The sequence below is a fragment of the Bombus terrestris genome, chromosome 17 (assembly GCF_910591885.1).
Source record: "Bombus terrestris chromosome 17, iyBomTerr1.2, whole genome shotgun sequence".
NCBI classification, from domain to species: domain Eukaryota; kingdom Metazoa; phylum Arthropoda; class Insecta; order Hymenoptera; family Apidae; genus Bombus; species Bombus terrestris.
This window is the reverse complement of record NC_063285.1, coordinates 8,222,759-8,366,937: the sequence shown is the minus strand read 5'-3', so window position 1 is coordinate 8,366,937 and position 144,179 is coordinate 8,222,759. Positions and strand designations below refer to the sequence as shown.

The following is a 144,179-nucleotide window of genomic DNA, read 5'->3' as shown; positions in this document are numbered from 1 at the left end:
TCCCTACGCGTATTAGGGCCGTGTCCTCACCCTCACCGCAGTGGTGACTGGTGTTCGTTACCTCTATTCTGATTTTCTGCAGGTATTCCCCGACTACTCCAAGTCCTGCGAGCACCTGCGTCATCCGGAAGGACAGTGAAAGCCCTCCGCGTTCTTTCCAAGCCACCCAGTTTGGCAGGATCGAACTAAGGAGCGGTGGCCACGAACCTTCGGGAGTAGGTCGATGCGCCACCGCTCCTACACCTTTCATATAGCTTCCCGCCGAACGTCACGGGTCGCGACCTCACGTGGGGGAGAGTCCCCGCTTGAGCTTAGGGTCCTCTAGCCTTCGTACACTCGTTGAAGCGCCAAGGCCTGGAGCTTCAACGGAGGAGAGACCGCCAGGACAGTCACCGACGCATATGATATCGTCCCCTAACGATATCCCCTAACGATACTGATGGCGGTCGTCCTATGAAATCTACTGAGCAAGAGTACACTGCGTGGACTTATCATCAGATAACTGTTTCGCAACTACAAACGAGGTATTTCACGATTGTGACAGAATTATTAGTGCTGCACCATGCAGCCAAGTGCTGAGTTCGATTGAAAATAACGCACGAAAGGATCTATAAAGTTAAAGATCTGCCCTGCTTGGTCGCAATTTAGTATATACAAGAACCTATTTATTAAAGCTTAAAATTAGGAATCTACCCTATTTGATTGCACAATAGCATAAACAAGATCCTGTTGGGTTTCACACTATGGAATCCTATTTAATCGTACGGGTTTACAGAAAAGTTCATATCTACTTTTCTATCCGAAATAGACAAGTATGAGAATAACAAAGTGGCGCAAGGATGAAAGTAATTTATAAATTGCACGTTGCCTTGGAAAAAAGTTCATGATTTCCTATATTCTTGGACCACGATACATACAAAGTAAAGATAAAAATAGTACAAAATGCCAATATAATCATTTAGTAACAAAAACAAAGAAAATATATAATACATTTACAAATATTGGACATATCTAATATGTATGTATATCTCTACACAAATAGACTATTCTATAAAGGGAAATCATCCAAAATGATTCAGTCAAAGACGTGTATTATATGAGTGTAGATTTCTGTCTTCGAAGAAATCCGAACTCCTCTACACCTTTTCTTTTGATTTTTGAGACCTGCGTCTTTCTTTCTTGATATCTTCTCAGCCGCGAACCTTCCTCCGATGTAACGAAATGTTATTCTTTGAATGCTCCTAGAATCATTGAAGGAATCGATTCTGCAGAAACTATGGAATTCGGAAAACGATTGTGTCATAGGCTGGCTTCATAGTGATCGTTCTGATTTTTCTTACGAATAAAGGAGTTTCCGGGGCCAGCAGGAAACCGCACCTTCACTCTCTAGGACGAAGCGTCCTCTTTTTGGAGCAAAATGTCGTGATTCATGTTCAAGGAATTTTGTAGTTGTACAATTTTTACTGGTCCAGTATATTTTTTTGTTTCTGTCTCTTGGTCCATCTTTTTGCAACTTTTTCTTTTCCGAACTTGAGCATGTATTTTGACCTTACATAAATGATTCCACCTCAAGGCATGCAATCCCTTCAACTTTACACGCAATTGATTTCTGGACATTTCGGTTCTTTTGAGATTTTATTTGACATATTTTATTCGTGCTTCCAAATTTTTATTTTCTTTCAACAGCTGAGCATGTTCATCTTGCAATTCTATTTCTCGGAAAGTCCTCCCTAGGCTTTCCACAATTTAAAAGTCGCAGCTTGTCCGTGATTCAATTGTTGGCCTTTCAATTGAATCCTCGTTGTCAGCGAATCATGATGTTACTCTTGTATAGTCTAGCATTGGTACATTAACAAATAATTCAATTTCGTCTTCTTATTTTACTCCACCGTCAACCGCTTCTTGCTACTGTTGGTAGTGATAGTAGCAGCATTGATGTCGCTCTTTTCGCTCTTGCCCTCCTTTTCTGATCAACTGTTTTTTGATAACGAGCTGTCTTTTTTGTACATCTTCCCTTTCTCTTTTACTTTGTAATAAAGATGTTGGTTGATCGGATACATTATGCTTTTTCATCTATTCGTATTTTTATATGGATTTGTTTGATGATTTCGGGTAAATAATGATCGACACGGACATCCATGCTTCTTAAAATGGCGCTGGCATAATATTTTAGGAAGTGATTACCTGTTAAAAGATTATTTCATATAAATAATAAGCGAAAGTAACATAGATAAAACGAGTATAGTACATTGATCTCAAGAGACAAGGTATCTCGTATATTAAAATTGCCTGACTGAAAGGAAACCAAATACAGATCTCATATAATACTTTATTTGGCATTTACTTCCATTTGAGATAAAAAAAATTACAATGTATTTGCATTTTAGATAAACATCGAAGATGTTTTATTCTTGTATTGTTGCCTGGTCGATATTAGGTCTCGGATCGAGTAATACTACCTGCCACTATTTCTATAGTCAGTAGTAGATGATTAATAAAGAAAAGCTATATAATTGTTTTATTGTAAATCCCAGAGTATCATCAAAATGCCAAAATGTTCCTACTGTGTATATATTTTAATTGAGGAACTGGCTAAACTTCGTCTGCAGGCACAACTCTTTCTCAACTGTTATTGCGTTTTGTGATTTTTTGACATTTTGTAATTGTACGAAAATCTGGATCCACGTGTTGCGATAACGGGGACACATAAATTATTCTATATGACGAAACTGAAGTTCTAGACGTGTCGAACATAGAAAGGAACAATGCGAGTGAAAAACAAGGAGAGACTGAGAATCAACAAACATGAACGACCTGTGATAAGCTGAGTAGTTCAATTCAAAATTTAAATTTTCTTATTCTTAATTTGTGATGAAACTTTTATCAACACGTTAATTACAGTCTTATAATTAAAATGAAACCAAACACTACATAGTTCGGAGCATATTTGCTAACACATTTTAATCGGGACAATCTCACAATATTGATCGCAAAGCGACATTCCGCTATTCTGAACACAATATGTGTATGAATAAATAATAAAATTTACCGTTTAAATGGCTATCACGTAAAAGTAAGCACAGTAGACTAAAAATACCAAACTTTAAAAACGTAACCATTGGTTTCTTATATTAGAAACATTCATATGTTGTGTCTGTTCTCTGTTCATATGAGTACTACCGGTAAATGTCAAAAGGATTAGGAAGGATGGTGGTCAGAAACGAGATTTAACCGAAAAAATACCAGCCGCGAATGTGTTAATGTAAAACATTAACAGAGACAAAACACACGTACGCACAGTACGAATACTATGTACTTACCAACTTTTCAAGTTCATTCTTTATGAAGGGCATCGTCTTCTTTCGGAAAGTGATACAGATGATATTCTCGGTGTCGACTGTTGTTACATTCGATGTAGACGTAAATATTTTCTCACCGAACCAATCTCTGCAAGTTTATCACATAAATTCCTGAAGTAAACTACACAAGAAAACGCAGGTATTCGGGAATACGATGTCGCACAAATATAGCAAGTTGGACAATGATATAGAGATACGTAGATCCATAGAAAATTAGAAAAATAACTAGAAGTTTAAAGACTGAGGGGTTTAAGTCATACATCATTTTCGGTTATCTGCGGTAGTCGACAGGCGAGTAAATCTGCGTAAAATTTGGTTTTCTCAAGATTCGTTCGTAATCCCGAGATAAGGATGGGGGTAGCACACAGTTTGGAATGTTTGCAAATTCATTGGATGAGAAAGAATTGATGGAAGAAGGAGGTGAACGCTCACGTCTATTGGTTACCTTAAAATTGTAATTGACCAATTCAATTAGCCTTCAAAACACGTAAAGTCGGAGAAAATTGCAGGTGACAATATTTTTACACAAAAAGTCGCCATTTTATATTAAATAATTTTTTTAATTCCATGTTCTTGAAATCTTAATGATTAAATGTATTTTATAGCATTGTCTGCCAGAAAACAAACGCTACCCCACCATCGTATACCATTCCCATGGTACAGAAACGCTGCTGATTGTAAGATTATAACCAATCCACTCCAATTGTCGATTCCCCCTAAATTATGTTGTCGTTTGTCTGTTGCTTTTGCTTGACAACATGCCGTGTGACCGAACACGGAGCCGTTGGAGAACCGCTTTTCTTCATCTTCGCTAGTAAACAGTTGACAGACAATTAGTAAATATGTTACAGTTGCCAGATGATGTCCTTAATCAACTTCGAAAAGGAGAATGTTATCAATTTAATATTTATTCTTTTTACATAAATCCATCGATTATTTTGCCCCGGATAATTTAATCAAATGAAATCTTTTGCGTTTTATAAAGAACTGGGGGTTGTAAAGATTTTGGTATTGTATATATATTACTGTATTCTATATATCATTCTACGACATCTGAATCTTTTACATCGAACATGGATGCATGAAACAATCAGAATGAAACTTTTTGCATTTTGTTAAGATGATTCCTCGTTGCCGTTTGAAAAAATGTTTGGCTTCTTCATGGGAATAAATACTCAATAAACGATGAATTTTTCACAAGACTTATAAAAACTAATTTTACACAGATTCAGTCTTTAGTCTACCGCAGACGACGGTTATGTAGGTTATCTCAAGCTTTTATGTCATGGATTTGCAGAAAAGGTTAGGTCAGTCGATATTGGCGCCTATACAACAATGATTCATATCATCACGACGTGCGTATTGACGGTGGACCGATCACACCTATGTTATTGGTACGGCGAAGCTGGGCATCGCGCTAGTGGCTGTACGGCCTCGATACCCAAGTCGCCCTCTCTGTGAGTCGCTCGGAGTACCTGCGGCTCACCGGTTGGGAGGAACGGTGTGCTGCCCGACGAAGAAGGGAAACAGGAGGAAGCCATCAATTCGTGACTCTGCCGCGAAGAAGAGCATAGCGGGTCCAGCGTGCACCGAAGGAGGTACCAGAGGAGCGGTAGATGACCGGGAGGAGTCCATGGATTTGGTGCAGTAAATTCATACGTCTTCTCCAGACTAATCTGGGACGGTCGAGACGAGGACGTCCTGGGAGAGCAGGAGCTCTCCCAGACTATCCGGCAGAATAGGGTCGCCTTGGCGGTGGTGGCTGAGGCGTACTGTATTCCCAACGGTCCCGACCGGGTCGGAGACCTGAATGGCTTGGTAGCTGTAACATGGACAACGGCGAAGGGTCCATCTGGCGTCCTGCTTGATCGTGGCAGTGGTTATGTCGCTGTCGAGTGGGCTGGAATGGTGTTGGTGGGCGTCTATGTTTCCCCTAACAGCGGCCTGGCTGCATTTGAGGACTTTCTAGACGGGGTTGGAGAATGCGTCAGCAGATACCTTCACCGCTAGGTGCTCGTCTTGGGGGACTTCAACGCCAACTCTTCGCAATGGGGCAACCCCAGAACGGACATACGTGGGAGGATGTTGTCAGACTGGGCCGCAGGACTAGGACTCCTACTAGCCAACAGAGATTCGGCGAGCACTTGCGTGGTTTGGAGGGGTCGTCCGTGGTTGACATCACTTAGGCTACCCTCGGCGCCTTTCTGTGAGTGTTGGATTGGAGAGTGGCCGACGGGGTCGAGAATCTTTCGGACCACCTATACATCCTCGTGGCATTGGCGCCGGTAATAGCAACTAATGCATCCGCCACGCAGGCCTGCAGTACCAGAGGAAGAGCTAAGAATTCTCGCCCATCGCCAAGGTGGCGTGTCAAGGAGAGGGACAGCGAGCTGCTCCAGGCGACAGTCATCGAGGCTACCTGGAATTGAGACGCGCGTACGACGGAGGGAAGCGTCGACGAGGAGGTGAAGACCTTCCTTCAAGACATGAGCGCGGCGTGTGATGCCTCGATGCCGCGCTCTGTACCCGGTGAAAGACACCATCAAGCCGTCCACTGGTGGACGCAAGAAATTGCGGAGCTTCGTACTCGCTGTATCCAGGCCCGCAGAATGTTCCAGAAGACGCGGTGTAGACGGATTCGCTACAATGAAGAGGAAGTCTCCCGCTGCTACGAGGCGTACAAGGAAGCGCGACACACTCTACAGCGGGAGATCAAGATCGCGAAAGCTCGATCCTGGAGGGACCTTACCGGATAGTGATGAAGACGTTGCGCCCCTGGGCCCCCACTGATCGCAAGTATAGACCTGGTCCTATGAAACCTACTGAGCAAGAGTACACTGCGTCGACTTGTCATCAGATAACTGCTTCGCAACTACAAACGAGGCATTTCACGATTGTGACAATTCGTTCATAGTCCTACTACGTCACGGACGAGATCTCCTGTGCGCATTCTATTTAAAACCAAGGTTGTAATTACAGAAAAACAGACCCATGAGACATCTCAACGACGTTGTAGTGCGAATATTGTGTCGGGGGATAACATTATTCGTAACAACCTACAAACGGTATTATGTAGAGAATAAGCTGTTCGTGTCATCGCTCGAACGGTATCGTACCACTACAGATGTCGTCTATGGTAACGAACAGAAAGGAAATTGGAGTTCTCGCACTTATGGATCTACTTGTTCCCGTACTAGTGCTGCACCATGCAGCCAAGTGTTGAATTCAATTGAAATTAACGCACGAAAGGATCTATAAAGTTAAAGATCTGCCCTGCTTGGTCGCAATTTAGTATATACAAGAACCTATTTATTAAAGCTTCAAATTAGGAATCTACCCCATTTGATTGCACAATAGCATAAACAAGAACCTGCTGAGTTTCACACTATGGAAACCTATTTAATCGTACGGGTTTACAGAAAAGTTCATATCTACCTTTCTATCCGAGATAGACTAGTATGAGAATAACAAAGTGGCGCAAGGATGAATGTAATTAATAAATTGCACGTTGCCTTGGAAAAAAATTCATGATTTCCTATATTCTTGGACCACGATACATACAAAGTAGAGATAAAAATAGTTCAAAATGTCAATATAATAATTTAGTGACAAAAACAAAGATAATAAATAATACATTTACAAATATTGGACATATCTAATATGAATGTATATCTCTATACCAATAGACCATTCTATAAAGGGAAACCATGCAAACCGTTTCAGTCAAAGCTTGTATTATATAAGTTTAGATTTTTGCCTCAGAAGAAATTCCAAGAGCACTTCGCCTTTTCTATTGACGTTTAAGTCCTGTGCCTTTTTTTTTTTTTGATGTCTTTTCGACCGCGGATCTTTCTCGGCTGTAACGAAGAGCTATTGTTTGAATGCTCCTAGAATCATTGAAGGAATCGATTCTTCAGAAATTATGGAATTCGAAAAACGATTGTTTCGTGGGCTGACTTCATAGTGATTGCTTTGCTGCAGTATATTTTTCAGTTTCTGTCTCTTAGTCCATCTTTTTGCAACTTTTTCTTTTCCGAACTTGAGCATATATTTTGACCTTGATCTTCTTATTTTATCCCTCCTTCAACCACTTTCTGCTACTATTGGTAGTGGTAGTAGCTGCATTGATGTCGTTCTTCTTGCTCTTGCCCTCCTTTTCTGATCAACTGTTTTTCGATAACGTGCTGTCTTTCTTGTACATCTTCCCTTTTCCTTTTATTTTGTAATAAAAATGTTGGTTGTTCGGATACATTATGCTTCTTCATCTCTTCATATTTTTATATGGTTTATATGATTTATATGGACATGGACATTCATGCTTCTTAAAATGGCGCTGGCATAATATTTTAAGTAGTGATTACCTGGTAAAAGAATATTTCATGTAAATAATAAGCGAAAGTGACATAGATAAAACGAGTATAGCACATTGATGTTAAGAGACAAGGTATCTCGTATATTAAAATTGCCTGACTGAGAGGAAACCAGATAAACACCTGGTATAGTACTTTATTTGGCACTTACTCCCATTTGAGATAAAAAATATTACAATGTATTTGCATTTTTGATAAACGTCGAAGATATCAGTTATTGAAAAAAGTACTGTGCTGTATATGGAACAGAACCGGCTTTGCCGGCTCGTTCCGAAGTTTGGGGTGCACAGGGACGTAAAATCATTGGGTGAAAATTTGCGAGATTCATTTTTCAGCGATCGCCCCCTTATTGAGTCGTCATTCGTTTACGAAAAAACTTACAATACTTGACCGATTTTAACAAATTATATCGTGTTGCGTGTCATTCTAATTACAAAAATATGATGGACATGTTGATGAAAGTATCATAAAAATTGTTCCCTCGTCGATACTCGGTCTCGGATCGAGTAATACTATTTACCACTATTTCTATAGCCAGTAATATATGTTTAATAAAGAAAAACTATATAATTGTGTTATTGTAAATTCTAGAATGTCATCAAAATGCTAAAATGTTCCTACTGTGAATATATTTTAATTGAAGAACTGGCTAAACTTCGTCTGCAGGAACAACTCTTTCTCAAATGTTATCGCGTTTTTTGATGTTTTGATATTTTGTAATTGTACGAACATCGGAATCCAAGTGTTGCGATAATGGAGATACATAAACTATTCCAAATGTCGAAACTGAAGTGGTAGACGTGTCGAAAATAGAAAGGGACAATGCGAGTGAAAGACAAGGAAGGACTGAGAATCAACAAATATGAACGATCTGTGACAAGCTAAATAGTACAATTCAAAATTTAAATTTTCTTATTCTTGATTTGTGATGAAACTTTTATCAACACGTTAATTACAATCTTATAATTAAAATGAAACCAAACACTACATAGTTCGGAGCATATTTGCTAGCACATTTTAGTCGGAACGATCTCACAACATTGATCGCAAAGCGACATTCCGCTATTCTGAACGCAATATGTGTTTGAATAAATAATTAAATTAACCGTTTAAATAGTTATTACGTAAAAATAAGCACAGTAGGCTAAAGGTACCAAACTTTAAAAAAGCAAAGCGTTTGAACCATTGGTTCCTTATATTAGAAATATTCATATGTTGTCTCCGTTCTCTGTTCATATGAGTGCTATCAGAAAATGTCAAAAAGGTCAGACAGGATGGAGGTCAGATATGAAATTTAACCGAAGAAATACTAGCCGCTAATGTGTTAATATAAAACATTAACAGATACAAAACACACGTACGCACAGTACGAATACATTGTACTTACCAACTTTTCAAATTCATTCTTTATAAAGAGGATTGTTTTCTTTCGGAAAGTGATACAGATGATATACTCGGTGTCGACTGTTGTTACTATAGACGTAAATATTTTCTCACCGAACCAATCTCTGCAAGTTTATCACATAAATTCCTGAAGTAAACTACACAAGAAAACGCAGGTATCTGGGAATACGACGTCGCACAAATATAGCAAGTTCGATAATGATATAGAGATACGTACATCCATAGAAAATTATAAGAAGAACTATAAGATTAAATTGGAAAATTAAGACTGAGGCGTTTACGGGATAATACACCATGTTCGGTTTTCTACGGTAGTCGACAGGCGAGTAAATCTGCGTAAAATTTGGTTTTCCCAAGATTCGTTAGAAGTTCCGAGATAAGGATGGGGGTAGCACACAGTTTGGAATGTTTGCAAATTCATTGGATGAGAAAGAATTGATGGAAGAAGGAGGTGAACGCTCACGTCTATTGGTTACCTTGAAATTATAATTGACCAATTCAATTAGCCTTCAAAACACGTAAAGTCGGGGAAAATTGCAGGTGACAATATTTTTACACAAAAAGTCGCTATTTTATATTAAATAATTTTTTTAATTCCATGTTCTTGAAATCTTAATAATAAAATGTGTTTTATAGCATTGTCTGCCAGAAGACAAACGCTACCCCACCATCCTATACCATTCCCATGGTACAGAAACGCTGCTGATTGTAAGATTATAACCAATCCACTCCGATTGTCGATTCCTCCCTAAATTATGTTGTCGTTTGTCTGTTGCTTTTCCTTGATAACGAGCGAACATGCCGTGTGACCGAACACGGAGCCGTTGGAGGACCGCTTTTCTTCATCTTCGCTAGTAAACAATTCACAGACAATTAGTAAATATGTTATAGTTGCCAGATAATGTCTTTAATCAACTTCAGAAAGGAGAATGTTACCCATTTAATATTTATTCTTTTTATATAAATTCGTCGGTTATTCTGCCAAGGATAATTTAATCAATATTAAATCTTTTACATTTTATAAAGAACTGAAGGTTGTGAGTATTTTTGTATTTACATATATTATTGTATTCTATATATCATTCTACGACGGATGAATTTTTTACATCGAACATGGATACATGAATCAATCAGAATGAAACTTTTTGCATTTTGTTAAGATGATTCCTCGATGACGTTTGAAAAATTATTTGTCTTCTTGGCAGGAATAAAGACTCAGTAAACGATGAATTTTTCATAAAACTTATAAAAACAAATTTTACGCAGATTCAGTCTGCCGTCTACCGTAGGCAACGAAATACATATGTATACAAATGAATATTGTTACGCCACGAGGCTTACCATAGGCCGTGTCTTTCACCGTCGCTCGTGGTACTACAATGTGGCAATAGAGATCGTCTTATAGGACCGGCGAATATATACAATGTAGCGACAAGCTCATATTTGCCGTCAAGCAGCGAGTTCTAGAAACGTCGATTCGCCTTCGATCCGTTATTTCATCTACACAAAAAAGGTGGCATAGGTGATCATCGGCGTGAACGGTGGAATGACCCGAGCGTCGAGGGATCATCTCGCAGCGAAGACAAAGAATAATCGAAGGGCAACGGTATCATTTGAGGATTCAAACGGAATGCATGTAGAAGTTCAGACGAATAAAATCCAGCTCTCTTAGTCTAACAAATACATCGAGAACTATCATAAAGTCGGCTCGAATTACTAACAAACTAATTGTATTTATCATTAATTAATTTGTGACGCGTTCATTATGTAATTTGAAACATTGTTAAATATACTAGTTTTATATTAACCCTGTTAATTCAGTGTTAAACTTATTTGTACCACCTCTGTTATCTTAATCGAAACAAGGAAACGACTAATTCGTGGCGACGATTATTAGAATCGTAGTGAGAATTTACCCCTCTCGCTCACGCGTTATCCTTACGACCGCGTCTCTCCGCAAACGATCGTAACAAACGATCGTTGTTATAAGAAGAAAAGTATAACCTATCAAATTTGACAATAACTTTGCATTCCGTACATGGTATTAGTCTGCGATAAATATTTGGAAATGTCAAGATTTAAAAAAAAGAAATAAGGGACTTAGAAGAATACTGTTCAGTGTACGATGACCAAGAAACTTCAACAACTGAAAACAGCATGGAAACACATGAAATGCTATTTACAACCGAGTCAGAGTTGGATGTAATAAATAATGGTTTACGTAAGGGTTAGAATGAAAGAAATTATCGTTTACAGCAGACAATGAAACTGGGCCCGATGGAACAGTTTGAAAAGAAACAGATGCTGGTCCCAAACCTGGCAGGATATCAGTTTATAAAATGTTTAGGGATATGTCAAATGGCATATAATGAAAGGACAAGTAAAGACGACATTTTATCTTATCATTGATCATCGTATAAAGGGATCATAATAAAATGTACGGAAGAGGAAGCGTAAATTCGACGCAATCGCGAAGAAACACGTCAACGGGAGTCGTAAATTCCCGTTACGATTCTGCGAATCGTCGGCGCGCGTAGATCGATCCCTAGATTTCCTTTAAGATAATAGGGGTGGTTGAAATAATATAACTCCGTGATTAACAGTGTTATAAATCATGTATTTTCCAACAATTTCGTAGAATCACACATTTTAGTAATGTCGCTGAGTATAAGTACTGCCTTGATTGGTACCGCCTTGATCTTGATCAGATTTTGACTGACAATCTGATAGATGAAGGCCCTCGTGTTGTAATAGACGTAGCAATTGATCAGACCCTACTTTTAGTGAACCGACTCACCAGAATCAACCGAATCACTGAATGATTTGACTTCTTGACTTTGACTGTTCGTTGGTTATGAGAAGCAGTAGAGTTGACCCTCTTGATGGCGTAGAAGCAGTAGTAGCAGTAGTAGCAATAGGTGCAATAGGAGCAATAGGAGCAATAGGAGCAATAGGAGCCGTAAGAGTCGTAGGAACTGTCATAACTCTAAAGTTCGTTCTGATGTGATTACGGAGGAATGCTCGGTATGGGTGTGCCCTTTGAACCAAGAATTCGGATTCGTTGCTCACATTTTTAGTTAGGAAAGTGAGGGCAATGATCCGCGATGCCGATTGGTTATGACTACTTTTGGGAATGAAAATGGGAGGACGAAGCCTCCTATCAACGTGGTTCATGGGCGACATTGTTTATGGGAAAAACCAGCTTTTCCGTTAGGCAACTATTTCGTTCTTCCCATTAGGTAACTACCTCACGTAGAAATACTGCAACCATAATTTCCGGTGCGTTAAATGTGCAGGTAGTCACCCCACTGACCAATGCACTAAATCCCCAGAAATCCCCGCGAAGTGCATCCACTGTCAAGGAGAGCATCCTGCGAACTATAGAGGATGCTTAGCCTATAAAACATTGCACAATAATAAGTACCCTAAACCCAGACCCAAGGAGATAACCAAACAAGAACCTAGACCGCAAAAATTCTCCACACCATCAATCACCTACGCCCAAGCAGTACAAGGAAATATAAACAATTCGAAAACCCACAGTGGACACTCAGACAAAACACAGACAACTTCACCAGACTCGAAAAACTAATCGAGAAGCTAACGGAGCAAATTAACAACTTGCTGTCACTACTTACACTCTTCGTGGATAAATTAATACGCACAGAAGCAAAATAAAACTAATGCGTATAGCTCTGTGGAACGCCAACGGTCTAGCTCAGCACAAATTTGAACTAGAACTCTTCTTAAAACAACAGCAAATCGACGTAATGCTCATATCTGAAACCCACTTCACCGACAAAAACTATCTCAAAATACATGGCTACAACTTTTACCATACCCAACACTCCAGAGGAAGGGCATTCGGCGGCACCGGAATCATCATCAAATCCAGCATTAAGCAATACGAGCTTCCATCATTCCAGAAAGACTACCTTCAAGCCACAAGCGTAGCAACAGAAGACTGCCATGGTACAATCACCACCTCAGCAGTATACTGCCCTCCCAGACACTTGATTGCTAAAGAGAACTTCGACAGCTTCCTTGACGCCCTAGGCGACAGATTGATAGCTGGAGGAGACTATAACGACAAGCATACTCAATGGGACAGCAGACTTGTCACAGCAAGCGGCAAAAACCTCTTGAAAAGCATAATCACCAACAATCTCAACTACCTCGCCACATATGAACCCACATACTGACCCACTGACACTAACAAAATTCTCGATTTACTTGACTACTTCTTCATAACCAAAAGTATCTCGCCTAAATGTGTCCAAATCAACTGCTCGGCGGAACTCTCTTAGGACCATTCCCCCGTTATAGCAACAGTCAGTTCAGCAATAATCGAAAACCCACCTAATGGCTTCATTCACAACCAATTCAGCAACTGGCAGCTCTTTAGAGAAGTCTTTAATCACCCAACCTCTGCCTCAATTTCACTAAAAACAATGGAAGACATCGAAACAGCCACAGAATACTTCTTAAACACGAGCATAATAAATTCTATCCGCTTCTCTACACCTACTAAGACTTCTATCAGCAAACACGAATATCCCCATTACATATTAAACAAAATCACAGAAAAACGAAGACTACGAAGAGTATGGCAGACCCATAGAAATCCGGACGACAAACGCAAACTAAACAACGCAACCAGGAAGTTCACCAAAATCATTAAAAAATACAAAAATGACTGTTTTCAAAAATATCTTGTCAATTTGTCCCCCACTGCCGACTCTAACTACTCATTATGGAAGACTTCCAAGAAACTCACGCGCCCCCGCAAATAATCCCTCCAAATCCCCTGTCCGCTAGGCGGATGGGCACGAAGGCCTATAGAAAAAGCCAACCTGTTCGCTAACTACCTATCCAACGTCCTTAAACCTCATTCCTTCAATGCTGTTGAAGGCGTTGACCACGTCCAGCGACACGGCCAACGCCACGTAACCTCGCCGTTCGGCCCCCTCGACCAGAGAGCGGACACGGGCCACAGCGTCGGCCGTAGACCGTCCCCTCCGGAAGCCAAACTGGCTGTTGTGTAGTCCGGGAACACTCCGGGACAGATGCGACTCGAGACGGGTCGCCACCACTTTTTCCAGTAGTTTACCAACCCCGTCCAAAAGGCACACCGGCCGATAGGCAGAAGGCGAGTCCGGAGAGCGTCCCGGCTTCGGCAGCAAGACCATTCGTGCCTCTTTCCACAAAACGGGGAATTCGCCCCGAGACAGGCATCTGTCAAATAGACGCACTAATCTCGGGGCCAAGACCCCAGCGACGTCCTTCCGCAGGCGAGTCGGGACTCCGTCGGGGCCCGGAGCTTTCCGTGCTCCGATCCTCCCGACAGCCTCGACCAATTCTTCCTCGGTGACTCTCGATTCCGAGCTCCAACTCCCCGCGGGTCCCGTGGCTCTTCTTCCGACAGTTGAGGTTCCTGCTCCTCCTCATTGGTGAACCAGCTATTCTCCTCGTCCGTCGCTCCCAGGAACAGGGTGCCGACAACCTCCTCTAGGAACCGAGGATCCATACTCTCCGTTGTGGGCGGCGCCCATGGACGAAGTTTATTCAGTACCATCTTATAAGGGCGCCCACAGGGGTCGCCGTCGAGGCTGGCCAGAAGCTCGCCCCACGCCCGCCTCTTCGCCTCCTTGACTGCTCGCTGCAGGGGCCTCCGCGCTTCGCGGTAGGCCTCACAGTCGAGCCACCGCGGCTTCGTTCTCTCGCCGCCTACGGCGGGATCTGGTGTAACGGCGCCGAGCACGGATGCACGCCTCGCGGAGACGAGCGATCCCCTCGGACCACTAATACACCGCGCCGGCACGGCGCGGGGCCCCAGACCGCGACATACACGAGTCGCAGATAGCATGCAAGTCGCGCCTCAGCCGGGTCGCTCCCGCCTCCGCGCCCTCGTCGGTCGGAGATCCTCCCGACCAGGCGACGGCTATAGCGGCAGCCGCCATGAAGTCCTCGTCGCGGTGGGTCGCCGCCCACGGTTCTCCTTCCCGGTGGGACAGTCAGATACCTGGGCATGACTCTGGACAGGAGATTAACATGGAAACAACACATCATAGACAAATCGAAGCAACTCAGGGACAAACTCAAAAAATTTTATTGGCTCATTGGCCGTCGCTCCAACCTAAGCACGCAGAACAAAATTACGCTCTATAAGACCGTAATAAAACCTGTCTGGATCTACAGAATCCAACTATGGGGAACAGCAAGTAATTCCAACATTGAAATACTTCAACGCTTCCAATCGAAAACTCTAAGATCCCTAATAGACGCACTCTGGTATATTACCAACGAAACAATCCACCGCGACCTCAAGATACCCACAGTCAAAGATGAAATATACAAATCCAGAAGCAGATACAACGCAAGAATCAACAACCACCACAACCCATTAGTCACCCAACTACTTGACACCACGGACCAGATCCGCGGACTAAAAAGAAAATACCCTTTAGATTAAATCCTTAGATCCTACTAGAACCAACAATATAAACTATTATAAACCATGTCATTGTATCACGCCAAATGAAGTTACTGAACATTCTCAACGAGAATTGATTGTAAATATTTTAATAAATAAAAAAAAAAAAAAGTTGGATAAGATATATCTCTATATAAATAACAGTGTAATTTTATTTAAGACTATAATTGAAATTAAACGAAAGTAAATTTAAACGAAATTTTATGAATGTTCATCATTTTATATACATTTAGTTATAAATTAACCATTATCTAAGATATATCATAACAACTATTACTCTTTTATCAACGGATATTCTAACCGCACACGGTAAGATAAATAGACAGGAAGTGTTGGTGGGTTTAGTCTTCAATGATTAAATGCTCTTAATAATTGTCATAATAATTATGCATTTATTTAGATTTACATTATTCAATTATATCAATTCTTCTATTTTTAATATTACCGTAATTGTTACATTCTTTATAATATAAACGTCATCTTATAGAAAGTAAGATAGTCTCTCTTTCGTCTCTGGTAAAATTTGTGCGGATTTAAATACGGATTTAAAAACGAATTAAATTACGACAACTTTGAACAATATTGATTCAACAATTTACTTATGTCCGATCTTTTAAAAAGATCCGGTCAAATGACCGGTTTCAATGTTTAATCTAAAGTTTCACATTCATTGTTATCTTTTTGTTCATCTGACGTTATGAAAATTCTTATATTATCTGACCAATTAATTTCTTAATTTGTGTTAATATTAGAATGTTTGCAAAAGTTAGACGAACGAAATAAATAAGAATGAATGTACAATTTTATACTTAATTTTGAAAACGGTCATTTGACCGGGCCTGGTAAGGTTAGTGTTAATTTACTTTTAACCATGGACAGGATATTTTACGATACGATATTATTGATACGATAATACGACTGAATCATTTCGCGATTATGATACAATATCGTTCGCAGTCATACTATGTCATGGACGATATATCTTGTGCATTTGTTTATTATAACAAAAGTTGTAATTATAAAGAAACACACTCATGGCACATCTCAACGATGGTGTAGTACGAATATTGTGTCCGGAGATAACATCTCCCGCAACAATATACAAACAGTATTGTGTCGCGAATAAACAGTTCGTGTCATCGTGCGAATGGTATCGTGCCGCTACATATGTAGTCCATGGTTACGAACAACACAGATGAAATTGGAGTTCAACTGAAATTAACGTGCAAAAGGATCTATGAAATTAAAGATCTAACCTGCTTTGTCGTAATTTAGTATATACAAGAACCTGCGCATTTTCGTTTTGCAATTCTGTTTCTCGGAATGTTTGCTTAGGCTTTCCTTAATTTGAACGTCGCAGTTTGTCTGCGACTGAATTGCTAGCCGTTCAATTGAGTTCTTGTTGTCTTAACTATACTCATGCATAGTCTAGGATTGGTATATTAACAAATAATTCATTTTCCTCTTATTCTTATTTTATCTCTCCCTCGTCCGCCTCTTGCCATTGTTAGTAGCGGTAGTAGTTGCATAGATGTTGTTGTTCTTGTTCTTGCCCTTCTTTTCTGGTCAGCTGTTTTTAATAGCGTGCTGTCTTTCTTGTACATCTTCTCTTTCTCGTTTATTTTGTAATAAAATTGCTGGTTGTGCCGATACAGCATGCTTTTTCATCTGTTCATATTATTTGTATGACTTTGTTTGATGATTTCGAGTAAATAATGATCGACACGGACATCTATGCTTCTCAAAGTGACGCTGGTATAATATTTTAGGAAGAGAATACCTGTTAAAAGAATAGTTCATCTCGTATATTACTTTATTTGGCATTTACTTACATTAGAGATAAAAGAATTACAATGTATTTACAATTTAGATAAACATCGAAGATATCAGTTATTGAAAAAAAAACTGAGCTGTACGTGGAACAGAACCGGACTTGCCGCCTCGCTCCGAAGTTTGGGGTACACAGGGACGTAAAATCATTGGGTGAAAACTTGGGAGATTCATTTTTCAGCGATCGTCCTCTCATTGTGTCGTCTTTCGTTTACGAAAAAACAAGACTTAACCGATTTTAACAAATTATATCGTGTTGCGTGTCATTCTAATTACAAAAATATGATGGACATGTTGATGAAAGTTTCATAAAAATTGTTGCCTCGTCGATATTCGGTCTCTGATCGAGTAATATTACTTGCCACTATTTCTATAGCCAGTAATATATGTTTAATAAAGAAAAACTATATAATTGTTTTATTGTAAATCTCAGGATATCATCAAAATGCTAAAATGTTCCTACTGTGTATATATTTTAATTGAAAAACTGGCTAAACTTCGTCTGCAGGCACAACTCTTTCTCAACTGTTATTGCGTTTTTTGATGTTTTGATATTTTGTAATTGTACGAACATCGGAATCCAAGTGTTGCGATAATGGAGATACATAAACTATTCCAAATGTCGAAACTGAAATGGTAGACGTGTCGAACATAGAAAGGGACAATGCGAGTGAAAGACAAGGAGGGACTGAGAATCAACAAATATGGGCGACCTGTGATAAGCTGAGTAGTTCAACTCAAAATTTAAATTTTCTTCGTCTTGATTTGTGATAAAACTTTTATCAATAGGTTAATTACAGTATTATAGTTAAAATAAAACCAAACACTACATAGTTCGGAGCATATTTGCTAACACATTTTAATCGGAACGATCTCACAACATTGATCCTAAAGCGACATTCCGCTATTCTGAACACAATATGTGTTTGAATAAATAATTAAATTAACCGCTTAAATGGTTATTACGTAAAAATAAGCACAGTAGACTAAAAGTACCAAACTTCAAAAAAGCAAAGCTTTTAAACCATTGGTTCCTTATATTAGAAACATTCATATGTTGTCTCCGTTATCTGTTCATATGAGTACTATCAGAAAAAAAGGTCAGAAAGGATGGTGGTCAGAAACGAGATTTAACCGAAGAAATACCAGCCGCGAATGTGTTAATATAAAACATTAACAGATACAAAACATACGTATGCACAGTACGAATACATTGTACTTACCAACTTTTCAAATTCATTCTTTATAAAGTGGATTGTCTTCTTTCGGAAAATGATACAGATGATATACTCGGTGTCGACTGTTGTTACATTCGATATAGACGTAAATATTTTCTCACCAAACCAATCCCTGCAAGTTTATCATATAAATTCTTGACGTTAACTGCAGAACGAAACGCAGGTATCTGGGAATAAGACGTTGCAAAAATAAAAGAAGTCGGAGTAAGATATAAAAATAAATAACACTAATTCCATAAGAAATTATAAAAGTACATAGAATTTTAAGGAAGGTAAATATAAATGCGCCGGTTAAGGCAAACATTATGTTCGGTTATCCGCGGTAGTCGACAGACGAGTAAATCTGCGTAAAATTTATTTTTGCCAAGATTCGTTAGAAGTTCCGAGATAAGGATAGGGGTACCACGCGGATTGGAATGTTTGCAAATTCATTGGATGAGAAAGAATTGATGGAAGAAGAAGGTGAACGCTCACGTCTATTGGTTACCCGAAAATTGCAATTGACCAATTCAATTCGCCTTCAAAACACGTAAAGTCGGGGAAAATTGCAGGTGACAATATTTTTACACAAAAAGTCGCTATTTTATATTAAATAATTTTTTTAATTCCATGTTCTTGAAATCTTAATAATAAAATGTATTTTATAGCATTGTCTGCCAGAAGACAAACGCTACCCCACCATCCTATACCATTCCCATAGTACAGAAACGCTACTAATTGTGAGATTATAACCAATCCACTTGGATTGTTGATTCCTCTCTAAATTATGTTGTCGTTTGTCTGTTACTTTTCCTTGACAACGAGCGAACATGCCGTGTGACCGAACACAGAGCCGTTTGAGAACCGCTTTCTTTCATCTTCGCTAGTAAACAGTTTACAAATTTGTTAAAACAGTTAGCAAATTTGTTACAGTTGCTAGATGATGTCTTTAATCAACTTCGGAAAGGGGAATGTTACGAATTCAATATTTATTCTTTTTATATAAATCCATCGATTATTTTGCCCAGGATAGTTTAATGAAATCTTTTGCGTTTTATAAAGAACTGGAGGTTATAAAGATTTTTGTATTGTATATATATTATTGTATTCTATATATCATTCTACGACGTCTAAATCTTCTACATCGAACATGAATGCATGAATCAATCAGAATGAAACTTTTTGCATTTTGTTAAGATGATTCCTCGTTGCCACTTGAAAAAATGTTTGGCTTCTTCATGGGAATAAATACTCAATAAACGATGAATTTTTCACAAGACTTATAAAAACTAATTTTACACAGATTCAGTCTTTAGTCTACCGCAGACGACGAAATACATATGTAGCACGAATAGATACATCATGGCCTGAGTTATCTCTCTTAGTTAAAAATTTTTCAGCTAAAATATCTGTATCTAATTTCAATTCTCATTCGTTTTTATTTAGTTAACTACATTAAATTATGTGTTTATTAATTTGCTTTTTACTTCTGTAGATACGTCTTCACGGATGTGTGTCTTGATTTTTGTAGGTTATCTCAAGCTTCTATGCCATGGATTTGCAGAAAAGGTTAGGTCAGTCGATATTGGCGCCTATGCAACAATGATTCATATCATGGGCATCAGCTGTATTTTCATTTTTCGAAAGAAGGCCATGTCATTCGTAAAAGATTTTAAATGTTGGTAATTACAAGGTGTTCGTAATCTGCATACGTGTATTTTGTGTTTGTCATTGTCCTACATTAGCAAATTAACATGTTAACGTCCGGTATTTCTTCGGTACTCATATGAATGGAAAATAAGGACAACATATAGAAGTTTTCAATTTAGGAATCCATCGGTTCAAAAGTTTCACGTATTTCAATTTTGGTATTTTTAGCCTAGTGTATGGTTTATTTTAATATGGCAATCGCCCATGTGGCACATTTTATTATTTATTGAAACGCATATTGTGTTCGAAATATCTTTTTGTTGCATACAAAACACTTGTGTTACAGCGCAACAATACGTTTTTAAAACTTTCCAGTCTTTAAAAACAGTTATAGGAAACGACAACTATCTATGCACAAGGACAACCTAACGGCAAGGAATTTTTTGGAATTAGCATACCTTTTCCTCTTCTTAAACTCTGCGTGCTTGTTATTTTATTACCTGCAAATCATTAATTGGACACTCGAATATCCCCGTCACGTCAGGGCCTGTCCCTATCTGATATGAACGGAACGTAGGAGTAGGTCTTTCTCCTTCTTAGAGACATACATTTACCAATTCATTCACATGTATTTATCAATCCTGTTGAACCAGGAATGAGCCAGTGGAAAATCAACAAAGTCGAGGTACATCCGCGAGGTGTCATCCTATCACATAATGGGAAGCGCAGGATCTGACCCGAAAATCGATGTGAAGAGTGAAAAGAATTGGTACCACGCATTCCAAGTAGATCGACATTCATTGTATAGTATCGTGGACAAAAGTCCTATGATATCGGCCGAACCGTAAACAATGTCGCGAGAGCCGCGGCATCGTCGGGTACATCAATGTGTCGTCGGTCCTTTCAAGTGGATAGTTTCGTGGAAAGGGCCTGCGTGACCCTGGCCTCGGGCGTTTCGGGACACGTGTCCGATAGGATGGGAAAAGACAAAGAGATGCTAAAGACAGTGTTGGTTGAGACGCCGGCGAGAACGAATGCAAAAGGCGTACAAGGTGAGTTGAGAAGCGAGAGCGTGCGAGTGCAGAAGCCAAAGACTAGAGTTGTAGAGTTGTAGAGTTGCTAGCGTTGTAGAGAGATCGAGTTGTTTCGTTATAAAGTTGCGAGAGTGATTTGAGTGGAATAAGACTTTTGTGTTTTAGTTCAAGTTGAACATTTATCGTTCTCTGTCCAATTAATCTCTGTTATTTTTATTTATCTTAAATAAATAGTATTAGGAGAATTTTACAAATCTAAATTATCCTAATGCTGTCCTTTTTCGCGACACTACAATTGTATCAACAATTAATGATCAAAATGAGTCGAGTTTTTGAAATTTGGAACAGTTCATTGAGACATTTATAAATTCACAAGCATAATTTGAAAATAAACTGATTTTAATATAAAAATTTTTTATTTGTTTAAACTTCATGTTTAACTGTCACCAGTTATTTATGATCAATCTGAGTCATTAGCATTGACTCTACATGTTCTTATAACGAACAATGTAAAAAATAGAATTATTACGTTGCTATTAAATGAGTACGTGCTCTTAATAATTGTCATTATGAGTATGCATTCATTTTGGTTTCCATTATTGAATTTCATCAATTCTAATATTTTTAATATTGCTGTAACTATTACATTCTTTATAATAAAAAACGTGTCCTTATAAAAAGTAAATTGATGTATAATTTCTGGCGCCAATTTTAAATAGTTTAGAATTAAAAGATCGATTAGTTTCGAGTTGTACATGATAGTGCAACTCTTCAAGAATAGAAAAATCCTCTGTCAGTTTCTATGTTACTTCTGAAAGTTTTAAAAATTAAAATCTACGATGACTCTCTTTTACTTGTTAAATAGCTCTTTACAGAAACTAATAAACGTTTTGGGATTAAATTTCGAATATTTTTCAGAGTGACAAAAGCTACATTTTCCTTCATTTTCAACATCGCATTCTCAATTTTACACAAATAATTGACAATTGAAAATTAATATTTTAATTGAATATTGATATTTTAATTGAAAATTAATTTTATAATTTTTATTCGACTAAAATACGTCAACTAAAATGAGTTTCCACGATTCAATAACGTTTCATATTTTGGGAAGCATCATGGGATATAAGAAATTCGATACTTGTTTACAGCGCTTGCAATAATCTGGTAGCCGGTGGCTAGCGACACTGGCTCACTTGACTTCTTAAAAACTGACGAATTTATAACATTTTATAACAATGAATTGCCTCGTGTGCAAGGTCGTTGAATTCGTTCTAACGAGCACCATCGTACGTACCAAGGAAAATCGCCATGCGACGATGAATAAATTTTCATACTAATACAATTGTCATGCCAAGTGTCAAGTTTAGATAATGTTAATTCTAGATGGTATACGGAAAAATATTAAAATTATTGTATCATTCTACTGATGTAGTATCGTTTGAATGGGAATATTCTCTTTCTTCTCTAAAAACAAATATGTGTAGTGAACAATTCATTTCTCCTTCTTTGGCAGTTTACAAATAGTTTCATTATTACGCAATTTTATAATTCTTATATTTGTCTATATCGGATAAAGAAGTACATAAGAACTTTTCCGTAGAACCGCATAATTAAATAGGTTCTAATAGCGTGGAACTCAATGGATTTTTGTCTATGCCAGTGTGCAACTAAACAGGCAGATCCCTAATTTTATAGGTTCTTGTATATACTAACATTAAGTAATATCAGCATTTGGCCGCATGGTGCAGCACCAGTCAAAGAAGAATTAGGTCTATAAGCGTGAATACTTTCTTTTGTCTCTGGTATAAATAATTTGTGCGGATTTAAAAACGGTTTGAAAATGAACTAAATTGCGACAATTTTAAACAATATTGATTCATAAGTTTACTTGCGTTCGGTTTTATTTTTTTTAAAAAGGATTTTATATTTGTAGTAAGCTTGTTAAACTACGTATTTTAATACTAACCTTACCAGACCCGGTGAAATGACCGGCTTCAAGGTTTAATCTAAAGTTGCTCATTTATTGTTATTTCATTTGTTCATCTGGCTTTATATAAATTTTTATATTATCTGATTAACTAATTTCTCAATTTGTGTTCATATAAGAATGTTGGTGAACAAAAGTTAGATGAACGAAATAAATAACAATGAATGTACAATTTTAAATTAAAATTTAAAAACGGTCATTTGACCGGCCCGGTAATGTTAATTTACTTTTAGTCATGGACAAGATATTTTACGATGCGATATTGTTGATACGATAATACGGCTAAGTCATTTCGTGATTATAATACAATATCGTTCACAATCATACTACGTTACATCATCTTGTGCGTTTGTTTATTAAAACAAAAATTGTAATTACAGAAAAACAGACTCACGGGGCATCTCAAAGGTGGTGCAGTACGAATATTGTGTCGATAGATAACATCATCCGTAACAATGTACAAACGGTATTTTGTCGCGAATAACTTGTCTATATCATAGTGCGAATGGTATTGTGTCGCAACGTATCTCGTCAATGGTTACGAAGCGGATAATGATTTATTTGACACACGGCATATACTGAATTAGAAAAACTTTTTAATTTGAGGATTCTTAAAAGTAAATGTATGGTCTACTGGAAGGTAAATGTTCTTAAATATGTTTAAGTATAATTGTTCGCAATGTCATTAATTAATATTTTAAATAATGTTAAATACAAAGAAATAGATACAGAAAGTGTGATTTGTGTGACGTGAAATTTGTTTTCAGGTGTTCTTAAATATACCAATGTTTCGTTTTGAACTTTCTTTCAATTTTTTCTATAATATACTAAATAATTACTTTTTACCATTTCAACCATCCGTTTCAATATGTAATTTTTTTCTATATACATATCTTTTTCTTTTTTGAAAATTTTATTTGGAATTACCTAAAGTTTAATGAGTTTGAGAACGCTATAACAAGGTTTCCATTCCTACCGTGGTTTGAGTATCGATTTCTTTATAACTATAGAAGTGACAGGTGATGTTATTGGTGCATAATGTAAATTACATTTTCTTTTTTACGCTATCCATAGGAATAAATTTAATAATAATATTATGAAACTGATTTAAGAAGATAAAGCAACAGGATAAGAAACCATTTCGAAAAAATCAACAATGTCGAGCAGTATGTTGTTAAGCCTCTCGGAAACTTTAAATACATCTGAAGCTGCACTTCGTCTCCTTATCTCCATTTTTCTTGGTAATTAATGTCTTCAGAAGGACATTGCTTCCTTTTTTACGATTTTCATTTACAGTATTTAACATCAATAAATTGGCGGATATAAAATACATGTATACATTAACCTATAGCCTGATCTCATTTTTACTTGTTACATCAGTGATTGCATAATCAAATTGTACTTCGATTTACTTGTTATGTATTATGATTATGATTTGTTATGTATTTCTAGAAATACTTTTCTAGATCTCAATTTGTCATTTTAGAATTGGAAATAGTATTTCCATAGATTCGCAGTGTTTTGAGGTTGAAGGTTATGTATCCTACATTTTTGTCGCACATGCCTGCGTGATATGTACTTTTATTTCTTCGTAAATTGGTCAAGATAATCCTAATAGTAACTATTCCAATAGGAAACAATATCTTTTATTATTTAGATTGTTTAATTTTAAATCCTAGACTAAACTTTATACGGAAGTAATTGTATGTTACATTATAATATCTGTAATTTAGTCAGTTAGGATTTATTATTGATTTTGACTATAAAGAAACATACAAGTTGTTTATCTGAAGTGTATACTGACTGGTTATATTAAAATTTATATTTGAACATATGTGTTATTATATGTGTGTTTTAGTGATTGTAAGAATAAAAATAATTAATATTTACTTTAGTAGTAACTCCATTTCTCGTCCTAATCTGTCATATTTCTCTATTCCTTGTTTTATTTTATGCAAATTATTTTACGACGGAAATTGCAACATCATTGCAATATATATAATATCCTAGCTTAATGAAAGAATTTATTTACATTTATTTACATTTATTTACATTTATTTACAGTTATGAATTATTTTCTTTGTTTTTTAATTGTGCAATTATTGTGGATAAAAATATTGTTAATAATAACTATATAATAGATAATAATAGCGTCCCAATTATCCGTATTGTATTTAAATTTCGTATCATTGATTACTTTTCACTTTGTTATCGTTTCTTAAAACTATATATGTTATGATTATAACCATATAAAAAATTTTCACGTACTGGTATATTATTTTTAGATTAATTAATCGAATTATCATACTAACATTGTCATAGAGTTCATTATTTGTAATATGATTAATTTCGAAGTTGATGAAAACGAATTACAAGTATCAATAATTGCAACTAGATATGAATTTAATTTATAAAATATACATGAAATGAAACATTTGTAAAAATATTTCGATGAAACTCGAGAATAATACAATTATAACTGAACTTTCAGGATTACCCATCGCCCTTCTTCACAGATATACTTTGTACGGAAAATGTCCAGTTTTTCAACATATATTTTTTGCAACCTGTGGCGTTTTGATTTGCTTATGGAATTATGGTAATTATTTTTCTTCAAAAAATGATATTTAAATAAAGAAGAATATTCGAGAAAAGATTATTATTGAATTTTATTTGAATTTTTTAAATACTTTTGCATGTTTTGTCATATCTTTTATTCTATTTCAATTATGTACGTTTATTTCCTCGAGGAAATGAATTGAAATTTTAGAGTGTGTAATATATTTATACTTTACTTTAAGTTACTTTAAGTAATCAATTCAATATTCAATAGTAATTAAATCGAAAAGCACATCGAAAATTATTTAAAGGTATTGATCGACATACTAAAATAATTTTTCTTTTACTTATTGGAAAGATTTTATAAATTGATTGATTAATTGGTAACAGTAGATGTAATTTTCATTCAAAAATATTTTGGATCAGTTCTTTAAGGAACTGGTTGATCATAAGTATTTTGTACTTACAGGGCTCAATATACTTCACTCAGCAGCAGCGATGTATGTTACATATCGCGTCTTAAAACGCTTTGGTGGTTCGTCTTTATCTGTTGCCATTATTTTTGTCTTCAATATGGCTTATCTCCTATGTGGTATGAAGAATTTATAGTACACTATTATTTATATTTATTTAACAGTTCGTGCGATTTTTTAAAAATATGCAAATTAATAAACAAACAACTTACCAATTTTCGGCAAAAAACATAGGAATAAAAGATATTTGATTTATTCTATATAATTAGCTTCATTTTACTAAAAAAATGTTACCAACGTTTATAAATTATCCAGAAATCGTGCGAATTATTATAAATTATAGTAAAAGTATCGTTACTTTTAATTGAGCGCAATTTAAAAAAAATTATGTATGAATTTTTGCACAACATGTATTATTTTTCTTAAATAACGATGATAAATAATTTAATACGTTCGATGCAATATCGATTACTGCTAATCGAGCAAAAGTTTCTCCGTTCACGTGACGGCGGTCATCAGTTATATAATGAATATATAACAAATGTACAACTGGTAATATAGATCATATATTATAATTATATATATACAATATTATATATTATATAAAATTATATATTATATAATATTATATATAATAATACATATAACAATAAATATATTATATATATTAATAATATATATATATTTCATTGTTTATTTTAATTTAAAATAATACGATTTTTTTTAAATATAGTTGATTGATTGATTCCACGTAGTGAATGTATTAATAATATAAATAATTGATAAAGCAAATAATTTCACGTTTGTTCAATAGTTGTGTTACTTGGAACTAATACAATTTAATAGATCATAAAACTTAACGTGAGCAGATAATTATAACTTCGTGGTACATGTTACCGTTTCACTTGAAATGATATATATAGGGTGTCCTGTGATATATTAGATTTAAAGATCGGTTTAGTACATGAAAAAAATGAAAAGAAATGAAATTCATATAAACATCTGGTAATGTTCTTTTCAATTTATCTTTATTCAAATTACGGCGAGTTTCTTCTTTAACAAACTGTATCTGTTTACTTTCATAACAGACCAAATCTCTTTGCATATGAATGTAGCTCTGCAAATGTTTTGCCATTGATTGTCTTGTTATTTCTAGTTGTCCAGTACTGTGCATAATAAAATTTAAACAAATCCATAACTAAACTTCCACCGCGTTTTAGTCAAATAAGCAGGTTTAGCAATAGAAATATATATATATATATATATATACCAGCAATTTATATATTTATAGGTTATATATATATATATTATATATTTATATATATTATATACTTATATTATAGGTTATATATATATATATTTATATTATAGGTTATATATATATATATATATATATATTTCTATTGCTGAACCTATAAATATATAAATTGCTGGTTAAAGAATTATATAATTGCCAGACTAAAGTGCCCCAGAAGATCATTTTGAGTTAAATACTTTCTATAACATAAAAACAAGGACGAATAGAATCTTTATTTTTTTCGCGTGCTAAATTCATCTATAAAATGATTTCTGCATATCACAGAATACTCCTGTATCCATATGATAAGTCAAACATATTAAAGATATTATACATTAAAAAAATAATATTCGTTTTTATCGTTTATAGGATATTATATGACAAGTACAGATGATTATGATATAAAATGGACTATGCCACAGTGTGTATTAACTCTGCGATTAATTGGACTTGCGTTCAATTTGCTGGACGGTCAAAAACCCGAGGTATGTACAAAACAACAAATAGCATAATACACGCGATGGAAATGTCTAATTGATGAATAAATAGCCGAGTTAAAAAGTCGAAGTTAAAATTTAAGTTAAATACAACAATTAAGAAGGGTGAATAAGAAACGAAGGAAATTTCCTTTCAGAAGGAAGAAGTTTAACTAATGACATTACCGTTTCAGGAAAAATTGTCTGCATCGCAGAAACAAGTGGCCTTGAAAGAACAACCAACGTTTTTAGAGATTGCAGCATTTGCATATTTTCCAGGATCGTTTCTCGTTGGGCCACAATTTAGCATGAAAAGGTACTTAGACTATGTAAATGGACGATATACGATGATCGATACGAATACTGTAAGTCATATTAAAATACTAATTAAGTAATCGAAAAAATTGTAAGAACTTTTTAATCGATATATAGGATGTCTCAGATCTTTCTCGACAAACAGTGCCAACATGTTCTATGAGTAAAACTGAGAGAAAAATATTACACAATCTCATAAATAATTCAATAACAGAATTACAATAAAAGGCTGATTTATCGTTCGACTATATATATATATATATCGAATTATTATTAATTATTATTAATTATTCGATATATATATATATATATATAAATATTATATGTATATATAATAATATTATATATTATGTATATATATATAATATTATATTGTATATATATATAAATATATAAACTGTATATATATATAAATATTAATATATATTGAGAAGGAAACGAATACACGTCACAAATTAATATAAGGAATTTCTAATGCATTCACTGAAATAAATTATAATTGATAAAAAAATGTGATAAATCTCATTTTTCACTGATGTTAATTTTACATTTATGAAAATAGGTAACATTTTGAAATAAGACTAAAGTAAATGTTGTCAATCTATTTTTATATTGTGTTAAAGAAAAGATTAATCCATTATTATTACATACTTTGTATTATGTTAATAAGATATTTTATATAAAACATGTTTACGTTTATGTAATATATTTTCTTACTTTAACTTTTGTAACATGGTGGCACACTTTCATCTATTGCCTAAAACTTATGCAATATAATATAAAGAAAAAATAATTTATTTTTTGTATTTTTAGTTTTCTATGAAAGAAGAAATGGAACTTCATGATTGTATCATTCCTGGTATTTCTCGAATGTTTGTTGGACTTATATACTTGATATTCTATCAATTAGGGACTACATACATTCCCAATCAATATCTATTGAGTGCAGAATTCCGAGAACAGACATTCTTGAAACGTCTTTTTACGATTGGCTTTTGGGGTCATTTCAATCTGTATAAATATATTTCTTGTTGGTTATTAGCTGAAGGGGTAAGGAAACATGTATATATATATGTTTATAATATATATTTTTTCAGGTTTAAGCACTTAAAAAGATTATTGAGATAAATATAGATTAATAATCTATTGATCAACAAAATAATTTATAATTAAACAATGTTAACAATTACATATTATCGTTTGCTTTGAATTATGAAACATAATTTTCATTTCAGGTTTGTACAACTTTTGGTCTAACTTATAATGGAAAGGATGAGAAAGGTCATCCTCTGTGGAATGGTTGTGAAAATGTTAAATTGTTAAAATTCGAAACAGCAACTCAGTTTAATGATTATATTTTATCATTTAATATAAACACTAATAATTGGTGTGCGGAATATATTTACAAGAGATTGAAATTTTTGGGATCGAAAATATACAGTCAGTTTTTCACCCTGGTTTTTCTCGCAGTTTGGCATGGGCTTCATTCAGGATACTATATATGCTTCTTCCTCGAGTTTATTATCATGTATGCTGAAAAAGATGTAAGTCTGATATTAGTTTTATATTAAATATTCCTATATGCAATGATTAAGCAATTAGTTATTTACCTGGATGACGATCAGGTAAACGATTGTTTAATGGCTTACTTAAAAATTTTATAATTTATAAATTCAGTATTATATTCTTCTTGCTATTATATACTATATAATATATATAATATCATGTTTATTTTTGGTAGAAATGTATATTGATATTAATGTCATATTTCCTCAAAATGTAATTTATTGAATTGTAACTTATAAAATTGGCCAGATAAATTAAATATATTAAGTAAGCCATTATTCAATTAATTAAATTATTATTAAAATAGTTAATGAACTAATTATTTGTCAATTTAATATCATTGCACTGAGTAAAATCTTGTATTAATTTTTGTAGTTATCTCAAATATTGAAGAGACAACAGAAATTACAAAGCTTATTAAACAGTCGTCCAGAACTTCAAATTCTCACATGGATTCTTATGCACATGTACACATTTATTTTTATGGGTTATTGTCTTGTTTGTTTTACATTTTTGTCATACCCTCGTTATCATCAGGTTTACTTTTCTATTTATTATTGTGGTCATATAATATATCTCTCTTATCCAGTGATTTCACTACTTGTTAAAATATTTTTTCTCAAAAAACGGTCTAAAAAGATTGAACAGTAATGTAAATGTAAAAAAGTTTCTGAATAAGTTTTACCTTTTTATTATATACTAAATATAAGAAAAGTGATTGAAATGAAATGATGAAGAGTACATTGTCTTCAAATACTGGGATCGCACATAATTTGTTGAAGTACAAGAAATATTTATAAACTATTTTTGAAAAGTGCCAATTAAGATAATAAAATATACAATACATTTTTTATAAATAGTAGAAGGTTGTAATTTCCATATAAATAGAAGAAAATTTATGTTTAAACGTCCCAGAAATGACCTATTTATACTTTTGGAAATCTTTTTTTTAAGAAGAAAAAGAAACGGAAAATTTCACTAATCTTTAATCTTTTATTAAGCAAGAACTTAGTAAATTTGCAATGTAGGAGTATGGTTTTTTAATCATACTTAATGGTTATATCTTGACATATTCATTTTAGGTATTTGAGGAAACATTTTATTTTTGGAAAATATTTGTAATTTCATATTGTGATTAGTAGATATAAACAGATACTTAATACTATTTAAGGATTTATTTTGTGTGATATTGTACACTAAATATAAAAAATTAACCTTCCTTGATTAATAGGTGGAATTAACTTTTGAGCATGTACAAAATATTTTTTGTATAAACTTTAATACGTACAAAATATTTAAGAGAGCTATTACAAATATCTTTATTTTTATTGATGCGTTTTAAGAAAATTATTTGTTTTTACAAAAAGAACTGTGCTTAGCATCACTTTAGACATAATTTAAGTAGTAAACACTATGCTAAAGTTTCTGTTCTTTTAAAAATATGATGCATTTAAAAATTGAAATATGGAAAGGTATGATGTATGATTGATGATAATAAAAGTATGGTTATACAAATAAATTAAATTATTGTTTGTAGTAGTTTAAAAATTAAAATTTGTGAAATCAATTTTTAATTTTCGGTTAAATTATAATCGGAATCGTAAATGTTACCGATTCCGCATGATTAAATTATTTAATATGTATCATCATTGTAACCTTATATTGTTAAATATATTTGTATTTATAACCTTTTGAGTGCCAAAGATTATCGAAAAAATGTATGTATAAGAAAAATTGTGCGATCGCGCTCAAGTGATTTATGGTTGTTTAAGTATTATAATCAGGTACTTACATACTATCCAAATTGAAACAGGAAGAATCATCGCATTATGTAGCACTTAAGACATTCCATGCCAATCAATTTTCGGTAAAAATTGAATTTTTTATTAAAATCATTGTCCCCATAGTGCATGTAAAACAAGTTTATAAGTGTTAAGATAAAGAAGTAAGTATGTATACTATTTGTAGTACATATGGCTTGAATGGAAAAGTTACGTGAAAATAGTGTGGCATGGAAACCGTCAAGCGTTTAAAAATATTTACAAATTGATCAATTTAAAGTTAAATTATTTCTTTATCTTAAAGATATTATTTATCTTATCGTAATGATATTTTAAAATAAATTGTTTGCATAAATATTGAGTTAAAATTTAAGTTTAATTATAAGTATATTAAGTTTAATTATAAGATTCTAGGAAAGAGTGCATATTAAGTTGGGTACTAAGTTCGTTTATTTATAAATGCAAGACTCGTAGTAATTATTGAAATTTTCGGGTATAAGCTATGCTCCAAAATATTCTGACATATATTTCATCAGGATAGCAGTTAGTTATTATTACAAAGAAAAAAAGGCTACTCGATTTCTGTCCCATTTGGGTTCAGTGGACTTCTTCCTACAATGACGATGCTATCTAAACGAAACGTCGGAATAATTCTTCCAAAAGCTTATTTAATACGTTCTTTGAAAAATGTTCGATTGTTTCGAAAAATGTCTATCTCATGATTTCATTGGTTATGATAATTAAACATATCAAGTTAAGTCCTCCAAGGATGTATATGATTGTACATAATTTAGTAAGTACTTCTGTATGTAATATGTATTTTGTAATAGGTAAAGCTTTTCTGATAATGAATGAGTGCACAGCATTATTTTTGATATTTAATATTGCTTTATTTCTGGAAAGAACAATATAGGTTTTTAAAAAATAAACAAAAATAAAAATTTGTCACATATGGTAAAGATGTAGGTAGTAAATTTACAAATAATGTGTATTTGAGCAAGTAAAGGGAAGTAAATAAAGCTTAATGTTAATCGAATACTTATAATGGTTAAAAATGATATAAGATATAAAATTTTAAATATTTAACACAAATCATGGTAGTTTCTTGTATTTAAAGAAATTGAAGATCTGTGATTGAAATAATTAATTGGAAGGTAACAAATTATTTTGGACAGTGTTGATAAAGGAAAAATACTAATCTAAACTGCAGTAAAAGAATGTATTTTTGATAAAATTGAGAAAGTGACTTTATTATAATGTTTTATCAGAAAAGCAGACAATTACTACTGATAAATATTGTTTATAAGTTAATCATAGACAATGAAAAGAGAAAATTAGCTACCATTATTTTTCGCTAGAATAATGTTACCAATGCAATTTGGTTGGAAATTATTATGTTTTGAATATGTATTTACATAGAATTCTGAGAAAATATGTCCATATCGTTTTATAATAGGAAGGAAAGTTTTACAGTAATAAAGTAAAGAAATGTCTTTTATTAGACATATTTGTCTTGCAAGAAAAGGAATGAATTTACTACTCAATCTAATGTATGGCAAAGGAAATGTATAAATAGATAAGTAAATACTTTTACCCAAAGAAGATAGGATAAAATATTTAGACAATTTTTTTGGAAGTTATAATAATTCAAAAGAATCTTCCTGAATCTGTGAAATACTTTTATAGATTGCTTAAACAAGTAAGACTAATTTTTACAGTAAAAGTTGTAATACTGACTACAGGTTTACAATTTTTTATAGATATACAAGCGAACATATTGAATATTTTTTCATTGCTATTATATTTTAAACAGTCAAGTTATTTATAAAAATATCCTTTATTAATGAAGTAATTTTTAAATATACTTGTATATCAAAATTATAAACTTGGAATTGTAAACCATATCATTGTTTGTTATCCTTTTGTATTCTGTTCCAAATAAATTTGCATTAAATTAAATTTTTGTACCTTCTTTAGTTTCTGATCTACTTTTATTGAATTTTGTATATTAATCGAGAAAGAAAATTTATATTACAGTAGCTTTAAAGGGGAAATAAATGTAAAACTAATGAAGTGAAACTTTTTACAAAAGTACAAATAGTTTTATTAAAATATACATATATATTAGTTACAATAATTTTCATTGTATATCTTGTATTAATCAGAAATTTCTGAATTTGTTAACTTTCTATACGTGATAATCCTTTGTGAATAGTGCTCTAAAATAATGTTGAAATTTGCAGTAAAGATATTTCTGATTGTATAACTTTCTTTCTGATTCATTTGATAATAATTTGAAATTAATAGAGATAAAAGTAATACATATAATAAATTAATACAAGTATTATGCATGAATTTCCATCTCAACTTATGGTTAATGATATTAACATTACAAAGTGTCTTTAGTATACTATCATTGATAGAGATAAATAGTATCTAAGTCTAATCATAGAAGTCACAAAACTTTGTAATAGTAATCACATTGCTTACAGATTGATTTTCTCAAAATCTCATAGATGATGAGTATTGTTATTGACTAAAATCTCTATAATTCACGAGATTCACGTGTTTTGAGTATTTGATTCAGAGCATTTTTTTGGGATAGGATTATTTAATAAGGACCACCAGGGCTTGATGGTGGAGCGCCATAGTTATCTGAAGGAGGTGATTGCTGTGGAGGTCCATATTCTGCATTTTGTTGTTCCTTCTGTAACATAAGAAAATTACAGCCCTTTACAACTTATTTTAAGAAATTCCTGTATTTATGATAAATAAGTGCATCATTGACTTTTAACAGTCATTTTTTAAATTTATCTAACATCTAATTACTATTTGCTTACTTATAGTGGATATTTTCTAATCCCAAATAAAATCATTTCTAAATAATTTTTCTCAATAATAAAATATTACATGTCAATTGTAATTATATATGATAGGATATAGTAATGGTAAAATTGATTTTGAAAAAATGATTCTTTAAAGTAGTGTTAATTTTTTTACATACATATCTTTATATGTATTTATATACACCACAAATTTGTGACTCTGTGTATACACATTATGAAGGTAAACACAAATTCAGTTCATGAAGTATGTAATATAATATTGTTTATTTTAATATTCATTCATTAGTAATGATTATGTCAATCAGTATTAAGTAGATATCTTGATTAGATTTTTTGAATGCAGTTATCATAATAAATGTTTATAATATTCACAATTGTATTTATTTAGTGTCTCATTTTTGCTCCACGTCCAATCACTCGAATTTGTTTACGATTATCAGCATAATTTTGCTTTAAATGTTTAAACTTTGTGTGCTTTACCTGTGTCTTATATCGAATGAAATAGACTTCTGGTTTGCTGGGTTGCGTTGGTGCTTGAGTCGGGAGAACAACTTCTGGAGCCTCTTCCGGCTTTTTCACCAGTACGTAGATCAAAGTCTTTTCTTCATCTTGAGGCGGTAATGGTGGTAGAGCTGGTGCTGTTGGTGTTGGTGGAGTAGGTGCTTTTATGAACACAATCTTGTAATGTTTCTGTGGTGGTGCTGCGGGTGGTATGTATTTTGGTGGTTTGTATTCTGGCGCTTCCGGAGGTGGTACATGAACGTAAACGTGTTTATGGACAACAGGTTGTTGTTGGGGTGGCCCATAGCGGTCTGGGGGACCATAACTACCGCTTGAGAGACTAGCACCGCTCGATGGAGGGAAGTACGAGCTAGGTGGTTCCGGTGCTGGTTTCGAGTATACTGTCGTAGAAGCTATCAATAGTAGCGTGGTCTGAAAGAATTTTCAATATTTCGAAGTTATTATAATGAAATTGAAGGTTAAGGAGAAAAAACGAGGAATGTCCATTTTACGTGATTTTCCATTTTGTAACATATTTTATTTGTGACAATTGGAATTGCAGAACTATCAAATCGCAATAATGATTATATCGATTATATAATATCGATTATAATGTTCAAAATGATTCTTTTTTATGATGTCTAAATAAGGTACAAACTTCATTTTATGAACGAACGGTGAAATTTATTGAATATTGTTCCTTTTCTATTAGACTAAAATATTAAAGTTTCATTTTTTTGATAAAGCTATTTTGTATCATCTTGATTGTAATTCGAGAAGAAGAAAAGTGATAAAAGTGGGCATTTGACATACGTCGTACACACATAATAAACATGAAATTGTATAGTAATTCCGTTTAGTGATCAATTTGTTAATTATTCTATAGTTAAATTTATATTCTGTCGCGACATTCATATATGTAGAAAGCATTTTCATCAAGTTAAAAATTGATTAGTATCGCCTATTTCTATTTCCTAATTTTATGACCTTTCTATTTTATCTAAATATAAAATGCATAATATTAATAATAAGTTTGCGCTGGATTTAAAGTTTTGAATTACTCGGATTCAGAAGCCTATTTACGATTTAGGTATATTTTTTATATCCATAGTGAATATCATATTTTGTGATAAATAAACGTTTTGTATTCAAGTTCTAATTCATTAGCTTTACATATAAATTAGTTAACAATTTCGATTCATTAAATCCAATAAATGTGTTTAAAGTAAATCTAATGCTAATAAATGTAGAAGTCAGTAGTTGCAAATAACCACAATTAGCTTAATGGATTTCGCTAAAGAGGACAGTTGCATAGTATCAGCTGTAGACGTTTAATTCACATTTAATTACACTTTCCTTTTAGGAAAACAGTAGAAAAGCATTGACATCGTTTTAAACCCGTTTTAGATGCACTATTCACTGATTACGATAATTACCATAGATTCTTATTCTTCCGTAGTTCGAATTCGTCTTGACGTCTACTACGATGTAATAAGAAAAAAATATGATCGTACTTAAGAAATCCAAGGCGAGGTTGGTTTCTTCACGAAAACAAATTATTTTCGAAATTTTTTATTATAGACATTTATTGTAAACACGATACTGATAAATTTCGGTTTAACAATTTTTTGTTACACAGTTGTAAATATGTTGTGTCAGACGGACCACCCTGTATTTATCGAAACAATGTCAAAAATAGAATATTAATGAATTTACACTGAGTTATTGAAGTCAAATGTAAGGTCTTCTAAATTTTACTTTTATACCTAAAATATTTTACTTTTACTTTTTAAAGAGATTGAAATTCTTAATTGAATTAAGTAATAACATTCTTTCAACGAGTATCAGACAAGAATGTCAAGAATAACAAGACATGATAAAATAATTTATTTTCATGTAAAAAAGCGTAAATCTTAAAACATATGTAATCTCTCATATCTATCGACTGCTAGTAAATTTGAATAAACAAACGTATTAAGTTCGAAGTTAATATTATGCAGGAATTTGATTTACGTTTGCAGAATATATTACAGAGTTATCTAGAATTAATTCGATATTCCGAATTAATTCTTTCACGCCAAAAATTAAATTAAACATGAATTCTAATAAATGAAAATAAATTCAGTAGCGAAGATGATGAAACAAATTAGCCAGTATCAGGTAGTGGCAAAGTAAAGGATTTATGATTTAATTTTTTTTAGAAATTAAGTAAGTTGTCTTTATTAAGTATTGATATTAACCGTTGAAAAGAAACTGATTTTCTTAAGGAAAAAGGAGAAGAGAGAGAACAAAGACAGCGTAATTAAAGTGTCATACTAATTATTTCCAGTGCAGTGACTATATTTCAAAAAATAAGTAGTGCCTTTTACTTTTACTCTCGCATCCTGGCTTTTCCTTTTCGAGTTTCCTCGCTCTGTTTATTTTTTCTTTATGCAGGAGAATCTGCTGCATTGTTTCTTAAAAGTCGTATAATTATCCCCTTATTGGCTGATTACGAAACTAGTAGTTAATTGAATAGTAGATTAATTGGTAGTAGATTTCATTGATTTCGTGAAAGTTTCTTGAATGGAATTCCCATGATTAAAATGTCAACATAAACGAGTATCATTAAATTAGAAAAATAATATATTTCGGATAACGAAGTCAGCCAATTATCATATAAACAATATGTGATTTTTCGTTTGAATCTTTTAATTAACTGAACCGCTTTCTATCACTTTATTTATTTCATCTCGACTGTTATCTTTTGAGTAGTAAGTTTATAGAAACAATTGCAGGAAGCTTTTCCGCTCTGCCACCAGAGATCTACGCTGCCGTGTTGATTTAGATAAACGTTTCTGGTCAAGAGTCAAGAGGTTTTGAGAAAAATTACTTCCGAAATATAAACTGTTATATTTTCAGTCTCAATGCAGAAACGGCTTCCTTATTTAATATGCATATAGATAAGCTATTTTCGTACTATCTGTAGCAATGACGTTGCAGATATGTGACTTAACCTTTCCACTTAACCTACTGTAGTGCGACACGTGAAACTTTCCCACTAGTGTTCCCACTCTAAGCATTTCCTACAAGCACAACTTCCAAACGACTAAGTTATTAATTAACGAGTTTAGCAGCGGACCCAGGACGAAACTCTCTTTTTTTCTCATCATTCTCCCTACATCTCTCTCGCTCTTTCTTGAATCCCCACACAATAGAAACGTTTTATTTAGCCTAAACTCATTATTCTTTATCATTGTTCTTTTGATTAAATATTTAGATCAGATGTTTATCAGAGATTATTTACAAAAGAAAAGATTTTATCTTATTGTTAAATTGAATATTTCGTTAAATTTTTATATTAAACTTTTGTCATCCTTTTTTGATCATGAACATTTAAACATTTAAATATTGTTTTGATTATGCAATTCGTTTTATAAAATGAAATATTATTAATTTACAACTTTCATTATGCGATCTTATACAAGATTTTCCTATAAAAAGAATGTTGTTCAATCAAGTGATCACAAATGATATAAAGTGTATCTATGTACATAGTGTACAAAGTGTGTCTCATCTAATCGATCCACATAAATATGTATCTTCTAAACTATACTTTGTTTCAAAAAATTCACAATGTATAATACATGTCATTCTACAATTATGTAAAATATTACGTACAGCACATAATATATCATGTATAAACATTTGTCAAAACATAATTAACTTATTGATCGCCACAGTGGTCATTGGTTGACACGTTTTTTAATAAAATTTCTTAGAATGAATAAAATAAGATAAATTTGCGAATGACTTAGACTGTTAGAAAAAATTTCGTAAATATAATATAATATTTCGTTTTATAGTATCTATTCTTTACTTAATATTTCAGTTTATTTAGCATTAAAGAATAAACACTGAACAATATTACAAGTGTAGTTAAATATTTTGATATTATAGTATATTAGTAGTATAGTTTAAGTTCACGTACATGCATATTATGTCATTATTATGTATACTATATTTACGTCTAATGTATATTGTAATAAATAAATGTATTTAAAATGTATGTAGAATAATCGTCGCTAAGATAAGAAAAAGTATATTTAAATGAACCAGCTCACTGCGCCAAAAGACCTTCTTGTAACAGACATAAAGTCTGGTGTACAATAAAATATTATTATTATCCATATATTCATCAGTACGGGTATTATGTATGCACGTATATGGGCATGATGCCAAGTCTGTCTATATTGACCTATCTAACAGTAGAAATGAGTGTGTTATATTTGTAGCTATTAAAAGAACTGATTTTTGTATGCATGTATGGATGTTTATGTTCAGGCCTAATTCTTGTATATTTTTACGAAAACATTTGGATGTTAGTATGATCTTGTGAATGATTCCTGTTGCTTGCTTATATCTGTTTGTGTATAATGTGTCACATTTCATAGTTTCTGACGTGAACTGTTATTTGCTGTATTTATCATCTTCGATTTCTTCTTTCAATATGTATTTTCTGTGATTCCTAGTAACTTAGTAACGAGCTGTCATTTGCTACATTTATCATCTTCAATTCCTTCTTCCAATATGTATTGTCTGTAATTCCTGGTAACTTAATAACTTGGTCCTAAATGGCTATCATAAATCCTGCAATTTCTGGTTACAAATCTCCTTTTTCGAGCCATGGATTCAGCGTTTATATTATTTATACGTTTTCCATGTAATGGTTTTGTCTTACATCTTTCTATTGTTTGGTCTGGTAATTCTGGTTATTCTGGTGTATATATCTAGCATATTTGTATTTATGTTTAACTGCGTATATTGTGTATCTGCTTGTGTGATTGCTATGTGTATATCTGTTCCTCTTTGAAAAGATGCTGTGAGTGTTTTTATCTGCTTATTATCATTATTATTTTAGTCTATTGTATTGTACCGCGATTTTAGTTTATTTACTCCCACGGTAAACTGTATCAAAATTCTTGTGACAGAATCTCTTTCATAAAGAAAGGACAAAGCAGATATAGCTAATGATGAGGAAATGATAGAACTGAAGATAAAGAATACTTCAACGGTTAACGAGATTATCGCATCGGTGTTGGCAGGACACAATACAAGAATAGTTACGTCGGCGAGAAAGATAACGAAACGGTCGTTGAGCACCAACACCGGCCGAGCAGCGAACAGTGAAATTTCCTCGAAGATGTGGGAACTTACTGTTAGTGTTGACGATCCAGCAGCGCCAAGATCGCGCGTAGGTGTCGGTTTACGTAGTTTCTTCGAATTTCGTTCCGTACGACAGGAAAGGGAGAGCAGTTGCATAAGCGTAACAATTTAACGTGGTAGAAAATTGATTGCGAAACGGTCACGACTGCTCTTTCGCTGCGTTTCTAGTATGTATGCGCTTACACGGACTCACGGAAGTATTCGAACACTCATGATAGAATTTTTTGGTGAATATATTAATTGCAGTAAAGAATACAGATCGTACCTACTCTGAAACAAATTGCATTAATTATACTTGCATTGCAGTTAACACAAAGTGTATACTACAAAGGTCGGGACAAAATTTATGCTACGTGTTAGTGAGGTTAAGCAGATAAAAGGAATTTATAGAAATTTATGTACGAAAGTGCTTTGCTGAAGAGTCATGAGGGTTTAAAAATTTCCGGGAAGGTTTTCCTTGAGACTCGTTATGCAGAATCGTAGACAGTATTATTTATGGGCTCATGCTAAACAGTTGATTTATGAAAATGTGATAGAGGCAGAAACCAGCTTTGGGAATGCATCCAAAATGCATTTACCATTATCTTCACGACAACAGGAATATTTGAAAGAGTCCGATAATCATTAATTCGAATGAAAGCTTGCATTCTTGCAGAATGCAAGAAATTTCGAACATTTATTTATTGTGACTGCCAAAACAATTAATACAAATTTTTACTAACGCTTATATAACTCTTCAATAAAGCATTTTCTGACATAAATTTATATGAACTTTCTTTATTTACTTGACCTATTACCACGTAGTATAAATTTTACAATCAAAAAAATTAAAATAAAAATCTTTTATAATGTAGATATTATGAGACTATAACTACTTGGTCGTACCTACTTGTTACACTTATTGGAAAAATCTAGCAGCATTTGTTTTATTTAGTCTTTCATTATAAGGCACATATGATGTAAGTAACAGTTTTATAATGAAATAACTTGAAAATAAGAGTTGTGATGACCATTCAATTTGTAGTAAATATCAGTAGCAGTCCGAATAAAAGTATAGTCTCATGAAATTATTCAAATATTTATTACAGAATTTTTTAATAAATTTATTTATTATACGAAATTTTTTGAAAATTCGTTACTGTAATGAGATATGAAAAACTTCATTATATATTATAATAGTAAAATTTGAAATCAATGCAAAAATGTATATAGAAATTACGAGACACTTATCGCAAACATACGCCTTGAACAATTAGTATGCTACATGAATAGCAGTCTTAAACATGTAGCTAATACTAAAGATGGTCTCACTATCGCTTGTACTATTATGGCTCATTAATATATATAGGAAGTAATTAACTGTCCAAATACTTTGTTAGTTTTTGCGAATTGTATGCTGCCAATAAATATTCTGTAAGTCTTATGTAAGTTATCAGATCTGTTTCTAATTTCACTAATATAATAACGAAAGTCATATCTCGTTACAGCGTTAGAGACAGCTATTGTGGCTGATTATGGCGAATAATTTACTATTTAGATACTTTGCTGATCTTTGCAAAGTGTACGTTCCCAATAAAAATTAGGTCAGTGCATAAGTTCGTGCCCGATCCAATGGATGTCAGTAGATTATTTGTCTGCAAGTCACATCTGTTACTGTATGTGCAAACTTCATGGAGAATAAACGAGAGACATCCGATCGCTCTTTCAGCAGCAAACTTTTGTGTTTCGATAGTTTCTACATCGTAAAGCAAAAATTCTGAAAATGAGCGAGGGAAAGATTCGTTTCCTTCATGTCATGCCATGCGTCATGTCATGCTCTACGAATTCCAGGAAGGTGTAACAGCGGAAATTGTCGTAAAAAATATTCAGGACGTTTTCCAAGACCACGCACCACTTCTTTGTACAATAAAAAAGATTCTCTGGAACTTCTTCACTTGAAGTTGGATTATTTTCCGATAAATTAAGCAAAACGTCATTGTTTATCATTTTCCGTAATTTGTAGAGCATAACACGATGTAACTGAATCTTTTCTCCGTTCATTTTCAACATCTTTTTCTTACAATGTAAAAACTGTCAGAGAACAAATGTCTGCTGTTGAAATAACACTTGAATATCGCTATTTTTATCCGCTATGAAGTTCGAGCATGCAGCAACAGATGTGACTTGCACACAAATAATTTAGTGACATCTGTTAGAATTGGGTACGAACTTTTGCACTATCCCAATATCTTGTATCCCTATGTCAATTTCTAGATCCATTTCAAAATTCACCAGTGTAATTACTATAGTCGTGTCTCTTTATAGTACTAATGAGATATCAAAATGTTTTGTATAATACAGTGGGATCTGCGAAGATCTACTATACGAATTTTCTATTAACAAGATAATTGCAATAAATATTGCAAGCAATTTTCTGCTTATGTTTTTTAGTATTACATATACCTCTTACAATTTTATATCTTCCCTATTACCCTAGTACGAAACTAATATTGACGTTAGAAAATCTACGATTGATATCAAGAAACAAAAACAGAGAAAAATTTGTATGGAATTAAAAAATAAGTATCTGGACATTATTATACGTGAGTAATGTTATACGATGTTTCAATAAATCAGCAATGCAGTATGCTATTGTTTAAATAGTGTCCTTTTTAACATATTAATTTATATTATATTTATTTAACATATTATGTTAGCTTGTATTTTTGTATATTCTTTCATTAGTATCATTACTTATTTATTTATTTTTTCCATCTGTACCTTATAGTTTTTGGATAAATGTCATAAAACGTTAAGCTTACGAATCTCAAACCTTTAATCTAAAACCTGAAATTTATATTTTCAAAACCTGGCTACGTAAGTTATAGTTACAACAATATCGTATTATTTATAATTGTTCTTGTAATTATTCTTTTTAAGATATATGATGTGTCGGTGTTCGATATTTCATTTTTTATTTGAAGTCTTTCTATATTAAAGATGCTTCAGTACCATGACTAATGAAACGAGACGATAAAAACAAGACAGACAAATATTGATCAATTGTCATGAAAGGTAGATTGCTTTGTAAAGTGTTATAGTTAAAAAAAGGACGCGTGTTTTACTATCCAAATTCCTTCATTCGAATAGTCATCTCTTTCCCAATTAATTCGGCTACTACAAATTCTGCTATATACAGAATGTCCTGTTTAACTCGAAATGTTCAAATATCTGCAATAATACGAATAATACGACAAATTTATTAGACAACAGTTGTATGATCTCGAGAAAGACATATTGTACTTTTATGTATTTGGTTTTGCAACGACCTTGAAACGTCATGTAAAGATAGTATTAAATTTTTTAATTAATTTTTTTTATTATATATTTATTATATATGCTTGTTGCTGGCATTCGGACGTTTTCAAAACATTACAAACCCGTGTCTTTTGCATCATCCACTATCGAGATATAAACTTCAAAATTCGATATACCATTAGCATTAGCGTTACCTAATGTATACCATGGGAACACATAAAGATGTTTTTCATAATGCCACTACTTACATCGCATTGCCGCCACATGGTTTCGCAGTTTTCTAATGTTTCCAAAACGGTCAGTCAGTTGCGAGTGACTTGCGATTGCGGTCACTTGTAGGTTAATTCCTTGCATTGTTTTGTGGAATTTTGAAGTTCACATTTTGATAATGAATGGTACACAAGTATTTCTAGTAATATTTCTGTTATATATATAGTATTTATATTGTAGTATTTCGGCAACGTCTGAATGTCAGCTATAAGAGTATGAACTAAAAAATAGAAGTATTACGGAGGTTACAAATTTTAATGTCACCTTTGCAAGATGTTTCAAGATGGTCGCAAAACGTACAAAAACACAATATGTTCCCTTTGGCGTCAAACGATTTTTGCCTGAAATATTTTTTCGCATCATTCGTACCTATCCAGATATTTGACCGTTTCCGGTTAAACAGAACATACTGTACATATGAAAAGTTTCTCAAATACTTTCGTGAACCACTGTACGTAGGTGCTTGCTTACGACAGATTGATCACGTGAGTACGTGGTCACATGCACGCGGAATACGCGATCAACTTTCATCGTGAAAACAATTCGGCTACTTTCGAACGGCGGACCAACTGCATCGTTGTACATTTTTGCTCTCCTTATTCGTACGTTCAGATGCTTGACATTGCATTGATGAGCTTTTTCTTCCGTGAACGTTTTATTGATCGGAACGAATTGGAAGATTAATCGTCCGTAAAGATGCATCGTCGTTAGCAATACAACCGTGAAACGAAGTAATTACTTTAACGATACAGGCTCTGTATTTGAGAGCAAATTTATTTGCTTCTTTGCTTTTATTATTTTCAATGAAGCAAAAAGTCTAAACATTTTTATTTCATTATATTTTTTTTAGGCTAATAAAACATAGTTTTTAATTTTTTATACACATTATAACTGTTATAAGATAAATTTAAAAAGTTATAGTATAAGAGGTAATATCTTTGATTTAAAAATTTTGGTCACGGTTTTAGTATACGGATTTATCATAAGCGATACAAATTTTTTTGTTCATCAGTAATCATCATCGACGACAGAAATTTAATTTTGGTTACTAGTAACCAATATAAATGGTCGGAATTTTTTTTATTACTTTCCCAAGAAATGTTTAAAATAATCGTTATTTTGGATCTCTGGTATTTTATCGATATTTTTTTTTCTTATCCCACTGGTTTATAGTTACATTGATATGCGTTAAAAGATTAATAAGATTGAAACTGGTGTGTTTATTTTTTGCAAAAGTGGGCGGAATGAAAAATTTATATATGCTTTAATGTGGACTTTTTATTTATAAACAAGCTTTAATTTAAATTACAAATTATTCGTTTGTTTTAATTAATCGAAACTTCGTTAATAAATGGAATTGCATAATCATTTACTTTGAAAGTGCTGTAAGTTCATTTTCTGTAATTTGTAGTTTGTTCAAATAGTCGAGGCATTAATGATCAAAAACAAATGATATTGAAATTAAGCAACAGTATTTTGTGTTTCCTGCTCTTATCTATAAACATATATAGATTGAAGCATAAAATATAAATTTTAAATAATTAAAATTTAATGAACTGTACAATTTTGAAAGTGTCTTTCAGTCTATTTATGACACTGAAGGAAGATACTGGTCGAATTAATTCTAAAAAAAGCCAAGTAGATCTTATGAGGATTTTTCAATCGATGGAAACGTCGCTTCAATATCTCCAAACAAAGGAAGATAAACTTAGACCACTTTCAAAGTAAACAGTTCAATTTATCGATTAAAAGAGACATCTATATTTCTATTTATACTATACTGCCAGTGTAAACATCATATATGATCATATGTTCATAGTAAGGCTCATAACCTCAAAAATTTTTATAACAGAATAAACTAAATAAAATAAGTTACAAAGTATAAACTTTTTTCTCTTTCATCGTTAAGACGGGGGAAAAGTTTCGTTTCTCTAGCAAAATGCATGTGAAGTGTACGATTCTGGCCAGATCTCTGCTTTAAAATCAAGTGAAATCGTAAAATGTTGATGCATCGACGCCCACGAAAGAAGCACGGCCACACTCGTTATGGAATTTAAGTATGAAATTTACTTCTCGGTATCTTTTGTAGGAGACAGCTCGAACGAGATAAATTAAAGAGAAGGAAAAGAGAAAATTTCACATGGTATGGTTATATATACGTGATATGTAGATACGTGAAACACATAGAGTAAATAAAATTAACAAGATCCTCTGTTTTTAACAGTACGTATTTATTTTAATAATTTGCGATGTTATCGATATTGCATTATTTGATGTGATATTTTAATAAACGATAAATTAAAAAGTATTATATATATACTATTCAGTTTGTATATGAATTAAGTGTATGTATCTCAAAATTAATTATTTTTAGAACGAAGACTTTTACAAGTAAAATTTGTTATATATTTTTAGCTTGTTTCCTTAAAATTAATATTATTTCTAGAATCGCGCTAGATAGGCCAGTATATGGTATACATTTAATTACGAACCGGAAGGATTTGGCAGTCGTATCAGATCACAAGTCTCTCGTTCGCGTTGATGATATTTAATTAATGTGTCAGTCAGCAATGCTTCGATCGAACACATCCTAAAAGACTGCCCAACGTATAGCGAACTCAGATTAAAAATATATACGCAGTACAAATAAAAACAGAAGGCAAATTATGAAAGCGAGACTGAAGATGATGTAAAGAGACTGCACTACTAATTAGAGTAATTTGCCTAGAGTACTAAGAGATAACGTACCTTCATTTAGAGTAATGCGATATTAATTACTAGTAAGAAGGATGGAATAAGACTGAAAGAGATAATACAAATCTAACACTATATCAAAGAAATATTGATATTTTTATGTTTAATTAGATATTTTTGTAATATTATTAATTTTTTACCTATATCCTTATTCCGATTATTATCTAAGCTTGTAATGGGCGAAAGGTTGACGCAAGAATAATAATAATAAATAATAAAAAGTAATGATAATAATAATTTGATATATTGAATATATCAAATATCTTTCATTTTTATGAGATGTTAATAATTATGATTGTCCTTTTTTACGTATTATAATATTACATTACATATATAGAGTAAATGGAAACCCATAACATGTAATTATAGACTAAAATGGATAAAAACGTTTTACAATTGATACAGTTACTTTGATATAAGTTTCTTCTAGAGCATTCTAATTCTCAGCAGATTTGGAGCGGAAAATGAGGTTGGCTGTTGAGTTTTAATCGCGAATTATCATAACTGGGATATTTTTTGCTCGGTTTCTTTTGACTCTATAAAACTACTGTGAAATAATTTTTGTTTTTTGAAATATGCTTAGTTATGTGTCTACTCATATATTTTTATAATAATGTCTGCTTTACTTTACTTTCTTGCTTATATTTGGAACCGGCTTATCACCTAAGCTTCTAATGGGCAGAAACCTAATACAATAATTATAATAATAATAATACATAATAATAAATAAAAATAAATAAAAATTTTTGTTTTTTTAGTTCACAGTATTTGTATTTCGTATTTTTATACGTTCAAAATAGAAAGATTTTAGATTAAACGAAAATGCTGCACTTTTCTGTGTAAAATAGAGGACTTAAAATATGTAATACTTCGAGTAAATAATCGAATAACTATTTTGACAATATTTTATTATTTACATTTTGCTTTACTATTTATCCCATTTTATCTTTATAAATTGTATTCTTGTATTTTTTTGGAATTGTTAATCATTTAATTTAATGGAAAGTTTTATGCGTATGGTTTGTTGTACTTGACTAAGTGTACGTCCTGCTTTTGATTATTCCTTTGTGTTTTACATCACTTGGTTGAAGTTCCTTCATTATATATATAATGATTCCAAATATAAATATCGAAAATTTGTTTAATTTCAAATGTTTTGTTGATAAATTTCATTTTTACAACGTTTTGATACAATTTATTCAGTTAAGTGAAATGAATTTATTGAACCACAGCTTTCTTTTCATCTAATTTTGTTATTATTTCTTAGATATTTCGAGACAGCTTTTAGCGCACAAACTTGTCAGTTGTGATCTCACTTTTGGAATAGAATTCAAATTGCATGGATCGAGATAGTATATTTCAGTTGCAAATTGCGAACAAATTATAAACGATTCGAAAACGAAGTCATGACATATAAGGGTAGCCAACAGGTACCACAGGAGATCAAATTACACGAAGATCAGTCGTGAAGAACAGATCGCTGATTACGGAAAAATGAGCATCAACGTGTTGTTAAAAATATTACCTACTTTAGCTACTATCAGACATCATAACCGTTATAAGGCAAATTAAAAAGTTATGGTATGAAAGTAATTATAGAACTCTGTAATTTAAAACTTTTGGTTACGAATAACCATTATAAATGATTAAAATATTTTTGATTAGCGGTAAACATTATCAATGATGGGAATTTTATTTTGGTTACGGATAACTATTATCGATGACGGAAATTTAATTTTGCTTACCAATAACCAATATAGATGAGCGAAATATTTTCTAGTTACCATTAACCATTATCGATGGACCGAGTTTTATTTTAGGTGTCGATAACCATTATCGACGGCAGAAGTATCCTTTCGTTACACTGGACTATTGTCAATTGTTGTTAATATTACTGATGGTTTGTACATATTTATTGACAATCTGAAAAAGATTAATTATAAAACTTATGTATTTTATTATGCCAAGAAACGGTATGAAAATAATATGTGGAACAAAGAATAACATACAATAAAATATTGTATTACAATATTTTTATCCTATTCTTTTGTTTCATATATTTCCATATAGTTCTCTTTGCTTAATAACATATATGAGTTTTATAATTAAGCTTTTATATGTTGTCAATGAATACTAATTATCAGTAATAATATAATAATTGACAATAGTAGAATGTAAGTAGAAAATTTTTGTTGTTGATATTGGTTAGCGGTAATAAAAAGAAATTGTCACCATCGATAATAGTTATCGATAACCAAAACAAAATTCGGATCATCGATAATAGTTATTGGTAATCTAAAAAGAATCTGGTCATTTATATCGATTATTTATAATCAAAATTAAATTCCATCATCGATAATGACTCTTCGTAATCAGGACAATGGAAAATTAATATCTTTAAGCATTCCATTTTTTCAGAAATTTCTTTAAATTTAATTAGAATTAAAATTAATTTTTACTCAATGACATGGCTTCAAAAAATATTGTTAAGATAACTGTTATTTTCAATTACTGGTTAGTAGCATTGCCAAATAAGAATCAAGTAATTATCCGAATTCGAACTTTCACTGTATCCACTGTACATATATTTCTCGGATATCGATACGATAAGACTTTATACGATTATGAAAGAAATTCTGAAACATTTCGAAAAAATACTCGGAAACGCTTTGGGGAATTGAAACTTGCACGAGTGAATTTTGGTTTTATCTTTGGAATCATATTCTTCCGAGGGAGAATATTTAGAAAAAGAGAAGAAAAACATTTCTAATCGAAACTGGGGTACTATTGGAATGACTATTAGAGTCAGGTGTTATAATTCTGTTTATCATTATATACGTACATAAAATACAGGGTATTTCATTTTAATCGATCCACGCGAATATCTGCTAAACTATACACTATCCGAAAAGGTGTATCAAATAAAATTATCAAAAAAAATTACTTTATTTTTAGAGGGATATTTTGCGATGATCGCAAATCTTGTTTAGGTGGACACGCCTTCGAGATTTCAAGGCGATCTCTATTTTTTTAAATGGAACTATACATTTTACTATGCACCATTCGATGCATTTTTTAATTCTCTACAAAATGATATTAAGGTACTTGTATTGAAAAATGATTAGTTTAAAAGATATTTCAACTTTAATCTTTTAAAACTTACCGTATAAAAGACAAGAAAAGATGGCAGCGCTTTATGTTTACGTTCTCCTCGTCTGACGTGCACTTAATTCCACGAAATTAAGATCGAAATATTTTTTAAACTAGGCACTTTCAGATACAAGTACCCTAATACTATTTTGTAGAGAATGGAAAATTGTATAATTCACATTAAAAAAAAGAAAAAGAGAAAACAAAGAGCACCTTGAGATCTCGAAAACGCCTGCATTTAGACAAATCTAGATATCATAACAAGACATCCCCCTTGAAATGGAACAATTTTTATTTGAAACACTTTTTCGAATAACGTTTGACAAACATTTTTTTTGGCTCGATCGAAACAACATTTGAAAGAATTTTTCACTAGATCTGTTAAGAGTGTAATAACACAATCGCGATTGTTTCACAGTTCTCATAAACTTTGCCCCCCTTTTTCTTTAGCCAATTCTTTTGCATAAACGGTCGACGTGCAGAAAGGACGTGGCATCGTGAAAATCGGAAATTCAGAAAATTGGAAAAATCGGTAGAGGCGACAAAGTTAAAGAACTGACACGACGGAGGAATCGAACAACTCACCAGATAGATCAACATCGTTGTATTTCGCGGCGACCGAAGAGGGTACGAGGACGAAAGGTAGATGTCGCAAAGGAGAACGTCTTTCACCGACGATCTTTCACTGTTGTGCCGGCTGGATCGACACATTCGGACTTTTATACGAGCTGGAAGAGGGGAAAAGGAACATCCTCGATCCTCTTCCTTCGCTCATTCGATCATCGATCGGGCGATCTTCGTTCAGGTGACTACGTAACCCTGATCTTATTACGGATTAACGGCATCCCTGGTTTTCGTCTTGGCCCGTCTAGAATGGTTTACGGAGGCGAAATTTACGCCGGGAAATTTTTCGCCATTCAAACCGGTGTGATCGGAAGCGCGAACAAAGGATCTTCTTTAATTTACCGTGTATTTTATTTTAATTAATTTAATAGAAACGCTTTCGCGTGATCGTTATCCAGCCGCGTCGAGGTTCTAGAGAATCGATCGACGATACGTCCATTAATTTCATTTTTCAACGGTATTTTTCAGCCGCTCTGCTTCTTTGTTTATCGAGTGTAAATGTGAGAATAAAATTTTGCAGATTTCTTTCACACGGGCCACGCATGTTCGTAAGCCAATTGTAGCGAATATATTCGATAAACCTTTCTTCTTGACAAGGTTTTTTATATAGCAACTTGAGCAAAAATATTCTCGCGCATCCTTATAACGGCATTAAAAGAAACGAAAGCACAGATCATATTATTATTACGTAGTTACGTCTGTTTCCTTTAGATGGCAGGATAAAAACAAGAGTCAACATAAATTAGGTTATGGTAAATTTGTATTTCTACCAAACACAGTTCGGTTACCAAAACGATAACAGCTCGATGCTTGTCGTCGCAGTCAATTTCGACACACGTGCCTAGTTCATGAATACTTGAGATAAAAAGATCTTAGTTTCCATCATGTATGAACCTGTGATTTTAAGAACGTTGAATATCGAACGAAAGAGGAAAGGGTTACGGCGTAAAATGGTTGTGTATAATTTTGTGGAACGAAAGAGGAAAAAAGTGACGGTGCAAAATGGTTGGGTACAATTTTGGCAGCGAGCCTCATCGTCACGCTGCACTGGAAGAAAGTCTGAATGAAGGTGCAACAAGAGGGCGACATAGCGCGGCGTTTGAACGCCTCGTGAAACGATATCGCAGGAAGGAGATATCGCAACGGATCATTCGAAGATTACAAGAAATCAAAGCCCGGTTACATCAAAGCCCGTTATTGAGTAAGCATCGCTGCTGCAAGGATGTGGTGGATCAAATTGCGCCGCTTTGTGTCGATCACAGAAAGATTTCGAGGACCCTGTGAGTCACGTGGGACGCACTGGTCGACTCTCGGATCATCGAATTGACGATTCGGATCTGGCGAGGTTACGGGAGAACGTCCTTGATATCGGCCTAAATTCCTGTGGACGCATTCAGGCATTTTCTCCGTAACGTAATTCCAGAGGCAAGTAGAGGCAAGTAGAGGAGACGGGCAAAACTGAAGACGAGCGAAAGTGTGCTCGGTATGGTGGCCCTCACGGTGAAAGTCAAACTAATTACGAGACGAGCACGGGCACGTAAGCTGCCCGGAGAGTTAGCGTTGCAAAACAATCCTCTTCGCTACGAATATTAACCCGGAACACCTGCCGCTTTCCACTGCCCGCACCAAATTCCTCCTCATTCTCAAGCCTGCTCTTCGTTCGTGATACTCTTCACTGACTCAATCTTTATCTTCGCCCGGCTCGCCGCTCTCTTTCCCTCGTCTGTTAAATTATTCGGTTCTTTCGCCTTGACCATACCCGGACCAAATGGAACTTATCGAATTTGCAGGTAAAACCTTGCGTCGTAGATTTCAGTTTCTTTAAGACTATGAATTTGTGTATACAGTAGCTCTCTCTTATCTGGTTTCGCCTTGGCAAGAAAATACATTCCGTGTTACGTAGTTCATTAGTAGTTCACAGTCAATATATGGGATGACTGTAATCTTTATATTCAGTTTTGAAATATATACCCACGTATCAGGCAGCCTAACAGTTATGGCCAAACTGACTAAAAGTTAAACTATAAGAGTTAATAGATAAATTTAACCGATTTTGGTTATGATTAACCGTTATAAAAATCGAAATCTTTTTAGTTGCTGATAACCACAATAGATAAGAGAATTTTACTTTAATTATCGATAACCAGTTTCGAGGAGAAAAATTTCTTTTAATTACCGATAAGCATAATAGGTAAGAGAATTTTATCTTGGTTGTCGATAACCACTACATATGAGAGAATTTTTTTTTTGTTATTGATAATCATTATCCGTGGCAGAATTTCTTTTTTGATCATGAATAACCATTATTTGTAACGAAATGTGTTTTGGTACCTGACATGTGCATTCAAAAATATAGAGCGTGAACTATACTATGAACTATAGAGAACTATAGAATGTGACAGAAATTGTAAAATAATTTGGAGTCTATGAAATTATATATGTTTTCTTGTAGGACCATGCATAAAAAGTTGGAGAAGAAGAATTGCCTATCTTATTAATTATTAGGAATATATGGGAAGTAAGAAATATATCCCATTTTGTACAAGAGATTATAAAAGTAAGAAAATTAATGCTAGTTAAATCATAATAAAAATCAAGTTACTATATTGCAGTGGTATGTGCATATATTGGGTATATATGTGAATATGTATTGATGTATGTGTGATATATAATATATGTATTATATATCAGCAACCTTCTTTGTAATAGGCTGTGAATCTGAAATACAAGTAAATATACTTTAGTATACTCTAAAAAGTATACTTTACTATATGTACCAATTATTTCTCATATTGCCCATTGTTTATTTAAACAATTTTGTGGCTTATATACATTTTTTTAATATTAAATGTATCAAGAAATTAATTTAAATTAAAGGAGAAAGAGAGAGAGTAAATATTGTTCATTCTTTTGTACATGTAAATATTTAGTAAACTAGCAAAATGTTATATTTACACGAATTTTTTAAATTACTGAATCATGTAAGTATCTGACATAATCCATTTAGGTATTTAGGTATTTGACTAGAAGTTTAGTACTACAGAAATTGGTTAAAACCAACGAGAGGTTTTAGATGGAATATTTAATACTCTGTACATTGATCTATATATTTTAATTTACAATCAGTGTCATTAGACTGCGGATGCATTTTTGGAAAATTTGTACGTGCAAAAATGTACAGGATGCAAATACGTAATATGCAGAAATATACGAGATATTTAAAGATACTTATCATCATAGTTAATGGACAACACAAATCTCTATTTAGGTTCTGCCTTTTTAGTTGTGTTCATAAAAATATGAACTTGCGCAAGAGTCTGCAGTCTAGTTATCATATATTGGAAATAACAAGCGTTAAACTAAATATTAAGCCAACTAGAGGTTACGCCAAGATTTGCCGAAGTAATTTCATAGGAATAATGAAATTATTATAGATTTGCTGGAATGTTCGATTTCGTATGGCGATATTATTGATTACATGTTAATAAACTTATTTTTAAAATTTATTTTATTCGAACAAATTTACGAACTACAAAATCACGTATAATACAAAACGTCGTAACGTATCCAAGTAATTTAAGATTATGAAAATACGTTAAATCGATTATTAGAAATTAGATGATTTTCATCATATTGGTTTGTTCATTGAAGGGGGACAAATGTAACGTCTACACTCCTTACGTATATACATATACACAAATATAAAACTTCGAACTGATTTGATAATCGTCTCGTCTTTTGCAATTTCTATTATTTTTAAAATTTTAATCTTCAATTAGTATCGTTGTATCGTACGTGATCCGTAAGAGTTTAGGTCAAATTATCCAATTTTAAGATATTTTCTTTCTTCAGGGTCGTGAGTGGCTTAACACCACTTTTAAAACTAGTGAATCATGTAATTTAACAAATTTCATTTATTTAAACTTCACGCTTCATGCTTTGACCCACTTTTCTTTATAAATAAGAGCAGGAAAGACAACATACTGTTGTTTAATTCGAATACCATTTGTATTTCATTACCGGTGGCCTCGCTGTTTGGGCAGACTACGAAATGGACTTGCGGCACTTTCAAAATAAATGATTGATTATGCAATTTTATTTATTAACGAAATTTCAATCGATAGAAACAAACGAATATTTTCCGATTTAAATTACAAATTATTTATAAACGGAAAGTTCGCATTAAAGAATAAATTTCTCGTTTAATCAATTCTTTCAAAAAATTGACTTGCGCCACTTTCAAAATAAACGGTCCATATACCGGGTGGTCCATCTAAATTCATCATCTGGAACATCTCGTTTGTTGTCGATAATATTAAAAAATGTTTCAGATAGAAGTTGAATAGTTTCGAGGGGGGCATAATTTGACATGATTAGTTTCTCTGTAGGTGAATACTTAGAGGACATATGAAAGTCACCGATTCTTTTTTTATATTATTATTGCGCTTGCGTTACGGTTTTCTATTTGCAAAGGAGTGAAAATAGATTAGCGCATCGATGCAAATGCACGTATAAATAGAAACATCGAAGAAGGCAATGCGCTAGTTACGGTAGAGGGGAAAGCGTTAGTATGCTGATTATGCCAAGTATTTTAACGCCATTCACAGCACGTCAAAGAATAATGATTACTTCATGTTTGGTTATTTAACTGTTTAACACGTATCTGCGATTTGTTCGTTTAATATCCCATTTGTTATCCTTGTAAAATGCTCAAATATTTCTTATGTAACGAAGATATAACATATTTAACTAAGATGTAATAAAATTCTATAATGGAATAATATTGAATAGAATTATATTAAACAAATTATTGAAAATTTTACTAATTTTCTTTCAAAACATACGAAAAGAATTTCTATGTAGTTTACTCAAACAATGCTCAAATATCGTTACAAGTACAAATAAGTGGGATAATTTTCGGTTAGGTTAGGTTCGGTTAGGTTGAATATTATTTTGTCTTTATTGGTTTCCTTGTAGAATTGCAACGTCTCGTTTTTATACACGTATCACATGCGATACTCGCTGCAATATAAAAAAAATTAGTAAAATAAATAAATAAATATATACTTCACATATATAATCTATATAATCTCATATATATGAATGAATATGTACATACACAACCATATATACGAACCTACGTATAATAATAAGTAATAATTTATACATTCAGCTATAATTCAAACATACATCCATAGGCTAAATACACACATGATATTAGCTATCCTAATTAATCAAACCTAGCCTCTATCTTATCTCTATTTTATTACCTTAACCTTATCCTAATCGATATTTTAATCCTACGCAACCTGCAATTAATATATCACTAATCAACCATGCCACTTGGGTAATGAATATTTTGATCACCGTTGCTTTACAAGTTTCTAGTAATAATTTTCAATATCCAAAGATTCGGTTTTCAACGTAATATGTGGAGTTACTCGCATAACTGATCAAACAACCTCTAAAACGGAATAACTTTCTTAACATCGTAACAAACGACACGACCTTTTTTTTTAAAGAAATAGGATGACTAGTTTACTGGATGACGCGTAAGAAACTTTTGAAAAAATTGCAAACGATAAAGATCGCTTTCTGCAGCTTCTTTATCCGGGTCTGTAATGAAAATTTGAACAAGACATTTTGGAGATTTATGTCACTTATACAGGGTGTTCAAACTTGGCAATAAGAAAATTTTTCAAAAATCTACTTCTTCAATAAAACGACAAGGTCACCTTGGTTTTTACAAATAGCACTATGTATTTTGTACTTGATAGAGTTATAGCTGACTTCAAAACCAATGCAACGATCTATAACAGTTCGATAGTCGCCCGATTTTGATCTCGAAACTTCGACTTAATAATCAGAAATGAATGAAGCGTTCAGCATACATACAACTGACGTGAGTATACAGAAACGTATTGTTTGAATTTTCATTACAGGCTCAGGTAACAAAATTGTAAAACGAGACCGTTACTATTTTTTTCAGGATTCCGATGAGTGGCAATTTTTTCGAAAATTTTTCTACACGACATTTTGTAAACTAATCCCTTTCACTTCTAAGGAAAATATTCCTTAAAAAAATACGATAATTTCTAGTATTTATACCTAAGACGTAGATTACTTTACAAAAACATTGCCAATATTTGTTTTGTTTTTGAAGACGTGCTTGAGAATGTTGAATCGTTGTACCGCATACTACATAAGAGGAAAGAATAATAGAAAATTTATTTAGTTAGGAGTTTCTATCGTAGTTGGTTAATTGTTGATTTGGAAAGGGTTGATGTTACTTAACCCAATGCTTCCTCGTTGGCAAATGGCAGAAGAATTCGATTACTTCATTCTCCATTAAACTGGTTACCTAATATTATTGGTCCACAAATTGATAGGGATAAAGAATGTTCACAAGGAAGCCTTTGCTTTTGTGTTATATAACTTCGTAAGTGTAGCTTCGGTTTCCTTGAACGACGAAAATAATCTGTTTGAAAACGATACGGATAATCTTCACGACGATACCGAACGCTCTATACGGATGTTGTGAAAGAATCATAGATTATTACCAGATTTAGAATGAAACCAGAAGCTTCATTGTTGATGTTCATGCAATGTATCCGTGCAAGGATCCTGCCCAATAGAAAGAAGCATTAGCAATGTCGCTAAGAAAAATTGTAGAACAGCAATACATGTAAATAGCAGTCAAGGCTTAATGTTAATATATATTCGAAAGATGAAGCAAGCGTCAAAAGTGGCATACTTCTCTGCAAATTAATGGAAGAAATGGGAATGATCTGATTGAATCGCATGGAATGTTCGTTTGATGTTTAGGAACACTACATATTTCTAAATGTTCATTAGTTTTCGCAGAAGATTATTTAACAAGTAAAGGGGAGTCTCCATTGCACTGAGTCATCCCCACTATGGAGAGGAATTCCCTCTGACGCCTCGAGAAGCTCGATGACCCGCCGCGATCGAGTAATGTGACATGACAGATATTGCTGAAACAATGTAACTAAGTATCAATTTAAAAGCGACAGTTATCTTATTTTTGATTTTTTAAACATTAAACTTTTACCAACATACTTGTGAGATCTTTTAGATTAAAATGGGTAGGCAAATATACTCCATATTATATGGTGTTTGGTGTCATTTCAATCAGAAGGATGTAAGAAACGTGTCGGTAAAAGTTTTATTAACAACAAATCAAAAACAAGGAAGTTTGATTTTTGAGTTAAAGGTTTTACCTTAACGCGGGTATTTAATATTTGTCGATCGTTTCGTTACTCGCATTGTTATTTTCTACCTTCTGTTTCTGACTTTTTCGACGTTCACACGTCTCATTTTCGAAAAATACAATCGTTTCTACATGTTCGTTATTGCAATATTTGGCACCAGATTTTTGTGTAATTATCGAATGTTTCTTGTATTGTAACTTTCTTGTATGTAAACGCAACAATCATTGCTTAATACTTACTTAATAATAATAATAAAATAATTCAATTAAGATACACTCACGATAGGACCATTTTAGCATTTTGATGATATCTTTAGATATACAATAAAACAATTACGTTTTACAATTACATTTTCCTTACTGAACTTTTGTTACCAACTACAGAGGTAGTGGCGAGCAATATTACTCAATCCGAGATCGGTAATCGATAAAGCAACAATGCAACAATAAAACTTATGTTATTGGCCCTCTTTTTATGAAACTTTCATCAACAGGTTCGTGATATTTTTTTAATTAAAATTACACGAAACACGACACCATTGTAAGCGATTTTTAATTATATTTGCTATAAAAAATTGATACATATATTAAATTTCCGTAAAAATTTTGTTTTTCCTCTAAAATGAAAGTTTTGCTACCAATATTGTAACATAATTTCCTATATTTTTTAAAATAATTTTTTTTAGTAGTAGTAGTAGTAGTAGTAGCAGTAGTATCCTAATTGTTTATTTTCTAAATTTTCTCTAAAAGATTTTGTATCGTCGTTTCGTCTTTTATATCGTTCTGTTTACTATTCTTTCGCTAGATACCAAATGAGAAGTTTCGTCTAATGTTAATATAATGTGAAATGTTTATCTCAATATAGTTCTCCTTTTAACAAGATCAAGATTCATAGAATTAATAAATTTGTGTCAGTAATGAAAATAAGATGGATAAAGAGCGTGGCTAGTTGCACCACTCAATTACGTGGTTACACAAATTAGTCGTTATGTCTTCATGTTCTTACATACTGCCCATAGTCGATTGGAATTTCTGTTTTCGTCATTCTTGTAAACGAACATGCATGCAAAATAGATACCAGAGATGGATACATTCTGTCAGAAATATTATTCACTGTTTACCATCTAATGAATTTACTATTATAAAATTGATATTTTGGTTTCAGTATGACAAAAACATTATTGGGATAAAAGCAAATTCAATGTTAAATCTAAAACACCATCGTGTAAGGAAAATATATTAAGGTTATTGTGTCATTCCACTGATCCATTATCATTTTAAAGAGAATATTCTCTTTTCTTCTCTAGAAAAGATATAGTAAACAATTAATTTCTCTTCCTCTGACAACTTACAATTAATTTAATTATTCGCGATTTTGTTATTCTTGTACGTGTCTATTGAATAGAAAAGTAGATACGAACTTTCTCGTAGTACAATTAGTTCATGTAGAATAGAAATTAATAGGTTCTTGTCTATGTTATTGTGCATTATAGGTTCTTGTATGTGCTAGGGTTTGCAACCTTCAGCACTTGGCCGCATGGTGCAGCACTAGTTCGTGAACAATCAGAACCATAAGCGTGAGCAACCCATATTTTTCTCTACTATTACCAGAGTGTACATTTCCCCCCTGACAATAGCAATAGTGATAACTATAACAATAACAATAACAAAAAGTATACTCATCTAGATGTTTACTTCTTTGGCTTCAACCAGACCTGCCAACAGTTCGTAGCGAAAGCCAGATAAGCTCTTGCAGCGCTTTGGAAACCATTCATAAAGAAAGAAATATATAACTGGGAAGCAAAAATGAAAATCTTTGATGTGACAATAGCCGCAACATTTACACATATATCTGGTATATAAAGATTTATCTTTGGATACACAACTAACATAGAAATAATCTGTGCTCCTGAAAAGATTACTGGGTTGCTACAAACAGTATTCCATACTCCACTTGCTGAGATTTTTTTTTTTTATTTACTTTTTATTTTACTATCAATTCTCGCATTGACAATTATAAGTAATTTTCTCTGGCGTGGCGCAGTGACATGGTTAATTATTTATAATAAGTTAATACTTATTATAGATAAGTATAATTTATATACGAGGACATTACCTTGGGGTATGCCAGCTTCTATCGGGAATGTTGTGGTAGTGGCATCTAAGTATTTAACCATGAATTGTTTTTTGGTTAGGTTGGACTTTAGGATGGAGTAGTAGGTGTGTGGTAGGATTTTTTTAAGTTTGTATAGAAGCCCTTCATGCTATACTTTGTCGAATGCCTGTTGAATGTCAAGGAATACCGCTGAGCAATATTTTTTCTTTTCTAAGCTTTGGTTGATATTGTGTGTTATGCGATGGATTTGCTCTATTGTGGAATATTGCTTCCGAAAACCGAATTGATGATCTGGCAGTGTTTTGAAATCCTCTAGGAGTGGAAGAAGTCGACTCGTTAACAGCTTCTCAAATAGTTTTGACAACGTAGGTAGAAGACTAATTGGACGATAGGAGCTTGCTGAGATTTGAAACAGGGAGAACAAATGTGGGAATCATATAGAAGGCGTTGCGGTAGAGAATTAAATTACTGAAAATGGAGGGCACAAGGTTTCGAGGAGAAGTTGCGACAGATTAGACCAACTGGACGATGTAGAAAAACGAGAAAACTGGTAAGAAACTGGTATATACAAATTAAAAATATACTTGGTAAAACCGGCCAGTAAGAGTTATGCAACAACTCATCGGCGAAGAAAATAAGAAAGGACCTACCAAGCATCCTAGAGAAGGTAAGAGATAGAAGCTTATTTTAAAGAACAATCGTGGAATTTTAAACATCAGCTATGATACTAAGGACAAAAGAAACAAGGACCTGCAGCATACGAACATGAAGACTATATCTAGTTACAACTGCCAACACACATGATAAGGAACATAGCGCAGCTTAGACTAGCTCAACAGTTCAATTTTTGCTATTTTGCAAAGATGTCTTCAGATTATTGTAATGTAAATAAATGCAATGGAAAATAAGTGAGAAACTCATCTTTTTTAGTAAGTTAGTGTTAAGGATGTTTAGAATGTAAGAATAGGAAACAAAACAAACCTCTATACCTACCGAGCCAGAGTGGCAGTAGGTAACTATTATTATTATTGTTTATCTATTTGGTCTAATACTTAAGGTCACATTATTTATTATTATAAGGTAAGAATAAGAAAATATTTTAGTTTTTGTTACAATATGTACAATGGATTATAAATATTTCTCGCAAATTGTTTTATATCTTCCTTAACTAATAATATGAGGTTATGGACCATGTAATTAAATCTGTTCCTGTTGTTCAACGATCTAAAACGTTTTGCTCTTCTCTCCAGGAATTTTTCAAGTGAATAATCGCTAAGCTAAGGTGTTCAGAAAATATAATAACAGCCTGTTAGTATACATGTCTGTGTTATGCCTTTGTCATTAACTATTTCCTTCTATTGGTATTTGTACAGCTTTTTTTCATGCATTTAGCGAAAGAGAAAGGAGCTTCGAATTCATTTCAGCAAAATATAGTTTAAAAACTTGTGATCAAAAACTCTGGTCAATGATATAATTGAAACTGAATGCGGAGGAGAAATCCACTATATGTAGAAATATAGTGCTAATTCTAAGCGAAATAAATAGGCCCATTTTACGTTTAATGACTGCAATCATTAATCTTGTTGATTGGTACAAATCGTATAGACTTTGAAAGTGTTCTCTTTGATTCGATAATACGAACACATAGTACATAACCTTCATGACATAGCAAAAAATATTTCAAGCCTAATTACCTAATTGCCTAATTACAAATATTGACTATTATGTAACGTAGAATTAAAAAAAGATATCTTTTAGCTTTCTAAAAATAGAAATTTAAGTCTTTAATACATGAAGCAATATTTTTTAATTGGAAAATACGAGACGAGCAAAAACCTCATCCTAGAAAAATGTTTGTTTATTTCAAAATCGGTCATGAAAATAAAATAAACAATGTGTAAAATGTGGTACTTGGAACGAATGAAAAATTGATTATCCAATTAAGTGTAGCTAAAAGCATTGCTCATATGTAAGCGAATGTGAGGTTAAGTGGGCGATGAAGTGATATAAGTTTTCGAAAAATTTTTAAAACGTCATATTTTCTGAATACGATCTTTTAAATAGTTAATTTTAAAAGAATAGTAGATGGATTTAAAAAAAAATTTAAATAAAAAATATTTTCTGAGTATAAAAGTCAATTTTAATGACCTTTAAATTACGAAAAAAGATAGATAATTTATCTGTTATTTGAGACATTTTAAATACTTTTATGAAACCTCCTAATGTTTTTATTTTATTTTGCATACAAGCTTTTTTTGTTTTCTTCTCATTTAAAGATTTGTATATTTGTTGGAAAAGAATGACTCTGAAAAATGATTAGTTTAAAAGATAGTTATTTTTGATTTTATAAAATTTATCGTATAAAAGACAAGGAAAGATAACGCAGTGCTTTTATTTGTATAATATTTCTCTCTTTTCCATATAATTCAATTTGATGAAATTGACATTGAAATATCTTTTAAGCTAAGCATTCTCAGATACAAGTACCTTAATCATATACTACTTTTCGTAATAATATTTTGCCTGTAGACAATTAAAAAATGTATTGTATTGTGTATGAAAGATGTATAGTTAATAAAGGCAAAGATCACCTTAAGATTCACTTAGACAAATCTGGTAGTCACCATAAGACGTCTTCCTTCAAACAGAGCAAGTTTCATTTAAAACACTTCTTCGGAAAATGTATAGTTAAAAAGATATTTGTGCGTATCGATCAAGATGAAACACTCTGTGTAAAGGAGAATAATATATTCACAAAATAGTATCCTATTTCGTCCCATACTCCTCTATACATATGTATATATGTATATATATATAGCAGATATACATATATACATGTATACATATATAGTAACGGTGCAATTTTCGGTATGAATTTAGCCAAGATCCAACTTCAGATCACAAAGGAAACCTTTGAAGGTATCTGCATACACTCTGCTGTTATAGGAGTCGTTGTTTCTTTGTATAAACATACGATAAAGAAACAGATTAATAGTAATATAAAATGTTATATTTAATTCAATAAATAAAGTTGTAACCAAGAAAAATGGATAAGAAGGATGACGAGAAAAAAGAGGAGGATCCGCGATTGGAATATATGTTTAATTATCTGACGTATTCGAGAAAATTAAAAGCCGATAGATGGGCGAAAATGTTATCCAATGCGGATTTCAAGGTAACTTGAATACGTTTAAAGTGGTTTGATAGAAGTGCTATCATAGAAATCAATTTATTTTTCGAATAAGGATAAACCAAAATGTTGTATAACTCGATAAAGCTTTCATTTTTTACAACGCCATTTTATCCGCAAACCAGACACCGTAATTGTTATAAAACAAATTTTTAATGTTATGATATATAAGATTTAATATCTTCAGTTAAACAAATTTTGGTTGAAGATAACCATTACTGATAATGGAAATTTAACTTTCGTTACCAGTAACCAATATAAATGAGCGGAATATGTTTGGTTACAGTAACCATTATAGATGGCAGAATTTTTTTCTGGTCACATTCGGTTACTGTTAACTATTAGCATTACTGATAATTAATATATATTACTGATATTAATATATATATCTTATTAAGCAAAAAAGCTGTATGAAAACATATGAAACAAAGAATAGAATAAGAGATATTGGTAAAATATTAATGCAAGCGTTAATAAAAATATTTGTCGGAGATGTAGGGACATTGGGCCTTTCTTTAAGAAGTTCCCCAATACTTGGGCTCGAGGTGACATAACTGGTCGCCGAACGTAGCCACGGTCACGGGATGAACGAAATGTCTTACAGAGGAGGTACCGATGTTGAGGACACGCTGTATAAACAATCGAGTCTCGATCAGGAGCAATGTTGGTTTACGCGGGACTGCCTAGCTACGGCGCTTGGGAATTTGTTGATATTCCCGATCGATATGTATTTGACATGTGTGACTGTATCTGTCTTTTATTTGCAATCTCCTTGGAGAGTTTTCTGTGATGGACTTGGAGGGGGTCTGAAAGTAACCCAGCGTCTGAGTTGTCGTGTCTGCGTGCTACAAAATGTATTCCATTGTACAAAGAGTTTACCCGTTGACCGTGGATTCGTTATTGAGCCCAGGAACATTGTCAATAGCTTTTGTTATACTTATTAATTATTTCACGCCTAAAATTTCTAACGAAATCCGACATATTATTCTGTAATATTTATTATCCTATTCCTTGTTTCATATATTTTCATACCGTTGTTTGCTTAATAAACAAGTTTTATAATTAAGTCTTTTTATGTTGTCGATAAATATTATTTAACAGTAATGTTAATAATAATTGACAATAGTCGAATATGAATAGAATAGATTTTTGTTATTGATATTGCTTAGCGATAATTAAAAAGAATTTTCGCCATCGAAAATCTGTTTTCGGTTATAATTAAATAAATATAACTAAATAAATAAAATTAATAAATAATTATAAATTATTAATTATAAAAAAAAATTTAATATAAAATTAATATAAAATATAATATATATAAAAAAATATAATAAATATATAATATTTTAATATAAAAAGTTAATTATAAAAATTGTTAATAATAATAAATATAACTAAAATAAAATTCGGCCCATCGATAATGGCTGCTGGTAACTGTTGTTATTTTTATATTCAGAGGTAGGATCACAATAGTTATTACAATATTGCACGGATAAATCTATCACACCGTTCTGAGCCGAAAAAATCTTTATTGCACGCGCTTACATAGACTAGGAAAAAAAATATAGACATCTAAAAATTATCGATCGAGTTTATCGATTGCATCTAGGACAATCTTCTAGTTACTGCCTTTTGTAACTAGTGCATTCGCATGTGGAGGGCGAGCACGAACTCACGTTGTCATTTTCAACAGTAACCAACATAAATTTTGTTTATGTACATATGCTGGTTACTGATAACCACAATTTAATTATTTCGCCATTGATAATGTTTACTAGTAGCCAAAAAAATTGTAATTATTCATAATAGTTACTCGTAATTGGAACAAATAAAAATTATTATTTTTTAATCATTTTAATTTTGGGAAATTTCTGAGATTTATTAGTAACTAATTGATATTTAAATAAACATTCATTTTTACTCAATGACTTTTCTCTCATCGATGAAAAATGTTTAAACTAACTATTATTTTGCACCTCTGCTGCAAACGCATTGGAATACCTGCACTGTGAAAATATATTCCTTTCTTAAATGCAATTACACATTCGTTTGGATCTTATCGCGCGTGTAAGGCTATTAAGATAAAGGAATGAAACTTGAGTATTACTCACAGGTAAATTCCCGTTTTACTTTTGGATTATAAATATGAAAGAGGATAAAGTTCCGAAAGGTCCGGGTGGCTGATTGATACGAAATTTGAGGGGAGTAGTGTACTACAAATATAAAATTTTAGCTTTGAGTATTCATTAGTTTTCGAGAGATTAATAAACTAAATAGCCGATGATGCAATAGCGATATTCAATCTTAGTATCTATAGGGTGTTTCACGTAAGATATACTATTGTAAACTCAGTTATCTACGGGATCTTACATTCTGTTTAACTATTCTTGAAAGTGATTATGCAGTCAAAAGATGACTGGATTAATATTCCTATTAAATAGGGTTGCCATTTAGAAAATTGCTAATTTAGAATAAAGAGCATTAAAACTCCAAAGCTTTCCGCCTGAAACTTGGAAACTCCCAAACTATATATTTTTTTAGGTTAGATATGATAACCGTATAGCACAACATTTGCATTTAGACTGCTTCGAATGCATCTAATGTGAACGCAACATTTAGAAATCATTTTTAGAAAAATAAATGCATTGCTACCTAGTATATCAGAACACATGTAGATGTGTCTGACACGTGGCAGGTCACTGCACGCACACACATGCATGCATACCATGATAATATGGACGATTGAAAATAAGTCAGCATCGGGAAATCCGGATCACGGAAAATTTCCCGTTGTCTTAAAAACTAGGACAATTCCGGGAAAACCTGGACGGATGATAACCAGATAATGTTGCATATAATGTGAACACTAATTTCGCAGAAATCACAATTTTTTTATCGTCATTTGTAATACGTTGTATATCATTAAAGTACGGTTCAAAACAAAAAAATGTTACATTGTTGCAAATAGTAGGAAAATATGAAAAATAAATCGCGTTACGTCGGACACCCTGTATATACATATATACGGTATATCGCAACATAACATATTTGGCCACGGAAATTGAAACGTAGTTTAAAAAAAGACGGGCAGATCGTAGATGAAACCCCCTATAGATACCGAAGCCGATATCGATATTGTAAATTGCTAATCCGCTTAAATTTCATTTCTGTCGGTCACCGGAGCCTCTTGGGACAGCTGTGAGGTATTTTATCACAAAAGCCACTTAAATATTTCCTTATTGCGTGGCAAACATTATTGCACACCTTTCACTATGATCTTATCGGTCACATGATATTACATAAGTCGCACTTGGATACTTTCATTTAAACTTCCCATTTCGATTTTCATCTTCGAAATTTTTATTATCTGAAAGGTCATAAATAAAATATGCGTTGCATTGTGGATAACTTGGAAGGAAAATGTCAGGGAAACCGCAATTACGTGAACGTAACTCAGTGAGTGAGTAGCGGAATATTTATTTTAATTCATTTATCTAAAATATTTGATTACGTCACAACTTATTATTACTTGTTATTTTTGACAACACGATTTAAAAAGTTATATTTCAAAGAAGAATTTATCTTAGGATGCCTTTTAATATGCAGGGTGTATCTTCTAAGATTAACCACCATTTTCCAGGTATTGCCAATAATGTACCAAAGAAATGTTTTGGACAAAAATTAGTCATTTTTCGACCTGTCGAAACACATTTGGATATTAGAAATTTTTGAAAAATATATTTTGTCAATAAAAACTCAAGGTCATCTCGATATTTTTAAATATTTTGGACTTCGCAGAGTTGTAATTGGCGTCAAAGCTAGCGTCAAAACAAATTCAATAACCTGATATATTACGACCTTGAGGTAATCTTAAGATGACCTTGAATTCAGAAATGTAAGGTCTACCAATAGCAGTAGTTTATCGTAATGCAAAACGGTATTATTGTTATCGTTGGATAGTTAATATAGTTTTTAATAAACTTATTAGTTTATCGGTCTTAGTCTTATTTTGGATATGTAATTTGATCGGAATAAAATAATTTTCCATATTCTTTCTGTTGACCTAACCTAAATTGCTGAATACAATGTTATCTCAAGAATATTGTGTAGTGAGCCTTTGAATTCGTCTTGCTACAACTCTGTAAAGCCCAAAATATATATCCTTTAAAAAAGTCAACGTGATTATCTTTTAACGAAAAAAATTTTTTTGGTAGTTTCTAATATCCAAATGTGAAAACTGAAATGTCAAAAACTGACTGACTGTCTTTTAAAGTTTTTTTCTGGGCAAATTATCGGAAATGCTTGAAAAATGCTTTCAGTATACATCCTGTATACGATTAATTTTCACTAAAATATTTTCTGTTTTTATGGTGATCACGCGTAAGCTAAGAGAACGCAATAAAGTGATCATCTGAAGTAAAAATAAAAGGATCATAAATTGTGCTTATAAAACAGAGTAATAAAATTTTACTGTTTGATTAATTTATCTGATTATGCATTTTAATAAAAAAATAATCTGCGTTTTTCTGCTTTTTTCGATAAGTACATCGTAAGTAAAGATGAAAATGCGTTGTGGAAAGAAGTAGTCATAACGACCTGTCGAAAGATCTCTAGTAATGTATATACATACGTATATTATTTATTGCAGCTAGGCTTAAAGCCTAGTACAATCTTTGATTGCGTAAGTGCATGTACAGTAGGATTTTGTTTGCATTTTAACATGTTATCTATCTTTATACAGAGTAAGTCGAAAAGAAGTACTATCTAAAATAACTTGTTACCTATTGTTTATATTGAAAAATGTCTTAAATGAATTATGCTGTATTTCATGGGATTCACCGAATGGGTGCAATTTTATTTTCTAATATCTTGTATTTTCTGCGATATCAAGGTAACCTCTTTTAGATGCCACCGTATATTTTTCTTGACATTAGTCGGCCCAGTTGAACGTTTTCTGCAAGTAGGTATTAATCTATTTATAGTGAGAAACCAATGTGACAGATATCTTAGTTTGAATTTGTCAAATTTAACTCACGAAAGACAAAGACAACATAAGCATAAAAATACCCCGTCGCGTCATTCCTTGTCTTTCATATTTGAATAGGTTAATTTATCAACACAAATTAACCTATTCGTAACCGTGGCAGTGTCGCGTCGACTGGCTCAAATTGTATATGCATCGTGGATGAATGTAACGAGCCAAGTCGCTCGGCCAAAACATGTATTATTATTATTAATGTATCATTGTATTATTGTACCAGTGCCCCGAATGTCTTGTTGTTTTGTACGAAGTTTTATTTATTATTTAGTCATATGTATATTAATCTCATCCGAGCTTTCTATTTTTTTGATATTTATAGTATTCAAAATTACCGCATGCCCTCCAAATTTATAAATTTTCAGTTGTACACCACAGTGTGTCCACTGATATCCAATTTCCTCATTTTCAACGCTACAATGTTCACCATTATTCACCTCGCTTGTTTCAATTGTTTCAGTTTTATATTTTTCTTGAATATTTGAATTAAAGTTAGAATCAGAATTAGAATCAAAATATATTCTATCCCATTTAACTTTACGACTCCGTTTCGCCATATTAAAACTTGCATACGACGAACTGACCGATGTCACTCTAGCGGAACATTCCGCAAGTTACGTTTTCTTTGTGAGCTGTTGATATGCTGAATGCACGCGAGTGTATATGTAGATCCACACACAGATGGTGTGTGAGCATGAAACATATGTACGTATGTAGATGTAAAGATATTTTTACTATTCTGTTGAATGTTTAAAAAGTTTATATATAGTATGATTCGATTAGATTGGATTAAATTAGAACTAACAATTAATTAACTACTAATTAGTAATGTATAAGGTTACATCAGAGTACAAATAGAATATTACGACTGAAAAGATAAATATTTATTGATCGTAATACTGACACACGTAGTGAAATGGGGCACGTCTTGAACACTCGCAATCCAATAAGGACTAAAGAATATTATCGATTTGATATTACATATCGATTGAGATCTTCTGTATCGATCAAACCATAGTTTAGTTGAAAATGTGGCACCATACAGTAAAACAAAATCTGAATGAATTATGAATGACTTGATAAATCACATATGATCAGTCATGCATGTTTTGGACATATAGACTCATTGCCAAAGTTGCTGTTGTCATTATAAGCGATAAATTATACAATTAGAGAGCCGTGATACAAATGGATTAAAGTCACTACTCAGTACTAGTACGTCATTGGCAAAAATGCTCCAGTTTGATTTTGACGTACCAATACGTCATTGGCGGATTTGATCAGCTCGACTTTCACGTACCAGTACGTCATGGATTGCGAATAGGTTAAGGTTAAAACATCTGCTACACTAATAATTTTTCGACATAAATAGGTTTTTATACTATTTATTTATTTGTAGACAAATGTTAGTTGTATTTAAAAGTATATGACCTCTAACTGGCCATCTACAAAAAAAGGTAATTATACCACATTATATCACCTCTGAAACCATTCACTTCCTGTTTGAACCATTTTTTCATGCAGTGGATAGTTTTCTAGTAATTTGCATATTTTGTTTATAACCAAACACTCTGTATAACGTTACAATGATTATCTTGCTCTAAATCAGAGGAGGGCATATTTATTTATATGAATTAATATAACAACAATTAATACTTTTGTTATGTGTAGATTATAATGTGTTATTTGATACCTGTCTGAGTTCAAATGTACTGAACAAGAATGGAAAAAGATAAGAATCGACGAGGGTAATTTTTGTTACAAATCAAGTCGTTCCAAATATCGGATCGTTATTGTTAGCGTAAAATTCGGTCATTAAAAATCGTCATTTATTTGATAATTTCAAGGGAGGATGATGGAGATTGGACAATATTTGCGTAGCCCATAAAATATTTGCCAAACTATTAAGTTATTGACGTATGTGGATTTTATTACTCCTTTGTAGAGCATATTTAGTCAGTTCATACGATACTGCCGCGGTTGCGGATATGTTAATTTGCCAACTGTCAAATTTAATATGAAACACAAGGAGTGATGCGACGCGGTATTTTTGTGCTTACGTTGTCGTCGTCTTTCATAAGTTAAATTTAACAAATTCAAATCAAGATATCTGCCACGCTAATGTCTTTTCGTTATAAATAGATTAATATCTCTTTTGCAGAAAATGTCCAATTGGCCCGACTAATGTCATAAAAAATATACGGCGCCATTTAAAAGGTTCAAGGGTATCTCAGAAAATTCATGGGACTTCAGAGTCCCATGAAATGCAACATAATTCGTTTAAGACGTTTTTCGATAAAACCATGTAACGAGTGAGGTGGTATGTCGTGATAGGTGCAGAAGGAATACTCCGATGTTCAACAAAAAGTTTATTACTTATAACAATCAACGAGTCAACAATTCATACGATTCACACTATGATTAACCATCGACAGTTTATAATCGCGTATCTCGGCTTGTGTTTGCGTCCCTATGATACTGAACCTTTCGCACTTCGCGGCTTGAGGCAGAATGACTCTTTGTTCGAAACCAAGCAGATTCTTTTCTTAGTTGCCCTTCGATATCCCTACTACACACGCGTTTATTAGATGTACCGCGGCGGTTGCCACGCGTGCATTCTTCCAAACATTCGGCGGAAGAACCATAGGAATATCGATGGCACATTAGGCGCGTCGGCCTTACGCTTTGAAGATATAGCCCTTTGTGTCGCGAAGCCGTTGGAAAATTCCGTGCTCGTGTGCCGCCACACGAGTATAAAAATATATAACGAGTTATTTTAGATAGTACTTCTCACTGACTAGCCATGTATAAGATTCACAATATTACAATCGGTTAAAAAAATTCCAAAACTGAAATTGCCTCTTTAATTCAATGATGAATGAATTACGGGACTTTCACATACAGGATTTAATCACGAAGTTCTTTGGAATTGCATCGGAGATGGTCCTCGTGTTGCAACTGACACCCGCTGGTGTCTTAGTACCCTATCTCGAAATAACGCAATCTAAGAGAAAGCAGACGTACTTCTTGAAGAGGAAGCCCCAAAAGGTCACTGAGGATAACTACAAAGATTTGTTGATACCAGGTGACATGGCACCGAATCCGATCGAGGAACTGGCGGTGCTTGTAGAAGATGTTAGTTCTCTAACTTTCTCTAATTACTCTTTAACGAAACATTCCATTACATTCGACTCAGGAAAATCTAGCTTCTTTTCTTTTATTTTGTAATTTTAGTTGCAATACTATGTTAATTACATATATAGTGTAAAAATATATAACGTCTTTCTCTAAATTAGAAAATATTAATTTGGTAGGTAAAATTTGATATTTGGTATTTATTGTAACATTAATTGAGTTTAAAGATTAATTTTCAAGCTTAATTTTTGTCACCTTTTTTGAATATCTTTTGCTTGTAGAAGATAATTAAGATAGCAAAATATGTGGTAAAAGTAAAAACAGATAAATATAGAAAAAATCCTAAATGTGATTTTTGAAAATATCAATCAAACAATCTATAATTTAAGACTTAAAGGAATCATTTGTTTTAATTAATTGAAATTTTTTTATTAGATGAAGTTATATAATCAACTATTTTCAAAGTGGTGTAATTCTATGTCCTATAATCTATAGTCTGTCTAAATATTCAGGTACCAACAATCAAAAATAAATGATATTGATATTAAATAACAGTGTTTTGTTTTTCCTGGCCTTATCTATAAACAAACGTGTATCAAAACATAAAACAACAATTTTAAGTAATTAAAATTTAATAAACCGTACAATTTACAAATTTGAGTAAAAAGTGGAGTAAGTTCATTTATAATCCTGAAACAAGATATTGGTCTAGTTAATTCTCAAAGAACTACTTGTGTAATATATTTACATCTACTTAAACACATAGAGACGCGGACAAACTAAGAAACAAAAGAAAATGAACTTACTTTCAAAATAATATTTTATACAGTTTAGATATATATGAAAACTGTTAGGTCAATTCAGTCATTAATTCAGTCACTATATATCGGTCCTTAAATAATTTTTATATAATGTAATATTTCCAGGCATACGTACCCATTTTATCTAATCCAAAAAATCACGTTGGGTGGCCGGAGGTTGTTAGGAAAGATGTTAAGAAACAAGTATACGATCTTCGAAGTCTAATATGGCAGGTAGAAAGATATTTATTTAAAAAATAATAAAGCAATTAATTTTATATTTAACAATGATTGAGTATATGCAGTATGCCCGGTTTATCTCAAAGCACGCAAATATTTCGAAAAACACGAGTGATACGAAAAAATGTTTTAGACAAAAATTACACGACATGTAGAGGGATATACAATAGTATACTCTCTCGTTCATTTAACCTTGCAGTGACCTTGATACCGGCTGTGAAAATGATATTGTAATTTTCGAATGCAAGTGTCTATCTTTTATTGCATATTTTTGTAGCTGACATTCAGATGTTTTCAAAACATTAGAATTTTATATCTTTTTCAAAAGATACAGGTTTATAGCGTCTTGAGAACGTCTGAGTGTCACCATTTTTACAGAACGTTTCAAGGTCATCGCAAGGTCAAATACTTAAGAGTACAATATGTCCACTTTGATATCGTGCAATTCTTTTTTGTATCATTCATGTTCTTCAAATTATAAAAAATATTTTAGTAGTTCAAGATAAACGGGATGCGCTGTATATGTATAATATTTATTTTTTTGTATTTCTAATTCCTACTCATTGTCATATAATGTCTCAAAGCATCCATCACATCCAAAGATTCATACCTATTTACACTTCTGTCCCAAGCTCTCATATTTAATACTAAATATTAAACATATTAGTTTATCCTCATTTCTCCTAACCTAACTCTAACCTAACCTATATACACTATCCAATACTTAACCTATATGCTATTACATATCTATCATTGCCTTACAATCAGTTCGGTGCCTATATTTTTATGGATTTTTTTTCCAAAACTGAATTAACCAGTTTATAACCGCTTCACTTATACTACCTTTTACTATATTTTCTTTTCTTCGCATACTAAAATCTAACCTATAGCAATTTTTTTACTAAGCCTTTTAAGGTGCCTATCTCTAAACTACATGACACATTTTCTTTTTCCCTTGTCCAACTAGTAACGATTACGCTTCTCAACATTTCCGCATCTTGTCCTTCCTTCCTTCTGCAGATATTCCGCTTTACCCGCTGTTCTTATGTATTTGTATCTACCAATAATGATTTAATAATGAATTCATGTGTAGATATCTGGTATGAAATATTTTGCTTCAACTTTATAGAATGCATTTTTATGTTGTCATCTTTAAGTATAAAACTGTATAATTTTATAGTTATTAATTGACCTATCGTATTCGTTTATATATATACATATTAAAAGCTATGTGATGAAAAATTAAAATATTATTACTTATACAAAACACAGGTGAAAGGAAAAATAACAGGACAAACTTTACTACCAATGCCAATGGGTATCGAAGAAATTCTTGATCAGCAATTCAATTCTAAATTAGAATCTCCTAAATTACTCCAAGTAAAGAACAACATAGAGGAAATTGTAATAAAATGGGCGACACAAATTAATGAGATCCTCAACGTAGAGTTCTCAAAGTTTTCAATGAATGAAAAGGGAATTCCTGTGTCCGGTAATCTAATAATTTTTCAAACCATATCTGTTTATAGTTTATTATCTTTTTTTATCATTACATATAACTGAGACCTATATACACCTATATACACATTCATTTAGAATATTATCATATACTTAGTTTATATACTTAGAATATATTGTTTCAAATATTGTAATAAAAAGAGACGTGTTTTCTGTGAAATTATTCTCTAAAATCTTAGATATTTTCTTTATATTTTTTAAAAAATAAGTATTTTACCAGATATTTCAATAATATTATATTTAGCATATTTTAAGTATGCTATGTTATTATTAGGGTAATCCAGGTAGAGATGGATTAGGCGGAGAAACGAGTTAGGTAAATTTTTGAAACTATACATCTGTGAAATGCGTGAAGTGAATCAGTATTGTTTTATTGTAATGATTATAATTTGAGCGTGTTAGATAACAATAACTTTTTGCATATTTATAAGAATGTAATTATAATTATAATTCAGTACGGCAATTTTTAAGTCAATTTAATTAATTAGTAATTATTCTGAATAAGGGCGACTTCACCGATTTCAATGATTTTCAAATATGTTGTCATAGTCAACATCCTGAACAACTTTTTCCTATAAATAAACCGCCATTCACTTTTAGTTTTCAAATTACAAGCAATTTATGCATAATGCTATATATATATGTATGTATTATTTAACAAATTATTTTACAAATTTTTGTTTTGGAAACAATTTGACCATTTTTCTGTTTCTAACGATTGTGATCTTATTTTCTACCATCTTTTGGACGATAGTAAGTAACTATTCTGAATCATATTAAATCTTGAATATTATCAATTATCCGTCGAGAAAATTTGCAGTAGATGTTGAAGACTAGTTTAGGAGTTTTCTAAACTGTGCTCTTATTTCTCCAAGAGGAGGAAGAATTAGTGTTCTATTTTAAAAGAAACGAAAGGCTTATTGTTTTATCTGACAACAATGGACATGTGCAAATAAATGTGTCTATGTCGGCTGCAAGAATATGTAATAGAAAATGGTGGTATCCATTTAAAAATTTTAATGTCGCGTTTACAGGGTGCTTCAAGGTCAAATGCGCAAGAGTACAATATGATGCAATCTTTGTCTCAAACATTGTTTCGTATCCTTCGTACTTTCTCAGATATCTGAGCATTACCAGTTAAGTGGGACACACTGTATATATAGCAAAAAGTTGTTCAGAATACTGATCAACATATTTCAAGGACATTGAAATCGTTGGTATCGCCTCTATTCTGGAATAATTACATTAAATTAATCATTTAATTCAATAGAATAATGTAGCTTTTGTTGAATTCAACTTACCTACCTGTAAGTAAGTAAAAATAGGTAAAAGTAAAGATAGACTATATTTTTGTATTTGCAAATTTTCCATATTTATAAAAATATTCTATTACGATAATTACATGTTTTAGGAAAGTTTTAGAACAGTTCACTACTTCAAGTAGCAAGTATATTTTATCAGTTTAAAAATATTTGAGTTTTTCATTTTAAAAATATTAAATATGACGTGTTTTTGAAGAAAAAAAATCATCTCACTTGTAATTATCCTGTCATTGTACAAGGAAGGTACAACAATTATTAATATCATTCGAAATCGTTTATTTCACTAGAGTTGGTCTATTGGGATATGAGATTAAAGAATATGGAATCGCTTTATTATCAATTAAAAGACCCAAAAGTACGACAGATGGATCTATTTCTAGAAAAAATGGAAAGTCCATACTCGGTGTATTTCAAAAATTTAGTAAAGAACGTGACTGCATGTAAGTAATAGTTAGGAAAAAGAGAATGTTTTATTTCTTATAATTTTGAAATTATTGACTTTTTTTTTATATTGACTGGAATAGCATTTTCTTATTCCTAATTCAAGAAATATAGACACTTATGTTTCAACTTAAAATTATAATTGCTTCCTCTTTTCCTATTCAAAGTAGTTCTGATTTAATCTTTGAAAAATACTAAATCTTAATCCTTTTGTTAAATTGAAAATAAAAATTACTATTGTACTTAATAGATATATTTTATATGTTCAAATGATCTTCGCTCTAATGTTTCAGCATTGTTGGAAACAAGGGATATAAATCTTTACTTGAAACCTCTGGAAATGTATTTCAATGAAATTGAAAACATTGAGTTCAGAGATATAATATGGAAATTAAAGTTACTGTTTCACTGTGTGTGCTTAATGTGGTCGAACTCGAAATATTACTCTATAGAAAGAATTATTGCTCTGTTACGGGAAATTTCAAATTTATTAATTTCTCAGGTATCTAATTCACATAGTATAATCACTTAACAGATAACATATTGACACAACCATTTTTGACCATTATTGAATAAATTTTCATTAACCATTATTTGGAAAGTGTGTACCTAAAAGCAAGAATATATTCGTCAAGCACAGAGTATATGTGGCTGTTATACTATAGAATTAAGTTGTAACGAAACGACTATTTTATTTTTTAATTTTATTACTAACAGGGCTTGCCATAATACAAAATATTGCACCATTTCCTCATGATGAGTATACTCGTCAGAAACAGCTAACTGGATAAAAGAATTATTTAAATAGAGAGTCATTTGTTATTTCAGAGTTCTAGTTACCACTAGACCAATCAGTTACTTTATTTAATGCCTTATTTTACACTTAATGTACCTTTTGATTCTCATTTACGTCCTATCCGGGTATCACCTAATAAAATGTTATTACGAATAAAAATTACATCATTTAAAACATTATTATTTCAAGTTCATTTACAAATTTATTGTACCCTGCGTCCGTTTGTCGTTCATCGGCAATTGAAGTCCAATTTATTCCAAGTGTTTAAGATGTATGTCGTTCTCGTGGTTTCTAATTCTAAGAATAATTTACGATACGTTTATTGTATAGAAAACATCAAATGTTTAAACGGTGATTAAGTTTATGACGTGTTTGGCACTAAAGTTAACATATGCAAAATTGACGAAATATTTAAATTTAAAAAAAATAGTAGATATTCTCCTCTATATCGTAAACTTCAAAATGATCTCTAAATGATAATGACTCTGAATAATCTGACTTCTTTGGATGTATTTTATGGCGACACCTGAAGGTCTTGTTCTTCTTGTCAATGATAAATAATGCAATAGACTTACAACAATGAATGGAAAATGAACGTATGTTGTGTAATATAAGACACGGGATGAATACTGAAAAAAAATTATGACAATCCATAATTAGCAGATGTTAGTCTTGCTTTGAAATAGATGGAAAACACACCGGACGTCTTTTACAGATGTAAAGACAAATCATTATTTTTCATTGAAAGGACTGACTGTAGGACTTATGTTGATTGAAGATACTTTACATCTTGTCAACGAGTGCCATAAACTCACAGTTTTAAATGCTTTTCTTCTAACATTTGTTACACTGCAAAATGCGTTTATTCGTGTACAGATAATAATAGTGATGTAAAAAGAAAATGATAAGAATACAATGTAATATATATAATATATAGATTGACCATTAGTCGTCTCCTATCGGTGTTGTGGGTCAACTATTGAAACCCGCGAAATTCGATTATGACGCATCTTGCATGGAAATTAACATTTTGGAAAATAAGCACGATTCTTCTGCTAATCGTTACTTTAATATTATATTATATATTATATTATATTATATATTATACTATTATATTAACAGGGAAGATAACGCTCGTATTTGATATTTTTGTCACTTGATTATTGTTTTGTAGGCAGTGAAACATATAAATCCATCAACTTTATTCGAAGGAGATATTGAAGACAACAAGGCGAAGATAGCGGAGGTAATACCGACGCTCAATAATTATCAAGAATTGTTTCGATCATATAAAGAAAAGGTAGAAACTTATTTTAAATCGCAAGAACCTATACTTTGGACGTTTCACGAGAAGCTAGTTTTCGAAAGGATTCATATGTTTGAGAAGAGGCTTAAAGAAATCGAGGTTTGCTGAATAATATCTATAAATACGCGCATTTAATTTATCAACATTTATGCTGTTTAAACAAGGTGTAATTCTTATCAATGGTTAACAAAAGAAATTTGTATCCAAGGTTATAGGGAAAATTTGATCATTTTAATCATTTTTTGTTAACTTTTGTTATTGTTCGGTAAGTTTCGTTGGTAAGACTGGTAAATAAATCTGGCAAAGTTTCGTTGTTTAGGGGACCAACTTCCAATGACCTTAACCTCCACATATGTCACCCTCGTGAGTTATCTTCAGAAGGTTATAGCTGTTGCTAGTTGTTTGTTAAAGATACTAACGCTTCGTGTGGAAATGGAGGTACAAACCTACCATTGTTTTATTCCATATAGGTTAGGTTAGGGTAGGCAAGGTAAAAATGCTGAAACCTAACCTTAACCTAGTTGATGATAAAATAGTTAAGAGATTCATAGTAGTTACTTCGGTAGTTTACTCGCACATTCTTGAGTTTTTACACGTTGACATCCAAAACACTAGGCGGATGTCACATTGCGTTTTCGGCTAAAATTTGGAATAATTTTCCACCAACTATTATGTTTTTTCGATCGCAATTCCTGGGATTTTGTGCGTTTCATTCTCTGATATGGAAGAGATTCGTATTAGACAGTATTGGGTTGAAGGGAAAATTCGTTTCCTCTTTAAGGACAATCTGAAAGATGTGTTTTCTCCTTTACATATATTGTTTTCAATCAGTATAACGTATTATACAAAAATGTATATATATATAGCCATATTTTTGTAAAAAACTTTGTTATTCCTTCGGCTTAGAATCGCTTTATCTTTAGAGAAAAAGAAACGTTGCAGTTTGTTTTTGCAGCATTCTAAAGAGACAACTTCTAATTGTCAAGATAGTTTTGCAACGGGCGGAATAAGTAACAAGTTGCACCGATATTTGTTGTGTGACGTTTAAGAGTTATATGTAATAGAAAATCAAAAAATGCTTTCGAAAATGTTTGTTTTATATAATACAGTTAACTGTTAACCAATCAACAATATCAGGGTACATCGATTAAATTAAACTTAATAGTCATGGTTTAAATTCAAATTCATGTCGCTACAAAAACGAAACGAACTTTCTGTTCAAGCCAATAGCTTAAACAGCGTAACCGGCAATGAATAAATTGATGCAAAGCAAACTCAAATCAAAGCGAAACGGGATAGTGTGGGAATATCTAGAGTCGAAAAGGTTCGTCCCACTTGCAAGAGTATTTTATATTGCCATTGTTTATTTTGTTAATACTTTTTAACAAATAAGGACTACGGGTGAAACCTTCTGAAGGTCACTTGGGACCTTGATAACATCCAGTGAAGGTCACTGGAGGTGGTTCCTTTATGTAGCAGTTTAACCAAAATGCAAACATTTTTGTATTGTATAATATATGGAATAGAACACTTCTTACTAATTTCAATGATGTTAAAACATGTTAAGGTCAACGTCTTGGGTAATTTCACAAATACATATAGCTTCTGACATACACATGAAAGTAATATTTCCAATAGGACAGTAGAACCTCAGTTACCTGAATTAATTGGAGCATAAGGGTGTTCGGATAATGAAATTACTTTCATGATAATTCGTCTTCAAAAAGATGCTCATTTTTGATCCATGTATTTGAAAAAAGAACATGAACTATAACAGCAACAAAGCAGATAATGAAATGAATTAAGATGATCTCTGAAAGTTCATCATTGTTCTACATATTTAATTAAAGAACATAATTATTATTTTTCTTTATTTAAATAAAGAACATAAATATCAATAATACCGATACAAATAATAAAATTAAATATGATTCGATTGGACGTTTATGGGCCCTAAAATAAATTATACAACTTTTTTAGCAGATCTAATTCTGCAAATATACGTTCCCCGTGTGTCTCCATCTTAACTGTGGTTTCTAAGGCCTCAAATACTTCAAAACATCGAGGAACGTCATCATTCTTATGATACTTGTGTTTCGATCCATTATTCGAAGCACACATAACATTAGTGTCACGGCCAATCGAAGAATACTCATCACATTGCAACCATTCCATCACGTCGACTTTGTCAGAATCACCGGATCCTGGTATTGTATTCAATGCAGGAAGAGTTCCTTCTACATGTGACGTATTATCTTCCGCTTCTTTCTCTATGATGTTTTCAACGAAGTTCATTAACTTTTTCTATCCTCTTCTTAGTGTTACATATTTGGCGCCTAGACAAGCATACGCCGCCATACAACAGCAGCACTCCTTCAAATTTAACTGCTTCTGAGACTGTGTCACCTTTTTCCCAGCAATATCGTTTTTTTTTTTTTTTTTAATTTATTTATTAAAATTCACAATTTGTCCAATTCGGACATTTGGTGGAATTTTTTAACGGTTAAATTAGCATGTTGGTGGCTACCCCCAGCGGGGTACCATCCTCGTATTTCTTAGGTTGTGTCCTTTATAAGGTCTGCTGGGTGCTTCCTTTTTAGTCTTCTGTACATATTTGTGATTTTGTATGTTTCCGCAGCTAGCCGGTTTATGTGTGTTGCTATTCTTAATTTGTATTTCTCGGAGTATCTGTTGATTTCTTCCTTGACCGTTGGCATTCCCAGGTCCTTTCGTATATCTTCGTTTCTGACGTACCAAGGTCCGTTTACTATTGTCCTGAGGATTTTAGCCTGTATTACCTCTATTTTGTTTATATGGCTCATTACTGCCGTCCCCCATAGTGGTATTCCGTACGTCCAGATTGGTTTTATGATCGTTTTATATATTTTTAACTTGTTTTCTGTGCTTAGTTTGGATTTTCGGCTTGTTAGCCAATGCATTTGTCTTCTTGTTTTCTGTATTTTTTCTACTATTGATTTGATGTGTAGTTTCCAGGTGAGTTTTTGATCTAAGTGGAGTCCTAGGTATTTGACATGCTTTGTTTGCGTTATATGCGTGCCGTTCAATAGGATGTTTGGTGGTGTCTTTTTCCGTAGCGTGAATGTAATATGGTTGCATTTATTGGGGTTTGCTTTTATTTGTTTTTCTTGTAGCCAATTTTCTATTTTTGCGATGTGTTCTTGTAGTATTTTGACTGCCGTTTCTGGGTTAGTATGCCTGACTAGTATAGCTGTGTCGTCCGCGAATGTCAATACTGTGCTGTTGGTAGTTGTTGGTATGTTCGCCGTGTATAATGTGTATAGTATTGGGCCTAGGACGCTTCCTTGTGGTACCCCGGCCTTGATGTCTTTAACTTGAGAATGTGTCCTTGATTTTTATTACGAAGGTTCTGCAGCTTAGGTAGGATTTTATTAAGTGGTGTATTTGCTCCGGGAATTGTTTCCTAATTGTTTGTAGTAGACTTTCATGGTTAATTTTATCGAATGCTTTCTCTATGTCTATGAAGAGGGCTGTGCAGTATTCCTTGTTTTCTAGTGCTACTATTATTTCGTTTATAAGCCTGTGCATTTGCTCTATCGTGGAGTGTTTGTTTCTGAAACCAAATTGGTGATCCGGTATTAGTTTTTTTGTCTCTATTATTGGTTTTATGCGGTCGTATATTATCTTTTCCAGTATTTTGGAAAATACTGGAAGCAGTGATATTGGTCTGTAAGATGCAGTTTGGTGCGGGTCTTTGCCTGGTTTATGTAACATTTTGATCTGTGCTAATTTCCATGGTTTGGGGAAGTATTGAATTCTTAGAATTGCGTTGAATATTACTGTTATTAGTCTTATTGCTTTTGGCGGAAGGTTTTTTAAGATTTTACCATTAATTAGGTCGATTCCTGGCGCTTTGTTGTTTTTTGTTTTATCAATTATGTTTCTAATTTCTTGTGCCGATGTTTTAGGTATGGTGTATTCCTTGTCGGCTGTGGTAGCAGTGGTTTGTGGATCCTCCTCCGTATGACTTTTGAGGTTGCTGTTGTTGATAATGTGTGGTGTGAATGTGTTGCAGAGGTGGTTGGAGAATTCTTCAGCTTGTTCTTCGTTGCTTCTTGCCCATGTGTTATCTGCTTTTCTGATTGCCGGGACGGGTATTATTGGCTTCCTTATTTTTTTCGTGGCTTTCCATAGTGAATGGTTGGTGTTCTCGTGTGTGGAGAGTGTCCCTATGAACTTTGCGAATTCGTTATCGTTGTGCTCCTTTATTTTGTTTTTTATTTCCTTTGCAAGTTTGTTTAAGTTTTTTTTGTTTTCTCGGGTTCTGTATTTTTGCCATTTTGCTTTTGCTTTTCTTTTTTCTTTGATTTTGTCAAGTATTTCTTGCGGTATTGTTATTGTTTGTCTGCTGGTTGGTTCGGGAGTAGTGGTTGTCCTTGCTGCTTCCTGAATAGTTGCTGTCAATGTTGCTACTGCCTGTTCTATGTGTTCAGGAGTTTTTAACGGGATGTTGCAGTTTATTTTGCTTTCTATTATTTCTTTGAAAGTTTGCCAATTGGTGGTTTTATTGCATAGTGTTTCTGGTTTGCTATAGTGAATTGGTTTGTTTCTGTATTCAATTATTATGGGTGTATGATCGGAGCTGAGCTCGAGGTTGGGTGTTATTTTTAGTTTATTTGTGTTTAGTCCCCTTGTAACTGCAAAGTCCAGAAGATCTGGTTTTTTGTTCAAGTCAGTCGGCCAATGTGTCGGTGTTCCTGTGGATAATATATTGAGGTTATTATTTCTAATGTATTTTTCCAGTGTTCTACCTCGAGGTGTAATGTTTCTTGATCCCCAGAGCGTGTGCTTTGTGTTGTAGTCTCCCGCTGCGATGTACTTGTCCCCTAGGTCCTGGAAGTATTCTTCCCACATTTGTGTTGTTATTTTGTGTCGCGGAGGCACGTATACTGCTGACAACTGGAAGTGGTTGCTGCTAGTTTGAACTGTAACAGTGGTTGCTTGTAAATATTCTTTGTTAACTTGGCTGTGAAGATAATGTTTGATATCGTTTCTGACTATCACTGCTGTCCCTCCGTGAGCTTTTCCTGAGGGGTGTTTGGTATCATATATGGTGTAGTATGGTATTTTCAAATAGCTTTTTGTAGTGAAGTGTGTTTCTGAGACAAGTAATATGTCTATATTATTATTGTATATGAATGTTTTAGTTTCGAGGGCCCGTTGTTGTAGGCCGTTTGAGTTCCAGGCTGCTATTTTTAGAGTGTCCGTTTTTATTTTTTGCTTAGCACGTTTGTAATTAGTTGTAGCATGACTGTGATTTGTTGGGTTTGCTGTTTGAGTACTGCATTTTGTTCGCTTATCATTCTGGTTAGCATTTCGGTGTTCTTTATGGATTGTTTGAGCAGTTCTTTGATTTCTGCAGTGTCGTTGTTACTATTGCTGTGGTATTGGTTGTGTGTGTGTTGGTTGGCTGGTTACTTGAGCATAGCTTAGACCACCAATGGTGTTGGTGCTGATAGGTTTGGTGTTTATTGCTTGCTCTGTATTTGGTAATGTTTCAGGTTTTGTGCTGTCATGATGGGCTTGTGTGTTAGTGCTTGTCCTGCTTCGTAGGGGCGGGAACAGTTTTCGTTGTAGTTGTTTTCTTACTTCACAGCCTTTATAGCTGGCTGGGTGGTTACCGTTACAGTTGAAGCATTTAACTTTTTCTATTTTTCCTGAATATGGGCAGTGTGCAGTTAAGTGATTTTTTGCGCACTTGACGCAGGCTGGGCTTCTGTTGCAGTAGTTTTTAGTGTGTCCGTATTGTTGACACCGCATGCATTGAGGTATATCTTTTTTGTGTCGTGGTGGTTCGACTGTTACTATTGTGTTTAGTATTTGTTTGATATCATATATTTCCTTGTTATTGATTCTGGGTTCAAGTTCTATTAAGAATAGTGGTAGGGGTTGCTTAGTGTCGAATCTTGTTATATTGTTTATTGTTCTAGTTTGATGTCCAATTTTAGCTAACTCATCGCTTAGTTTATGTACGTTGGTTTTAGGATGCAATCCTCTTATGACAATTTTATAGCTCCTTTCAGTTTTAAGCTGATAAGTGTGGTAGATGGCATTTTTTTCTTTTAATGCTTTTATAACTTTCCTAAATGATTCTGGTGTGTTTGTTTGAATTTTTACTTGATCCAATTTTGTTTGCTTTATTGTGTAATTGTTTTTCTCTTCTAGATTATTTAGTAGATCAATGAGCGGGTCTATTATTTGGGCCTCGACAAAGATTGGTGGTGGTTTTGTAATATGGTTTGTTTGGGTAATGGTTTTACTTACGGGGTCAGAGTCTATTTCTTCAGTTAGTGAGTTGAAGGAGTTACTTAGTGGTAATTCTTGCAGCCATCGCTGCTTTTCTGTGACTGGGTTTCCTATGGCACTTGTGTCTGTGGTTGTTTTACGTTTTTTGCTAGCCTTCACTGGCTTCCAGCTTTCATCCTGGTAGTATCTTTCATGTTCTGAATTGCTATCTTCCTGTCCCCGATGCTCTTTTGTTTCTTCTGTCTCCATGTTGGTTTGTTTGGTTTTTATATAATATGTTTCTCCTTTTGTTGCTATGTTTATAGTTGGTATCTGCATTGTTATTTTATTTCCTCCTCACTATCACTTTGCAGCACTATTACTTTGGAGCACTTTTTCACTATTCACTTATACCTGGAGAGGACGACCGTCTAGACACGTCCGTCCTCCTCGGCTGTCCGAGCAGGAGTCGCAATATCGTTGATCGTTAAGAAAAATTCTTGCTGAGAATTGAACCGAATTAGGAACTAGCAATATTAAAATGTATCCACCTCGAAATCATTTATCCAACTTTTATTTGAACATTCTCCATTAGATAATAATATTAACGAAACTCAAATCCTAGCTTGTGTGTCTCTTATAATATTACAATGTAACGTATAATATTAGCTTATCTATCTATCACTAACTCTGCGTGTCAGTACTTAGCGTATGTGGTCTGATCTCTTAATTAATTTGTATTCACAAACTTTGAATAATATGTACATAATTATTTTTATTCGTACTAATATTCAACATTCATTTATTATAATACTTCAGTAATGTAAATAGATTGTTCTCAATCGTAATTAAATAACGTTGTTGTAACGTGCTCTACGTGGCATATTTTTCCTCCTTTTTTAAATAATCCTTGGTAGTGTTTTGCTCTGTAGAACATTCGGCAGGTTCCTTCAGCTATTAAGGGTAGCTTGTGGGTGCTAATCCTATTGGGCTAGCACTATTACAAGAATGTATTTATAATTGACCTCGTGTCACTTGGTACTGTGATTTCTTTTTCAGTCTTCTAACGATCCTGGCAGTGTACAGTGTATTGGCCAGCGCGTTTGAGTGACTCATTGTTGATATTTTATATTTGATCATCCGCTGAAGTTCTTCCTTTACTGGGAACTTGAAGATCTTTGCGTAGTTCTTCACTATTATTGTACATTACAGTATTGTATATTACAGTCGTATATTGTATATACAATATTGTATATACAGTATTGTATATACAGTATTGTATATTACAGTAGTATATTATTATTGTATATTATTCTATAAAGTATGATTGATTGCATGGTTTCTATTTTAACAATATGGCTTTTAGCCACTGTACCCCATAATTGGACGCCATATGACCATAATGGTTTTATTATGACTCTATAGTATATAGTATTATGACTCTTCCTTTTAATTCTTACTTGTTGTATTCTTTTGTGTACGTGCTGTTTCCAAATTAATTTTGAGTCCGAATGGAGTCTCAGGTATTTGACCACTTTCGTTTCTGGCATTTCATTGTTGTGAAGTGTGATTTTTGCAGTATCTTCATTCTGAAGGGTAATACGATTCTGTTTATTATAATTGACCTTTATTCTCTGCTCTACCAACTATCTTTTCAGTGTATCTACATGGCTTGGTGAGATCTTAACTGCTTACTATGGATTTTCATGCATTGCTATTGTTCCGGTATCACCTGTGGATATACAAGCTGCAGTGTGTTTGGAGTTGCTGAAATGTCTGCTGTGTATAAACTGTAAAATACTGCATCCAACACACTTCCTTGTGGTACTTCAGCGCTTATTACTTGCGTATATGAGTTTCATTCTTTTACGTAGAATGTTCTGTTATTTGGATAAGATTCTAATAGTTGACAAATTACGTCTGGCAAATGTTGTTTCTGGTTTTCAGCAAACCTTCGTACCAGACTTTGTTCAACGCTTCTGTTATGTCTAAAAATAGGTATGTGCAGTATGGTTTTGGTTTTCCAGAGCTGTTACAATTTTGTTAATTAGCCTGTGCTTTTGACATGTTTTGGAATGTTTTCTCTACATCTAAACTGACGACCTGGTATTAATTGTTTACTGCTGGAAATCTCCTTGATTCTGATTATAAGTACGCATTCTAACGTGTGAGATAATATTGCAAGGAGAAAGATAGGACATTATGAGGAGGATTCGTCAATGTTTTTGCATACAGAATTTTATGCTCAATTGAGAAATTTAATTAGAAAAAAATTTTAGTTTATTTTTTTCTTAATCTCTCAGTTGTGTACCACTTTTGATGATATCCTACTTTGTGTTTATAATATATTTTATATTAATCTGTCGCATGTATCGATTATAATTTTACAATTATAATTTTTATTTTATTACAGTCACTATTTGATACAGTACAAGATTATTTGAAACTAGAAAGAATAGAAATGTTTGGCTTAAAAGCGAAGTCACTACTTTCCATGATTAATAATATTTACGAAGAGTTTATTAAATTGTATCAACAATTTGGAGACGTGTCTTATGAAGTTTTAATGCCAGAAGAAGAACAATTCACTGCAGATTTAAATGAATTTTTCGCCTCGGTAAGCAATTTATTCACTAGACCCTTGGCTAACTTCTAAATATTCCACATAATATTATTGAACAAACAAATTTTAATTTTATCAAGAGATATGCCGTTTATGAATATTTTTCCAGTAATGTTTAATAATATGTTATGATTTATACAGAGTGTCCAGTTAGAAGTATTATCAGTTGTGTCAATTATAATTTTGAAATTACAATTTTCTATTACAATCATTGTTTGATACAGTAGCATGTTATGCTATTCCATATAGCAATAAGCAATAAAGAGTTTCTTAAATTCATCTATTCAATGAAGTTTCAATTTTTTAAATAAGACATATGACAGTCTAATAAATACTGTCAGTATAATAAATAGAAAATAAATTTTCTAAAATGTTTATTTACCTGTTACATTACATGTTTACTAATTAATAAAAATTTTTCCTGAAATAAAAGATAGAGCAGTTTGATCGACGATTGGCAAGCATTTTCGACCAAGCATTTGCTGAATGTTACAGCCTAGAGTCGTTCTTTAAGTTCGTTTGGATAATGGGCGTAACTGCCAACAGACCTATAATAATGGCCCAGTTATGGCACAATTATGAAGAAATAATTCAAAGAGTAGATCAACATTTCAGTGATCTTAAGGTAGGGCTGAATTATATATTATTATATTAAGAAATTAATTTTTACTTCTAATTAGTAAGAATAATACTCTGGCTTTAATAAAAATGACTTGAAATTATTCGTATTTTGTATAAAAATGAACTATAGTTTTCTATAGGGTAAAGTTCAAACGTTCCTGATAATAATTTTAATAATTTCTCATATGGGTATATTGTTATATGGTGATCTAAGGCACATAATTTCATCGTAACAGAAATTGAGAAATTTATTAATCAGATAATATAACAATTTACATAAAGTTAGATGAACAAAAGAAACAACAATGAACGTACAATTTTAAATTAAATTTTGAAACCGGTCATTTGACTGTTATTATTTCAACTGGCTAATGTAACATTTATTTAATTTCATAATCAATTAATTTCCTTATTAATGAATTGATTAATCGATGAAAAATAATACATGTTAGAAAATATTTTTACAATTTTAAAAATATATTAAGTGAATGAGAGAGTGAGAGAGAGAGAGAGAAAGAGAACTTATATGCAGAGAGAATTAGAAAGAAAATATTACAAATAGAATACAACAATACTTTACATGTGAGAGTTATCATTTTTGTTATTATTATTGTCTTGAAAATTTGTGTATCTCTGGGTCGGTGAAAATTTGAGAGAAAAGATTGTCATAAAATTGGCCTTGTACTTGAAGTTCAAGGCTAAATTCTTTTTTATTGCACCGTACCCTACGCACAATGAGTATAAAAAATCTTCAAAGAAGTTATTAAGCATTATTGATACGAAGAAACCATTAACTATAGTTCATGAGCAGTGATAAGAACTAAACACATGGGCAGAATGGTATAATGTATGGTATGAAATAAAATCGTTTATAAATTAGAATTCATTTGCAACAGAATGGCAACTTTTTATAGGAAATAAACAATTGCGTGATGTAACTGGGTTTAATATCTTATAAGAAATATTACGAGTTGTTAATTATAACAAGCATTTTGTCTTGTAGGTGTTATTCGACAAGAATTTTAATTCCGGAAAAGACAACGAGCTTTCGACACTGAATTCGCATTTACCTGTAGTGAGTGCATCCCTGTGTTTTTTAATGAGACTTCGTAAAAGAACTCTTCTGCCAATTGAGTGCATGAAATTAATCGACCATCCTTTAATTAATGACAAAATGGAACACGTACTCAAAGACAAATACGAAGAACTTGAGGTAATATGCGATAAAATAATAATAAATGTTAATATATATTTAAGTACGTTTAAAGCTTTGCATTAAACTTGATCAATCTCTTCTTACAACACTGTGTCTTCTTATTTGATTTTGTCATGGATAGAATGTTTCCTTATGTGCTTCTCTAAGATCTTCTTCTCATTGATTTACAATAATTTGTAATTGATCAGAATATACAATCAATAACGAAGGTACAATATATTTATCATATGGATAATATTATATCGATTATATTTATCTCTTCAAGGCTATTATTGACGAAAAGGAAAAAGAAATATTTACCGCTTGGGCGGAGAAATTGCCAGAAATTTGGGAAACCCACTTAACGAAAACTCTTTTAAACGTTAGAGAGGATCAACAGCTGGAAACGAATTTCGACTTTGCTTTAAAAACTGCCTTGAGAGAGATTCGTTATATGATAATTGCGAAGATTCCCGATCTTCCTCAAGAAGCCATAGATTTTTATAATAGATCGCAATTCTTCTTCATCAGCACTTACAATCTCAATCTGATAGTAAATTGGTAAGTCATGTTTTCATTCTTTCAGATATATAGATATAGAAAAGAAGGAAGATATCTCAATTTGAGGCGTATATTTTCTTTCTCTTTTTATTTTCTATACAGTTCATTCATAGTTTATACATCACAGAAAAGTAAAATGTTCCCTTCTTTTGAGGAGACATTTGAAAATCATTTTGGTATTTGCATAATACCATTAGGTCAGTACCAGCGAAGGAATTTATAATTAGGGGCCACAACTGTGACAGTCAAAATCAGAACAGCCATGGAATGACAATTATTTTTTCGACTGAAATGTTTTTGGTTGCGAATAATGGTTGTAAATGACCGAGAAGTATTTTTCATTCTCGATTACCATTGTCGACGAGGGAAATTTATTTAGGTAAATCGTAACAACCATAACAACCATAATAAATTGTAACAGAGCGAGTTTCGAAGAAACTTTTCATTCGATAGGAAATTATATTTGTCAACCTTCTTATTTATAATCAAAATCATAGATTGAAATTCATTTGAACAAACATTTTTCTTAACGTTTTCGTGTAGATCGTTTTTTCTTTTAGTTCCTTTCAGACCAACAAAAAGACCGTTTTAGTGCGGATACGGCGAATTGTCTCGGTGAAGTGCAAAACAACGCTTTACAGCGTTATGAGCAATTAAAATATAATTTCTACCATTGATAACTATTATTAGCGATAGAAATTGCTCTAATCGATAATGGCCTGTTAAATATTATTCTGAGGAAACAGCTTCCTTTAAAAGTAGTGCATAAGTCTTGAAACGTGATAGAACAAAAAAACAAAAAGCAAAAGGCAGCATCGCGACAATATAAAAGTAGATATATATGATATAGTAGATATATGATATATATGATAAATGATAAATGATATATGATAAAGTAGATATATATGAGATTTCATGAGAATACTCATGAGAATTTCATGAGATACTTTCATTTATTTATTTATCATTTATCATTTACAATAGACGGATATCTTTCAATAAAATAGCTTATTATAAAGTCTTTGATTCTGAACGTGTACTGAAAATACACGTGTAGTTGGTTAATACATGCAATAATAAAATAATAAATATATATAATAATATAAAGTATATTTTATATATTTATATATTTTATATTCTATTATATTATTATTATTATATTATTATGTTTATATTATTTTATTATGTTGTGATTATTATATTTATATTATATTGTTCATTTTTGTTATATTATTATTTTATATTATTATATATGTGTATATATATAGTACAAATATAATATAAATATATATATACATATATGCAAGTGCAAGAAACTACCAGATTCAATTTCTAAATATAACATTTTCCAGTATTCCCTTGGTACTCTGTAAAATAGCTTGAAATCTTTGTGGTTTAAACCTATTGAATTTACCAAGTTATTTGTTCATTAAATATTTCTACATTTATTTTACAGACTAATTCTATCCAAAATTTTGATATCGCTAATAGCAAGTACTTTGTATAACTAATTATCCAAATACCATTAATATGTATCAGTATTGGTGTGGTCATACTAGTGATAGCAGTGATGGCTATGGTACTGTTGCTACATGTTTGTCGTATACATTTTCGGATGCATTTCCTCGTATTTTGTTTTTCGTTCTTTATCTACAATTTCTATATCTTCGTGCAAACCTGATCAATGTTCATATATTAGGTTGTCCCAAAATTTTCTTTCGTTTTATAAGGAAATAATAGATTCATAATATTTAGTGTTTTATGTTATTTTATTGAATTATGTATTTTGCAGCAATAAAACAAAATACATCATACATAATACAATAAAATAATATAAAACAAAAGATGTTGTGCATCTATCATTTCCTCATAAAACTTTTGGGACAATCTAATAGATAATTTCACATACATTTGGAAAGTAGGCCTGCACTATCCTAAAACAGTTACATTTCAATACTTTCTTTACACTTTATATGCTCTGTATTTCGTTATCCATTACCTTACTTTACCTTAGCTTTCTACGTATTTCTTGTCTCCTAATGTTCGAGGTTTCGCCTCGTCTGAATCCCTTTGCTTATGTTTGACGACTAGGTTTTCATGAAACACCGTTGCTTTATCGTTTTGTCACGCTGATATTTATCTTGTTCGATAAATTGAAATTCATACACAGGCTGGTCTAAAAATCAGCATTTCTCACGCACATATTTTCATATCTTTCTTTTCCATTAATCCTTTTTGCAGGACAGAGAAGGGTAGCTACTGATGACGCGGAAAATGTATTTTCTCAGTGAACGTCCATTGCACCTACGTTTAGCAGGTTTATTAAGATCCTGAAAGTAGATATCACGACAAATGTTACGCAACGTAACGCGACATCGTAGCAAACTAGTACGTATGTATGCAGCAAATACGAGATTTTTGCAATGTGGAAGAGGCGATTGTTGACAAACCCGTTGCACAACCAGGAAAGAAAGTCTTGTATTATGCGAACGAATAATCTTCCCATAATTTGGTCATTTCTGATAAACTCGGTTGTGTGCAGAAAATAATTATTACAACAAATACAGTACAACCCGGTATAACTTCAGGACACACGCTGATTGATTCTTGTCAGAAAATTAATTTTCTGATTTTTTTTTTATTTATTAGAATATTTACAATCAATTCTCGTTGAGAATTTTCAGTAACTTCATTTGGCGTGATACAATGACATGGATTATAATAGTTTTATATTGTTGGTTCTAGTAGAATCTAAGGATTTAATCTAGAGGGTATTTTAGTCTGCGGATCTGGTCCGTAATTTTCTGATTGACGACTCTTCTACGCGTCTTTGATGCGCCTTCTTCTTGTAACAACAGGTGGTAACCAACCAAATGGCTGCGAGATGTTCGATCGTTTTGCAAGGTCGTGTTATTCCTCCAGGTCAGATAATCTCAGCCACTTGTATCGTCACAATATGGTTACAGCATACTCTTCGAAGATATCAGGCTTATGCCACGTCCCTCGCTATTGGGTGTGAAATAAACTAAAAATCTTAAACTGCTCATGTCCCCTTCGTAGATCCTAAAGTTGCAGATCAAAAGATATTTACAGAGTTTAATTTAAATATTTTACAAAATACGAAATATTGAAGAAATTACGAACATATTTATAAAATTTACAAACCTTGCCGAAGAGCACCCTACGTGGTTCATTAAATTGTTAATAACGTGTTAATATCCCCACACCTTCTTCAATCTTAAGATTACGCTTCGATAGCAAAACCTGATATAAATGTGAGACTGTTATTAATTCGATAATACTTAAAGTGTAATAATAATTTACGAGCGTATCATTGAATCGCATTTATCCATACGTGTAATATTACGTCGTTGTCATTAATCATCATTTGTTTTTCATTATTAGTGAAGAGAAGGATTAGGAATGAACTTACATCACTTTCAAAAGAAATGTTTACGCAATTTCATTTATTAATGAAATTTCAATCGATTAGAACAGACAAGATTGGAATTGTAAATTGTTTACAAATAAGAAGGTATACATAAATTCGTGCTTCCTCAAATTTTTCCAAAAAAGAACCTATACCAATTCTATTAGTGAAAGGCATCCTTATTAATATTGCTATAGTTGTTAATATTGTTTTTATCATTATAGTTTATTATATATTATTTTTTTATTATATAACAATATAGTTGTTAATATTGCTATAGTGGTTCATATTGTTTTATTATTATAGTTTGTTATATATTATTTTTTTATTATATATTAATGTAGTTGTTAATATTGATACAGTTGACGAGAAAATAATCAAAACGATGGTAAATTATAGAAGCAAAATAAAAGCTCATAGCATCCCATTGATTAATAATTTATATAACCAGCACATCCAGAGAACACTTCAAAGAGATCATCCGGTAGATCTGATAGGAAGATAGAATTTGTCTGTAGACGTTTTCCCAATGGAGAAATCGTCTACGTGATATTCAATTCAATACTAAACGTAAGAATTGATTTAATGTCCACGTAGACAAATTGCAAAGAATTTTGGCGTTGAAAAGAGGAAGAAATTGGAACGATCACAATACAATTTTTCCAGTAATACATATGTAGAAACAACCAAATATTTGAATTAATTTCTTGTTCATTGTTGCCGGAACATCAATATTCTTCATCATTATGCAATCATCAGAAAAATCGCATTCCGTTGGTGTCTTATGCTTGCTGTTGCAATCACATTTACTTATTACCTGGTTATTGGGAATATTATCGGTTACTTTCACGGATTGTAAGCAGGTCTCGTTCCTCGCGTAACTAAGCATTTAGAAGGAGACATAATTTATCATTAAATTTGCACAACTGAATGGTATCAAATAAAGAAGAACTTTCATTTTGCGTTGCTGCGCAATAAACAGTATTGTAACATCAGTTCCTAACCAGGTAGCTGTTCTTTACGAGTGTACTCGACATGGATAAATGGTACAATATTTTGTGTTATGATGAGCACTGTTAGTAATAAAATTAAAAAATAAAACAGTCGTTTCGTTACAGTTTAATTTTATATTATTACAGTCACACATGCTCTGTCTTTGATCAGTATACTCGTCATCGCTTACTCTTTGAGTCAAATTTTAGGTACGCACTCTTCAAAGTTTTCAAAATGCTCCCAACAGCTAAGCAGTCAATCGTTAAACTTTTATCGTGATCTTATAGTTCGGCTTGAATTCTTTGAATTTTATTGAAATCAAATGTTACGTTCTCCAACATTTTTTTACAATCTAATTTTGACATTGCCAGGCAAGACCATGGACAATGTAGATTAATACTGTCCGCTAGTTCTCTGCTTGAAATTATACTATAATTAAATTATATACTATATTATATACTATAATTAAATTACATGTATATATATATATTAGGTCATCCCATAAGTTCGTTCCGTTTTTCGAGCGGTTATATATGTTAAGATTGTTTACATACCTTTCAGTTTCATGAAAAAATGTAATCCCCCACTCGTTGTACAACTTCTTCCCATTTTTCAAGTGCATTGGTCCCTTATCGCTGTATGTTTATAAATCGACATATAAAATGTATACACAAAAGTAGGCACGAACTTATGGAACCTAATATATCTTCTTTGTTTACATATATTACGTTTAGTATTTATATATATTATATATTTAGTTTATGTGTGTATATATATACATTATATACATTTATACATTATATATACATTATATACATTTATATTTATGTTATGTTTATATTATTCTTTTCTTATACTCACTTGTAAATCATGCTTCTACGACCTTACTGGAGCAGCAGGAAATACCTATAATTATAATTATATATCATATATATTATTGTATCATTATAATATTTAATATTATTATTATTATCATATTGTATGCTATGATATATAATGTAATATATAATATATTATACACAATAATATAATGTAATATAATATAATATACATTATATATCATATTTTACTAATATAATATTAATATAATATTAATAAATTATTTCATAATATAATAGGATATAATACATATTATAATATAATATACATCATATATAACATATATATGTAATATGTATTATATTATAATATAATACGCCTAATATTAGATACAGGTCGCTATATGCCCCAAATACAATTCCACGATGTGAAAACGTGACGAAACGTTGACCGCGTTGGAGATAATCTGTCTTGGATACGTGACTGTCGCATAATCGGTTGTAAAACGATTCGTGCGTGGGCAGACGTGAATCGCAGTTTATCGTAAGATGTTAGGTAATCGTATGGAAAGACAGCTTTCTTGATGACAAGTTCGAAATCGCTTTCTGGAAGATATTTGACCGTGATGCTTTGTACGATACGCAATTTACTCTTTTCCAAATACGATAGGAATTTCTCAAGACTGGAATTTAGGAATTTCAGACAGTCGATGAAACGAAATTTCACGCATTCTTTTCTCCTACCACGCGCGACTGTAACGTGTTTCACGAAAGAAATGTGCGTCTCTTTAGTGAGCGCTAACAGTTACCTTACCCTCGAACGTGTTGGCGAGCTTCTTAATGACGAAACATACGTCGTAAATGGACAAATTGTGGAATACTATGAGTATGACGATCGGAGTTCCATAATCTGAATTACAATTTCTCTTTTTCTTCTTTTTATGAACGCCTTATGGAATTTATACAATTTACACCTGCAAATAGCATACATTACTAATCGTACATCGTTTCGAGAATTTCTTAACCTTATTATTATCATTATTATATATATTATTATTTGCTAACCTTACCAGCCCCGGAATCAACATTGAATTAAAAATCATACATCCATTGTTATTTCTTTTGATCATCTAACTTTATGTGATTTCTTCTATCATCCGACTAATCAATTTCTCTATTTTTGTCAACATCAGGCTTACGTGATGCGTCATGAGAAAAATTAATCTTTTACATTTTTCTTCTACCATTTCTACTGGCTTTCTTCCATTTAACGAGACAGATATATATCGAAATTCATTTCCTTCGAAGCTTTCTAGTCTCGAAGGTTGCTATATATGTGGTACATTTTATTATATTAGATTATATTTTATCATATCAGATTCGACGCAATCGGAATGCCTGTAAACCTAGAAAATAATATAAAAATTATTATATAAGAATTATTAAGACGATCAAAAGGAATAATAACGAATATACAATTTTTAAATAAACTTTGAAACCAGTTATTTCACCAGGCCTGCTAAGCTTAGTGTTAATATTCCAGCTGTTGGATCACACGATTTATTGCACGAATTACTACTAATTATTACACGTGTGATTACACGAATGACGTGTATGCCATCATGTCAAATGTAAATGTAAAATGTAAAATGTAAAACGACAATGATCGCGAACATTTGCATCGTATGTTTACAACAGTTTTTCACGCTCGTGGCACCAGATGGCGCGATTGAAGTTTGTCCATTGGGAGTTTTTCTCTCTCTCTCCCTCTCTGCCCGCTCCTTTACGAGCATAACTTGCTCGCAGAAGGAACGGACAGCCTCGCAAAAAAAAAAAATCTGGTAAGTGCCGTCGAAAGGCACTCCTTTCATAATGCAAAAAGTTTTTTTTTTTTTTTTAACGTGGAGGAAATCTTCATAGACACCTTCTTCATCACCCTGCGTGTGGGGCGGGGGACACAAGGCGGTAGAAGAAGATAGTGCCGGATTCTTACCGGCTAAAACCTCCAACTGTGTGAAGAATGACAGCAGTCGATATGTTCTATCCTTCTCAAATATATCCACCAGGGCAAGGATTCAAACTCGCTACGCGCCGTCTTCAGTTCGGAACCTCAACGAGCGTTTTTTTTTTTTTATCTTTGTTTATTTATTCCAGGTTTTTTACATATTTTTTTACATCATTTTTTTTCCAGAATAAACGCTGGATTCTAATTGTAGGGTGGTACAGGCAAGAGTACCGATACGCGACGGTACGACGTAGCCATGCATTATTACATTCTTTTCTCTTTTTTTTTTTTTTTTGAGATTATTAATGTTAAATAAAATAAAATTAAGCCGCTGTTGCGCTGTGCTTATGTACGATATTTTAATTTATGTCCTGAAAGCCTGGACGCAAAAACAGGACAGTTCGCTAGCCTATTAGGAGGGGCAGGGAGGGGATGGACTGGGAGGGGTGGGGAGGGGTGTTCTGTGGGATTAGTATAATATTTGTTTATCTATTTACATATTTACATATTTACATATTTACACTTTTATTCGGTGAGCGTTGCCGTTCTGTGGCTCTTTATCTTGTTGTTTTTTGTTGTGGATTCCGTATCCACCAATATTTTTTTGTGTTTTTTCTGTGTTTGTCTTCTGTATCCTTTTGGGGGAGGGCCATGTTGTATCTCCACCTAGTGTCTGCCGTGCGGCCATCTAGGTTTTCCTCGTATTGAATAGATTTCATTCCTATTTTCCTTTGCATATGATAAATTATGGGTATGTACCTCAACGAGCGTAGCTGGTTGTCCCACGATAACAAGGGCATCTGAGCAAAGGCAACTAGGACGGATGCGTCGACTGAAAAGAAGCGGCAAACTGTTGGCTGTTGCATCTATGTTATTACACTTGTATGGTTCCTTGGATATAGTCAAAATCATGGGATACATGTACCCACATGATATATGTGACGTGTCCATCATCATAATTTGCAGTAAATAGGACAAAAAAAAATACGAGACATAGATGCTACTTTAAATATATCGTATATTGTATTGTAAAAGCAGTTGAAATATGTAATATAAAGGCGATTAAAAAAAAAAAAAAAAATTAGAATTGTGTGAGCAATTGTAATAAGCCAAGATATTAAATATCAAAATGAAAAAGTTTCTGTATGAAAAATGATGGTAAATCGGTGAATTATGCGATAAAATACAGAAAGGAGTCGAGTTAAGATGATAAGTCACAAAGTTAGGGGCAAATGTTATGAACACCGAAATAGGCTTAAAGATGTGAGAATTCCATAACATATGGCAATAGCAACTGCGTCCACTTAGAGCATCACCGATATTTCTAGAATTCAGGGAAAATATTGTTTATGAAAGTTACCGAGAATTGTGGTAATCGTAGAATTCCAGTAATAAGTTCTTTTCTTGGCGGTGAGCGTATGGAATACTTCTTGCTCAATTAATTTTTTTAAATGGCATTTATACATTTTTATTTTCAGTAGTAATAGGTTTATATCATGTTATCGGCCTAAGTACAAAATCGTTTGATTTGCAAATGACTAAATAATTAAAAGTCGTAATTATAACGATGATGCAGTCTACAGAGTGTTCCGTTTAAGTGAGTACGCTGGAATATCTGACGAGAAATCGAAATTATAAAAAAAAAAAAAAAATGTTCTTACAAAAATCGTATGTGAAACAAATGTTATAAGTAAGAAAAATTTGTTAATTCTTCTATGTATCTTATTCTTTAATGTGGCCACCATCGTTTAGAAATACACATTTTTGTATTATTAATAATTGAATTAAACGTTCCATGAATTACAATTACAAATTCAATTACGTCGTGCCCAATCACGTTGCATTTCGTAATTTAGATCTCTCGGTTAATTAAATTGCAATGTAATTCGTGATCGTAATCGAAATATAATTACAAAATGCAAGGCAATTGAAATACGATTACAAAGTACAATCTCATTAAAATATAATTAGAAAATACGATGCAATTGAAATATAATTACGTAATGCAATGCAATTGAAATAAAATTACGAAATACACAGCAACGAGAGGAGGAAAAGACCAAAGTTTTTTTAAAGGTTTCAAACAGAAAAAAAATTACTATTAATGATGAATATGGCATTATTCATAAATATAAAAAATCGCCTCAGTTTTTCAGAGATTCAAACTGTAATTCGGTTACATTGTATTTTAATTACCCTCGTGATTCCAGTAATTAGAGATTCAATGAATTGATAAGTTTGAATTATTTAATTCAGTAACATTTGTAATTGGAGCGCAGTTTCTGATGTTTATAAGAAATGTCTTCCAGCATTTTCCAACGTTGCGTAAAAAGTTAAATGGTAGATAATGAAAATTAAAATCGATCATTAATCGATTTATCCATCTAACAGAATAATCTTTCATATTTAACGTTCACTCCAGCATCAGCATTTTTACCATGCGAGGAGCAACGGTGTATGGCACGCGAAGGTGTCAGACTCAGCTAACCGACATTTACTGACTGTCGTGACTCCAATTTATGACTCATTCCACGAAATACCATTGAATAGTAAGTCGTTGAATTTGTCTCAAAAGTCAGGGTAACATCAACGAAAAGATATAGTGCCATTTAAAAACAGCGACTACGTCAACCACAAAAATATCTTTTCAAATTAATACTTTTACCGTCACAAAATAATTTCTGTAAGAATATTTTCTTTATAACTTCGATCTCTCGTGATACGTTTCACCGGAAGATGTTCCACTTCAACGGAACACCCTGTATATACATGTTTACCAAATTAACAAATTTAACAAATTTTGGTATTTTCCAAAATTTATTAAATGATACTTAAATGATATTTAATAGTTACTATAATAGTATATCCTAGCAATATAGTTTGTTTTTTAAACAAAGAATATATTTCAGGTATAACAGAATACGAAACGAAAGCGCCCCAGTAGAATTTCAGTTAGTGGAAGACGAAGTTGAAAATATCGACAACTTGATTAATTACGGCCAAGAAAATTATGATTGGAATTCGGAAGGTATAGAATTGATAATATCCCCAAAGTTGTACATCTCTTTTAAATTAAATTATACTTGCTCTTTAACAATTTCATACACCTTTAGGTATCATAATGATAATTATTAATATAATACTTTTATTATATTAATTTTTATTATATTGAATTTTATTATATTATTTTAATAATTATATTAAAATATAATTATTGTTATTTTGTATCGCTTCATGTGTTATTCACAGTTTGCTTTATATGTACTTTGTTTGCTTAAATCATTGGATCTGCTATTACCATTTACCTTTTATCATCAAAATTGATTTCTATCGATAACAAAAGTTACAGCAAAATTTCGTAGAAGTGCCACTAATCGTCCCTTGTCTACCTAAAATATTATATATATATATATATATATATATATATATATATATATATATGTCGGAGATGCAGAGACATCGAGCCTTTCTTTTGGAAGATTTCTCAATACTTGGGCTCGGGGTGACATAACTGGTCGCCGAACGTAGCCACGGTCACGGGATGAACGAAATGTTTTACAAAGGAGGTTCCAGTGTTAAGGGATACGCTGTATAAACAATCAAGTCTTGATCAGGAGCAATGCTGGTTTATGTGGAACTGCCTAGTTACGGCGCTTGGGAATTTGTTGATATTCCCGATCGATATGTATTTGATATATGTAACTGTATCTGTCTTTTATTTTGCAATCTCCTTGGAGAGTTTACTGTCATCGTCTTGGAGGAGTCTTAGAGAAACCCTGTGCCAGAGTGAACGTGTCAGTGTGCTATCAAAAAAATATATTAAAACGTACAGAAAGTTTCCCGTTGACCGTGGATTCGTTACAGAACCCAAGAATATTATTTAAAGCATTTGTTTACTTATTATTTGATATCTTAGTTAACCGATAAACTAACTTTGTAAAGAAATATAATTTTATGTAAATACAACCTTTATTGAACATCATGATGGCAAATGCTAACGAAGAATCGTCTCGCGCTCGAAATCCAAACGACAATTCGACATCAGAAGTGGGATACGTGCTGAAGCAAAACGATATAAGATTTCTGATTTCTTCCGAAACAAATGTCATTACTGTGGTAACTACGGTCATAAAGTAGTGGATTGTCAGAGAAGAATAAAATTTGGAAAGCAGAAAAACATACAGAACTCGGAGGAAAGGCGATCAGCTACATCATCAAAAGTGGCATGCTTTAAGTGTCGCGAGGAGGGACATATTGCGCCTTATTGTCCGCTATTGCGGAAGGGGAAAAATAACAGTAGTACACCAAAGGGTAGCAATGATTATAATAATGAGCGTCGGGTCGACTTCTGTGTTACGGAAACTTCAATGGGTAGATTAACTCATCTGGGTGAGTCGTTTCCATTTTATTTTGATTCTGGAGCAGAGTGTTCGCTGATTAAAGAATCTGTGGCTTTGAAATTTTCCGGTAAAAGAGAGTAATCAAACAAAATTAGATCCTAAGTACAGGGATCCATTTATAATAGCAGAGATTTTGGAAGGAGATAGATATATTTTAAAAACGATGGATGGCAGACGGTCGTATAAGTACAGTCATGATAAGTTAAGGAAAATGCCAGATGGTTGTATTCCTGCTGAATTGGATGTGTGTAATGATGATATTGGCAACGACAGTGACGATTGAGGTACAGTGATTGAGAAGGAATGTTTTGATCATAACATTTCACACACGCCCAATGTGGTGTTGTGAAGTAATTTGGTGTTTCACACACGCCCAATGTGGTGTTGTGAAGTAATTTGGTGTTTCACACACGCCCAATGTGGTGTTGTGAAGTAATTTGGTGTTTCACACACGCCCAGTGTGGTGTTGTGAAGTAATTTGGTGTTTCACACACGCCCAATGTGGTGTTGTGAAGTAATTTGATGTTTCACACACGCCCAATGTGGTGTTGTGAAGTAATTTGGTGTTTCACACACGCCCAGTGTGGTGTTGTGATATAATTTGGTATATTCATGTATAAGAGTAGTACTGTGATGTGTTCTGGTGAGAGGTTCAGAAGTCTAATGACTGGAGGATCACAGGATGCAACTAAATAACAGTTTTGGAGAAAGACATTGTAATATGACAGATTGTTGTTTATGTTTGTTAACAAATATTTAGTAAGAATCTTTGTTGTTGTGGTGGACCCTTGGCTTATTAGAATGTTTTGTTAAATTGTAAAAGATGTTAAATTGAGTCTAATGTTAAGAAAACCGAATATTTTAGATGCACCCGAGGACGGGTGATTGTCAGGATGGCCGTGTCGGAGATGCAGAGACATCGAGCCTTTCTTTTGGAAGATTTCTCAATACTTGGGCTCGGGGTGACATAACTGGTCGCCGAACGTAGCCACGGTCACGGGATGAACGAAATGTTTTACAAAGGAGGTTCCAGTGTTAAGGGATACGCTGTATAAACAATCAAGTCTTGATCAGGAGCAATGCTGGTTTATGTGGAACTGCCTAGTTACGGCGCTTGGGAATTTGTTGATATTCCCGATCGATATGTATTTGATATATGTAACTGTATCTGTCTTTTATTTTGCAATCTCCTTGGAGAGTTTACTGTCATCGTCTTGGAGGAGTCTTAGAGAAACCCTGTGCCAGAGTGAACGTGTCAGTGTGCTATCAAAAAAATATATTAAAACGTACAGAAAGTTTCCCGTTGACCGTGGATTCGTTACAGAACCCAAGAATATTATTTAAAGCATTTGTTTACTTATTATTTGATATCTTAGTTAACCGATAAACTAACTTTGTAAAGAAATATAATTTTATGTAAATACAACCTTTATTGAACATCATGATGGCAAATGCTAACGAAGAATCGTCTCGCGCTCGAAATCCAAACGACAATTCGACATATATATATATATATATATATATATGTAATAACGTAAATCCTTAGGTTATATCAGACGATCGATTCTGAAAAATCGAGTTTAATTTTAATTTAATTAAATTAAATACAATAACAGTTGATAACAAATTTACTACAAATTTTATCTGAAGAATCGAGAATCGATTTTCTAAGTCTTAAATTACCATCCTTCTCAAATGATCTATTCTATTCAGCAAATGACTGCCGGTAAAATAAAGCAAAAGTAAAAATGTCGATTGGTGGGTAGTTTGAATTCTATAGAATTTACATATATATATATAAATTGTCTAATAAAGTTATAAAACGCGTTGGGTCTTGTAAAAGCATATTAATTTATAGGAAATATTCCATACAAATGTTTACCCATCTGGCAAGTAACTACAGAAGGTAACTGTTAGTTGCTTGAAATATTCATAGAATCGATGGAGGTTAAGATTGTATTATTACGTGGTAATGTAGTAATATTAGGTTGCGCTAAAAGTTTCTTTCGTTTTATAAGGAAATAATAGATGCACAATATTTTTTGTTTTATATTATTTTATTGGATTGTGTATGATCCACTTTGTCTGTTACTACAAAATGGAAAAAAACTTTTGAGACAATCTAATCTAATATCTCGAATGTATACAAAACATGCCTGTACGAGTTTCACTGTGATTACATGCTACCGAGTTCTGTCGAAAGTTGTATGATTATGTATACGGATACGTATACATAACTATATATATGATGTACGATAATTTATCGTCGATATAGACGATAATTTCATTTACGAGCTGACGTGCGATAATTCAAGCAATAATTCAATAAAATAATAGAAATAGGACAAAATGGATCATATATAACATTCAATAGAATAATATAAAGCAAAAAATGTTGTGCATTTATTATTTGCTTATAAAACGAACGAAACTTTTGGGTAACCTAATAGTATGTCTGTATATCCAGAGTATTCCGCAAAAACGTTGTTAGTCGATTAGAGGCTGGTTACACGTGCAAAAATAAGTCGATAATGCAGGATAATATTTTTTTGTCCGGAGCTTCATTTTCGAGGAAATCGAGTTTGATTGCTGTTAAATAGTTTTGGATGTGACTAATTATAAAATAAACTTGATTAGGTCCGAGTATAGATACAATTGGTGAGAAGTTATTCAACGTGTGAAAATAAGTAAAAATATACCCTGAATAAAATTTCTTTGTTTAAAGTTTCATTCTCAAGAAAATAGAGTTTGAGCATGTTAAGAATTGCTCTAGCGCAGGCGTATGATAAATCGTCAGATAAATATGATAAATCTTTTTCTCGAGAACGGAACGTGTTGTGAGAAAAATTTATTATACAATTCCTACTTAATTCCACATATAGAATAACAACTTCCTGTCGATTATTCGCTTCTGTCCAATCCGGCATTAGTTCAGTTCAAATACAGTTGACAAATTTTCAAACACATTTTTCTTGAAATGAAAGGCTCGGACAAAAAGATTTTATTCTATATCGACTGACTATATTCTGATCAACTAGGTTATCAGCGACACCTTGTATGTACATTATTATTCATGCATTTCAGTCAATAAATATATTTCTATCAATAAGAAAAGTGACATAAGATTTTTTGGAATTTTTGTAATTTATCCAATTCGTGTATAGCACGGATGTATCCGAAAGAACCCGAAAATGTTGGGTCAAGTCGATAATTTATCTCAGGAGCGACTCGGGTTTCCGGGAATTATAAAATTATAAAGGTTAGAACATGAGCGAAAAGTGATACTAGAGTGAATATAATATTTAGAAATGTATGAGATCCCAAAAATGTCAGGAAGCCGATGCTTGTGTCACGTAAAATAAAAAAGGGGTAGCTCAGACGAAGAGAAAAATAAAATGTAGAAAAATACAAAAGAGAATTTATTTCTTGAACTGACTGTAATTTGGTTCTGAGCTCCAGCCGTGACTTTCCAAGACTGAAGCTCTTACAATTTGACTTTTTTTTTTTAACTTTGTTTATTGATTCCAGGATTTTTACATATTTGTTTTTACATGGTTTTTTTCCAGAATAAACGCTGAATTCTAATTGTAGGGTTTTTTTTACGCCTATTATTGTAAGTTAAATTTAAGCCGCTGTTGCGCCGAGCTTATGTGCGATGTTTTAATTTATGTCCTGAAAGCCTGGACGCAAAAACAGGACAGTTCGCTAGCCTATTAGGGGGGTGGGGGGTGGGAGGGGATGGACTGGGAGGGGAGGGGTGTTCTGTGGGATTAGTATAATATTTGTATATCTATTTACATATTTACATATTTACACTTAATTCGGTGAGCGTTGCCGTTCTGTGGTTTACAATTTGACTTTCGGTGGGATCTGTTCCTCTTTTCCTTTGTCATACCTCAATATCCCCACTACGTTCTTCACCCCTCCTTCTATAACATTCGGTAGAAGGGCTGTTGGGATATCGATGACTCATTAGGCGCTTCATATCTATCACATATTTCATTATTATTTTTGCTTAATATTTTAGATTATGTAATTTTATAATTCTCGAAAAACCCGAAATTTACCAGAATTCTAACAATCTCGAATTACTAGATACTTTAGGGAGCCCAACCCGATTCCGAGCAAAATTCTTGATTCGATCCGACCCGACCCAACCCAATCCGATCCAATTCGATCCGATCCAATTCGATCCGACCCGACCCGAACCGACCCGACCCGACCCGAACCGACCCGACCCGACTCGATCCAATATTTTCGAGTTCTCACACATCTCTAATAATATTTTAAATATTATATATGACACGTATTTCGTTATTATCGTTGCTTCATATCCTAGACTGTACAATTTTATATTTTTGGAGAACCTGAAATTCTCGGGAGTCCCGACAATCTCCAATTACCAGATACTTTTGAGACTCGTCCCCCGACCTGTCCCGAGTATCGAGTTCCCGACATTTTCGGGTTCTCATACATCTCTAACGTATACTTAAACTTTAATTAAGAAATACGCGAATGTGATTATCGAATTTTTCAACTTATCAAACAAATATATTTTAGAGGTTCCGGAATACATCGATAATTTATTAAGAATTACTTGGAAATTACATGCCAGAGTGTTTCGCGCGCAAAAGAACTTGAATAATATTATGGATGAAATGTATACTTGGGCAATGATGCCAGTTATTTATCGTAAGGATGCGAGAGATGAAAATTTATTGTCAGTCGCTGACAAAGACGACAGATTTTCGGAAAGATTTGCGGAGATCGAAGCAACAGCTGAAGAACTGGAACAAGTATTAAAAGAAAATTATAAACTGTTTTTCGACTTGCTCCCAGATCATGTCTACAATAAAGAAGAGCTTGAATTATTAGACGGTAACCGTTCAATGATTTTTGTATTTTACTATGAAAACTGATTAACAAAACGTTTTATTAACTTCTTGAAAGCGTTATTTATTCAATGCAATTATTTGTAGCCCACACTGAAGAAGAAGAGGAAGTAGAAACGGAAAAAGCAGAAGAAGGAAACGGTGCTGAAGCTGCAAAGTAAAATTAGGAAACTTGAATATCATCATTTTTGTTTCTTATTCAGTACATGTGATCATTTCTTATTTTCAGTAATCAATTTTTCTTGAATAAATTAATGAACAGTTATAGAAATTAAAATACAATAATAAAAAGGGCGGACGACCGGCAATTTAGATATAAGATAATTCTTTTGTTTCAATGATTGCTTGAAATTTATAATCGACAGTATTAAGAAGGAGTATTGCCTTATAATTTTGTGTTAATATTTCATTAGGCCGGATGAGGAAGTAACTGAAGAAGCGGAAGTACCGGAAGAACAAGAGCAAATAGAAGAAGAAGAAGAGGTTGATGAAGAAACGTTAGCAATGAGACGCGAGAAATGGCAGCCTTATCTACTCTATGTCGACAATTTAATTTCCAAAGGTCTTATTCAGGCTGTCTCCACAAGGTTATTAATAATAATTGCGATGCTCGACTAAAATTTATTTTATTTTAAATTAATACTCATTATTAGTTACTACTTAGAAAAGCTAAGTGAATATTTAAAATATTATTATTTATAACAGTATTTTATGGATACTTGGTTTCAACATTTTGCTTATACAATATTTCTTGTCGGGTAAGAAATATTATTCCAACAAGGAGTGATTCTACATGAAAAAATAAGTCGGAAATATGAAATAAAATTTGTGCAGCTAGGTAGGTTCGTTTTATTTGAGAAACCTTGACAGACGTCTATACAGGTCGCAATTTAACTTTGAAATATCACGGAAAATGGAAACTTGTCGAAACAAATATTTTACACAAAAGTTGTAAAGTTCGCAGGAAGACATTTGCTGTCGGGTCAAGCTCGTTCGGTTTACATTTTATTTTTTTTAATGACGTACGTAATTAGGTTACGAGAACCTCCATGTTTTATGACACGTTCCGGTTGTATGGCAAAAATCAAATATCTTTCGTTCTTATCAATTTTTCGATCTGAGCTTCTGTTTCACGAATATTTGATTTACAGATTAATTTTCGCACGGCGAGTCGTCTAGCGAAAGCCGTATAGTGGATACAGTGTCCATTCGGACCAAACAAAGAAATTGTTTCTATAGTTTCGATAGTACAAACCGAATGGGGGTGTCCTCCTCCAAAGTCGAAGATATAGAATAACAATTTTTGATATTATTCTGTTATAAAATTGCAGCATATCAGGAAACGTGACCTCTTAATTTTAAGACATGTGTTCATTTATTTGTGCGTGTATGGGAGAATGATATAATGTATAGTAATAGTCGTGTAATACCAAAATATTTTTTCTTCTCGGTGTTTAAAGTAGATTATTAGAAATAGATTATTTAAAAAGAGTATAAAAGATTGGAAAAATAAAAAAAGCCAACACCACACGGAGTTCCCAAGCGGTCACCCATCTAAGTACTATCCGTGCCCAGCGCTGCTTGACTTTCGTGATCGGACGAGAACGAGTGCTTTTTTTTAAATATTTGTTTATTAATTTCAGGTTTCTTACATATTTTTTTTTTTACATGATTTTTTTCCAGAATAAACGCTGAATTCTGATTGTAGGGTGGTACAGGCAAAAGTACCGACACGCGTCGGTACTACATAGACATGGATTATTACATTTTTTTTTTTTTTTTTTCGTGGAGGAAATCTTCATAGACACCTTTACTACCCATGTGACGTGGTGGGCAGAAAGGTAGTGCCGGATTCTTACCGGCTAAAACCTCCACGGGCGGGAACGGTAACCAGTGCGCGAATTGTCCTCGGACCCCTGAGTGCTTAATAACATCAAGCACCCATCAAAACTAAGGTGCACTCCCAGAAGATACACCTACAACATAAGGCAAGGTCGGGGCTGGCCAGTTGCCTGTTGCATATTTATATCTAAGAAACTCGCTTTTGTACTTATTTCAGTTTTATCATAGATGCCGAGGATTCGAACTCGCCCACACCACGCGTCGCTATGAGTTCTGGGCTTTAACGAGCGTAGCTGGCCGTCCCGCCGACATGAACGAGTGCACTCAACGTAGTTTGTCCGTTGGCTGAAATAGCTTTTTTTATTACTGAATTTTAATGTCCAAAAAATATATAAAAATATAATACTATTTGTTATATAAATATAATATGAATGTACGCGAAGAACAATGGTATTTGTATAGGTTCATCCAGATGTGTAAAATATTACACAGCTTTTTAAAAATATGGGTTATAGGGTCCCATCATGTAGGTACGCGTGTACTTGAAAAATAAGATAAACAAATATTATACTAATCCCACAGAACACCCCTCCCCTCCCCTCCCATCCCCTCCCTAATAGGCTAGCGAACTGTCCTGTTTTTGCGTCCAGGCTTTCAGGACATAAATTAAAATATCGTACATAAGCACAGCGCGACAGCGGCTTAAATTTAAGTTACAATAATAATCTTAAAAAAAAGAAAAAAAAATGTAATAATGCATGGCTACGTCGTACCGTCGCGTACCGGTAATTTTGCCTGTACCACCCTACAATTAAAATTCAGCGTTTATTCTGGAAAAAAAATCATGTAAAAAGAAATATGTAAAAAACCTGGAATTAATAAACAAAGATAAAAAAAAAAGTACTTGAAAAATAACGAGAGTCAGGCGGACGAAATTTTATAATTGATTTTCTCGAAAACGGAGCCTTGTATCAAAAATTGCTACTCTACGTTTTTGACTTACTTTTGCATGAGGAATCACCCTCTTTTGGCTTGTATCACAATTTTCAGTACACCCTGTATAATATATATATATATAACGCTAGAGCGACTGATTCATTCGTTAACGCCCAGCCCAAACCGCTATATCTAAAATCATGAAATTTCAACAGTATATTTCTTCTATGACTCTAAAAGGGTAAAAAGGGTAACATTTTTGTTACGTCGGCCGACTCTCTGCCTAAATCACATTCTTACTGCGTACCCTCAATAGTCTTAAAGACCTACCATAAATCTTGGCATTTTCATAGTTAAGGTCCTTCAGATCAAACAAGCATCTTTTATTTCAAGTGTTCTTTACATTTATTCTTTACTACGGGAAGACACGGAAAAGTTAGTTTTGCTCACGTACGATGCTTCCCACTAGCAACTTTGTATCGAGGACGGCTAAGACCCTTCCTAGTCCACCAACCTTCTTATTATCCAATCAGAAGCAATGTCTACTGCCCTTACTTTCCTAACCAAAATTGTCATCAACAAATCCGATGGTCCCGTGTGCTGGACACACCCATCACTAGCTTTCCTTCGGAACTTCACTTATTCTTCATCGTTAGAATAGTCAACACATCTTTACCGGGTTTCTACCCTTAGATCAATCGCATACTTAACTTATACATACGCATCAGAGTAATTAGCTTCTATATAGAGTTGTTGGAATAAACTGTAATTTATACGTGTTAGTTCAGTGTAAACTCAATTGAACCACCCCCTATTATCCTAACAGAAATATGGGGGTTGATCAGTTCGTGGCGTCGATTACCTAATCGTAATCATGCTATTCAATAGACTAGATAACATTCTCAAAAATTTCAAAATTAATAACATTTATTGCCTGCATGAACATTTTGTTTCATTATTTGGTCTTCTTTACGTTATGCAATAAACGTAAACATAAGTAGTAGATATATTAGTTTATAACGACATACAATAGTACTCGTATCAGACAAATATTTAAAGTCAGTTCTCTGAAAAAGGAAATTTTAGACGAATTCGATATTGTTCTCAACATATTATATACTATTTAATTATTTAATTAATGCTATTATGTACTATTTAATTTCTACCAATAATGAACTAAATTAAAAATTGCCAAGTATTATAAAAAATAAATATTATTATGAATTAACAGAATTATAGAACGCAGAATATTTTGCGTTTGGATAACAGCTTTAATTTTACGTGTTTCTACATTTTTAAATTCAGATTGCCACCATGAAAAACATTATTCCCATTTTATTACCTAATAATTTAGATATTGAAAAATAAACGATTTATAGCATTTAATATTCGTCTAAATGTGGCTACTTTTTTTTTAATTTTTGCAACATTAAAACAACACTTTATGCAACATTTGATAAGAATTAAACAATCATTTATTATTATTTTCGCAGTATTTGTTACATTCTCGACGAAACTGATCCCGAAGGCGAAATATTTCCTTCGTTTGAGATTCAGATGTGTTTGGAGGTGAGTATTTCTGCAGATGTGACTATGTCGAACTATTTGAAAACGCTCGATTTTTTTAACTATATATCTTTACCTTTTAAGTGAAAAAAAAATTAAAAAGGCATGAAATCTAGACACGACCTTAATATGTTACTAACATAAATTAAGTATCACTTTCATATACGTCTAATCAACGTACAACTAATAAATATTAAAAACTTTTACAATACTAAATTATATGTTAGAATTTTCTATTTTTATAAATACGTAAAATTCTTATTGTTAAATGTAGCACGTGCATGTACCTAATGCAACAATTCTTCAACCATTGCCTCTGCTGGTTTATATGTTGATAGAACCCTAGTATTGTTTTCCGGCCGCCAGTGGAATTAGATGATCCGGAAGGTTTCTACGCTTTATTCGAGTCACTACTACTTGAAATGATGAAAATGGGTATCCTCATACCACGCGTCGATCCTGAGTTGCATGAAGGTCGAGAAAATTACGCGGTATATTATTTATTACTGATATTTCTAACTAGTGTAGTGTCGCGGAAATTTAGCTATACATTTTTTCTGATACTATTTATAATTTGCAATTTATTTACAATAAATTAGTTATACAGATATCAATGAGACAGAAAACGATGATTGTTTAATATGGAACTAAATGTAACAATCTTATTCTAATTCGACCACCCTCGTAACCGAACAACGCCAACAACTCAATCTTCCAGCTACGCTAGTAAATCACGCAACTCGACAACACTAACAACTCTACTCTCAACAACGCTAACACCTCTCGCAACTCGACAACGCTAACAACTCTTCACTTCGACTCCTTGAATAACTCTGACCTCTCGACTCACTCCCCTTCTCCATCAACCGTCCAACGCTTCTCGACCAACAACTTTTTCAAGATTCAAACCGTCCTGTTAACGCTCCGCAAGAATTAGGTGACTTTAGTCACATAGGCTTTTTCCCCTATGTAAACTAACGACCGAAAGACAGACGACATTGTTTTGATTGGTTTCTAACCAGGCTTTTTCCTCACGATACTACACTAGTGTAGTATCTAAATGGGTCTTAGAGGAAAGGACAAGTAATGATGTTTTGATTTAATTAATAATATTCGAAGCAACGAAATGATTACAATGCTGTCGTACGTCTTATTTTCATACGCGGTTTTCGACTTCCCGATTCACACTCTCCGGCTTCTACACTCGCTCGCTCTCGCTTCTCAATTCACACTCTGCACACCTTTTGCATCTGTCCTCTCCGGCATCTCAACTAACACTGCCTTTAACATCTCTTTGTCTTTTCCCGCCCTATCGCGCACGTGTCCCGAAAACGCCCGTGGCCAGGGTCACGCAGGCCCTTTCCACGAAACTATCCACTTAAAAAGAAGACCGACGACACATTGATGTACCCGACGATGCCGCGGCTCTCGCGACATTGTTTATGGTTCGGCCGATATCTTAGGCCTTTTGTCCACGATACTACACTAGTATATTGAGAGACCGCTGTTTTTACAATTTTCAATAGAACAATTTTTGATAAAACATTAATAATCGACTAATTTTTCCTTCCATACAAACTATTAATCGTATTTTCATCGTCGAAGCTCGATGTTGCTGAAGAGGAGGGTATCGTGTTTATGTTGGAAGAAACCTGCAATCGAGCAAAACTGGCCTTAATAGAAGTGAAAGGACATGTACATGTAATTATTTGGACTTGTGTCATTTCATCAAAATTATTGTATTTCTTATTTCTCTTATTTCAACTATTGAAATGCAATTTATTCATTTAAGAAGCCAGACCGGATGAGCATATTTTAATTGTTTTATGTCTTATAATTTCTGAGATATCACTGTGATCTTGAGTTTTTGTAAGTTTTTGAATCAAAGACGAGCTACTCTTGACGAATTCTCGTTTCGTTTTGGCTTTCAAGGTCAACCGAAGGCCAGCTTATTCTAGTTCTTTGAATTGGTCTTTCTAGCTGCTACAATGGAGTATACAAAAATATGAGGTAATCGTTGAAAGAACTTAATGTCAACTTGATATATCAGAAAACATAAAGCATCAAAAAATCAAAATATATTCATCTAATCGGTCTCCACAAGTAGAATAAATTTCATTTCAAATAGTTCTTGCTAAAGTCAATAAATAACGAGCCATTCTAAGTGATAGTTTTCATTGATACACCCTGTATATTCTGACATAACCTCAAATAATTAACGACAAGGAATTACTGGCTCAAATTATTATCCACAGGTATACGAAATCTACTCGTGGCTGTGGACAGATGATAAACAGGAATATTTATCCTATTTTTTGAGATTTTCTCAATACGTAAGTACCGAGCAAAGGGAAATGATCGAACATCATCCAGAGTTTATCCCAGATAATCTGAAAGAGAAGAAACCAGATTTAGCGGACTTCAAGCGGGAAATAGATTATTTTATGTCTCTGTACAACCAGTGTGATCAACTGCAAAATGAGCAAATCTTTTGTCGGTGGTTGAAACTTGACATAAAACCTTTCAAGCAGACGCTCTTGAACATAATTTGCAAATGGGCTAACGTGTTGAAGGAGTATCTGGTCAACCGAATTACCACACAGTAATTAATTTTTTTAAATTTCTATTAAATTTAACCTTCATTTGATACTGCAAGGTTTTTACGGTTAAAATTCTTCTGATCGATACTTTTCGAGGTTCTATGTTGTTTCGAGAAAGTATGTTGATATTTTATTAGAATTATTATTGAGAATTTATATTATATTTATGAGCATTTATAGAATTATAGAATTAATCTAGCAAGATACAGATTTGAAAGTACAGACAAAAAAGTGAGTACAGCGTCTTTTAAAAGTTTCATAGATGCTCTTGGGTATTTATTGATTGATCCGAAAGACTCAACTGGATTAACAATAATATTGAGATAATTCCAGATTCTAGTGATATGACGATAAATGGGGTTGACAAAATCTGAAATATTAAAAAATTCTACACGGTAGATGGGCGTGTAGGGAAAATGACGTATTCCTTCATTGAAATTAATTAATCGAAGTATGGAGGATCAGTCTACTAAGTTATTTATAATTTTGAAAAGAAATAAAATGTCAACTAACTTTCTCTAGTCCTCGCGTGTTAAAATGTCGAGTCTATAGAGTACTTAGCGTTGTAGTTTTGACCAAAATTGTAAATGAGAAAGTGATAGGGATCGCGATACAAAATGTTGGAATCTGTGGTGTGATCTTTCAATAAGTTGAAGACATTTTCTGAAGAGAAGCCTAAAGAAAATGATACATAACGTAGGAATTTTTGTTGTGATTTTTCTATAAGCTATGCATATCGACTGAAGAGAAGTCTAAGGAACATCATATACAACGTAGGAATTTTTGTTATAATCTTTCAGTAAGTTGAAGATAATTTCAGCAAATATGCTGAAGAGAAGCCTAAGGAACGTGATACAAAACGTAGAAATCTATGTTGTTATCTTTCAATAAGCTGAAGATATTTGCTGAAGAGAAGCCTATGGAACATGATACAAAACGAAGAAATTTTTGTTATAATCCATCAATAAGCTGAAGATATTTGCTGAAGAAAAGCCTAAGGAACGTGATACAAAACGTAGAAATCTATATTGTTATCTTTCAATAAGCTGAAGATATTTGCTGAAGAGAAGCCTATGGAACATGATACAAAACGTAGGAATTTTTGTTAGAATCTTGCAGTAAGCTCTGCATATTGGCTGAAGAGAAGCCTATGGAACGTGATACAAAACGTGGGAATTTTTGTTAGAATCTTTCAGTAAGCTCTGCATATTGGCTGAAGAGAAACCTATGGAACGTAATACAAAACGTAGAAATCTATGTTGTTATCTTTCAATAAGCTGAAGAAATTTACTGAAGAGAAGCCTATGGAACATGATACAAAACGTGGGAATTTTTGTTAGAATCTTTCAGTAAGCTCTGCATATTGGCTGAAGAGAAACCTATGGAACATGATATAAAACGTAGAAATCTATGTTGTTATCTTTCAATAAGCTGAAGATATTTGCTGAAAAGAAGCCTATGGAACATGATACAAAACGTAGAAATCTATGTTGTTATCTTTCAATAAGCTGAAGATATTTGCTGAAGAGAAGCCTATGGAACATGATACAAAACGTAGGAATTTTTGTTAGAATCTTTCAGTAAGCTCTGCATATTGGCTGAAGAGAAGCCTATAAAACATGATATAAAACGTAGAAATCTATGTTGTTATCTTTCAATAAGCTGAAGATATTTGCTGAAGAGAAGCCTATGGAACATGATACAAAACGTAGGAATTTTTGTTAGAATCTTTCAGTAAGCTCTGCATATTGGCTGAAGAGAAACCTATGGAACATAATACAAAACGTAGAAATCTATGTTGTTATCTTTCAATAAGCTGAAGAAATTTGCTGAAGAGAAGCCTATGGATCATGATATAAAACGTAGAAATCTATGTTGTGATCTTTCGATGAGCTGAAGATATTTGCTGAAGAGAAGCCTATGGAACATGATACAAAACGTAGGAATTTTTGTTAGAATCTTTCAGTAAGCTCTGCATATTGGCTGAAGAGAAGCCTATGGAACGTGATACAAAACGTGGGAATTTTTGTTAGAATCTTCCAATAAGCTGAAGATATTTGCTGAAGAGAAGCCTATGGAACGTGATACAAAATGTAGAAATCTGCAATGTGATCTTTCAATAAGCTGAAGATATTTACTGAAGAGAAGCCTATGGAACATGATACAAAACGAAGAAATTTTTGTTATAATCCGTCAATAAGCTGAAGATATTTGCTGAAGAGAAGCCTAAAGAACATGATACAAAACATAGGAACCCATGTTGTAATCTTCCATTAATAACATTATCATGCAGCAATCAAATTCTTCTCGTTTAAAATTACAATTTTAAACATCAATTAAAACTATTGCAATCGAAGTTGTTGTAATCGATACTTTCCCATACTGTTCGGGAAAAGAATTGCGACATTTTATTAGATTTACGATTGTTTACTAGGAAACTAACGAAACACTGGTATTCTACGTATATTTAATGACTCGTGACATTAATGCAAATAGTTTTGGTCAGGAGTATCAATACTGAACACTTCTGACGAAATTTAAACATGTTTTCTCCAATACCGTATAATTTAATCCACGCCTAATGAGAAATATCTATTTTGAGCCATTTTGATACCACTAACATTCCGACTACGATTTTCCAGAAATTATTTGCGGTTTCAGTTGAATGCATAAGCAAGTGAAACATAAATCTGAATGGCATATTTGCATTCGTGACACGAATAAACTGCACAAGTTTTATATACGAAAGATTATTTTGGCCAGCTCGAAAGTTATTATGCCATACTATTATTTTTACATTAAAGAATCATTAAGCTATCGTCTAAATATAAAATTGCGCCGTATAGTATGCAAATCTCGTTTAAGCAGTATTGTCATTAGTAAAAAAAATATAGTCGTACAGAATAGAGCATAATATTTATATTGAACAAATAATGATTAATATTTAAACGAAATAAGAAGAATTATCCATTAGAATATTCTATTTTATTTTTGGAATTAAACTAACTGATCTGACAGCAAAAATTGCATCCACTGAAGAACCATATCAGCTTCCCATATGCAGCGCGTTAATTCACATTGTAAAATATATCGAAAAAATATGCGAACATAACTAAGACGTGTTACGGGAAAATTGCAATATAAATTCACTCTACAAATTAATCCCTAGTTTCTCTAAAGTTTCATAAAGAACAAACCGTAATAACTAACATGGAACACTGCAAATATAACTCACATAATGAAGGAAAAGAGCATAGTGTCGACGACAAGCTTAAGAATATACTCGCATCGATGCCTTTCCAACGAAAAATTATCAACTTCTGTAAAGAAATTAAGATATTAGACAGAATTTGATAAGCCAGCGAATATAAAAATAATCGCTAATGATCTTGACTGTCGATGCAACTTTAAATAAAATCAATAATATTGACAATAATTTATTTATTTTCTTTATTTAATTTTATATAATTTATTTATTTATTATAATTTTATTTATTATTTATTATTTATTAATTTATTATAAATTTATAATTTATTATATATTATTTATTAATTATTATTTATTTTATATAATTTATTTATTTATTTTCTTCTCTATTCCCCACTTCATTTGTTTGAGAATATTAGCATATCGGTATAATGTTAAGAAGAATGTTCCTTTAACAGCTCACTCCCATTGGACGTTCCGAATGCAATTAAATATTATTGAGACATCCGAGTAATCTATAAAAGGGTATAATTAAATAGTAATAATAGTATAATTAAAATAGTATAATTATAATAGTATAATAGTATAATAGTAATAGTATAATAGTATAATAGTAATATAATAGTATAATTAAAATAGTATAATTTACTTATTCTTAAATATAATTTATTTTCTTCTCTATTCCCCACTTCATTCGTTTGAGAATATTAGCATATCGGTATAATGTCAAGAAGAATGTTCCTTTAACAGCTCACTCCCATTGGACGTTCCGAATGCAATAAAATATTATTGAGACATCCGAGTAATCTATAAAAGGGAGTTCTATGAATGCGAATCACATGTTGACCTCTAACTGCAAATAGAGCCGATTTCTCTGAAACCACAATCCTAACGTTCGCTGTTGGCACTAATCCTGTATATTTGTGCAACTGAATAGTAAACTGAGTATTTGGCTCGGAATCACTATTCCGGGAAACTATCAAAGTACCTACTGCGCGCGCAACCAATGTAAACAATTCAAGTGAAACTGATCATTTATCTATTACTGGAATAACACGTTGACTTGATATAATTTTAGGCTCACCTATTGTCCTTTCATTTGATGCTTAATGTATTGCTCCATTGAACAACTTTTAACGTAATAATAACATTTACATGTACTATTGAAAATTCTCTAATTCTTGTACAGACAGTTATAGAATGTATCGGAAACTTGTCATCGACATTCGCTCTTTAAACGAACAACGTTGCCATATTGGAGTTAGGTTGGGGTTAGGTTGCAGAAGCGTATTTAACTTCCGCGCGCAATTATGAATTTTTATCTTTCTTATTCGTTCAATTTTATACGATATGATAGGTAAACACTGTTTATATTGCATCTATAATAATTAGTATCATGATGTTTATATTGTTTTATATAATATTGTTTTACTGTTTATATTGCATCTATAGTAATTAGTATCATGATATATAGTAATGATGTATTGGGTTGCCCGGGAAGTTCGTTTCGATTTTTTTGGAATTTGCTCTACATGAAAGATCATACCGGAAAGTTCTTCGCCCAAAAACCTAAGAGGTTATGGAACGATGGAATATTCAAGTTGCCTGAAAGACGGAGAAAGCTTGTGGAACAAAATGACACCTATATAATTCAGTAAATGTAAATGGAATCGAAATGTGAATCGGAACGAACTTTCCGGGCTACCCAATATGATAATTCTATATTATACAGATTCTCTATGTACATTTATAGATCTATAGATCTTTAGATCTAAATGTTCTATATATATAGAATTACTATAGACACATAACCTTTTTTTTTTCATTCGATATAAAATGTCGGAAAACAAAAAATTTCTTTAACGATTGAAAATTCGCTTCTCGTTCATTTTAGATTGGAAAATTTAGCAGAATTTTTGAAAGCAGCAATGGAAAATTTCTCGCGTCCTATACACGAAGATGACTATGACGCACTTCTAGAAACTATATATTATTTAAAGGAAGTCAGGGATCGTCAATACGAGATCGAAGACATGTTTGATCCAATTAAGGTAATTAACAAAAATTTCCATAATAAATAATAAATATAGAGCATTAGAACCTTCGTTATTCGAACTAATCAAAGGCATGCACTGTTGAAATAATCAAATAATTTTGTCGAGATTTCGGAAGTGTGTAGCGGACCGAAAAACTGAGCAACCGTTTTGGGGAAAAGTGTTTTCGTTCTTTTACTTTTTTATTTCCACTTACTTGTTTGTTTTATCGTCTTTCCAAATCTTTAAGTGCTTTATTTAATTTTGAAAATGTACACTTGCACACGCAATTATTTTTAGACGATGACGAGTATACTTGACAAAAGCAGAGAAAGTGCACTGACATGAAAATAAATTGAAATAAATTACAACAATGATAACGAAACTATCACATGACAATTACTAAATTTACACATTTTTCTAGTTCCGTTTTCTAATTCGTTAATATTATTTAAATTAATTATAATTTATTATTATTCCATATTATTTAATATATTAATATTTGATATATTATTTAAATTAATTAACAATATATAAATTGAATTTGCAGTCAGGTTAATTCGTAAACAATACAGATGATCAATATTTCACATTAAAAATATCTTTATACTAAATAATCAAATATTTGGAAAAATCAGCAATGAAAGAATTTAATTTGTTTTCAAAGAAGAGAATGGTATTCTTTAAAACAAAGAGCTACATCTAATGCCATCTCATAAATATTTATATTATTTTATTGAATTATGTATGATCCATCTTGTTCCATTACTACAAAGTGCATCATACACAATTCAATAAAGTAATATGAGCCAAAAAATGTTGTGCACTCTATTATTTCCTTATAGAAGGAAAAAATCTTTTGGGACAACCTAATACAACGTCCCATATATCAGTCGATTCATTGAAAATCATTTCACGTTAGCTGTATTGGTTGCCGCTAGGCCGCTGGATATTATAGTGTATCCTAACTTATGTAACCTAACCTATAACCCACTGATTTTCCTTTTTTATTTATACTTATATATTTGTATACTTATATACATATATACATATGTATATTACTTATATAATATATCAAAAATGATTACCTGATCGATAAGTAATCGTAATTTAAATGTAATTAAATTCTTTTTGCAAATATATTGGAAACTAAGTGGGACGGAAAGATATGTGAATGTACAGTAAGAAAATACTTAGAATGTTGATCTTGGCTACATATTACGTGTACATGGTCATTGAAATCGATGTCCTCTATTCTGCATATAATTACCAAAATTAATATTAAATAACGAAAATCTTTCAATAAGAGTCAAACAATTTTATTCTAATTTCTATTCTTCTATTTGTTATTTTCCACTCTTTCTCACAAGTAACAAAATTTCTCACTAATCGATGTTCAAATAATCGGTTGTTCCTTCATTCAATGTATTTTGCTAATCGATGCGGCCAGCAAAATGGACTTTAACGAAGGTGTTCATCATTTTCTAACTACTTTCCTAGCTTTCTCGATAATTGCAGAAACTTCATGGTTCTTGACAAATCTGCAACAGCTAGCTGCAGAGTATGAACCGCACACCTGATTGTTTTAACTATACAATGTGATATTGCAAGGACTTGGTTGTTTATTCTTTCATTAAAATTTTTAATGTGTTGTTCTGAATTCAAAACATCTGTTACTCCGATCCTGTAATATCTATATCTTCGATATTTCCATCGTCTTTATCGTCATTATCATCGTCTTCTTCGCTTAAATTTTTCATTGCTTTAACATATTTGCCGCTTTATCAACTGTCACATTGTAAATTCGATTAGTTATAATCCCGTACAGATCACACATTTCTCTTATAATAGATCTCAAATATTCGGTAGTGTGACTCCTAGAAAGTTCAACAACTGCTAATGTGCAAACATGCAGTTTATCATCTTTCATAAATTGTGTGTTAATACCGAGAAACGATTTGCCCATGCAAGTTGCTGCATCCACCTTCAGGCATATTAATTTGCCTTTTATTTCCTCTATAATTTTTCTCCTTACTTCAATTGCCTGCTCAATAAGAGCATCACGCACTTTATGTGAATTTATTTGTTCTTTTTTCAAATTTATTATCTGAATTATATTTCTAAACGCGTCGTTATCTATCAGGAAGAGTGGCCTACCATGTATTGTGATTAATCTGACGCATGCCTACACTACATCTTGTTTTACTTTTTTGTATTTGTATCAAAATTGGTCTGCATCTTGTGTTGTGTCTTTCTTTTTCTAACATTATAGTTGTAAATTCATTTGAATGGGGAAACTTCCAAATGTTTTTGCAGATTTGTCGAATGATCCTACAAATTTATATTTTTGAAATTAAAATTAAAATTAAAATTAAAGTTATAGTAAAAGAATGCATAGTTAAGGTAAAAAAGGGATAGATCACACTGAGATCTCGGAAAAGCCTCCATCTAGACAAATCTGGTGGTCATCATACGACGTTCTGCCTCGAATAAATAAATTTTATAAATAAAATAAAATAAATAAAAATGCCCAGAATAAATTTTATTTGAAACGCTTCTTTCAATAACGTATAGTTTACAAGCAATTTGTGTAGATCGATTGAAATAGGACACCCTGTATTTAAGACTGCTTATTTACGCTGTATACTAATTTCTCAGATCGGACATTTACAGATCGGAATTTTTTACTATGACAATCGCGATAGTAATATCTCATTACAATGAATAAACGAAATTTCAGAAGAAATATATACAATGCACATAATATATTGACGAACACACACCATAAATTATCACAATATTTTATCACAAATTATGTAGCAAATATTTGAACACTTTCGTCAGCTACTGTATATATTGTATCAAGATACAATATATGTATGACAAACACAATTTTAGGCAATTAATTACGTAACCTGAATGTATTGTATCATAGTATTTATGGTTTGTATTATTATACTTTCGAAGATTGCAGACAAAGATGAACTGATATGTGATATCAATAATATTATTTAATAGGAATATTATTCCAAACATGCTGATGTATAATACTCTGTCCGTTTGCTCACGAAACACTTCGTGATTGAGGTTAGGTTGGGTTTAGCTCTGTGATTAAATACTGTTTCGTTGTATACATTCTGGAATTAAATTAATCAAATATTTTTCAGAAAACAATAGAACTGCTACAAGGCTACAACGTGTACTTAGACGAGAAAATTTTTAATTGGCTCGTAGAATTGCCCGTTAATTGGGAAACATTGAAAAAGATGGCTGCTCAAGTGAAACATATCGTCCAACCATTGATGACTCGTCAAATCGATCTTTTGAAGAAGAGGCTAAGCTATTATGACTTTAAACAACACCGTTTCCTGAACGAATTCCACGAACAAGATGTTTTCAAGTAAGCTAAAAATAGTATTGAAAGTATTTTTATAAAATAATTTTATACAATTTTTCATTTTGTCTAAAAGTTACTTCTAATTTATTTTTCGGATATTATTCCAAATGGCACCGGTGGCCAAACAGGACGAAGTTTTGTGGGTATTATTTGCATGAAACAGTAGACTCGAGGCGTAAAATCTTAGGTTTGGGGGATCATGCGTTCCGAAAATCCCTATACATACAGGATGCGACCGAATAATATCTACACGTATATATATTTATTTCTCAGCCATGTATCTGTATCGCTTATACCCACATTGTTATACTAATTGTCAAACATTGCGTTTAATAGTAGTGAAGATCTATTATATAAGGACCTGTATCTTCCAAACGCATGACTTCCCGAAGCTAGATCTACCATTTGATGCCATGATATCCATCAAATTTTTCGTCTTTATCGACCATCGCTATCTTTAATGCACAGCCTATTTTTCATATTATTTTACAATTTTTTTTACATTTTCTACTATTGGCATTAAAATATTATTCTTAAAAATTTATTGAAATATTCCTTTAGATAGTTATTCAATTGTTTTAATATACAGAGTATCCCATGCAATTAGAGCAAACTCTATGTTGAAAACGCTCAGAGATAAACAAATGTCCTATAAGCTAAAATCAAATGATACCATGTGTTATTTCAAAAATAATGTTATATATCTTTACCTTTATATATTGGTATGTGTGAAAAACGTAATTCTATTTTTTCTTTTAAATAGAACTTAATAGTTTTGACTGTCGTAGTCATGTGACATTCTTATCTACTCGTCTGTAATTCTCGTGTAAGTAGAATGCGGATTTTTATGCATTTCTGAGAAATTTGAAGATTCCTGAAGAAGTGTCCTGAACGCATATATATATATATATATGCAACATGCGAAGATATATAAAATATCCCCAGTACAGCACTCGTTATAATATTTTGTATGTGAAAAACTTTTCTACCTAGGTTCCATTTTTTTAATTATCTCCACAAACTGAATTTCCATAAATATCCGCAATTTACTCATGAATATACATATTCAGATATATTACATGGCTACGAATTTGTTTCTCTATGTGGTCATACTTGAATTAATTTTAAATTATTTCTAATTCTGGACACATGCATGACAGAGTGAAACACGATGCTGAAACAGATATGTGGTTATGTATTTATCTACACATATGATACGTATACCTGAACACTATCGTACAACTTGTGTACGATTAGTTATATGAGTCACCCTGCTTTATATATATATATATTGGTATCAACCGCAATGCTATGAAGTTAAAGCTATTTCAGTAGAACCTACTACTAAAAGCTATGATTTCATTTAAAAAAGAGGATGAAACCTAATGAATTTCAAATAATCTTCAGAGTAACGAGAAACAAAAAATTTGGTTGTTTCATCATATTTGCTATCTTAAGCAGTACAACTTTTGTCTTGAATACTTCATCATACTTTCAATAGTAACAGAGGTGTTTAAATGCTTTATTTTGTTTTGTAGTATATCTTTTAATTATCTACGTAAACGTAATAACCTCTATACGAAATAGAAAAACATGTCGATAATGTAGGAATCTTGTCAATAGCAAACGTAATGTGCTATTGATACATTTATAAAAGTTTCGAATACTTTTCTGAATGTTATGATTTAGTGTGAAACAGCTGAGTATTGTATTTATAGCCCAGATTGCGAAAATCATTATGAAAAACTAAACGAAATACGTGAAGAGGTTTTAAAATTCCTGAGCGAAGAAAAAGATCTACGTGATCAAATTGTCATCTTTGAGCAGGAATTGCCTGAATTTAAAATGACGAAACAGATACAAAAGGAGATGCAGTTTTTGAAAACTTTGTGGGATTATGTAAATGTCATTACAACTTCTTTGAATGAGTGGAAGAAAACCACGTGGAAGAAACTAGATGTCGAATGGATGGATCAAGAGTGCAAAAAAATTCTCAGAGAATTAAGACGTAAGGAGAAGAATTCTTTTCTTTTACTTAGAACATCTCTCTTGGTAATAAAAAGTTATTAAATTTAATTTTTCAAATTTTTTAGGCATAAATTTTCATCAAATAACTTTAAGCTTTTTTATATGAATTTTTCTGACAGCAATATTTTTATTTGACATCAAAATTTTTTTTTATAATAATATATAATGGCTAAAAAAGGTATTTGTATATCTGCATTTGCATATTAATTAATTCGATTCAACTATATCAAATTTTGTATTATTCCGTAGTAGTTTCATATGATTTCCAAAATTTAATACTATGCAAATAAAATTTAGCTCCTGTCGATATATATTCTTATTTAGTCCGGAATTAGCCAAATTTAAATATACTCGTCAAATTTTCGAACTTGATTTTTCTCGTAGAATCACCGCGTACTTCGTTGTACACCCACGTATGGGCCACCCTGTATAATATTCTCTTTATTCGTACAACATTAATTTGGAAATCGACAATATAGATAATGTGATAGGAACTTACAATGTACAGGGTATACATCAAAGTTTGGAGAAACTTTAAAAGCATATAGTACTCATTAAAATAAACAAAAAATGTTAATAAAAATGAGTCCAAAAACTATTAATTTCGGAATTATGAGATGTTTTTGTCAGTAAGGTACTACCTCTACAGAGAATTGCCATTTATAAAATCACTAATCTGATATAAATACTATTAAAATTCTAAACTTTTCCGCCTGAATACTTCTAACTACTCTTTAAGTTAGGTACGATATCCTAAGATAAATACAAACATTTATGAATTATAGATTGTAATCGGATAGCACTACGGTTACATTTAATCTGCTTCTAATTCATCTCATGCGAACGCAACACTTGAAAGTCCTAGGAAAACAAATGGCAATTGCTGTCTAGTATATTAATATAGATTTAACACACGGTCGTATATAGGGATTTCAAAACTTTTGTAGTCAGAGTAGTTTCAGATTTGAGGAGAAAAAGATTTTTACATTGTTCACTACACGCAGAACACTCATGTCGAGTAGTCAATACAGTTTAGTAGAGTAATACGTGGTAGAAGTAATCAAGTGAATCTTTATATATTTTTTACAATATTTTATATTTTATAATACTTTATAAGTAGGTATACATTATTTATTCATAAACAATTCTTTTTATGGTTAAACTTCGTTTTAGAGGGCACAAAATTACGGTCTTGTGTTTTCTATTGTTTTGACTACTCTACAGCAACGTCGTCGGCGAAGTGGAGAAACACAGGTCACGGCATAACCGTGACATCCCCCACCACGAGTTTCAGAACTTGTAACGTGGTTTGACTTGTCACGTGGTTTGACGCACGTTAAATCATCGGACGTAACGCACACGATAACACGGATCATCTATGGAGATTGACGTTTGGACAGCAAGCGATCGGATGACGGAAAACACAGATGGAAATTCTAATGTCAATCTTTACAGGATGTGTCCCACGTTCATTTCAATATACACTTCAGCACGTTTAATTACGTCACAGAAGTACTCACACGTCGACCTCTTGCATATTTCTTATCTCTTGATAACATTTTTCAATTAGTTGTTTAACTTATTTAAGCGAAATAATTGATTTACTATACATTATACTCTTATACAGTAAACATCCCATAACTCAGGAATTAATTTTTGTTTATTAATTATTTTTTGGATCCATGTTTATTAAGACATTTTCTTTGAACTTCTAAGAACTTTTCCTCAACTTTTTTAACTTTCACCATGCATTTGACTTCTGTGTTTGTAAATATAAAATAGAATGGTTTCCTACGTTATTCATTGCAAGATTTCGCAAATTTCATTCGACAGAACTGGACAAAGACGTGCGTCATTGGGAATTGTACACTAATATCGAAGCACAAGTAAGGAACATGATGGCATCATTGAGAGCGGTCTCAGAATTGCAGAATCCAGCAATTAGGGACAGGCATTGGAGGGAATTAATGGCTGAAACGAAGGTAATAATTCAGTGTTTACGTGTTGTTACTTACGTTAACTCAATTTCTATTCCTAAATTGCTGCAAGTTCATTTTTGTATTAATTAACAAGTATTCTGCTTACACATTGAACGCATTGAATCCAAGCTAGGCCAAGTCTTGGTTAGGCCTTGATTTTAATTACAGACTTGGTTAATATGAAACGACAGATAATTATTAAATATCAACGACAAGGAGATAATCTAACCTATAAATATTAAATGTGCGTATCATAAATATAATGAAAATATGAAAAATATAATAGTAGCAATATTGATAATTGCAAATAGAAATAGCATTACATAATAATAATAATAGAAAATTAAATGAAAATAACAATATTGATAATACAGTGACAATGTCTAATTAATATTATCTATATTAAATTTAATTTAAATGTTATATCATTCCTGCAAGCTATTTCTAAAGTGCAAGAATTCTCTTACCTCTTTAAATATCTAGAATCAAATATTATTGCATAATTGGCTCGGAGTCAAATTGGCTCGTAATAACGCCAGAAGTTACGTATTTCTTCTTGGAAGTTACGTCCGTGTATTTATCCTTTTTACACTCTGTTTTATTTATATCTACCAATATATTATCATATTTTATGAGTGATGTATTTATATAATAGTTATTCTTTTTTATATATACAGTATATACTGTTTGACTCAAACCGCTCAAATATTTCGAGAAACATGAATAAAAATGTTACAGATAAAAATTGCACGATATCGATGGGAATATACTATAATAGTTTTGTGTATTTGATCTCGCGGTGGTCTTTAGACTTTCTGTGAAAGTTAGATTCTTCAATAGATACCTCCATTTTTTATTACATATTCTTGTAATCTAACATTTGGACGTTTTCAAAACATTAGAAACTTGTGTCTTATACACCATCTGTTATTAACAAATGAAATTTCAAATTCGGCATTTTACCAGCATTAGCGTCACCCAATATATACCACGGGAACACATAAAGGTATCTTTCATAATGCTGTATTCTAATGTTTCTAAAACAATCAGTCGGTTGTGAGTAGTTATCTTTAGGTTAGGTAATTCCTTGTATTTAATTGTCGAGTTTCAAATTTGCAACATCGAAACAAAGTGAATTTTATTTAAAACACTTTTTTGGTTAATATATGATTTAGGATTTGCGTAGATCGATAAAAATGAGACACTGTATTTGTTCCTAGTTTTTCGATTAGAATGAAAACTACAGTCAATTATACAGGGTATAGTCGAAGATCATGATAGAAGATGAAAGGGGTTGATTCCCTTGTAGAAGTAAATCGAAAATGTAGATTCATAATTTTTTATACAATACTTTTTTCGAGAAAATCTACGATGAAGTTTCAAGTACGCGTGCACTTGGAAGGTAATAACGACAGTCGGTTGAATAGGTTTCTTCGTACTTAGGTACTTTGTTCGGTATTACAAACCGAATACGGGTGACTCTCCTCTAAAGTTGGAAATATAGAACAACAATTTTTGATATTATTCTGTTATAAAATTTCAGCATATCAAGAAACCTCTTATTTTTAAGACATGTGTTCATTTATTTGTACGTGTATGGGAGAATGGTATAATGTATGATAATAGTCGTGTAATACCAAAACGTTTTATCTTCCCGATGTTAGTAGATTATCAGAAATAGATTATTTAAAAAGAGTGTAAAAGATTGGAAAAATAAAAAAAGCCAACACCACACGGAGTTCCCAAGCGGTCACCCATCTAAGTACTATCCGTGCCCAGCGCTGCTTGACTTTCGTGATCGGACGAGAACGAGTATTTTCAACGCGGTATGGGCGTTAGCTGAAGTAGTCTGTTTTGTTATTTCATGATATCGAATAGACAAAATAATTAAGAAAACATACATATATGTATGAGGAAAAATGGTATTTTGAGACGTGCAGTTAGATATATATATTGAGATATGTATAATGTTGCGTGCTGGACTAGCTTAAATGCGTAGTAGAGATATTTGTATGCGGGTATCAGTGTGTGGAGGTATGTGTGCGCTCGGCGTCTGAAAAACGGACGAATGTAAATACCCTCCCCTCCCCTCCCCACCCCCCCCTAATAGGCTAGCGAACTGTCCTGTTTTTGCGTCCAGGCTTTCAGGACATAAATTAAAATATCGTACATAAGCACAGCGCAACAACGGCTTAAATTTAAGGCACAATAATAATCTTAAAAAAAAAAAAAAAAAAAAAGAAGTAATAATGCATGGCTACGTCGTACCGTCGCGTACCGGTAATTTTGCCTGTACCACCCTACAATTAAAATTCAGCGTTTATTCTGGAAAAAAAATCATGTAAAAAAAAACTATGTAAAAAACCTGGAATTAATAAACAAAGATTAAAAAAAAAAAATATGTCAGGTTGATGTTAGGATTGGGGTTGTGGGCGTTTGATGAATCTTCACTGGAATTAGCCATCGTTGTGGTACGATGAAGATAGAGTTTATTAACACAAGTATGGATACAACAGATTTGACAATTAACTGCGGCGACTAGGCACTCGTAACACTAATGACAATGGCCTCAGGTTCGATAACGAATCCGCGGTCAACGAGATGTCGAATGTATTATTTTCGTCAAAGTCTAAGTTGGACTATATGTTAAAGCGTGAAATATTCACAGATCGTAGAAACGTTACTTATATCACGTAAAAAAGAAACTCTCTTGATGATACAAAAAACTATTTCTCAAGAGTCCAAGACCCTTGGCTACCACTTACAATGTTCAAGTATCGGCTCACAGTTCAGACTGACTGGGTCGTTAATATTCGGGGTTTATATACTAACCAAGGACAACGAAAATGATGATGGGCATATTGTTTTTGGAAATTCTTTACCAGGGTGGCGATGTGTCGACTGTTTGGAGGATGTTTAGAGGTAGTCGCCTAAAGTGACATCAGTGTAGAAGATTTTGGGGTCACACTGCCCCCTCCTTAGAATGGACTTAGTCCTCGAAGTTCCTTTTCTTCTTTAAGATGAATGGGTGGAATTTTGCCTTGAGGGTCTCCAGATCGAAGGTTACGTGTGACTCGTTGCTGGTGCTGGGCACAGGTAGCATCGGAGTGTATATGTTGATAGGTGCCGGGTTGGCTAGCATCGGAGCGTTGGCTGGTGGATTGTTATTTATCGTATTTCGCACGATTTTACAGCAGAATAAATGGAAACACAATTTTGGTATTCCTATTTTGTTGAGGAAGTATAAGCATATGAGAGCAATGGATAAATATCCTACAATTTGTAATATAGATATTCCCCGTGATTTAACTTCATCGATTCTACGAGCAAAAGTTAGTTGATTCGTTCGATCTTCGATTTCATTCAGAGTGCTTTCGTATCCGTAATTATCGTAAATAAGTTTCGGAGTTTTCCCTAGTTCATTTAGTAAAATAGTCCAATCTGAATTATTAGTTACATTGACTGTTTCGATTTTAATCTCGTAAGAAATTTCCTTGCTACTACTACTGATTCTCATATGGTTATTCTTGCACAATATGTCTACAGTTTTATCGGTTTGTAATAAAAATGGTTTCTCTAGTCTAACAATTCGATTTGTCTTTTCTTCGAAAATGCTCAGGTCTATTGGTTTTTCTGGTATAGCTATAAAGTGATTTTCAGCATTTAATGGAATGAAAGATATCTTCAATGTTATAAACTACTATTTTACAGGATTTGACAGTGTTTTCTGCGCTTAACATTATAGAGTTACAATCGTGTTTTACTCGGCGGTTGTGGATCGGCCGAGTTTGTTTGCAAATGTAAAAATCAGATATAAAACGGCATTGCTTATCCAAATAGCCTTGATCGGCATTGAAGTAATTTAGTCCTGACGTTAAGAATATCGGATGAACTACTAAACGTGCTAAAAAGACTTTGTTCGTGAGAGATGGTATGGGGTATACCTGCTCTACATCCCATTCCATGTCTATAATTATTGGTATCGAAATTATAAAAAAAAACTTTGTTTTGTCGAGTAAGCAATGTGAGTTCTGAGATATCTAAAATACTTTGGAAATTTTCTTCCTTTGGTATAAAAGTGTTTCCTACTGTTTTGCTACCTAATACTTGGGCGTGATTGTTAATAAAAGTTCCGTGATCAATAATCTGTGGGCTTATTATTCTTTGTTTTCCTAAGATGATTAAATTGAATATTTCGTCGATTTGGAAATGTTAGTCTGAGAGTGAGCTTTCTAGAGCCACGATTTTCATTAAGGTGATTTCGTTTTTGTTAAATGTTCTAAATTCGTTTGCTATACCTGCGTCTACTTGTTTCAGTTGTTGGATGACGTCGTTATTTAAAATTCGTTTAATCAAAGCTGTCTGGTTGGCTACTATGGTTTTTAGACTGTTATCTTCTTCGAAGAGTTTGTCTATATTTTTGTTAATTATATCTAGATCGTTCGCGTCTAGGGTTCCAAAAAGAGTTTTACTAATAGATCCGATAGCGTCTATTAGTCCTCGTCTATTTCTGAGACGAATGTGAACTAAGGATCGTAATTTGATGCTAAGTGTACTGACGTTATTTAGTTTTGCTTGTAAAGAGCGTATTTCTGGTAATATGGTACAATCTTTTTGTGTCTCGCAATGATTCTTAACTTCGGCTACTCCATTTTCAATATATCTTACTTGTTCTAATACAGTACTAATATCTATTCCTATAATAACATCTATACGTTCGCTATAGAGATATGCTTTGGATATTTTCTTATGAAATATTCCATTATTATCAATAGGGGTTGTTTTTAATCCGTTAAGGGTGGTAATGCCGATGGCAAGGGTGATCGTCCTGAAAAATAAGATTTTATTCTGTTACCGTGGATTTTCTTAACTCGAACTCCAATAAAAATCTCATAATACGGTGTCTTGACTGACTTAGGGTTCTAACCATTCGTCGTCCAATTTATCTGATTTTGATCATTGTGAAGGAGTATACGATCTCCTTCCCTAAATAAGGCTCGAGTTCTAACGATTTTTCTTTTCTGATCTCTCATGTATCTCTTTCTACTTTGTTCAAGAGTGCTCTTCGCTATCATTCTATATCTTTGCAATTGTTTTTGCCATAATGCAAACATTTCTTTGTAGATGTAATTGGAAGTTCGGGATACGGAAGATGGGAGGTTAGCTTTTCTTCCAAATGTTAGTTCGAAGGTTGAAAATCCAGTTGCATCGTGTATCGCGGTATTATACCCTAAGCAAATAAAGTCTAATACCTGATCCCATTCTTTATTAGAATTGTGTAGGCTCGTGCGAATCATGTCTTTTACTGTGGCGTGTGTTCGTTCTAAGGATCCGTTAGATTGAGGATGAAAACTAGTGGTCTTTATATGTTTGATTTTAAATGCTTCTTCGAATTTTTCCATTAGTTCGCTGATAAAGTTTTGTTAGTATCTGCTCTGTTAGTATCGTTTTGGGTACTGAGAAGATGTTAATGTAGTAGTGGTGTAATGATTCGGTTCGTTGTGTTTTCAGTGGTACTAAAACGAGATATTTCGTTAAGTCATCGTGAATCGAAAGAATATATTGATTTCCACGTGTGGTTTTGGGCATAACTTATTACGATTTGCGCTTTGAATAGTCAATCAACAGAGTTCAGTCTAACGAAAAAGTATTCCGTCCACAGCGATCGTCAGCGCTAGTGTCACGTAAAATAAAAAGAAATTTAAAAGAAAGAAGAAAACTTTATTTTTTCCTCGTTTATACACTTATAAGACACTTCTGAGCTCTAGCCGTGACCGTTCGAGACTGAGGCTCTTACAATATTTTTACTTTCGGTGACATCTGTTCCTTCTTTGTTTGTCATCCCCACTACCCTGTAGGCGTACCTGATCGTTGCTACGCTTCTAGAACATTTGGTGGAAGGACCGTTAGGACATAGATGAACCTTTAGGCACTTCGGCGATATACATTGTCGCGAAGGCCGCCATGTGTAATGTTCAAGTATCGGCTATCTGGAGAATATTTAGAAGTGGTCGCCTAAGGTGACGTCAGGGTAAAAGAGTTTGGGGTTACACTAGACGCGCGCCGTCCGTACGGACGACATAGGCCGCGAGTAGTCAGCACTCAAAGGGTTAATGTGGCACTTGATCTTTTAACTAAATTTATTCCTGCACCGGTATTAATTAAATATCCTTTGGTTCCTGTTTCTGATCGAACTCCAATGGGTAGAAGTCTCCCTGTTGTTGCGTGTACTCGTATGACGTCTCTCGAGGTTCTGGTAGTGCCGTTTCCTCTTCTTGTCCCCTATTCTCCATGTTTACATTGTAGCTGTGCGATGACGGAAGGTTTCGTTGGCCGGTTGAAAATTTCGGCAGTAATTTGCGGTGTGTCCTATTTGGTTGCACTTAAAACATCTCATTCCCAGTTTCCCTTCTAACTGGTTAAATCTGCTTCCAGGGATACCCTTACCGCTGTTTGCTTGAGTGTTTGTCGGCGGACGACTGAGCGTAGTCATCCGATTGCTCCTAAGTGGGGAGTTGCGCTGTGACGATACATTCCCTCGGGTGAATGACTGAGCTCTCATCTGCTGGCTGCGCTGGTTTCCGCGGTTTCGTTCAATTTCTCTGATTAATAATTCTGCTTCGAACGCGGTATTTTGCGCTTCTTGTAAGGTGCGCGGTTTCGTGCTTGATGTTCTGATTTCTATCTCGGGTTTTAGATTTAATATGAACGTTTTAATTGCGCGTTCGTTTTCTAAATCTATCGCGACTGCTCGTCGAATCGGATCGCGGATTTCGTGTTGCAATGCGTACATAAGTCTATTGAGACAATGTCGGAATCTTTTGACGTATCCGCGTACTGATTCGTTAGAACTTTGACGAGTTCTTTGCAGTCTATCGCGTGCACCGTTTGAAGTTATGTTAATCGATACGAACTTCCTCAGGTTTTCGAATAAGTCGCCGTATGTCTCGATAACTGAATATCTAATGCTTCTTTCGGCTTCGCCGACAATACGTTTGGTTAGAATTAATCTCAATAAAGCACGTTTTTCTGTACAATCCGATCTAGCTTCGCTTACCCGTTTGATGAATCCCTCCACTCCAATGTCATCTTGACCGTTGAGCACTGGGATGAACTCGATGCTGGTTTTCGCGTCAAACATAGCACCTTCGTACGAGGCTGGTTCTTCTTCGTCCTTGGAGTTCGCTGGGTCGGAGGCTTCTGCAGTTTCTTCGATCCGCACGCGTCTTACTGGAGGTTTCGCTATACGAGTGTTCCGGGTAGCGCTTCTGTTGGCAGAACTAGTGTCGTCTGTTACGATTGACTTGAATTCAGACGTATCTACGGAGGATTGTAGCCTGAGGAGCCTGAGTTCGGCCACAATTTTCCCTATTAATTCTATTTCTTTAATGCGTTGAGCGCTTTCATCGCGGATTAGTTTGTATAAATTAATTACAGCTGCTGTATGCTCTTCGTTCTGGCGCTGCATCATATCCAAAATTGCTTGTAGGTTTGGATCAACGCTGGTCGAAGCGACAGGTGTAGTTTTCTTGTCCATTTCAGAGTAATAGATCGTCGGAGTCTAAAGTTACCGAATACAGTCGATCGATCTTTTTAAAAGAAATGGTTCTACTCACTAGTAAAATCGTCGTTCGTAGTGCAGGTTGCTTGATACACCTTTGGTCGGATGTCTCGTAGACCAAAACCGTAGTCTTGTTTTACCCAACGTTGATGTATCCTGGCAGGATCAAAATGTCACGTAAAAAAGAAACTCTTTTGATGATACAAAAAACTTTATTTCTCAAGAGTCCAAGACACTTGGCTACCACTTACAATGTTCAAGTATCGCCTCACAGTTCAGACTGACTTGGTTGTCAATATTCGGGGTTTATATACTGACCAAAGACAACGGAAGTGATGGTGGGGATATTGTTTTTGGAAATTCTTTACCAGGGTGGTGATGTGTCGACTGTTTGGAGGATGTTTAGAGGTGGTCGCCTAAAGTGACGTCAGTGTAGAGGATTTTGGAGTTACACTTAACTCGTTGATGCGATTGTCACGTAACTTGAGGGTTGGATAAAATAAGGCAACTGTGCCGTGACACAACTAGTACTTTTAGTTGAACTTTGTTGCGAATTCGACAGTCACAACGGAATACACATTAAGTTACAATGTTAAGTACGCGACTGTTATAAGAGTAGAGACCGGTAAGGATAAGTTGACTATTCCAAGAGCACAGAATAAGTGCCTCTTACTGACCATACTGTGTCTGAGGAAAACTAGGGGTGGGTGTGTCTAAGGACACGGAACTATCGGATTTGTTGATGGTAATTTTGGTGAAGGAAGTGAGGGCAGTAGACGCCGTCTCCGATTGGAGAATAAGACGGTTGGTGGGCCAGGAAGGGTTTTTACCTATCCTCGGGAGAAAGTTGTTAACGGAATATACCAGATGTGAGGAAGGCCAACTTTCCGTGTTAACTCGTAGTAAACAATAATCGTAAAAGTAATTGCTTGGTCTGAGGGACCTTAACCATAAAAATTTCAAAACCCATGATGGGTACTTAAAATTATTGCAGAAAATTATTGACGTTACACGATCGCACGCGAGAGAGCGTCTCTCCGTCTCGGTGACGCTGCGGAGGAAAACTATGATGGGGTGTGTCTAAGGGCACGAGATCATCGGATTCGTGGAGAAAAGTCTTCGTTCGGTGAGTGAGGGAAATTGACGTTGCTGTTAATTAGTCAATTTCCATGTTGGTGGTTAGAGAAGGATGCTAGCCGCCCTTCAGGGAAAGTTACTAGCGGGAAGCGTCGTTCGTGAGAAAAATAGATTTCTCCTATCTTCCCGTAATTGGGACAAAGATTATTTGTCTGTTTGAAGGACTTTAGATAACTGGAACTTAAGATTTATAACGAGTCCTCGGGCTAGCTAAACATATACTGTGGAGATGCATTGACATCTGGCAATCATCTTACCCGAAGAATAGAGTCTGCGTGTGGCGAGCCACGGGACAGAAACCGTTGGAATGTTTACTGTCGCGTGCCGCCACAACTATTTCTTTTAAGGAGAGCTATAGAATTACTCCATGCCTTTGTTAGACAAAAGGTTCGTCCCTTGACCGCGGCTACGTTCGGCGACCGATTGTCGCCTCGAGCCCAAGCTCACTATCATAAATCTCGAATAAATACAGTCAGGTTGAATGACGACAATTGCTTAATTACGGCTATGGTAGAATCTAGATTACAGTAGTAAGGAGTTTTCCCAAAGTCCCAAAGGGAAGGCTCCGGTGTCCTTTCATCTCCGACATATATTATATAAATATAATATAAATGTAGGCGAAGAGCAATGGTATTTGTATACGTGCATCCAGATGTGTAAAATATTACGTAGCTTTTTAAAAATATGAGTCCCATCATGTAGGTACGCGTGTACTTGAAAAATAACGGGAGACAGACGGACCAAATTTTATAATTGATTTTCTCGAAAACGGAGCCTCGTATCAAAAATTGCTACTCTACATTTTCGACTTGCTTTTGCATGAAGAATCAGCCCCTTCCTGCTTATACCACAATTTTCGGTACATTCTGTATACCGGCTGAGGCCCAACAGTTGATATTGTACTAACAGATAGCGAGCGATCTTACATTAAAAAATAAGTCAGAAGTATAGAAAAATTTTTGTAAATACAAAATTTAAGAACCTGTATGATTATGGAATAGTTTCACTGCTTATATTACTGTATCTAATACGAAATACATAATATAATATAATATATTTATAAAGAATAAATATAATATAATATAATAATAATATAATAAATATGATATATTTTAGCATTAGAGGTAATTCTTTTGTCATAGAATTTAATTATCGTGTAGGTGGTATTTATCATGACCGATAATACAACATTGGAAGACTTGCTGAAGTTACAATTGCACAAATATGAAGAAGAAGTTAAAAATATTGTCGCTAAATCAGTGAAGGAAATGGCAATGGAAAAGGTGCTAAAAGAACTTAACGACACTTGGAGTACGCTCGAATTTGGGAAAGAGATACACGAGCGTACGAAATTAAATATTCTTAAAATCGACGAGGAAACTATTGAAATCCTTGAGGACAATCAGGTACCGTTTCAAGATATTTCTTCGTCAAAGAAATAAAATAATACAATACACGTGGAATGCTTCACAAACAGTACGTTATAAACAACATAAAAATCTATAAATTTTTTTCAATTTTTGTATTTGTTATCTTGTGAAATTTCTTTAGTAATAGTTTTCTTGTTACTGTCGTTATTATTATATTCAATTTATTAAGACTTTTTGCGTTAATAATAAGTGTCTACAGTATGCTGTAAATTGTCTCAGCATCATATAGAGAGATCAAATTCCATTATACATAGAAATTCTAATTTTATACAAATTTTTTATAAAAATTAAAATTTATCTAATGTTAGTTATTAATTTATAAATTATATGTACCGATTTAGCTACTTGTATATTAATGGCATTTCGTTTTGTTTTATTCCTCTTCGCCTTTTTTTTTATTTTATTATTTTTAGTTCCCTATTTAATTCGCTTATTTTCCAATAATTTAATATTTGCTTATGCTGACTTATTTAACTTTCAGCTGATTTTCTTATTGCTTTATAACAGGTGCAACTGCAAAACATGTTAGGTTCGAAATTCGTTGGATATTTTCTCGGTGAAATTCTTGACTGGCAGAGAAAACTAAGTACTGCAGATGCTGTGATTAATGCATGGTTCGAAGTTCAACGAGCTTGGGGTTATCTCGAAAGCATTTTCATCGGCTCTGAAGACATTAGGAGCCAACTTCCAGAAGAAACCAAGCGGTTTGAAAAAATTGACAGGGAGTTCAAAGTATGTACTTCTAATAACTGTTTATTAACATCTTCCGTAATTTTCTTTGATAATTTCATTCGTAATAGGAAAAAATCTTCCTTTTCAAGAAAATATACTTAGGTATCTTTTATGAACATTTTCACGCGATAAATACATTTCTTCGAATTTTTTTAAGCATGTTTCTTAATTATATACAAAAGGACAATATGTTCTCAAGATATTGGCAGGAAGCTTCGATAAATTTAGTTTCATAACATTTTTATATGGTACAACCTGACCTAACTCATTAAGGAGAGAGATAGCCATAATATCATGGAAATAAAGAAGAAAAATGAATGGGTTACGAGTAGAGTTTAAAATTTACGTTGAATGTTTGATGAGGATCTGTTCGAAGTTGGAAAATTAAAGAAAGGAAATTTAGGTCCCAAAGATGAACCTCGCAATTGGATTAGTAAATGAATTTAATGCAACAGAAGGACAACCAATTTTATAGAAACGATACATTCACGAAAGCGATGTTGAATCAGAAACAACCACGAGTATTATGTTACAGAGCAGTGAAACAATAAGCGTTAATAATTCTTCGCGATAAATTTTATTTTTATTTGAAGATTCGACACAGCTTTTCTGTATGTATAATATTATTATGTATATACCGTATAATGTTACCCTCTAATGTTATTAATATAATATTAATTAATATAATAACTAACTAAAAATAGTAATTATATAGAAAAGAGTTCACCGATTTTGATGATCTTGAAATATGTTATCAAGGCCAACATTCAGAACAACTTCCTTTTTATACATGTAACCGCTTCTCGGCTTCAGTTTCCGAGATTTTCGCAAAATACTTGAATATAATTCCATTCTTTCGAAGGTGGATGTATTTTTATATAGTCCAAGCTGAAGCTAACTCATTCATGAAAGATGTAACCATTTTTAAAAATGTATGGGTTACAGGTTGGACCATAGTATCATCCAGCCGGCGGTGCTGGTTTGAAATAATTTTAATTAATAATCAGAGTCATTAGATAAGTATACATGTATAACCATATAACAAAAGGAAAAACAACAGTTATCAGTTCAGTGCTCACGTTTTTCATTAATTTTCTAATGCACTCTTCCTGGAGATGAAAGTTTCTAATACAATTTTCAATGTTTCCTTTATTTCAAATTTTCGAATTTCCTTCGTTTCAATTGTATTGCAAAACACAGTCCATTTTTTCTATAAATATAAATTACCTAATTACATTACAATTAAATTATAATACATGTATGGAATATCTAAGTATGCCACGCTTTTGTTAAATTAAGCATTTGTTTAAAGAAATTAGTACGTTAAATAATAGTTTTTCAAACATGTTTGAGAACATTATATCGAAAAATATAGCGATACGTGTAATAATTTTTAAGGAACTGCTGAAGGAAATGCTGAGCAATTTGAATATCATAAAAGCAACCAACCGGCCTAAACTTTTAGAGAAACTAGAAGAGCTGCAAGTGCAACTAAATTTCTGCGAGAAAGCGTTAGCCGATTACTTGGAAACAAAGAGATTAATTTACCCAAGGTTTTATTTCATCTCCGCAGCAGATTTACTTGATATTTTAAGCAATGGTTAGAAAACATTGATAGCTATAAATAATTCTTATTGTCTTTTCCTGCGAAAAAGAACGATCGAAAAGTGGTACATTTTTGCTACCAGAATGATAGCTTATGATGAGATATCAGTTACGTCAAATTTTCAAATTGAGTTGGCAATTAACCCTTTGAGTGCTGGATACTCGCGGCCTATGCCGTCCGTACGGACGGCGCGCGTCTAGCGCTGACGATCGCTGTGAACGGAATACTTTTTCGTTAGACTGAACTCTGTCGATTGACTATTCAAAGCGCAAATCGTAATAAGTTATAGTAATTCTTTTGCACGAGATTAAATGATTCAAGAGCGTTATTTTTTAGTTATTTTTAATTATTTATTATAAACATTGAAATTTACAGTTAACTAGGATTTGGGTAATAAACTAGAAAACAATAAACTAGAAAACTAAATTTAGTAAATATAACACAAGTTAATAATTTAGTTGCGTGTGAAAAATTCAGTGCTTGAGAAAACTAAAAAAACCAGATGTAGAGTTTTCTTACAAGTGGTGACCACTTCAACGATAACGAGCCACTATTGGCATTCGTTTACTGCCGTAAGGAATGCATTTATATTTATTTCACACAAACGTAATAGTATTACTTCTGCGTAGGTATTCGGAAAAATTGAAAAACCCATACATGCGTCCTTAGCCCATGCCGGGCACTTACAGAAAACGCATATATATGTCCTTAGTCCACACCGATAGCTTTCGCCAGATACCTATATGCGCCCACAGCACTCAAAGGGTTAATTTCAAAGGCACTAGGTGTTCAACATGCTCGTACTCATCAATGTGTGCTTCGATGCGGTCCTTTATCTTGGACCAGATAATTCAAAAAATTGGTCTCAGGCGTTTTGCTGACTGCTGATAGTGATAATCTAAATAGTATGTATCAATTCGTTTAAGTTTAAATAGACACATTTTTCATATTCTGTAAAATAACTGTTCAATCGCTATTTGAATTTAGATTTTCAAAATTAACAATCTAAAATCAATATTTATCAATTTTAGATTCAATTATCAAATTTAGATGGATACATTATTTCTATATGTGTAATAACTGCTGAATTACTATTTGAATTTTGTTCTTTTTTTTTTGTACGTGGAGAAATCCTCATGGGCATGCTACTAATAATCGGTAACAGCAGAGTAGTGTCGGACTCTTACCGACTAAAACTCCACGATGACCATCCTACGCGTATGACAGGAGTGCTCCAGGAACCTCTTATGAATTGTCTTCAGTTGCACCCCTTTACGCGTCCTCTTGTTCGAGCCAGTCCTAATAATTCTCCGAGTGTTGAATTTGGCATTAGGGGGGCGGGGGCATTGCCCCTAGCGCTATCCCCCTTTCTAGTCGTGGGCCGTTGGGACAGCGATGAAGCGACTTTAGGCCGCTTGACCGCCATCCCCCTCCATCGCGTTACCCTACAAGAGTGGAAGTTTTTCTCTTTCTCTCCCTCTCTGCCCGCTCCTTTACGAGCATAACTTGCTCGCAGAAGGAACAGACAGCCTCGCAAAAAAAAATCTGTTAAGTGCCGCCGAAAGGCACTCCTTTCATACTGCAAAAAGTTTTTTTTTTTTTTTTTAACGTGGAGGAAATCTTCATAGACACCTTCTTCATCACCCTGCGTGTGGGGCGGGGGACACAAGGCGGTAGAAGAAGATAGTGCCGGATTCTTACCGGCTAAAACCTCCAACTGTGTGAAGAATGACAGCAGTCGATATATGTTCTTATCCTTCCCAAATATATCCACCAGGGCAAGGATTCGAACTCGCTACGCGCCGTCTTCAGTTCGGAACCTCAACGAGCGTAGCTGGTTGCCCCACGATAACAAGGGCATCTGAGCAAAGGCAACTAGGACGGATGCGTCGACTGAAAAGAAGCGGCAAACTGTTGGCTGTTGCATCTATGTTATTACACTTGTATAGTTCCTTGGATATAGTCAAAATCATGGGATACATGTACCCACATGATATATGTGACGTATCCATCATCATCATTTGCAGTAAATAGGACAAAAAAAATACGAGACATAGATGCTACTTTAAATATATCGTACATTGGATTGAATCAGACATTTTGAGTTTTGAAGATCCAAACTCAAATTGTCAGCAGTTAGCAATATTTTCGAGAACAACTGTTTGAATTATTCGATCAAAGTTCGCACACCGGAGCGTGCAAACTGACACGTTGATGAGTATAAGATCGTAAGCTGTCATTTGGTACGAAATTCAATTGCAAAATCGAGGGAGCAAAAATGAGCGATTTATTTGCCGTCACATATATTTAATATGTTAGATTGAAACATATAATATGTTCTGTGTAACTCGGGACGCTTAACTGCCTGAAAAGATACGATTGTTAGGAAAAAAGTGTTTGAGACAAAAATTATTTGGTATAGAAGAACACGTACTGTATTTTTATCTATTTGATCTTGCGATTACGTTGAAACGACCTGTAGGGGGGACATTAAAATTTTCAAATGAATTGCTTCATCTTTGATTACATATTCTTGTATCTGACACTCAGACGTTTCCAAATTTTCAAAAAAAAAAGACTGACTGGCTGTTCTAAAAACGTTAGAAAACCGCAAAATTGTGTTTTGAAAATGCCATATCAGTGGTAGAACTATGGCAGAATTATATATATTATATCATAATTATAAATTACACAATTATAAATGGAATTATAATTACAAATAAATGTATATTATAATTATGGTAGAATTATGGAAAACATCTTTATCTGTCCTTATGATACACATTGGGTAACGCTAATGCCGACGGCACATCAAATTTAAAAATTCGTATCTCGATAACGGATTTTGCAAAGGACACGAGTTTGAAGTATTTTGAAAATGTCTGAATGTCAACTACAAGAATATGTAATAAAAAATAGCGGCGTCTATTTCAGAATTGAAATGTCACCTTTACAGAATGTTTCAAGGCCATTGCAAGGTCAAATAGATGTAAACACAGTATGTTCTCGTCAATACGATACAGCTTTCGTCTGAAGCATTTCTTTGTATCATTCGTATTTTTCCAGGTATTTGGTAAACAAAACATACCGCAGAACAACGTTAGTAGTATAATTATATTTGACTTAAGTAAAGCAGTTTTGCAAACAATTATTTTATGAACTTAGTATTGAATTTGAAATTTCTTGAATACATTACTTCTCCTTAGGGAACAATCCTGAATTGGTCTGCAGACATCTGTCAAAGCTGTACGACTCTATTGCAAAATTACATTGGAAAATGGACGGTGGGAAACCAACGAAGCAGGCGAGAGTTATGATTGCCAAAGACGGTGAGGAAATGGCTATTCATGGGACTTGCGATTGCAGTGGAAAGGTACTTTCTCGTAATAAATATGAAGATAAGCTTTCAACCCTCCGTTTGCAATCTTATCTTTACCAACGTCGTCTGCATACTGGGTCATTTAAGACCACGTAGCTTTTTAAGGATATTTTTGGGTTTTAAAAAGCCCCCAAAACTTTTGCATAAAACTGCTGTTTATAGAACCTACCCCCTTCAATTTCACGTATGTTATCAAGGTCCTATTCTGTTCAAAAGATTTTTGCCATCGCTCGTTGTTTATTAACAGTAGAACTACCATATCAGTCAAAATGACTGGTTTTACAATTTTATTTTAAAATTCCTAATCATGTTACATTTCTTCTCCGCAATGATGTAGTTAATGACTTTTCCAACTATAACTAAAGAAAACATCTAATGAATTTTATTTTATTTTGTTTTAGTTATTCAAAACCAAAATAATTTTTTTTTCTTGGCTACTTATAAATGTATGAAAGGATCCTACAATTTGTTTACCGAATTAACCAGCTTCCTCGTTTATGTACTACTTCCAACACGTTTCTTAGAATTTTTACTGCATATCATTCCACATGATAATGTCAATTATCAAGAAAATTCCACGTTGATCGGTGATATTAAGAAATTACGAAGTACTTAAATAATAATAATAATAATAATATTAAATAACCAAAGAAACTTAATAAGTTAAAAAATTACACAAAGTAAATGTTGGATCTGTAATTTCTTTATTCCATATGAATCATGGTTAAACTAGAATTAGCAAACTGAACCAAACTCAAATCTAAAATCAGGCGTTAAGCGAATATAAATGTTTACATTAATATAAAAGATCCAATTGAGGAATTTATTACTATCTCTTACCCTATTACTATCTCTTCAAATCTCTTCAAATCTCTTATCTTGTTTATCTCAATTTCATCGGCCATAAAACGTCGATGTAACCCACAGATGCAGAAACAACAGACGGTAAAACAGTGCACAATATGTATATGTTACCGACAAAGTCGGCATACGGGAAGATATTAGAATTTATTCAGAAAACCTAACACTCGTCGTAACATACATCACGAAAGTCATTAGAGTTGGAATAGAATAATCGTTTGTAACTACCGGCACTACCCTCGTCGTCTAATCGTGCGCGATAGCCAAATGCAAATACGCTTTTCGCTACTTCGAACTTGTTATCGATAAGGATCAGGACTGACGCAAGGGTTGAGAAATCGGATGGACAAAGTGACAAGTGCAGATCATTACCATCCCAAACTGTTCCGTAAAGATTGCTTTGTTCAAAACGTGAAACAAGGAAGCAATCCATAGGTCGAGTCTATATGTTTTACACATCGTCTCGTATGTTTCTCATTATCCGTCGCGCTTCTTTTTGATTGAGTTCCTTAGTAAAAAGATCTCAACAAGACACAAACTTGGTTTCAACGACTAGTACAATCAAAAGAACGAACGTTCCGAGCAATCAAATATATATGTGTATATACACGTATATACATGTATAGCAATATCACGTGTTGACTCTCCACTGGCAATATGTCTTTTCACTAACGCGATTGGCAATGTGAGTCTTCCACTCCGTGGCTTAACTTGATTTGAAAGAAATGTTTTTTTTTTTATTTATTTATTTATTGAAATTCACAATTTGTACAATTTGGAATTTGGAATTTTTTAACAGTTGAAAGAAATGTGGAAAGATTTTGAGATACTACTTATAATCCCTAACTTACGATACAAGTGATACTGTAGCCAAACGTTTAAATCTTTTTGCAATGAAAAAACATAAAAATATTACGAAAGATATAAAATGGATATAAATAAAAGATATGTATATACAAAAATTCACTGACTTATGGATCGCAGTACTCATTTTACTCTCGTGGTATTCAAAATTGAATTGTACAAAATAAATAGTATTTAACCAATCAAAGGTAACACGCTTGTAATAGTTGTAAGATTTTTCAGATGCGAGAATCACTGGGTCTGCCATTTTCGTTATTCTGTTAATAACTTTTTAACGAACAACGAGTGGTGACTAAAACCTTTAGAAGGTCACTGAAAACCTCGATACATGTATGAAGGTTAGAGTTATTGGAAGTGGGTCCTCTAAACAGCAGCCTTTTTACCAAGCAAAGTAAAATTAACAAAATATGGAAGAAATTAAGAATTACTTAAAATTACTGGTTAAAATCGACACAGTATGCAGAGATGGATGGACCAAGTTGGATTTGTGTATCCATAGCAGAAAACTAAAATTTCTAATAGTTTGAAGTGTCAATAACATTGATGCAAATATTTTTATCATTTATATTTTCATAGATATTTATATATTTTTTTAAATAAAACATATTTCATTTTTCCTATTATTTTTTTCAGGTGGAAGTCTGGTTGAACAACGTAACAGATGCGATGAAGAGATCGGTAAGGTATCATATATCTCAGGCAGTAGCCACGTACGACGAGAAACCACGTGAACAATGGATTTTCGATCATCGAGCTCAACCCGCGCTATGCGGAACACAAATCTGGTGGACTACGGAAGTAAACATGGCCTTTATGAGACTAGAGGAAGGTTTCGAGAATGCGTTTAAAGATTATCAGCGAAAGCAAATTAATCAGTTAAACGCGTTGATAGTACTTCTCTGTGGAGATTTGAGCGAAAGCGATAGAAGGAAGATCATGACAATCTGTACAATCGACGTGCATGCAAGAGACGTTGTAGCGAAAATGATCGCGATGAAGGCAGATCACTATTCTAGTTTTCAGTGGCAATCTCAACTCAGGCACAGGTAAACTCGACGACGATTGATTTGGTCGTATAGTGGAGCCTCTAGTATCCGAACGTTCCACTATCCAAGGCTTCTATTATCCGGACACTATATTTTCCTGCCTATGTCCTCTACTATCGCACAAACAAACAAACAAATTGACTTGAAGTGTATCTGTAGTTACGTCCTTCCTTAACCTCATTTCATTCGTACATTGTCACAATATAAAGTTGACAATATACGTGTCAATATTGTAGTATCGTGGACAAAAGGCCTAAGATATCGACCGAATCGTAAACAATGTCGCGAGAGCCGCGGCATCGTCGGGTACATCAATGTGTCGTCGGTCCTTTCAAGTGAACAGTTTCGTGGAAAAGGCCTGTGTAACGTAAATCACGCCAGAGACCAGGACACACACACACCGCGGGCAGGATGGTGTCACAATCGGCATACTTCGAATCCGATGGACCGACAATGGAGATAAAGATATGGCGGCTTTGGCGATAATGTATATCGCCGAAGTGCCTAATGAGTCATCGATGTCCCAACGGTCCTTCCATCGAATGCTCTAGAAGCGTGGCAACGGTCCTGTACGCCTA

At 33.0% G+C, this 144,179-nt stretch overlaps 5 protein-coding genes, 6 long non-coding RNA genes and 1 other non-coding gene across 21 annotated transcripts; 5 read left to right on the top strand and 7 right to left on the bottom strand.

The window, feature by feature from the left end:
• Nucleotides 1–1,472: 1,472 nt before the first annotated feature.
• On the bottom strand, nt 1,473–3,790 carry LOC105666667. The gene is made up of 2 exons (XR_001099486.3): nt 3,321–3,790; nt 1,473–2,184 (listed from the first exon to the last, which is right to left on the bottom strand). It is a non-coding gene; the product is annotated as an uncharacterized LOC105666667 (long non-coding RNA).
• A 3,077-nt stretch (nt 3,791–6,867) lies between these two features.
• Nucleotides 6,868–26,922, bottom strand: LOC105666669. 5 transcript variants are annotated; one of them, XR_007227160.1, is made up of 5 exons: nt 26,592–26,922; nt 26,374–26,519; nt 10,475–10,633; nt 9,117–9,979; nt 6,868–7,720 (listed from the first exon to the last, which is right to left on the bottom strand). It is a non-coding gene; the product is annotated as an uncharacterized LOC105666669 (long non-coding RNA). The 5 variants fall into 5 exon arrangements; XR_002308566.2 differs by having other exon boundaries at nt 9,117–9,984; nt 26,592–26,921; XR_001099488.3 differs by having other exon boundaries at nt 9,117–9,984; nt 26,374–26,491; nt 26,592–26,921.
• On the top strand, nt 24,463–33,773 carry LOC100647559 (lysophospholipid acyltransferase 5). The gene is made up of 8 exons (XM_048413875.1): nt 24,463–24,588; nt 25,839–25,946; nt 26,376–26,498; nt 28,046–28,161; nt 28,347–28,517; nt 29,281–29,517; nt 29,703–30,011; nt 30,409–33,773. Exons 1-8 carry the CDS (start codon nt 24,504–24,506, stop codon nt 30,682–30,684), a joined length of 1,425 nt encoding a protein of 474 aa, XP_048269832.1. The 5' UTR covers nt 24,463–24,503; the 3' UTR covers nt 30,685–33,773.
• A 214-nt stretch (nt 33,774–33,987) lies between these two features.
• On the bottom strand, nt 33,988–50,527 carry LOC100642351 (leucine-rich repeat extensin-like protein 5). Its single transcript, XM_003401980.4, has 3 exons — nt 50,423–50,527; nt 35,141–35,593; nt 33,988–34,521 (listed from the first exon to the last, which is right to left on the bottom strand). Exons 1-3 carry the CDS (start codon nt 50,435–50,437, stop codon nt 34,426–34,428), a joined length of 564 nt encoding a protein of 187 aa, XP_003402028.1. The 5' UTR covers nt 50,438–50,527; the 3' UTR covers nt 33,988–34,425.
• On the top strand, nt 50,417–53,221 carry LOC125386752. Its single transcript, XR_007227156.1, has 2 exons — nt 50,417–52,251; nt 52,914–53,221. It is a non-coding gene; the product is annotated as an uncharacterized LOC125386752 (long non-coding RNA).
• A 9,609-nt stretch (nt 53,222–62,830) lies between these two features.
• Nucleotides 62,831–71,680, top strand: LOC100642545 (dynein axonemal heavy chain 17). 3 transcript variants are annotated; one of them, XR_007227190.1, is made up of 3 exons: nt 68,759–69,360; nt 69,436–69,493; nt 70,941–71,680. XR_007227190.1 is itself a non-coding variant. In XM_003401982.4 (2 exons), exons 1-2 carry the CDS (start codon nt 62,855–62,857, stop codon nt 71,262–71,264), a joined length of 453 nt encoding a protein of 150 aa, XP_003402030.4. In that variant the 5' UTR covers nt 62,831–62,854; the 3' UTR covers nt 71,265–71,680. The 3 variants fall into 3 exon arrangements, 1 of the variants encoding a protein (XP_003402030.4); XR_007227189.1 differs by having other exon boundaries at nt 68,759–69,366; XM_003401982.4 differs by lacking the exons at nt 68,759–69,360; nt 69,436–69,493 and adding an exon at nt 62,831–62,983.
• LOC125386796 lies at nt 66,456–68,709 on the bottom strand. The gene is made up of 2 exons (XR_007227196.1): nt 68,034–68,709; nt 66,456–67,952 (listed from the first exon to the last, which is right to left on the bottom strand). It is a non-coding gene; the product is annotated as an uncharacterized LOC125386796 (long non-coding RNA).
• Nucleotides 71,681–85,369: 13,689 nt separating the features above from the next.
• LOC125386676 (dynein axonemal heavy chain 17-like) lies at nt 85,370–89,182 on the top strand. Its single transcript, XM_048413684.1, has 6 exons — nt 85,370–85,381; nt 86,272–86,475; nt 86,915–87,106; nt 88,106–88,315; nt 88,584–88,858; nt 89,056–89,182. Exons 1-6 carry the CDS (start codon nt 85,370–85,372, stop codon nt 89,180–89,182), a joined length of 1,020 nt encoding a protein of 339 aa, XP_048269641.1.
• Nucleotides 89,183–90,724: 1,542 nt separating this feature from the next.
• LOC105666671 lies at nt 90,725–95,829 on the bottom strand. Of its 4 annotated transcripts, none has more exons than XR_007227191.1 (6): nt 95,576–95,829; nt 95,165–95,505; nt 94,909–95,073; nt 94,143–94,187; nt 92,024–92,122; nt 90,725–91,921 (listed from the first exon to the last, which is right to left on the bottom strand). It is a non-coding gene; the product is annotated as an uncharacterized LOC105666671 (long non-coding RNA). The 4 variants fall into 4 exon arrangements; XR_002308600.2 differs by having other exon boundaries at nt 90,727–91,921; nt 94,914–95,073; nt 95,576–95,828; XR_002308598.2 differs by lacking the exons at nt 90,725–91,921; nt 92,024–92,122 and adding an exon at nt 92,129–93,710 and having other exon boundaries at nt 94,914–95,073; nt 95,576–95,828.
• Nucleotides 95,830–115,924: 20,095 nt separating this feature from the next.
• On the bottom strand, nt 115,925–116,909 carry LOC110120034. The gene is made up of 3 exons (XR_002308601.2): nt 116,633–116,909; nt 116,198–116,355; nt 115,925–116,063 (listed from the first exon to the last, which is right to left on the bottom strand). It is a non-coding gene; the product is annotated as an uncharacterized LOC110120034 (long non-coding RNA).
• A 536-nt stretch (nt 116,910–117,445) lies between these two features.
• On the top strand, nt 117,446–143,952 carry LOC100647917 (dynein beta chain, ciliary). Its single transcript, XM_020867465.2, has 9 exons — nt 117,446–117,599; nt 120,749–120,981; nt 122,697–122,986; nt 124,840–124,988; nt 134,844–135,089; nt 135,621–135,845; nt 137,244–137,445; nt 140,658–140,824; nt 143,189–143,952. Exons 1-9 carry the CDS (start codon nt 117,477–117,479, stop codon nt 143,603–143,605), a joined length of 2,052 nt encoding a protein of 683 aa, XP_020723124.2. The 5' UTR covers nt 117,446–117,476; the 3' UTR covers nt 143,606–143,952.
• LOC125386840 lies at nt 126,707–126,825 on the bottom strand. The gene has a single exon (XR_007227279.1). It is a non-coding gene; the product is annotated as a 5S ribosomal RNA (ribosomal RNA).
• Nucleotides 143,953–144,179: the final 227 nt, after the last annotated feature.

Excerpts from the sequence above, each read along its gene's own strand:
- LOC100642545 (XM_003401982.4), top strand. The coding sequence starts at position 62,855 with ATGGATAAGAAGGATGACGAGAAAAAAGAGGAGGATCCGCGATTGGAA. Across the intron at positions 62,984-70,940 it reads TATCCAATGCGGATTTCAAG|GATTTAATCACGAAGTTCTT; the intron begins GTAACTTGAATA and ends TTTCACATACAG.
- LOC100647917 (XM_020867465.2), top strand. The coding sequence starts at position 117,477 with ATGGAAAATTTCTCGCGTCCTATACACGAAGATGACTATGACGCACTT. Across the intron at positions 120,982-122,696 it reads CACGAACAAGATGTTTTCAA|CCCAGATTGCGAAAATCATT; the intron begins GTAAGCTAAAAA and ends TTGTATTTATAG. Across the intron at positions 124,989-134,843 it reads AATTAATGGCTGAAACGAAG|GTGGTATTTATCATGACCGA; the intron begins GTAATAATTCAG and ends ATTATCGTGTAG.
- LOC100647559 (XM_048413875.1), top strand. The coding sequence starts at position 24,504 with ATGTCGAGCAGTATGTTGTTAAGCCTCTCGGAAACTTTAAATACATCT. Across the intron at positions 28,518-29,280 it reads CGATGATCGATACGAATACT|TTTTCTATGAAAGAAGAAAT; the intron begins GTAAGTCATATT and ends TTGTATTTTTAG. Across the intron at positions 30,012-30,408 it reads TCATGTATGCTGAAAAAGAT|TTATCTCAAATATTGAAGAG; the intron begins GTAAGTCTGATA and ends TAATTTTTGTAG.
- LOC125386676 (XM_048413684.1), top strand. Across the intron at positions 87,107-88,105 it reads AACATTTCAGTGATCTTAAG|GTGTTATTCGACAAGAATTT; the intron begins GTAGGGCTGAAT and ends TTTGTCTTGTAG. Across the intron at positions 88,316-88,583 it reads ACAAATACGAAGAACTTGAG|GCTATTATTGACGAAAAGGA; the intron begins GTAATATGCGAT and ends TATCTCTTCAAG.
- LOC100642351 (XM_003401980.4), bottom strand. Across the intron at positions 34,522-35,140 it reads TCATTCGATATAAGACACAG|AAGGAACAACAAAATGCAGA; the intron begins GTAAAGCACACA and ends CTTATGTTACAG.